Consider the following 144,179-nt stretch of genomic DNA (forward strand, 5'->3'; position numbering starts at 1 on the left):
TTGTATTGCTCTAGTTACAGGAGGGCATGCAAGGTTTGTGGCAATAGAGTTTGCAATTTGGATTATGGAAGAGTGGTCATCACAGACAGAAAGAGTGTTTATTACTGGAATGTACTGCTGCGGTCGTCTATATACGTACGTGTCAAGTCTCAACATTGTGCAGACATTGTAGTAGCCTACTGTAATGTTTATTTTTTCAGTGTGTCTGTCCTTAGTTCCCCGTAATCCATTTGATGACAAAGCAAAGAGAGCAGTCCAATTCATTGTGGGAGAAATCAGGTCAGAACTCCACAGAGACCAGGGGAAATGAGCTGCTCCCAAAACTGAGTTGATGAAAGGCAGTCGTGCGTCCCAGACAGGCGTGTGAAGGGAGTCCTTATTATCCAATGTCCTGCATCAATGCTTCGTTGAGATACATGTCTTAAACACGTTTTAAAGACTTTATTTTCATAGAATTAGGAGGTAGCCCTTTACCAACTAGGTACCCCCCCACACACACACATACATATAAACACACACTGCTGGCTAGTAGCAGTGAGAAAAGCTCAGAAAGAGAACCTGAATGAGTAATGTTGCATAAGGAAATGACTCTTAGTCATTGAACAGAGATGTTAATATGTGTAATGAAATACAGCCACAACATCTATTTATTTGGGATGTTGACGCACATACCTTGTTGACCTGTACAATCTGAGTAATCCAGATGAGGCACACTAAACTTTTACGCACAAGTCAAAATTAACAAAGAGAAAGACGAAACGTGTTGTCAGGTTGCAATATTCCATGTGTAGCAGTAGCTTGCATGGGTTATAGAACCGTGTACATCTTTTTGAACCATGGGTCGTATCAGTGTCTATCTTTCAAATGCACTGATAACGTCAAGTCTCTCAATCAATAAAATGGTTCACCTCATCCACTGCTATAAAACTCTGCTCAACAGCATCCTCAGGTGGAAGATAAAGGTGAAAACACAATTGAGCAGCGACATCAACATTCAGACTGACAATTGACAAAGATGAAAAGGATCAACCAGTTAGCACATTCAACCTGACATTCTAAAATTTCACTTTTTTTAATGAGAGAAAAACACCTCTAAATCGCAAACTCAGTACAGTTACACAAAGTGATGTGTTCCCACCATATTTGTTGCAAGCAGTTGAATGTCCATCAGATTTGGCCTTTAGGTCAGTGCTGACCACAGAGAGCCACATGACTCAGTGGTGTCGAGGAGCTTTGGGCCTGGGGATGATGGGAATGGGCCTGCTGTTCACGTGGGATAGAGGAAGTGGGGAGCCTCTTTGACATCAAGCATCCGACCATACGACCTGCAGTGTATTGGTTGCGTCTGTGGTTGTTTGCTTTCCCATGATTTATCGTAGCATTGCAGTTGACAGAGCAGCATGTCAATGGAAATAAACAGAGTGATTTTGTAGGATTTGTTCATCTGTGTTTTCTGCTGCTGACACCAGAAGCATTTATTGTGTGAAGACTCACAGGCTGCGTTTACACAGGCAGACCAATAAAAAAATGCAAATCCCCACTAATTGGTCTTTTGACCAATCACATCAGCTCTGAAAAAAATATCTGAAATGATTGGTCAAAAGACCAATTAGTGGAAAAAGATATCAGAAACGGGCTGCCCATGTAAACGCAGTGACTTTGGGCCTGGGCACTTTGTTTACCACACTGTTGTATGCATTAGAACAGAGCACATGACAAGGCAGAATGGAAGGTTACATTACACAGAGCAGTGGAACAGCCTATATGAATGACAACTCTGTCTGTCTGGAACCAGAGAGAAGAGAGGAAAGTAGAGTCTGCGTCTGGTCATACTCTTACCCTTAAAGGAGGGAAGCGGTCAGGCCATACCCGGGGCAGGGGAGGGCTGAAGATAAATAGCGTCTTGGGAATCTGTATACAGTGGCATGAGTCATGCCGTGCAGCACCTACCTATGCCTGACATTTACAGCAGGGAGAGAGGTGTTTACAATGCCGGACGCGGGTGAACAGGCACCTGGCTCCTTTTATTGTCAGGGAGAATTCCCACTTCCCTGCTCCAATGACCCAGTGCAGTGTGGATGTGTAGTGATGGTAATGATGTTACCCTCACTTCTTCCAGACTGACCTCCACTTAGGATCCTCTTCAACCTGGCTTTGGCTACCCTACTGAAAGTTTTACACAAAATGAATAAATTACATTTGCCATTCTAATGTGTTAATATATTTTAAATATATGTGGTGAAAAACTTGCAAACTAGAAATGCATTTCAAACCATATTTCTTTGTGTTTGTTTACAATAAATACATTTTCAACACATTTCGATGGGTACATTTCCTGTAGGGTTGGCATAGCTGTGCCAGGCATGCCAGCTTTGAGTCAGCCAATGCCCTCACCAGTCTCCAGTCTATTCATAGCACCACCACCACTCTCCCGTTTAGGCACACAGGCCAAGGGGGCCCATATGCATTTTTAAATTGCATTTGTTTTTCTCCTCTGAGTTGGGATACGGTCCTCTTTTAAATCCAGGGGCCTGCTATTCTCATGCAGTGTGTTGGAGTTGGATGAGAGGAATGAAAAGAGGCCCTCTGTGTTTTAGAGTGACAGTTAAAGTGAATGAGGACGTACCGTGTGTGTTTGACTTCTGGGTTATTATGCGACTCAGCTTCACAGTCAACACTGTATGTGGTGTGTGAGATGTCTTAAGCGGGTAGGTGTGATTCAGAAGCCCCGCTCACTGCGGCTCACTGTGCTCTTTCCACCAGGGCTGCAGCCATGGTTCATGCGTGACAAACCCATAGAGTAATCAGCCTACAGATAACTCGGAGGGATGTTCCTCCACCATGTAAGCGTGCCAATGTCTACACCCCAGTGTCAGACAGAGGAAACTCTGTGCGAGGAGACGACCCAGGCTGGACATCAAGCAGGACAGATAGACCTGTGTGGTCGTGTTGAGGGTTGCTGGGGCCCCCCTTGCCGTCTGCATAGGAAACACGTTAGGGCCACAGAATCGTCCTCGATTTCCTGCTTCGCTCAGCGGCCCGCTAAAGCACACAATCCCTTTGTGTTCACAACTGTCAAGTTCTCCTTACATTGTCCAGGCCACTCCGCGATCTCAAGTTAAACGCTCTCAGATTACTGCTTTGGGTATGGTATTTCAAACACAGCATTTGTAGGGTACCGGGGGCCTGCACAATAACCTCAGCACTGCTTCATAACAGGATAAAAAAATTGTATTTTTCATACGTAAAGAGTGTTGGAGTTGGTTAACTAAAACCTGCATTGCTAGAAGAGTTAGCTGAGTCTCTACTGTACTGTGTCAGAACAGAAGTGCAGGACTCTGGGAGAGAAGAGTCTGTAGCCAGTCACCCAGTAAAGCCAGGGAACAGGCATTAAATAAAGACAATACCATATATGTGCATTCCCTCTCCACAGCCTTATGGAAACACATCACCTGGAGGTGCGACCCCGTGACCTTATCTTGTCACACCACCCGAGCATGAGACAATGGCTCGCAGATTTACAGCAAAGGAGCAGGCTTTTCGGTTCGAATTTATGCTCTCATTTGACCATAATAGGTTGAGGCGAGGTAGAAAAAGTGTTGCTGGTAACTGAAGTTTCCCTGAGCAGAGGGAGAGAGAGGGCTGCCAAGCCCTGGGTGCTGGGGGTGAGGGGGCGAGAAGGGTTCTTTGGAGTTTTGTGAGGAATACAGTAGTGTGGTTGCCATGGAGACAGGGAAGCACTCTTCAGGGCCAGCTTATGAAGAAGAAAAGCAACCTCGCAGCGAGGGCAGTGAATACAGCGCCTGCCTGCCTGTCTGCCTGCCTGCCTGTCTGCCTGCCTGCCTGCCTGTCCGCGAATGGAAATAACGATTAGGAGCCACAGGTCTTACCTTTCATATCTCTGTCTGTGGGTCCATGAATAGGCCCTGTCATTCCCACTCTTCAACCTACATCCTGCTCTTAAAGAAGTCACATGCATCAACCTTCCCAGTTTCGTCATAATGACTTGTTCCACTGCGTAAAAGGCAGGCCATCCAAGGTTAGGTTGTGATTAGTCAGACAAAATAGGAAAATGACAGATGTATCAGCGACGTGACCAGGCCACCATCCTCTAGCTGTGGGCATGTTGGCTTGTTTAGTTGACGCACGCAGCTATCCAAACCATATATTTATCCATAATGCCTAGCCTTAAAACTTTACTCCAATGCCCTTAACCCCTTTAGGTCTAAGCCCTTAGAGCGCAATATCTACTAAGCTAATATATGGAATTGTTTTAAGGACCCCTGCAGGTATAAAAAAATATATACCTATATTTGATAAAACATTGAATTTGGCCTTTACTGCTATAGCCCATAGAAACGCATTGAATAACGCATTTGTACATGGCAAACAGACAGTGTCTGTCCTATTTCCGAGAAACATAAGAACTTTGTGAGAGTCTCCCTTTTCTATAAAGGTGACATATTATTTTGTAGCTCCAATGATTTGGTCTGGACAACTTGTTCTGTGAGAAGATCTCTTCGAAATGAGGATGTCCGCGACAGTTCAGACAACTGATGTAAAGCTTGTGGATGTTGTAGAGCGAAACAACCGTTGTGTTCATGAGTCTAATTTTTCGATGGTGGTGACACTAGTTTGTAGCTCAAACATTTCGGGTTTTACACATGATTTCGTGATGATTTTCTTGTCTGGATCTTGTCATGCATAGAAAAAGACCGCTATAGGTTCAAACTCTATATCGGTGGAAAGAAGGGATTGAGCTGCAGCCACAACAAGAAACAGCAAGTCTTTAGCAGAAACACACGGGGAGCTATTCAATATTCAAAATGACATCACTGTGTGACGCACAGGTCTGTCAATGTGACATAATAGTAGTCTACTTATAGGCTACTGTATGCATCCACATTTTTTAAGTGGAATCATATTGCTACATAATCTAAACACTTTTCCTGCTTGTCCATAGAAACATTGCTTGAGCTTCTCAGTGTCAGTTGTGTACAAATCAAATCAAATCAAATTTTATTTGTCACATACACATGGTTAGCAGATGTTAATGCGAGTGTAGCGAAATGCTTGTGCTTCTAGTTCCGACAATGCAGTGATAACCAACAAGTAATCTAACTAACAATTCTAAAACTACTGTCTTATACACAGTGTAAGGGGATAAAGAATATGTACATAAGGATATATGAGTGAGTGATGGTACAGAGCAGCATACAGTAGATGGTATCGAGTACAGTATATACATATGAGATGAGTATGTAGACAAAGTAAACAAAGTGGCATAGTTAAAGTGGCTAGTGATACATGTATTACATAAGGATGCAGTCGATGATGTAGAGTACATGATAGGCTCTGAGTGACAGTTATTTACAGTATGTTTGGCCGCCTCCAGCCTCTTTCCAGCCTCTTTCTTAGAAGCACCAGGGTGCATAGCGGTGGGCCACTGAAGGGGGGATTTCCTGACCCTTTACCACAGTATAAAGTTACCCTGGAGGGCAACCAAAATGGCCGTCACTCCATCTCCACCTCTTACTGTTGTACCATGGCAGCGGTAAATATTGATGTCTGCTGCTGTGTGTGACAGCTCAGGCCGGTAAAATGTGTCCTGGTATTAAACCCTCGTTTGGACTTGAGCCTCTTCCATTAATTTGGCTATTTTAGCAGGCATCGGCTGCATAGTGGCGGGCCTTGCAGACAGCTGTCCTCTAGCCCACTGGGGTGGGAGGCATTGTCCCCTGGCCTGTACACAGGACCTGATGCTCATCATTAGACAGAGCATTAGGTTCCAGGAAGAGACAGAGACTCACACACACTGCTTTTTCAGCAGAGAGAGAGAGAGAGAGAGAGAGAGAGAGAGAGAGAGAGAGAGAGAGAGAGACAGAGACAGAGACAGAGACAGAGACAGAGACAGAGAGAGAGAGAGAGAGAGAGATGGATAGAGAGAGAGAGATGGAGAGAGACAGAGAGAGACAGAGACAGAGACAGAGAGGCAGAGAGAGGGAGAGAAAGAGAGAGAGACAGAGACAGAGAGAGAGGTTAATTAACAGGGTAATGTTTAACAGCCAGTTGTAAACATCTAGATGTTTGAGAAAAGGCACGTAAGGGAGAGTGGGGTAAGTTGAGCCAAAGAGGATGAGACACACTTGTTTCTAGGAAAACATACACAAAATGAATAATTTGACCAAATATTTAGGAAGTCATCATTCCATTGAGTCTGTGAAGGAAGAAACCACAAGGAAAAAGTGGTTAGTAAGTTAGGTCCAAAAAACGATTTTCACAAAGTTAAACAAACGTATTGTGTTAGAGGTTTCATGATGCTTACATCTAAACAAAAGTAGATACTTTGAAGATGGTTTTATACATCAGTTGGGGTTTCTATAAGCTTAAAATGACGTCCTAAACCTAGCATGAAAGTTCTTCCTTGTGGCTATGTTGGCTAATATAGTCAAAATGTTTGCCTTGAGGTAAATTGAGCCAATGGCCACCATACAAATTATTATACAATTTTGTCAGTTTAATGCATAATATGCATAATATTTTGCAATGTGTCATGCATATGAACTCAAGATAGTACATTTTTATTGTTGAGCAAATTGAAATGTTTTCTTCCTAGGCGTAATGCAAGGCATTATCGCTGGAAAATGAGATAACAACAGGGTCTGGCCTATGTTAAAATTGTTTTAAAAATAAACTTACCCCACTCTCCCCTACTGTAATATTAAGTTAAAAGCTAGCGCGATGTAACGGCCATGACATTAAGGTGATATCCAATGTGTTCTGTTCACATAAGCTACATTTCTTCATCCCACTTTCTCTTAAAGCATCATTATGTATTTTAGAATGGGTTATTGTTTATAGAGTGTCTGGATCATTCAAAGGTTTTGTCTTAAAGCTACACTTGAAACATTGAGAACATTGAGTTGACCTGGGAAAGTAACTAAACTTGCCAACGCAGTAGTCATTCCCTCACTGTCTCTCTGTCACATTCACACTCTTTCTCCTCCTTTCTCTCAGCCTTTCACTTTCTTCTCTCTCTCTCTCTCTCTCTCTCTCTCTCTCTCTCTCTCTCTCGTTTGTCCTCCTTTTGTGGTTCTAGTAAGGATTCATGCAAGAGGCAGAGTGTGGAGGGTGTGTGGGGGCCATCAGCAGTGTTCGAGTCAGGGCAGGGAGGGCCACCACAGCACAGTCTGTCTCTGTCTATCTGATGGGCTCTGGGACAGTGGCTGCAGCCTGGACAACATCTGCTGGACCTGGGAGGAAATACAATGACGAATACTGCTGCCAGAACCATGGAGGTTCTTTCCACCACCACCACACTCTGAACATGGCCTTGCTGATGAACACCAGTTAGCCAGACTGAATCGTACAGTGATAGCAGTAGTGTTATTGCTCTACCTCAGTTACGTAATGGACCACCATTATAAATCAATTATTGAATGAGATGCATTTTGATTGAATTGATGCGTGGAAATACATTTTGGTCTGTCTCATTTTTTGGGGTCTTTGAGTTTTTCTGTTAGCGTCTGTCTGTGTAGTATGGCTGCATGCATATGCACAGTGTGATTTACTGTCTGTTCCCCTGCATAATGTACAGCGTTTTTGTGTTTATAGTTCGGTGCATGTCTGCGTGTCTATAGGATAGGTGTCTCCACGAGGCCTGCAATGTATGCCATTTTCTGTCCTCACCATAGCTAATCAATGACATCATCAACGATATAGTTCCCAAACCAAAAAGAACTCGAGCAGGACTGAGGCCCTTTAGGACTGGGGTTGTACACCCCTGACATAAGCAGCCTGACGGAGTGTCTCTGTGTAACCGTACAGCATGTCTTTGAATCGTCACTGTGTGTGTCTGTGTCTCAGTACAGTCCGTGTCTGTGCTCCTGGCTCCCCAGGAGAAGAGAGGACGGGGCTGGGAAACTGTGTGCTGCTGCAGCTGGGAAAGTGGGCCAGCACAGCGCTCACAAGGCCTCCACAGGAGCACTCCTTAAAAGGCCAGGATGAATGATGTCGTCGTGGACTCTCTTCTTTTCATTTTTTTTCTTTCCTTCTGAAAGAGGAGAGAAGCCTAGCAGCAGGCTTTGTGGAACTTGTCGTGCACATCAGACACACACACACAACATCGATGACTTCAGAGGGATGGAGTACGTAAGCCTCATGTCCATCATATTCTGACTGGTGCACACAGAGACCATGGGTTTATTTGACAAATTGCTACAGTATGTGTAGTCGTTCAATGGGGCAATGTTTATATTTGTCTCTATTAGATATTGGAAAAGTAGAATAAATCCCTGAGTAGTATAAAACTGTTATTTCCAGCAATGCAATCAAATTGTCTCCTCCTCTTCCTCACAGTCAAAGGTACGTAGTTCTCCATGATAGGGCATGTTTAAGGGAGAAAGTGAAGAAGAGAGAGGAAGAGAGGGCTGTCCACTTTGATAGAATGTGACATGAACATGGTTGACAACATGATGCGCCAAGGCAGGGTGCTCAAGCGTTCTGGACCATTTACAGTCTGCTGAAGGCTCTGGAGAAGGGCGTCATTAATTCAACTGTCATCCTTATGAAACCCCGGTTAATGTGCATGGTTCAGTCTTGGGGCCACTGAAGATGGAGAGAAAAACAAGATCATGGAGTGAGCCAAGGAATATATGGGAACAATAGCAGGTTCCCCTTCTACGAAAAATATAAACATTTCATCAACTACCATGTATGTGTTAATCTAGGTCGACAATACAAATATCAGCAAGATGTATCAAGTGATAATTTCTATGCTATGAAATTCTCATGCAGTTACCAGGAAGGCTCTTTAGCTACATCTTGACCCTAACAACTAATTAAAAAACACAGAGCATGTTCAGTAGCGGATGTCTTCTTCAGACAACAGCTGTTGGCCTCTCAGTTTCAGGGGGTTCAACTTTTTCCACCAGGACCTCACTGATAGGGGTCAAGGACTGCTTTATGTACACAATGCTACAACATGGCCGAACCCAGGGTCCCTCTTAAACCCCTGTTTGCCTCCACACAGGACAATTTGGTAGCCCTGTCTGAAGTCTTCCCTTTCTCCGCAGTAAACCACCGCACCAAAGGGCCTGCGATGCGAAGCGAGTGTGAGCTGTTCCTCCTCTCCCCACTACGCCCAAATCTGTGAGCCATCTGCTGTTATGTGAGGAATGTGCTGCACACTTTATGGACATATATGTACCAGCGCTTTGACGTCTTCCCTATTTTTAGACAACGGCCCCGCTGCTGGAGGTTGTCATTATGATGTCACACAGGCTCTGAAAATAAATCAGTTTGTTTGTCTTAGGTTGCACCTCCCGCCTGCTTTCCATGTCAAGTCTGTTTGTGTTTACATGTCTGTTAAACTGCATTTTTTTGATGGCTTCCATGCAGGCTGGTCACAGTTCCAAGGACATTTCCTTGAGCGATTTCCAAATGTGGAGTTGATTGGAGGACAATGTGGTGTGTGGATTGAAACCCTTTTCAGAGCTGAGAACCTGAAAATGGTTCCTTTTGCTGTGTCTTTTCCCATGACAATGTTGAAGTCCATCTCCAGGATCGCGTAGATCTCGATTGGAGTCAGCTGATATTCAGTTCCCTGGAGGAGATGCATAAAATTCATATGTAAAACTGTAACCAGAAAATAAGCATTAATGGGCTGGATGATTTCCATGTCATATGAATTGGATGATAATTACTTCCCTGCTATAGTTTAGTTGTCACTTTCTCTATTGGTAGATATATCAAATTATTGTACCCCTATTTTGAATAGACAACGAGTCCATTATGTAATGATCACATCCTGAAAACAGCATGCAATGAGAGATGTATATGCTCTCCTGTGTGTGAGTGTGAGATTACATGCACACATTAACACGTGGGAGACCTGTATGTGTGTGCGTGGGTGCGTGGGTTTGTGCGTGTGTACGTGTGTGTGTGTGTGTAGAGAGAGGGGCATCAAACCATGCAGGGTGAGTTGATCTGGGGTGACAGGTAAATGTGTTTGACTAAGTCTGATTTAGGGAAGCTCTGACATGAGGATCCCCCAGAGGTGTCTGGGAGGTACACAGTGACTGGCTCCACAAGCTGCATGTCACCCCTCCCTCTCCCTCTCTCTCTCCGACACATACACAAAAACACACCTTATGTCCTCCACCCTCCATCCTCCACCACACCCCTAGTACAGGCAGAGGAAGAGAAGAAGCGAGAGATTTTACTCTGCCCAAAATCTGTCCACTAAAATAATCCCACAACGTGAGGAATTTTAGCATGGAGGTCAATGAGAGAGTGTGGAATAACTTATTTTCTATGTGAGGTTTATTTGATTGAATAGAAGTTTGGTTAGGTTGTTACGAATGCACTGATATAAGTGAACGCACATGGCATTTCGCAACTTTATATCAAAGCATTGCCTGTTGTCATAGAGATAGATAAAGGGCACATCATGGATATAACCTGTTTTAGCATTGAAATTGCCCTTGAGAGCTTCCACCATTTTAAAGTAGTCAACTGGGTGGGGATTCCTATGAGTTGGGAGATATCAGCCAATGAAGAAAAAGAAAATGGACTATGATAAAATGGAGATAGCCTCAAAGGCACTGCCTATGCTGTCACAGATGCTATAATGGCACAGATACAAAGATGAGTCATTTTTCTATCTCTATCGCCTGTCTTCCATGTAAGTATCTTCCTTCTTATGGGCTAGAATGGTCCCACCTGATCTCGCCTCCTCCCGCCTGCCATCCATCTTTGAGGACATGTAATTACCATTGTTAGAGTGGTCACTTGACTATCTTGTCAATATAATAGACAGTCTTTGGTACATGTAATGCGTGAGCACTGATCAGGGCCTGTCACGGGGCTGATGACAATTTCCACATGATGAACAGCGTCAGTCGTCGGCTTGTCTTCTCGGACACGGGACACCTTGTCATCCGGCCTAATAGCTCAGAGACAACACTGACATTACCTCATTATCATGTAGCAGGAGAGAATACCCATTCAGACTGGCTTGTTGTATTCTACCCTATAAAACTCAACATTTTGTAATGTATACCTGCAAAATACGTTATATATTTTCCATTGAACCTCAATATATATATATATTTTTTAAATTTTATTTCACCTTTATTTAACCAGGTAGGCAAGTTGAGAGCAAGTTCTCATTTATAACTGCGAACTGGCCAAGATAAAGCAAAGCAGTGCAACACAAACAACAACACAGAGTTACACATGGAATAAACAGCCAATAACAGAATAGAAAAAATCTATATACAGTGAGTGCAAATGAAGTAAGATTAGGAAGGTAAGGCAATAAATAGATCGTAGTGGCAAAGTAATTACAATTGAGCAATTAAACACTGGAGTGATAGATGTGCAGAAGACGAATGTGCGAGTAGAGGTACTGGGGTGCAAAGGAGCAACAACAAAAAACAATATGGTGATGAGGTAGTTGGATGGGCTATTTACAGATGGGCTATGTACAAATGCAATGATCTGTGAGCTGCTCTGACAGCTGATGCTTGAAGTTAGTGAGGGAGATATGAGTCTCCAGCATCAGTGATTTTTACAATTCGTTCCAGTTATTGGCAGCAGAGAACTGGAAGGAAAGGCGACCAAAGTAGGAATTGGCTTTGGGGGTGATCAGTGAAATATACCTGCTGGAGCGCTTGCTATGGGTGGGTGCTGCTATGGTGACCAGTGAGCTGAGATAAGGCGGGGCTGTTTGGCAGGATAAGCCCAGTCAAAACTGTTCGCTGCTCTGGCCCCCCAATGGTGGAACAAACTCCCTCACGACGCCAGGACAGCGGAGTCAATCACCACCTTCCGGAGACACCTGAAACCCCACCTCTTTCAGGAATACCTAGGATAGGATAAAGTAATCCTTCTCACCCCCCCCTTAAAAGATTTAGATGCACTATTGTAAAGTGGCTGTTCCACTGGATGTCTTAAGGTGAACGCATCAATTTGTAAGTCGCTCTGGATAAATGACTTAAATGACTTAAATGTAAATGTAATGTAAATAAGTGAAATAGGAAGCCGATTCCAGATTTAATTTAATTTTGGATTGGAGATGCTTAATGTGAGTCTGGAAGGAGAGTTTGCAGTCTAACCAGACACCTAGGTATTTGTAGTTGTCCACATATTCTAAATCAGAACTGCCCAGAGTAGTGATTCTGGACGGGTGGGTAGCTGTGAGCAGCGATCGGTTGAAGAGCATGCATTTAGTTTTGCTTGTGTTTAAGAGCAGTTGGAGGCCACGAAGGAGAGTTGTATGGCATTGAAGCTCTTCTGGAGGTTAGTTAACACAGTATCCAAAGAAGGGCCAGAGGTATACAGAATGGTGTCGTCTGTGTAGAGGTGGATCAGAGAATCACCAGCAGCAAGAGTGACATCATTGATGTATACAGAGAAAAGAGTTGGCCCGATAATTGAACCCTGTGGCACCCCCATAGAGACTGCCAGAGGTCCGGACAACAGACCCTCCGATTTGACACACTGAACTCTGTCTAAGAAGTATTTGGTGAACCAGGTGAGGCAGTCATTTGAGAAACCAAGGCTGCTGAGTCTGCCGATAAGAATGTGGTGATTGACTAAGTCGAAAGCCTTGGCTAGGTCGATGAAGACGGCTGCACAGTATTGTCTTTTATCGATGGCGGACTCAATGATATCGTTTAGGACCATGAGAGTGGCTGAGGTGCACCCATGACCAGCTCGGAAAACAGATTGCATAGCGTAGAAGGTACGGTAGGATACGAAATGGTCAGTGATCTGTTTGTTAACTTTGCTTTTGAAGACCTTAGAAAGGCTAGTAATAGGGGTTGCAACAATTGCGGTGGATAATTTTAGAAAGAGAGGGTCCAGATTGTCTAGCCCAGCTGATTTGTAGCTCTTTCAGAACATCAGCTATCTGGATTTGGGTGAAGGAGAAATCGGAGAGGCTTGGGCAAGTTTCTGTGGGGGGGTGCAGGGCTGTTGACCGGGTAGGGGTAGCTAGGCGGAAAGCATGGCCAGCCGTAGAAAAATGCTTCTTGAAATTCTCAATTATAGTGGATTTATCAGTGGTGACGGTGTTTCCTAGCCTCAGTGCAGTGGGCAGCTGGGAGGTGCTCTTATTCTCCATGGACTTTACAGTGTCCCAGAACCTTTTGGAGTTTGTGCTACAGGATGCAAATTTCAGTTTGAAAAAGCTAGCCTTTGCTTTCCTAACTGCCTGTGTATATTGGTTCCTAACTTCCCTGAAAAGTTGGATATCGCAGGGGCTATTCGATGCTAATGCAGTACGCCACCGGATGTTTTTATGCTGGTCAAGGGCAGTCAGGTCTGGAGTGAACCAAGGGCTATATCTGTTCCTGGTTATACATTTTTTGAATGGGGCATGCTTATTTAAAATGGTGAGGAAAGCACTTTTAAAGAATGACCAGGCATCCTCTACTGACGGAATGAGGTCAATATACTTCCAGGTCGATTAGAAAGGACTGCTCACTGAAGTGTTTTAGGGAGCGTTTAACAGTGATTAGGGGTGGTCGTTTGACCACAGAGCCATTACGGACGCAGGCAATGAGGCAGTGATCGCTGAGATCCTGGTTGAAGACAGCAGAGGTGTATTTAGAGGGTAGGTTGGTCAGGATGATATCGATGAGGGTGCCCATGTTTAGGGATTTGGGGTTTACCTGGTAGGTTCATTGATAATTTGTGTGAGATTGAGGGCATCTAGCTTAGATTGTTGGATGGCCGGGGTGTTAAGCATGTCCCAGTTTACGCCACCTAACAGTATGAGCTCTGAAGATAGATGGGGGGCAATCAATTCATATATGGTGTCCAGGGCACAGCTGGGGGCAGAAGGTGGTCTATAACAAGCTGCAACGGTGAGAAAGGTGGATTTTAGAAGTAGAAGCTCAAATTGTTTGGGCACAGACCTGGATTGTATGACAGAACTCTGCAGGCTATCTCTACAGTAGATTGCAACTCCGCCCACTGTGGCAGTTCTATCGTGCCGGAAAATGTTGTAGTTAGTGATGGAAATTTCTGGATTTTTGGTGGCCTTCCTAAGCCAGGATTCAGACACGACTAGGACATCCGGGTTGGCAGAGTGTGCTAAAGCAGTGAATAAAACAAACTTAGGGAGGAGGCTTCTGATGTTAAACTCTTGGAACCACCCCCCCTCCCAGATCCGGGATAATTGTCATCAACAACTATCAACTCCATCAAATTATGCTTTACAGCGAAAACAATACAAGCGTTTGTGTAAGTTTATCGATATACTAGAAAAACATTATGTACACCTTGCGGCAGGTAACTTCAGAAAAAAATCAGAAGAGCAATCAAATGAATCGTTTACCTTTGATGAGCTTCGGATGTTTTCACTCACGAGACTCCCAGTTAGACAGCAAATGTTCCTTATGTTCCATAAATATATTTTTTATATCCAATTACCTCCGCTAGTTTGATGCATTACGCCTAGGAATCCGCCGGAAATAGCGGTCATGACAACGCAGACAAAAATTCCAAATTTTATCCATAAAACCGACAGAAACATGGCAAACATTTTTTATAATCAATCCTCAAGGTGTTTTTCAAATATTATATTATAATATATCAACCGGGACAGTTGACTTTTCACTAGGACCGGGAGGAAAAATTACTACCTCTCTGTTTAGTGCAAAAATCACACTGAGCCAACAACTGACCACTTATGCAATGTGAACGTTTACGCTCATTCGTCAAAATAAAGGCCTGAAACTATGTCTAAAGGCTGTAGACACCATAGGGAAGCCACGGAAAAAGGAATCTGGTTGATATCCCTTTCAATGGGCAATAGGGATGCATAGAAAGACAGGGGTTTCAAAATAAGAGTCACTTCCTGATTGGATTTTTCTCAGGATTTCACCTGCAATATCAGTTCTGTTATATTCACAGACAATATTTTTACAGTTTTGGAAACTTTAAAGTGTTTTCTATCCTAAGCTGTCAATGATATGCATATTCTAGCATCTGGTCCTGAGAAATAGGCAGTTTACTTTGGGAACGTTATATTTCCAAAAATAAAAATAGTGCCCCCTAGCTTCAAGAGGTTAACATGCATGAAACCAAGGCTTTTACGGTTACAGAAGTCAACAAATGAGAGCACCTGGGGAATAGTGTAATGCTGGGGGATACAGGGCCTGGGTTAACCTCTACATCACCAGAGGAATAGAGGAGGAGTAGGATAAGGTTCTTAAGGCTATAAGAACCAGTCATCTATTGCATTCAGAACAGAGAATAAAGGAGCAGGTTTCTGGGCATGGAAGAATAGATTCAAGGCATAACAGACAAGGGCTCTGGATAAGAGCGTCTGCTAAATGACTTAAATGTAAATGTAAATGTGAATACAGTGGAGGTAAACCTAGGTATTGAGGGACGATGAGAGAGGTTTTGTCTCTAGAGACATCATTTAAACCAGGTGAGATCACCGCATGTGTGAGAGGTGAAACAAAAGGGCAAGCTAAGGCATATTGACTAGGGCTGGAGGCTCTACATTGAAATAAGACAATAATCACTAACCAAAACAGCAATGGACAAGGCATATTGACATCAGAGAGAGGCATGTGTAGCCGAGTGATCATAGGATCCAGTGGGTAGCTAGGTGAGCTAGAGAAACAGCGATTCAGACAGCTAGCGGGCCGGGGATAGCAGGCTAGCGGAAGGGCCTTAGGGGGACGTAGCAACGGAAGAGTCTGTTGTAGCCCCCTCGGACGGTTACGCCGGCAGACCAGTCGTGATGGATCGGCAGGGCTCTGTGTAGGCAGTAAAAGGGTCCAGGCCAATTGGCAAAATAGGTATTGTAGCCCAAGAAATTGGCTGATGGACCTCTTCAGCTAACAGTCCGATATGCTCTAGACGGCTGGCAGGCTAGCAGATGGGGCTTCTGGGGACGTCGCGACAGAGGAGCCTATTGAAACCCCCTCGGGCGGATTGCATCGGTAGACCATTTGTGATGGATCGGCGGGGATCTGTGTCGGCAGTAAAAATGGGTCCAGGCCAATTGGCAAAATAGGTATTGTAGCCCAAGGAGTGGCTGATGGACCTCTTTCAGCTAGCCGGGAGATGGGTCTAGCAAGAGGCTAGTTCCAGGCTAACTGGTGCTTGCTTTGGGACAGAGACGTTAGCCAGGAGTATCCATTCGGATAGTAGCTAGCTAGCTGCGATGATCCAGGTGAAAAGATTTAGAGCTTGCGGTAGTAATCCAGAGATGTGGAGAAAAAGCAGTCCGGTATGCTCTGGGTTAAATCGCGCTGTGCAGACTGGCAGGAGCTGACCGTGCTAAGGTTAGCTGATGACCGCTAGCAGTGGCCAACTGACTACTAGCTAGTAAGCTGGCTAGCTTCTGTTGGGGGTCCCGGTTCTCAAGTATAGAAAATAGCACATCCATACCAATAGATTGTATATTGGCAGCCATTTTGTTTTTACTATCTCTGGGCCTAGGATGGAGTGGGACCAGTGGGACCAGTGCAGTGGGACCAGAGACGGAGGCTGTTATTGTGACTTTGGACATTCAGCTGACCTTGACCTAATTTGTTACTCTAAATTTAAAGCGCATCCCAGAAAGCCGTAGTGACATAACCACCATAGTCTAGTTCCATGGTCAAAATCATTGACCATTAGCAGCTATGCTGAAACGGTTACTGTGTGGTGTAGACTGGCCTTGGAGTCTGTCAGAGGGCCGACGTACAACACAGTTGTCTGGTCATGAAGGGCAAGGCGAGAGAGGGACACTGGCTGTGTTTGGAATAGGATTACAATGAGCTTGATGAGCTATTTCACTCTATTTGTTTAATGAGAGAACGTCTGTCTGTCAACACAGCTGAGTAATTCTACTCCTGTTAGAAATGCAGGTCTCAGCATAGCTTCCCTGGAGGCTGAATATTCATATTCACACCTGTGACACCAAGCCCTCATCTCACCAAAGCAGAATCACTCTCATTGAATTATTATTGCATTTTATGATAATACATGAATGCATTAATCCTGCTATGTTAATGACAATGCCATCTCCTTCTACGTGTGTATATTGTATACTTCAGGCCACCTGTGTTAGTTAACTGATAAACCAACTGTATTGTGTGCTAAAATAATAGTTTTGTTTCAGCTCAGGAGCATGATTTTTACCTCCTCACTGGTCTTCTGATTCTGGTGAGTGGAGAGCTGCAACATAAACGCTAATAATGAGTGTCTCCAGTGTAAAGAGAGGGGGAGAGTTGTATCTAAGTAAACAGAGGACCACAGCTCTATTTATAACTCTGGTTGGAGGGTCTATTCTGTTTGCTTCATCTTGCAGACACTCAACACTGCTGCTCCAGGGCTTCCTGTGTAAAATGGAGGGTCTCTCACTGTACATGTGCCAACTCTCCACAGTGGTAACCATGGCGGACTAGGTTTAAGGAGGATTATGTCTTTAATGGCCAGAGGCTCTGGTTGTCTATCTATCTACAGTATTTTTGGTCTGGGCTTCCATTCGCTCTGTAGATAGTCAACTAACACTGGCTACAATGTTGTGGATAGATAATACTAATTTCCTGTAACTAGTTGTTTTGCTCTGGAACTCTGGGGTCATGGGGGATATGAGGCCGATGGGAAACAAGATATATGACACCTGTTAATTGAAACGTGAAGCTGTCTGCATGCAGATTTGACTGCCTTGAAGTCCTGTCCATGGCAAATGGACTGGTCTGGTGAACTTTGAACCCTTAGATAGAGATGTCTCCACTGGGCTCCCATCCACTGATCATCAAAAGGGTTTGAGTTCAGTTCCAACTGAGGGTTGAAGACCCGACAGCCCTCAGGTTGAGTGATCGATCAAGTGGCTGCCCTTTTCATCACATGGTTGCCACGAAGGTAGGCTAAATGGAATGGAGTCTGGATAGGAGATATAACCAATAGTAACTCTAAAGGGGAAAGCCTTTGTCCCAGAGGTATATTTTACTCTTTGAAGTCAAGAGGCTTTCTAATATATTCTCCATTATCAACCACTCATTAATGTTAACCACTGATATGTATACTGTCATGGAGAAATGGAGGAAATTAGACAGACAGACAGACAGACAGACAGACAGACAGACAGACAGACAGACAGACAGACAGACAGACAATGAGGAAGTGACAAGAAAAATAAGCAACAGCAAATCCTCCCATTGTTAATAAGCCAATAGACACAAATGGAGGAGTAGACAGCTGAGAGTGCCTCTCGTCCACTGGGCTCTTGATGACGCTGCCAGTGCCAATGTTGCCATGGTAATAATTAGCAGCCCATAGGAGTGAACAGGTCAGCTGTTTGGTAGAGAGACTAAACACACTCCATCACCAATGGCCTATATGTTGTTAACCTTTTATGACAATAAACGATGGATAGGCAGGCGTCTTTATCCATGGTTTGCTCTGTGACTAATTTGAGCTTTTAGCTCTAACCCATTACCGGTTGCTGCACAGCTCCAGATTCATACTATTATTAGACTCTTGATATGAAACAAGGTCAGTCCAATAGCCTTGTCTTATTAGGCTGCCACTACTTTGCCTTAAAGAGACATGTATCCCTGTACCAGTAGAGTAATGTGCATAGTATACATCCATTCATCACAGTAAACCATAGGAAGTATAACCCCACACTGTGGGATATCTTACAAGTTGAAAGTTCCTTTGATGGACTACAGTATCTGTGTATGTGAAGCCTTTAGACTAGTAGAGAGAATGGAGTGACGCTATAGTAGGAAGAGCTGCTAAGTGAGGGGCCTGCCCTGTATCTGGCTGAGGCAGGACCTCAGGGGGGGATTGGCGAGGGACGCTCTTGCTGAGATATATCTCGTGTTGAACACAGGGGCGCACCAGCAAATTTTGCCTACCCGCTCACAACAGAGAAATATTACTCCTTACGTTGAAGAAGCCACATGCTCAGTGGTGTAGATATCCTAAGAGTGTGAATTCAAAGTGACAAGCTCCCTGAGACTACAGAGAGAAGCTGAGCCTCCCCCATAAGGAGGCTCTGAGCAGCACAGTGAAAAAGGGGGCCCTGGGACAGCTGCAAGGGGGGGGCAGCTCCATCACAGATCTGTCTGACCCCTGGATGCAAGAGTCAAATCCCTGAGTCTCTCTGCCTCAGTGTCTCTGCTCTGCTGCTGTTTGCTGGGCGCCACAATTATACCCTGCACTGAGAGTTTAGCCACAGCTTATTCTTTCCACTACTGCCTTTCTGCTATCTATTTAGTGATGTGTTTCCATGGTTTGGTTGTTGGTTGTATTTGGTCTTCTGTGAACCTCAAATTGATTGGACTCATCAACAACTGACATGGGCAATAAACTACACTTCAACCCTTGAGAAGCTTGTCTCACAGAAGCGTGAAGTGTGTCACCCACAATGTCAAACCTAAAACCCCAGCCTTACATACCATACAGTCATTTTATTAATTTACTTGGGGGAACTGCTCAATAGATTTCTATAGAAATTATGCAAACATGTGCGCACACACACACACACACACACACACACACACACACACACACACACACACACACACACACACTCAATTCATGTGACTGGCTGCTGCGGAGATCAGCTTGCTATTATTACTCTATTCAATGAGGAGGGTCTGACAGAATCTAACCACACTGCCTCAGCCAACTCAGCTCAACTCATGGTGGTTCAAAGTTCCACATGTAACATACTTTGAATATTTACAGTAGAGGCGTAGGACCTATTTGTCAATGACAGACATGGATGAGCACAGATGTATAGGAATGGTTGCATTGGGCCTGCTGCCTATTTAAACGTCATGCTGTGCTTTTCTGGGAATGTGATGACATGTACTTTGCCCATTGCAAAACAGCAGGCCCGAGAGCGACACTGTCTGCAGACCTGCTAACTCTCACCTGATACCAGGGGCTGGAGGAGAGCTTTAAAATCTGACAGTGACTAATTGAAGAGGCTACGGTCTGAGCCGGCACTATCTATGCATTTCTTGCCATTGCCTTTCGCATCCCAGATAACATCAAAGCAGGACTATTTCTATCAGTGTGATGATTGCACTGCAGTCTGTGTTTTCTGCTCTGGGAGGAGTTGAGTGTATGTCACAGGCGCCAACGTCACCGAGGCAGCAGGCAGTGGGCGACAGGAAGTGGGCGCCTGGCTTCACTCAGATGGTGCTCACTCGTCCACACTCACCCAGCTCTGAGTGGCTGCTGCCTCAGTTACCTTCTGGGACATGTTACTGTAGTTAGTGAATATGTCTGAAGAGACCGTTTTACTGTCAATGGTAGTCAGTTATTTATTGGAAGGATTCTAACTAAGCTGTATTTTATCTTCAGTGCAATATCTGATCATTTAACCCTGTCCAATATATTAACAGTTTCACTCCCACTCACAACCACAGGCAATAGCAATCATCCCACTCACAACAGTCCACAATATTGTATAGTCCTCCACCCTCGGCCTCAGTCAGCAATCCCTTATGCTCTTAGACTCCTCACCTCATCTGGTTTTACAAACCACATCAGGGAACAGTTGCTTCAGAAACACTCAATTACAACAGTAAACACCAGCTTCCCCTGAGGAATCAGTCATAGGTATAACCGTTCTGACACAAGATCACACAGCAGCACACACAAACAACAAGCCCCTGGGATAAGTCTTTAAAACTTCAGTCACTAACATGTCAATGGACACTGCCAAAAAGAGAGTGTTGGTGGTTCTCTCTACCAAACAGCTGACCTGTTCACTCCCTATGGGCTGCTAATCATGGTCCTCTGTGAGGAAGAGGAACAACAGCAAACAGTCCTCTGGCATCAAAGTGAAAGGTAATGAAGGACAGGGTTCGTCTGGATTTCCTTCCCTCCCAGTGACACATGATGACTGGACTGGCCTGTATGCAGTTGAGGCAGCCACTAATGGCCCACGTGAGCATTGTGGTAAACACAATTGTTTAATGTTTAAGGAAAAGACACCTAAACATTTACTATACATTCAAGAGGTAGGTTAGTCCACATGGGAAAAGCCAAACAGAACGCACCAGTCATATAACTGATGTGGTTGGATGATGGATCACATGGTTGCCCCAGGGAGAAAATGACCACTGTTAGACAAGCAGAAGGGTTGTGATGGTTGTGGCGACTGACTACAGACAGGACCTGGCAGGTTGGGAAGTACAGGCCAGAAGGAGGGGCGGTGGAGAGTGGATATTAATTCACCTTGGGGGCCGTATGATCTACTGTTTCTCTGCTGAGGCATCCAATCAGAGGCCTGTAACAAATTAGCACTATGATGTCTCAGAAGGCCTTGGCTGTAAGATAGATAGAGCTTGGCTCTGTATTACACCCACAGATGGTTTCTTGGTGGTACCTGCCTCGTGGAGAGAGACAATTCATTGCCATGCTTGACTCTGCCTGCATCGCAGACTTTGTCTTCTATATTCCGCTCAAGCTACCAATGATCCCTGCAAATTTTATTACAAGCAAATGGATTTACTGTGTTTGACGTGACATCATCCTTACATAATGAATGGTTGGTTCTTTATAATCTAACCCGTGGGAAAGGTGTAGCTGTTCAGTCTCACATACAGTATGGTGCTGCATGTTATGTATAGTAATAGCATAAACCGATGACAGTAAGGTGTTTAGGTAGGAGAGGGGCCCTGCTTTAAGGTTGATATACAATTTCTCCACTATTGGCTTGACAATCAACATTTGAAAGCAGTAGCAAGAACTTTTGAAGTTGATTTTGACACACATTTGACACATTTTCTAGTGTGTGTTTCTTCGGTAGGATGATTTCATTGAGTTTGAGCACCTCCATTAACACATTGAGAAGAACAATACGTAGACGCTGACAGATTGTCAGTGTTCCAATACAAACACTACAGATATCAACGCCGTCCAACACACGTACCTTGAGCTCACTCACACTGCCCATCACATTACGGGGAGGTCTGCTCCCTGCAATGCCCAGCAGCAGCTTACACATCACGTTCCACTACTAGCTCTCCTGATATCAGCACATAAAACCCTTTTAGCCATCATCCTGACACCACAGACGTTTGGCGTGCTCCACCTCCCCTGTGACTAAACACAAAAGACCTCCCTCCAGGATCTCCTGATGGCTGTTTGCACCATAGAGTTTTGGTTCGAGGGGTGGCCAGTAAATCAGGATGAACTGGGCCTGATCCCCCTTCTGTGTATCTTGGCCTCCCACGGGTTCTCCTGGCCTAGAGATCCTCCACGCCTCAGCGTCGGTCCTACCAGGAGGCTGATTTATGCTCTGAGTCTGCAGAAATCAATTACTGTTAAGTCTGTCCTCCTTATGATTAAAAAAAGATGGCAAAAAAGACCTAGATGGCAAAAAAGACCTAGATGGCAAAAAAGACCTAGATGGCAAAAAAGACCTAGATGGCAAATATAATCTATCTAAAAAACTGGAGGCCACTTACACTTCAATAGCAGCTACCTCTCAGAGAGTTTTTACATTTCAAGAGGAGTTAAAGAAGGGTGTCCTCTGTCACCATATCTATTTGTTATGGCCATCGAAATGCTAGCTATTAAAATCAGATTAAAGAACAATGTTCGAGGATTTGAAATCCAAGGCTTAAAAACAATGTTATCTATGTATGCCGATGACTCACGTTTTATATTAAGTCAGCAAGCTAGATCCCTGTGTTGTCTCATTGAAGATCTAGATTACTTTTCAAATCAAATCAAATGTATTTATATAGCCCTTCTTCAATCATCTGATATCTCAAAGTGCTCTACAGAAACCCAGCCTAAAACCCCAAACAGCAGGCAATGCAGGTGTAGAAGCACAGTGGCTAGGAAAAACTCTAGAAAGGCCAAAACCTAGGAAGAAACCTAGAGAGGAACCAGGCTATGAGGGGTGGCCAGTCCTCTTTTCTGTTCTCTATGGACTTAAACCTAATTATGTGTACAATATTACGTATTGAATCTTTAAAAAAGACAACTTTTACATTACACTGCAGTTTACCTATAAAATGGGCTGACGGGGAAGTAGACATACTTGGTGTTCATATCACAAGATATATAAATGATCTCTCCACAATGAATTTCGATAGAAAACTACTAAAAATAGAGAAGATCCTGCAACCATGGAGAGGTAAATACTTGTCTATTTATGGGAAAATTGCAGTGATTAACTCCTTAGTCATATCTCAATTTACTCACTTACTTATGACTCTGCTTACTCCCGATGTCATGCCCTGACCTTAGAGAGCTGTTTTATTTCTCTATTTGGTGAGGTCAGGGTGTGATGTGGGGTGGGCATTCTATGTTTTGTATTTCTTTGGTTTTGGCAGTGTGGTTCCCAATCAGAGGCAGCTGTCTATGGTTGTCTCTGATTGGGAATCATACTTAGGTAGCCTGTTTTCCCATCTATGTTGTGGGATCTTGCTTTTAAAAAAAAATATATATATATATATATATATATATATATATATATTTTTTTAGCTCTGTGAAGCTGGCAGAACGTGATGGCCGTTATATTCCTTTTGTTGTTTTTTGTTTGGTGTTCTGAGAGTTAAAGATCATGAACACTTATCACGCTGCACCTTGGTCTACTTCTTCAGATGATCGTTACTCCCAATGATTCATTTTTCAAATCATATGAGCAGAAAATATTAAGCTCTATCTGGGATGCTTAACCAGACAAGATAAAGCATGCCAATCTATAGAATGAATATGAACTGGGTGGGTTGAGATGATTAAATATAAAAGCACTAAACATATCTCTAAAAGCTTCACTTATACAAAAGTTTTACTTGAACCCTAAATTGTTGTCAAGTAGATTACTAAGAAAAGCTCATCCAATGTTTAAAAATAGCCTTTTTGCCCTTGTGCAGATTGCCATGTCTCATTTTCAATTAATTGAAAATTGAACCCTTTTCAAAGTATTTCTCTATTTCAAACAAGCATTGCAAAGCTGTTTACAATTTCAATTTCATCCCCCTGAAAAGATAAAACGAATATTACAACAAATATTATGACTGAACTCAAATGTGCTGGTTGATAGAAGACCTGTGTTTATGGAAAATATGTTTGAAAAGTGTATTTTGTTTTTAAACGATATTGTAAATTGAAATGGTAGATTTATGTCTTTCATAGAGTTCTCAGAATTGAATGGGAAGGTCTGCTCAATCAAAGATTAGAACCAACTGATTACATCATTACACCAAAAATGGAGGATACAGGTGGCAGTGGGAGGTGGTATGGAACTGGTCTGCCTGCCCAATATAAAGGATCCAAACTGGCGGAGGAATGAAATTAGCATAAATAGGAAAGTATACCAGTTTCATTTGAGGACCAGGATGTTGACAGCTGTGCCATACAGATTGTAAAATAGTTGGGAAGAGATTTTTGATATACCGATTCCATGGTACAGGGTGTAGGAGTTCAAGACTTGCCACCAACAAAATGTTGAGTATTTGGGGCATGCAATCATCGCAGCTCTGCAGATGTTGTTGTGAGGATTCATAATCAATATACCATTTGTTTTGGTTTTGACCTCAGGTAGTCTGTTTCTGGTCTCAGGGTCTGGAATGGCTGAAAAAGCTTAACATGAATCTAAAATTGATCCTAGAAATAGCATTGTTGGGAGATCTGGAGAGACTTGGTCAGTCAAATTCTAACATACTAATACTCTAAAAGTATTTATCTTCAACTCACAATCTGTGGATAGTATTCGATTAGATAGATTCAAACTTTATGTTAAACATCACAGGATTATTGAAAGATATTCTGTATGGTGCATAGAAATCCGAAGAGGGTGGCCAGCAGAGATAGGTGGGATGGGACGAGGGAGGCTGAGGGTTGGGATGTGGAATTGGAGACAAGTGGGAGTGGGATAAAATGACTGTCAATGTTTGCTTGAGGCTGATGCCAAGCAGCTGTTTGTACGCGTGTACACATGTAAATACACACACTCTCATTCAAACACACACACATCTACTTTGTGCATGACACAAGTCATTTTTCCAACAATTGTTTACAGACAGATTATTTCACTTTAATTCACTGTATCACAATTCCAGTGGGTCAGAAGTTTACATACTCTAAGTTGACTGTGCCTTTAAACAGCTTGGAAAATTCCAGAAAATGATGTCATGGCTTTAGAAGCTTCTGATAGGCTAATTGACATAATTTGAGTCAATTGGAGGTGTACCTGAGGATGTACTTCAAGGCCTACCTTCAAACTCAGTGCCTCTACTCTTGACATCATGGGAAAATCAAAAGAAATCAGCCAAGACCTCAGAAAATTGTTTTTAGACCTTCACAAGTCTGGTTCATCCTCGGGAGCAATTTCCATACTCCTGACGGTACCACATACAAACAATAGTACGCAAGTATAAACACCATGGGACCACACAGCCGTCATACCGCTCAGGAAGGAGTCTTAGAGATGAACGTACTTTGGTGCAAAAATGCAAATCAATCCCAGAACAACAGCAAAGGACCTTGTGAAGATGCTGGAAGCAACAGGTACAAAGGTATCTATATCCACAGTAAGACGAGTCCTATATCGACATAACCTGAAAGGTAACTCAGCAAGGAAGAAGCCACTGCTCCGAAACCGCCATAAAAAAGCCAGACTACCATTGGTAACTGCACATGGGGACAGAGATCATACTTTTTGGAGAAATGTCTTCTGGTCTCATGAAACAAAAATTGAACTGTTTGGCCATAATGACCGTCACTATGTTTGGAGAAATGGGGAGGCTTGCAAGCCAAAGAACACCATCCCAACCGTGAAGCACGGGGGTGGCAGCATCATGTTCTGGGGTTGCTTTGCTGCAGGAGGGACTGGTGCACTTCACAAAATAAATGGCATCATGAGGCAGGACAATTATGTGGATATATTGAAGCAACATCTCAAGACATCAGTCAGGAAGTTAAAGCTTGGTCACAAAAGGGTCTTCCAAATGGACAATGATCCCAAGCATACTTCCAAAGTTGTGGCAAAAAGGCTTAAGGACAACAAAGTCAAGGTATTGGAGTGGCCATCACAAAGCCCTGACCTCAATCCTATAGAAAATGTGTGGGCAGAACTGAAAAAGCATGTGTGAGCAAGGAGGCATACAAACCTGACTCAGTTACACCAGCGCTGTCAGGAGGAATGGGCCAAGATTCACCCAACTTATTGTGGGAAGCTGGTGGAAGGCTACCCAAAACATTTGACCCAGGTTAAACAATTTAATGGTAATGCTACCAAATACTAACTAAGTGTATGTAAACTTCTGACCCACTGGAGAATGTGATGAAAGAAATAAAAGCTGAAATAAATCATTCTCTCTACTATTATTCTGACATTTCACATACTTAAATGAAAGTGGTGATCCTAACTGACCTAAAACAGAGAATTTTTACTAGGATTAAATTTCAGGAATTGTGAAAAACTGAGTTTTAATGTATTTGTCTAAGGTTTATGTAAACTTCTGACTTCAACTGTATGTTTGACAACTATTACTTTTATTTCAATACATTCCTAAAAAATATATTGTACTTTTTACTCCATACATGTTCCCTGATAACCCAAAGTACTTGTTACATTTTGAATGCTTAGCAGGACAGGAAAATGGTGAAATTCACATACATATCAAGAGATCCAGTGGTCATCCCTACTGCCTATAGTCTGGCAAACAAATGTATCTTTATAAAAAAATGTCTGAGGTTTGGAGTGTCCCGCTGGCAATCCATACATTTTCAAAACAAAAAAATGGTGTTGTCTGCTTAATATAAGGAATTTGAAATGTTTTATTCTTTTACTTCTATTTTTGAAACTTAAGTATATTTGAGTAATTACATTTACTCTTGATACTTAAGTATTTTTAAATCCAAAAAAGTTTGGACTTTTACTCAATTTGTATTGTACTGTGTGACTAACTTTTGGTACTTTTTCCACCACTGGTCCTTGCTGGACGTCCACTGAGTCTGATCATTACATTACATTTAAGTCATTTAGCAGACGCTCTTATCCAGAGCGACTTACAAATTGGTGCTTTCACCTTATGACATCCAGTGGAACAGCCACTTTACAATAGTGCATCTAGGTCTTTTAAGGGGGGTGAGAAGGATTACTTTATCCTATCCTAGGTATTCCTTAAAGAGGTGGGGTTTCAGGTGTCTCCGGAAGGTGGTGATTGACTCCGCTGTCCTGGCGTCGTGAGGGAGTTTGTTCCACCATTGGGGGGCCAGAGCAGCGAACAGTTTTGACTGGATGGAGGGACCAGGATTGGGAAAATAAGTGGCAGCCGGTTGGATCTGCAGAGGAGATCTCTCTCTCTCTCTCTCTCTCTCTCTCTCTCTCTCTCTCTCTCGTCAACCCTTCTGTCCTCACAGTTGTCGGTCTGTCTTGAGGTTTAACTCATGTGGGTGGAGCTGTGTAAATGTTTTGGATAATTTCTTTGCTTGGATGGCTTTTTGGCTCAGGTTGTCAGATTTTGTCAGATTGTCCAGAGTCAGGCGGGTTTAATCGCACCACAACATCTCCAATGCTGCTGACAGATACTAGAGGGTTCCATTAACAAATGAAGCATCGTGTCAAGCAACGTTACAGAAGATTAACTAAAGCAGCCTATAATGGGCAACCAACTTAAGAAATATGTATCTGTATCACTATTATCCCCACTTGTTTTATACACAGGGATGTTCTAGATTGTAGGAAATAAATTACTTTGAGATCCAGGAGCCATTCCCACCAGAATTAGCAGGACAATTAGACCAACAATTATTGCACTCAAAACCATAAACACTATCATTATGAACATGACAGTAAATGGCACTTCCATTTAAATAGTTGTGGCATGCTCCATGATGACTGCCTAGGAACTGGCCTCTAGAAACAACTCCACAACCAGCATACAAGGAAGCAAAACCACACCCCTGTGACGTACACATGGGCATCTGCCAATAAAGGTATTTTCCCCCGACAAAACACACACACAAACACTACTGAGAGACAAAGCAGTCCATACCATGGCTTACACCCTTGGGTTTCCAATCCAATGTGAGGCCAAGGAGGAAGTCAATAGTTTCCTTTAGATAAGTTGTTGTTGCACACTAGTCACTAAATGTTTCCTATCGACCCACAGTGCTTTAAAGCACCCATGGTAAAAGGCTTCTACTTGGTCTCTCTCATATCTAATGTAATTATCTCCATGGACTGGCCAGCTAATGTTTCATTGACAATAGTCTCTCTCTCTCCATAATGGCTCCTCTGAAGGAGTGGCACAGCTGACACAGATGGGCACAAACTAAGTAAACATACTAATATCCTGCAACTACAGTGAAACGACCACAGAGAAATTTAAGTAGAAAATAGAGACATATTTGTTCAACTAGTGGTTGTTTTGTAAACAAGCTATTGAACATTCAAAGTCTGATTAAGTGATCATGGTCACATTTCATTTAAAGGCCCCATTTAAAGGCCCAAATGTAAAAACAATGTAATATCACCTCATCCTTGATGAATAAAAGGCTCCGAAAATAATTTAGATGAGACATGCATTTAACTGGCCTGTGTTGCACAGTATGTGGCCTACCTGTCGGCTGATATTGGCTCTGCAACATCAATTTAACTTTTTTTCCCTGAGACCTTGGCGTGCAATGCTCAATGTGCTACCTTAAAAAATCTGCAAGTTCTACTTTTGGGGATTGTGCCCTTTTACACCATTTTACCACTGTTGGTAAAACATAAACCCCATTGCCTATTTCTATTGCCAATGTTATTTCATTGTTATTGTCTTCCTCTGGTAATTTCATATGAATAGGGATGATGTTCTTTGAACGTTATTAATAAACAGCTGAAAAAAAGAATGAAGGAGCTATGTTTACCAATCTAAGAAATTGCCATCACACTACACACTACCCTATCCCATCTATACAAAAGGAATACCTATGTAAGAATGCTGTTCATTGACTAGAGCTCAACATTCAACACCATAGTACCCTCCAATCTCATCATCAAGCTGAAGGCCCTGGGTCTCAACCCCACCCTGTGCAATTGGGTCCTGGACTTTCTGATGGGCTGCCCCCAGGTGGTGAAGGTAGGAAACAACTTCTCCACTTCGCTGACCCTCAACACTGGGGCCCCACAAGGGTGCGTGCTCGGCCCCCTCCTGTACTCCCTGTTCACCCATGACTGCGTGGCCATGCACGCCTCCAACTCAATCATCAAGTTTGCAGATGACACAACAGTAGTGGGCTTGATTACCAACAACGCCGAGACAGCCTACAGGGAGGAGGTGAGGGCAATCGGAGTGTGGTGTCAGGAAAACAACCTCTCACTGAACGTCAACAAAACAAAGGAGATGATCGTGGACTTCAGGAAACAGAAAATAAATAAACCCCCTTATCCACATCGAAAGGACAGCAGTGGAGAAGGTGGAAAGTTTTAAGTTCCTTGGTGTACACATCACAGACAAACTGAAATGGCCCACCCACACAGACAGTGTGGTGAAGAAGGTGCAAAAGCATCTCTTCAACCTCAGGAGGCTGAAGAAATTTGTCTTGTCACCCAAAACCCTGAAAGACTTTTACAGATGCACAATCGAGAGCATCCTATCAGGCTGTATCACAGCCAGGTACGGCAACTGCACCGCCTTGTGCAGGTGCGGTCTGCACAATACATCACCAGGGGCAAACTACCTGCCCTCCATGACACCTACAGCACCCGATGTCACAGGAAGGCCAAAAAGATCATCCGAGCCACTGCCTGTTCACACCGCTACCATCCAGAAGGTGAGGTCAATACAGGTGCATCAAAGCTGGGACCGAGAGACTGAAAAACAGCTTCTATCTCAAGGCCATCAGGCTGCTAAACAGCCATCACTAACTCAGAGAGGCTGCTGCCTTACATTGAGACCCAACCACTGGCCACTTTAATACATGGATCACTAGTCACTTTATACAATGCCACCCTAAATAATGCCACTTTAATAATGTTTACCTATCTTACATTACTCATATCACATGTATATACTGTATTTTATACATCTATTGCACCTTGCCTGTGCTGTTCGGCCATCGCTTATCCATATACTTAAATGTACATATTCTCATTCACCTCTTTAGATTTGTGTGTATTAGGTAGTTGTTGGGGATTGTTAGATTACTTGTTAGATATTACTGCACTGTTGACAAATACAATTTTATTTTATTTGAAATAAAATACCTATTTTCTCAAATGTTTTGACTTAGTTTAACCAGTCACCATAAAAACTCTTGAAAAAAACTGGAAGCCATCCTGATAGAACTCACAATGAATAAAATTGACATTATGCTGGTCTCATTGCTCTTATTTATGATAATAAATTATAACACTCTAACTCTGTCAAGGAATGTAAAACCTCATTTTTCCTTCATCTGCTGATGATGACGTTATACTGCAGATCCTGAGGTGACGTTGCTTTGTCTCGCGAGTTTATGGAAAACAAATCCAGACGCTCTCTCAGGCCCCCCTTCCCACGCCCAGTGCGCTGTGGGATAGTGGCACTATAAAGTATATCCTCTCTCGGAGAAAGATAAGAAGCCCGAGACAGGAGGGGATGAAGATGGCGGACGCCAAGCAAAAAAGGAACGAACAGTTGAAACGGTGGTTAGGGTCGGAGACAGACATCGAGCCTCCTATTCTGAAAAAGAAGAAGGCGAAGGTGAAGTTCGACGATGGCGCCGTGTTTTTGGCTGCCTGCTCAAGCGGCGATACCGAGGAGGTGCTCCGAATGATTGACCGGGGTGCTGACATCAACTACGCCAATGTAGACGGTCTGACTGCCCTCCACCAGGTTTGTCTTTTTCAGCTATAAGCCTAGACACTTCCCATACAAGAGCACGTTACCTCCTGCCACAGTAATGGAGAATGGAGTAATTCCGGCTGAAACTCAGTCTGTTTACCTAGCACGCCCGTCTTTTTTTTAGACGAGACAGGGCCATTTCATTTGTTGGGCTGTGTTGATTGAATTGGATCAGAAGCGAAGGGGTGGTTAAACTCATAAAATATCTGATTGGTAGCTATCCTGTTTGAGCTAGCTAGGTATGTTTAAATGCATTCGTAGCTTAGCTAATGTTATATGGATTGTTAGCTATTTGGTCTTCGTTTATCAGCAACTGATTCAAACATCCAATAGTCAGGAAGAATGACGTTGGCTTGCATGCTAACATTTAACCAGCCACTTGGGTGGTGCAGTTAGCATAGCTAATTAACGTCAGCCAGTTACAGGCACAGCCCAGATCTGCAAACCATTATTGGAACTGATCTGCCGCCCTGCTCTGGCTAACCTGTGTAAACTATGAAAGATCGCTTAACTCCGTATTGTTTTTTAACAAATACCCTTTTGTTAGTCTTTGGCGAGGTTAAAACTGCAGCCAGTTGTGTTATTTGAGTCAATAGGAAGTACAGAAAAGTAACACTTTTTTTGTTGATAGCCAGCTAGCCAACTTGTAGCAAGCTAGCACAACTAACGTTAGCTAACCTGTGGAAAGAACGTTTAGCTAGCCAGTGCAGTGGCACTGTTCGTTACCAAGCATAAGCTTGACTGCAGTCGGTTGGCAGAAACTCCATTCAAATTAAATTCAGATGTCAGCTTGGATCACGTCGAAACTGTAACATGCAACAATATTTTACAATATGTTTAGCTACTGTAGCTATGCCGCAGTCTCTAGACTAAAGGGCAGGACGACTGTAATATTTAACGAGCTACAGTCATGACACATTTATATTTTCAATAAATATTATGTAACTAACCAGTCTAACTCAATTATCATACAACAGCCCACTAACGTGTTACTAGCAAACGTTAGCCTCAGTAGCCAAGTCTTTTGACATAATGTTGCTACTCCTATTATTTTAATAATACTATTGTAGCAATTTGATAACGTTACAATTTGTACCCACATTTTGTAATTTCCAGTGTGATATATTAAATATATCACAATGCATTTGGCCTAGTTGCTGCTGTAAGGTGGGCACATCCTAGTTATTGTGATATATGGAGGCTATAGCTATGCATAAATCCGTGTAATTGTATTGTAAGCTCTCTGCATGGATTGGCAATCAACTTGTGCTGTTTCAAAGTAGTTAGGAAAGTCTACTTTTAAAATAGCCTAGCTACCTAACATTCTTAGCTTAACACTAAGTAAATGCTCAGAATTAGAATCATATGCTCATTTTATAAAGATTGTTACACTTTGGAATTGGCTATTGGCTCTAAATTAGGCAAGCTAGCATATATCCTGCAGATGTGTTTGGATTGCAATGTTGCATTACTGACATGTGTTTTGCTGCACAGTAAACTGTTCTGCAGTCAGATAGCAGCTGACACATTCTCTCTGAGAGATGTGAGGTTTACATGTCAATATCTGTCACTTTCAGCTGTGTGAAAGAAGCTAATCCTAGGTTTTTGGGCTGTTAATATTATTAGTCAACACTTTAGCCTATGTTATGGCAGGTGGAGCACCAGCCTGTTACCTTGAATACTGACAACCAAAACAGAGTGCCTGTGGAAGCCAGAACTCCTCTAAGTTAGGGGAAAGTGTTTTTAAAACAGATACTGCACATTAACATTTTACGCCATGCCATTGTTTTGTCATTGTAACATGTTAATTGTCCAACGGTTTTCACACTGGCGTAAATGCAAAATTGAGAAAATGTAGGCCTGCCTTGCTCCCCAAATGCATTTTAGTAAAGTCAGAATGAATCATGGTTTATTGAAGTCTTGCATACTCAGTGTCTTGAACCTTACATCTATAATTATCTCATCACCCAGATGTCCTGTTTGCTAAGTGATGCATCACCCGCTCTTTCTCATAAGTAGTGTGATGTGTGCACCTTTTTATAAACTGTTATTGCCGGGCAAGGCTATATCCCCCAAGGCTGATCTCAGGGTGTGGAATTGGTGCCATATCTCTAGAATAGATGCTGCTGTATTACTAGTTGATTTTGGCTGGGGGAATTCACACAAATTACTTTGTCTTGTCAGACATTTAGATAGTCCCTGACTAGTAGTACATGTCTCTTACTTAGGGCTGGGCGATATGGCCAAAATATTATCACTGTATTTGAATAAAAATGGACGTTATGACAGTATAAAAAACCTTTTTAATAATGCAAGTTCTAAATTTGCTTTGAGTAGTGAGTGACCCTAGGGTGGCAACACAAACATTAAGTGATTTCAATGGGTCTTTCTCCATTCTGATTGTTTTATACTGTTCAATTCAACCCCAAAAATGTCATTTTCATACATTTCTACGTTTAAGATCATTTCCACACTGCCACGATATGGGCAAGCAATCTGGACCTTATTTTTAACCAAATGTTGCAATTTGACTTGAGATTTAGAGCAAAACACTTGGGTTAACTGTTGGAATCATGGAAATAGAATGTCTATTCTAATTCTATAGTTAGAATATAATAGTGGTCACTTTTAATAGTGTTTGACATGACAATTAAAGTGCCAGGGAGGAGTTGTTGTGACAGGGTGGGAACTAAAGTGTTGATGGGTGTTTCCTAAGGGACCCTATAATCTTTGGCTACATTTAATGTTTTCTCTTAGCTCTTTCATGCAGCTAAAATATCCTTGCTTTGCGTATTCCTCTTTAATTTCGAAAATACTGTTGCACAAACATGCTGATTTAGGTCTACCCCATCAATAGTATTATCAGGCTGTATGGCTACTTACACTTGCTCTTACTCAGTACATATATTAGCTAGTGATTTAGCATTAGCGGCTAACAAGATTTAGGAACAACTTGCCAAGAAAAGACAAACTAGCTGTTTGCAGATGTAAGAAACGCAAGCTAATAGTGTATTTATAGAATGGTAGTAGATTTATATTAAGAAGCAAAGTGACAACTGCATCGTTGTCATCAACAGTGCTGCATTGACCATGCAGACTGAACACAAGTGTCTCGTGGTGGAGGAACAACAAATGTGCTCCTTGAGTGACAGGAGCCTGGGCTAGGTCTGTGTGGAATACGGCATAGAGGGATGACTCGAGTTGCGAAGTAAACTATAAAAATGGACGTTACACACTGCGTATCACATTTAACAAAACAAACATTCAAATACTGTTATAGAAGGTATAGTAAAAACCCAAACTGGTCCGTGCATCAATACTGGTATATCGCAAAAAACAGTATACCGCCCAGCCCTACTCTTAACCTCTTACAGCTACCCCCCTACTTTTTTCAATTTCCGCCTGAAGACATACCCAAATCTAACTGCCTGTAGCTCAGGCCCAGGACCAAGGATATGCATATTCTTGGTTTCATTTGAGAGAGAACACTCTGAAGTTTGTAAATGTGAATTGAATGTAGGAGAATATAACACAATAGATCTGGTTTAGATAATACAATGGAAAAACCATACGTTTTTTCATTTTTATTGTTGTATCATCTTTAAAATGAACAAGACAAAACAAACACATAAGAGGGCAACAGTACTTGTGCAAAGTTTCAGAATTATAACTTCCAAAATGAGTTGTGCTACATGACATTTATCATGAAGTCACCCAGGTGTCCCACACAAGTATCCCAAATGTACCCAAGTGGCCAAATTGGTGAAGTTATCAATTTGGAATGGAATAACTATATAACTCTAATCCACAATATGTATATATACACACAAACATACCCCCACCCACAATGTATAGCCAATGTGTACTTTACACATTTCATTAAATTTTTATAAATTGCTACTAAAATTTTAAAAAATTACAATTTTATATTATTCATTTCAAACAACGGCATTAGCATGAGAAGAACAAAACGATGTCCTCTCCGTTCAAAAAATATTCCTCCATTTGGGAATCGCTAAATGAATCGTCCTCCAACAATCTGTCTCACTTTCCCGATCAATTTCTTCAAACATTGTGTGTACATCTGTATATCTAGACTTAGATTTAGCTTTCCCTGATTTAGTCGCCATACTGGTTGATATATAAACAGCTGAAGATGCGCTTTACCAAAACAATGCTGTGCGTAACATGCGTGGCTCCTTCCGGTATGAATCTTCAATGGCAAATGACCCTCTTTACGCCGGAGTTTACTACATGGGTTGGTCTTCCAACACATAAACATTACATATTGCCGTTTAGCTCAGCTCATTGTCTATCTTCCCAGCTAGATTTCATGACGGTCAGTGGTCATTGGGTTAAAATGCAGTCAATCAACGAAACAGCGGTCATATTGGTTGTGTTACAAACAAACCAGTTGATTGCAATGAAACCAAACAAAAAAAGTCACGTTTAGTGTGTGTATTTACATCGAATGTGTCGTCAAATGGAATGCGACGGAAAAAAATGTATAGGCCTATTTTAACACTGAAAGAATTTTCTAAATGTAAAATATCCATGTGACATTGTTACATGCAAGAATATACCATGACATTTCAAATTATACATGTAATAAAAACAAACCTTTCATTGTAGTTTTTATGACGTTCTCCCCATAAAGACTGGTAGCATTCAGGTGTTTGTTGGCCAATCAAAGTGGCTCAATGGATGGGGAGTTCACTGTTGCAATGCAAGATGGAATACAATTATGTGATTAAAAGTGAGCGAAATGTGGCCTCAATTAGCCTAGCTAGCTATAGTTGGCTAGCTTAGCTTCTCTAGGCTACTCCAGTCAAGATGGGCGCTGTTATATGGGATGATAAATAACATTGTGGCTTTTACAAGCTAGGTAGTCTTGGCTGTAGATGAGTAGCATCGCTCTCTGCCTCAGTCTGCTCATTCCCATCTCACCGGCACCTCCACAGCTCCCTCGTGCAGCAGTGTTCAAGTTTTAAAAAACGTAACAAAATGCATGTATTTCAGATATCCGACAAATCTAATTTGATTGGACACGTGCCAAATACAACTTTCCCAACCTCGCAGAGTTAAAAAAAGAATAATAATAAAAAATGGTTGAAACATATTTGCTGTTAAAAATATCTTGATACCATTTGAATAGTGACATTTTTGCTAACCCCCATCTAATGTGGCTCAGTCTGGGTTGCCTCTTTGTTTTGGTTGCCACGTTAATTGTCCCTGATTGCTTTGCTAATCATTATCCACATAAGGAATCTCTGCCTTCAAGGAGTAGGGCCAATTGGCTTAGAGAATCAGTTGTCAGAATGATTGGTTAATGACTCTCCCAAAGTAGGATGGACTCCCCTCCTATTAGGAGGCCAGTAGTGGTAATGCACCCTAGTCCCGGTCTTGAATGGAACTAAACCAAACAGTAAGTCAATTCTCCCCAATACGCCACTACCCATCCCCCATTCATTGTAAACAAGCCTCATATTTTCATTGGTCCCTAACAAGTCTTCCACGAAAACGTCTTTATTAGGTGTATAGGGTTAGTCACCTGCCAGTGGTTCGACTAGCCTTTTTATTAATAGTCAATCATTGTGCCACGATTCATCACTACTGTAATAATTGGCTTAGTCGTGAGACTACTGTGGCTTTAACATAGCTCTAATGCTACTACCACGCAGGTACCCAAGTGACCACTGACCAGCCAGGCAGTGTAGGCTAAATTGACATGGTAGAGTGGCAAGTCTCCTTTCAGTTTCAGCTGTAGAGCTGTTATTTTATCTGCAACAATTGTTTATGGGGGTTGTCGGGTACTGATGACATCAGCGGCCATTGACATGCCCTGAACCATGTCCCTTCCTTGTGACATGGCAGTGACCTCTAGCTTTGATTGTAACAATGCTTTACAAGGAGGGTCACTCACTCCTCCTTGGGTGCAATGACTGCACTGCACTCCTGCCACTTCTGAGTGCCAGGTTATAAATACCACCTGCATCAGTTCTTCTCAGTATAGATTGTTTGTGGAGATGATTCTAAGTTTGGGTATGAGTCACCGCCACACATACTCTGGACCGCTTAGCTTTGTACTGGAGGCCTGGCATGCATTTGGAGTTTGTGGACAGTCTGGCTTGAAAGGGTTTGTCTGTGTGGAACAGAGATCACCTACTAGTCACTGAACAATGGCCTCTGATCACCTTTTGTTGTGAATGAGCACCACTGTTCTTAACCTCTTGCCTCTACTTGGGACGCTTGCGTCCCAACTAGAGCTCTGGAAATGCAAATGCGCTACGCTAAATGCTAATAGTATTAGTTAAAACTCAAAAGTTCATTAAAATACACATGCAGGGTATCAAATTAAAGCTACACTCGTTGTGAATCCAGGCAACAAGTCAGATTTTTAAAATGCTTTTCGGCGACAGCATGAGAAGCTATTATCTGATAGCATGCACCAATACACTACAACACAAAAGCACAGCAGGGGACGTAAACAAAATAATTAGCATTTCGGCGTTACACAAACCGCACAATAAAATAGAAAACAGTCATTACCTTTCACCATCTTCTTTGTTGGCACTCCTAGATGTCCCATAAACACTATTGGGTCTTTATTTCGATTAAATCGGGCCATATAAAGCCAAGATATCGTTATATGTAGACTGTGTGATAAACGAAAAAAACAGCGATTTCACAACGTAACGTCATTTTTTTAAATTCAAAAAGTAGACGATAAACTTTCACAAAACACTTCAAATACGTTTGTAATGCTACTTTAGGTATTAGTAAACGTTAATAAGCGATAAAAATCATCCATAGGCGATGTCAAAATCATTAGCTGTCGTCTTGGAAAAAATTTCACGAGAGAGCTCTTCCGGAATGATCTGGGCGGAGACCGGAGGTAAGTGGTGCCCCTGTTTCGGTTCAACCAAGAATCAAAGAGGATTCAATTCACAAGACTCTAGACAACATGGGGATGCTGTGGGAGTTGAATGCTCGGTCTTATCTAATTCGGCTCACTGTTAACAATTGCTGGAAGTGGCGCAAGGATATTTATTTCCATTTTCTGTGATCAGGTTTTCCTGCGCTTTCCGATGTAACGCACGTTATGTAATAGCCACAGTCGTGATTTAACCAGTTTTAAAAACGTCCGAGGGTTTCCTATCCACACATTCTAACCATATGAACGTACTATATTCCTGGCATGAGTAGCAGGGCGCTGAAATGTTGTGCGATTTTTAACAAAATGTTCAAAAAAGTAGAGGGTAGGAGCAACTAGTTAACTATGGACCTGGAGGACTAGGCCTATTTGGTTGATTTGAAACTGTTAATCAGAATTGGGTGTGTTAAGGCTTCCGCATGTTACCAGTTCGGAATAGTTGTGATAATATATGCACAAACATTTTGTGACACTTTGGACTTCAGTGAGGGTTTTTTCGGCTGGTTGGGCACTTTTTACATAAAAAAAAAACATTTTTCTCCCCTCTGGAGGCAAGTTGAAGCTGGCGACTACGCCCCTTCGTCTGATTGGCCAACAGTAGGGATTCTTCAATAAAAGATGACTTGTTTTTCTTAACCACACTAGCGTCCCACCTGGCCAACATCCAGTGAAATTGCAGAGCGCCAAATTCAAAAACAGAAATGCTCATTATAAAACTTCATAAAACATAAGTGTTATACATAGGTTTAAAGAGTTTTTATTTTACGTTTTATTTAACTAGGCAAGTTAAGAACAAATTCTTATTTTCAAAGATGGCCTAGGAACAGTGGGTTAACTGCCTGTTCAGGGGCAGAACGACAGATTTGTACCTTGTCAGCTCAAGATTTCAAGAAGGTTTTACTGCGAAAGCATACCATGCGATTATCTGAGAACAGCGCCCAGCAGACAAATCATTACAAACAGTAACCAGCCAAGTAGAGTTACACAAGTTAGAAATAGAGAAAATGAATCACTTACCTTTGATCTTCATATGGTTCAATTATTCAATAAATGTTATTTTTGTTTGATAGTCTCTTTTATATCCAAATACCTCCGTTTTGTTCGCTTTCTTCAGTAATCCACAGGCTCAAACGCAGTCACAACAGGCAGATGAAAAATCCAAATAGTATCCGTAAAGTTTGTAGAAACATGTCAAATGATGTTTATAATCATACCGAAGGTTGTTTTTAGTCTAAATAATCGATTATATTTCAACCGGACAATAACGTTGTCAATATAAAAGGTAAACAAGAAAGGCGCACTCTCGGTTGTGCGCATGGAAAAAGCTCTGAGACATTGTAGTGTCCACTCATTCAGAGAGGTCTTACTCCCTCATTTTTCAGAATACAAGCCTGAAACAATTTCTAAAGATTGTTGACATCTAGTGGAAGGCATAGGAAGTGCAATTTGAGTCCAAAGTCAATGGATACTGTAAAGGCATTCAATAGAGCTACAAAATAAAAATAAACTACTTCCTGGATGGATTGGTCTCAGTTTTTTGCCTGCCAAATCAGTTCTATTATACTCAACATTATTTTAACAGTTTTGGGAACTTTAGTGTTCTATCCAAATCTACCAATTATATGCATTTCCTAGCTTCTGGGCCTGAGTAGCAGGCAGTTTTCTTTGGGCACACTTTTCAAACAAAATTCCGAATGCTGCCCCCTATCCTAGTGAAGTTAATGCACATCCTCCCCCCCATGAAGTACTGAATAAAACCTCTTAGATGTAAAACTGTGTGACTAAGAACTTGGCAAAAATGAATGTCAAATTTGAGTTGTCATAAAATTCTTAGATTAATTCTGAATATTTGGCTACGGTGTCTTTTTCTAGGTTTTCATGTGAAAGTCTTTTAAGGGAGTATGCGAGCACACTCGTTCGGCTACCTGAGTTTGAGGCACCAGCCGAACTGAAGCATGCTGACGTCTTTACTGCTGGGGCACAAGCCCTCACACCCTGCAGCCCTCTAGGACCACTGAGTAAATTTGTAAACCAGAATTGTAACGCTTAACACAGTTGCTCCCCAGGGGTGTGGTGTGGAGAGGAGGTACAGGGAGTTGTGAATGAGGGGGCAGGACTGGAGAAAGATGTTTGTAGATATGCACTGGATGGGTAGCATTCCGGTTCTGTCGTCCTGGCCCGTGCATTCCTCGCATGACAGTTGGTGGAAACCATGGCAAAGGGAGAGCAGAGCAGGCATTCCTCAGCTGTCACCTAACCCCCCCCACACACACACACACAGTCCTGCCCTGCCTGCCAGCCGCTCCCCAGGCAATGCCAGGACCCAGCTGACTGCTGCATACTTTGCAGGCAGGGCCTACACAGGGAAACAACAGGCGTATTCACCCATATCTGGCCTTTCTCTTGAGTCATCCACATTGTATATCATTGGTAATGCACTTAGTGTATATAGTCTAGCTGGTACAGTTATTGTCAAAGGGATTACATTTTTACTGGATCATCAAAATAGCTTTTTGTAAGTTGTGGTTTTGACGTCACGGTGAAGGTTTTACGACTTCATTGGTTTGGCTTGATAAAATGCCAACTGTTCACTTTTTTTACCATATCAGTTTACATTCCACGCCCTCACTATCGGTGTGTGAACTCTAACAATGTAACCATGGCAACGTCTCATGCCATGTTGCTAGCGGCTTGGCGGCCGATTCCCGTACATACGGAGTTACATAACCACTGACTGAGCAGAGTAGCCAGCAGCAGTTTAGAATCACATGGACTGCATGAATCTTGAAATGGAACCTATGCAGACAGCAGTGCATGAGGCCCTCACTGTAGTTCCATCCAAAGCAGCACCAGTTACATTAACACATTACATAATTGCTCCAGCCCCAACCCTGAGATTCTCAGCTGTGGCAGAGGCTCCCAGTCAGTCAATGAGAGCCGGGGGGGCTGTCTCATGGCAGGAAGCATAGATTCGACATTCAGTAGAGGTGTTGAGATGTTTTTGTTGCTTGAATTGAATCTCTTGATTAAATTTGGAAAATGTACTTGTTGACTTGATATTTGGAAGGTCTGGCCTTGTAAAGTGTTGTCTTCACACAGATCCTATTGCTGAAATATTATGTTTTGGAACATTTCTTTCACCAGTCATGCGGCACTCTTTTATTCTTAAGGCTGTAAACTCACTTACCCTGGTGGGAAGAGGAGAGCGTTTTGGTTTACCACGGATCACCTGATCTGAAGTGAGAATTGTGTGTCAGGACCTGAAAGCGCTGCCCAATTAGTGCTAGATTTAAGTTGATTTGGTGTGAAACGAGCTGTGTGACTTTTGATGACGGGGGAGCACCGTGTTCCTCATTACTAGGGACATTTGTCGTTGTTCACCTTGGAAGATAATCAAAGGAATGCCGAACAAGACTGAATACTTTCAGTCAGTTCCCCCCTCATACCAAGGCCCAGAAGATAGCTACAGGAAAAGGTAGAGAATGATGTCTGTCACTCAATGTCACTCCGAGCCGGTTTTCTCATTGAAGGTGTCTATTCCTAGCCCTAAACCAAAGTTGGAGGTGGCCTATTTGGCAGTGGACTGGGTATGCAGGCGCTGTGCGAACACAGCACATGGCACTGTTTTGTTTGTGGAGGATGGGACTCTTACAGTGGAATGCCCCACTTCCTTTGTTGAAACCATTCTGAGGAATGGTCAGAAACCCCTGCCTCTTGTGTTGGGCCCTGTCAACAGAGGCTGTTTAGCCCTACCAAAGGTCAGTGCCATTACAAATGGCAGCTCTGAATTAAATGTAATTGTAGCCATTGGTTTATGGTGAAGGGGGTACTGTACAGCAGCTGGATGACCTTATATTTGTTATGCGATCGTGGTGAGAATTCGTCACTGTTTAAGACATTAAACATTTGGTCGTTTTTGGAGAACTTTGTAAAATCCACACTACATTGGTGGTTGAGGTGAGTTTAGCCGTTACTATTTAAAGCTCTTGATGTACCTCTTGTAGAAAGGCACTATAGCAGGGGTCCCCAAACTTTTCCTGTGAGGGCCACACAACTTTTCCCTTCTCTGATGGGGGGCCGGTGTCAGTTTGTAACAGAAAAAGTGTGACGATCGTAGGGGAGCTTAAAAAATTTATTGTTTTCCAGAAAGCCACACATAACCAAATAACCCTTTCCAGGTTCTTTACAGAAAAAAAGTCAGGAAACAAATAATAACACTATTAATGAAATAAATAATAACTAAATAACCCTCTCTGAGTTCTTCACAGAAAAAAAAGCCATGGAACATTAACTTTCTGTCGTGCCATGCACAATCTTAACAGATAAAAGTTCAGCTCAGTTGTCAGAGCAGAATCTCTCTGACACATATGAGCAGTCTCTTAAAGTTCTTGTGTTCCTTCCTTATCCTTTTGTAGGTTCCAGTAGGCTTGTAGACACCGCTGTTTGCAGCTCTCTCTCATCAACTTCCCTGTGAAAACCACAAAAGAAGCAGGTTGAGAAACTGAACTAAGTGATACAGCACCTACACAGCACAATACATTTCACTACCAGTATGGTTGTAAAGATGGATTTTATCCCAGTAGATTTTATTATGATTATATTTGTTTATGCTCAGAATGACTCATTCAAGTCAGAAAAGTGAGCTTACCTATGTATGTTCATCAGTGTGAACTGTGGGCCTGCATCTGGCTGGTGAGAAGTTGAATATCAGGTTCCATTCTAGTTACAGCCAGTCTCAAGCACTGATGCAAATGTTCATCTGTCAATCTTGATCTCATCGGGGTTTTCAGCAGTTTCATGCGAGAAAAGGTTTTCTCGCAGATATACGTGCTGCCAAAAACTGTGGACATTTTCATTGCGTGTTTTTTGATGTTTGGATATGTGTCGTTTGGGAGGGCGGCATAGAAGTCAATGAGACTGTTGGGCTTGAATGCGTCTTTCAGAACATCACAGTTCTGTAACTCAGCCAACTCAAACTGATATGAAGGCTAGGAATAAAAATGAGCAGTTGCGCTGTGTCTTGCACGTCCGTGCTCTCATCCAGTGCTAATGAAAAAAAGTCAAATTCTTTCGTCTTCTGCTGCAGCTGGGCATATACATTACTCCCGATTTCTTCAACGCGTCTGGTGATTGTACTCGCCGACAGACTTACGGCATTAAATGCATCTTTCTTCTCGGGACACACCTCCTCTGCGACAGCATCCATACATTTCTTAACAAACTCTCCGTCAGTGAAAGGCTTACCGCTTCTTGCTATCAGTTTAGCAACCCGAAAGCTGGCCCGAACGGATGCCTGGTTCAGCTGAGCTTGGCGTACAAATGTATTCTGCTGAGATAGTAGTCCACTTTTTAGCTTTGAGAGTTTGTCTGCTCGTATTTGGCCTTGCAAGCTATCGTACTTGTCTTTGTGACGGGATTCATAGTGTCGGCGAAGATTGTATTCTTTGAATACCGCCACCGTCTCTTGACAGATGAGACAAACAGCCTTTTCTTTGCATTGAACAAAAAAAAAATTGTTTGTCCACTGCAGGTTAAATACCCTGCATTCTGAATCAATTTTTCTCTTACCTAACCTTTTCGCCATTATTCCGTTCTCTCTTTGACAGGGCCGGGCCTAGGATTTTTTTTCTGGAGGCCAAATAGGAAAAAAAATCGATAGCGTCTCTGGTATTGTTCAGAGGGCCGGGCCAAATGTGCTGATGGGCCGTATCCGGCCCGCGGGCCGTAGTTTGGTGACCACTGCACTAATAGAAATCATCTATTATAAGAGAAATATTTCAACCACCCCTTTTTTGTTGAAGATGAAATTTAGGCTTTCTAATTGACCTGCCCAAAGGCAGTGATTCATGCATTTATAATGCACAGAGCAGATTGAGAATACATTAATGTCACTCAGTTATTTATAGAATGGAATGAAGAAAATCTGAATCGTATTACTTTATCCGTTCAGTCTGTCTTGTAGAAAGGTTAATGGCAAATACAGTGTTTTCATAACCGTAGCAGTCGATTGCTTGTCACTTTTTATGGACACTAGTGCATTAATAACATAATTCAAGTGTTAAGGGTCACCCAACCCAATGTTGATTCAACGTTGCCTCTGAATCATCAGCATAACCGTCACGGGCCTCTAGCTTGTGACAACTGTATTATTAGAAAAGCTCACAGAACTTGCACATTCTACCTGTTTATAATTGGTAGGTCTTGCTCTGTCAGACGTGCCCTGTCTAAGTTTTCATTGAAGTGTTTCCACAAAACCTATAATCAAGTGCAGGAAGTCCTTGTGTCGTTGCTCTCGGCTGCTTCTCAACATGTCAGGTAGTCTGCTGATCATGACACGTCTGCATGGCTTCCTTGCGCAATGTCACACATATTAGAAAGCAGACACCTTCCATGATTGTTCAACTTCAGATTTTCTTGGAAAAATGACTCGATGTTACCTCAAATAAAACACATTTAAAATATAGGCATAAATACTAACATTTTCTTGAGACATATTGATACCCAATTTCTTGGTGCTTTAATTTTGAAAGGGCTCGATTGGTAGGAACTGTGAAGTATTTGAGACTAGCATCACTGCAGGTTGAAACTGGTTCACCTGGGGTTGTAGGTAGAATTCCTCAGCAGGGGTGTAAACTCGACCCTCTTTTGCCACATGTGCTCAGACAGACGTGACAGCCAGGCAGGATGTGGAGACTGACTTGACCTGTCACACATTAGCTACCGATAGGCTAGGTGCTCTGCGGATGTCGGCCATGATAAAGACTAGACAAAGAAGCTGGAGACTCGGCTATACATTTAAAGGCAAAGTCACGGTTGATTTGAAACCAGAAGCTACCATTCATCCACACCTGTGTACCACCCTCTCCCACAAGTACATTTTGTGAGCTCTCTTGCTCTCTTTCTTACCCCTCTGTCCCACATCTCCGTCCACACTTGGGCCTTAGCATAGTATTGAGCTGCTGCAAAATGTTAGTGGGATGACTTCAGCAGCGTGTCTGTTTTTATTCACCCTGTGGCAGTCTTCTCTGCTCTAGATTGGTTTTTAAACTATCCCAGGGTTTTTTGCTTTCCAGCAGTCATATGCCTCACTGAGTGTGGGTTTATAACATGCCTTTGAACTGAAAACACCTGGACGCTGAAGACTGTGAATTCCTATGTCTTATGCAGCGGGAGGACAATTAAGCCCAGAGTCTGTTTTGTTGCTGTCCTGGGAGGGAGAAGTTACATTCTTTCTATAATAAACATTAGAAATATGATGGACTTTTTGTTGTTGTAAGCAATGTAAAACGCAGGTGAAATGGTTTAAAATCAGTTTCTTTGATGGTCTGCATATTGAAAATGTAGATATCTGAACTCAAACGCGATCCCTGAGGTAAAGCCCTGACTACAGCCTAGGTGACGGACCATAAGATGTAGGTCTAGAGTATGAGTGAAGGACCTACAACTTACTAGATGTGACAGGCTTCACACCCCTGTGGTTTCAAAGTGGGCTACTTGCCTTGCCTATAGTCAACCAACCCAGTACGCAACAAACTCTTTTTAGCTACCTTTGTACAGGCTAACCAGTCTGCCTCTTCCCCTCAGCCTGCGATGGATCTAGTTTTGTACTGAGCCACCACCAGCCTTGTAACTATGTGCCAGTGAAACTGCTGTGTGCAGTTGTGCTGACAGAGGCTTTTAATTATAGTCTGTGGTGTGGGTGTGTGTGTGCGTGTGTATTTGACTGCAGAGTAAAAGCAGTGGCAGTGAATAGAGCTGCGTGTCTGTGTGTTTGGTTTGTGAGTTTTGATGGCTGCAGGCATTGGACATCATTCAAAACCACAGATTTTATTTAGTATCTCCAGGTACAGTACAGTGGTGCCATTAACACTGCTGAACAGACCAGAGTAGGAAACTATTCAGAGCTGGAATTAGAGGTCGACAGACTATGATTTTTCAACGACCAATGCCGATTATTGGAGGACCAAAAAAAAGCAGATACCGATTAATCGGCCAATTTTTAAAAACTTTTTATTTATTTGTAATAATGACAATTACAACAATACTGAATGAACACTTATTTTAACTTAATATAATACATCAATAAAAATATATTTAGCCTCAAATAAATAATGAAACATGTTCAATTTGGTTTAAATAAGGCAAAAACAAAGTGTTGGAGAAGAAAGTCAAAGTGCAATATGTGCTACGTAAGAAAGCTAACGTTTAAGTTCCTTGCTTAGAACATGAGAACATATGAAAGCTGGTGGTTCCTTTTAACATGAGACTTCAATATACCAAGGTAAGAGGTTTTACGTTGTAGTTAATAAAGTAGTTATAGGACTATTTCTCTCTCTACAATTTTGTATTCCATATACCTTTGACCATTGGATTTTCTTATAGGCACTATAGTATTGCCAGTGTAACAGTATAGCTTCCGTCCCTCTCCTCGCCCCTACCTGGGCTCGAACCAGGAACACATCGACAACAGCCACCCTCGAAGCAGCGTTACCCTTGCAGATCAAGGGGAACAACTTTTCCAAGTCTCAGCGAGTGACGTTTGAAACTCTATTAATGCTCACCCCGCTAACTAGCTAGCCATTTCACATCGGTTACACCAGCCTAATCTCGGGTGTCGAGAGGCTTGAAGCATTGCGGAGAGCTGCTGGCAAAACACACGAAAGTGCTGTTTGAATGAATGCTTACATGCCTGCTGCTGCACCGCTCAGTCAGACTGCGCTATCAAATCATAGACTTAATTATAATATAATAACACACAAATGCGAGCCTTTGGTCATTAATATGGTTGAATCCGGGAAACTATCATTTAGAAAACAAAACGTTTATTATCGCATATACCCTGACTCTGCATGCAATGAACGCAAGAGAAGGGACACAATTTCACTTGATTAATATTGCCTGCTGACCTGGATTTCTTTTAGCTAAAAATGCAGGTTTAAAAATATATACGTCTGTGTATTGATTTTCAGAAAGGCGTTAATGTTTATGGTTAGGTACACGTTGGAGCAACGACAGTCCTTTTTCCACAAATACGCACCGCATCGATTATATGCAACTCAGGACACACTAGATAAACTAGTAATATCATCAACCATGTGTAGTTAACTAGTGATTATGATTGATTTTTATAAGATAAGTTTAATGCTAGCTAGCAACTTACCTTGACTTCTTACTGCATTTGTGTAACAGGTAGGCCCCTCGTGGAGATGCAATGTAATCTGGTGGTTAGAGCGTTGGACTAGTTAACTGTAAGATTGAATCCCGGACCTGACGGGGTAAAAATCTGTCGTTCTGCCCCAGAACAAGGCAGTTAACACACTGTTCCTAGGCCGTCATTGAAAATAAGAATGTGTTCTTAACTGACTTGCCTAGTTAAATAAAGGTGTAAAAAAAAAAATCTTCAGATTTCACAAAAATACAGATTTCCGATTGTCATAAACTTGAAATCGAACCTAATTAATCGGCCATTCCGATTAATTGGTCGACCTCTAACAGGAATATACTAGAAGGTAAATGTACTTTTTTAAATCAGTGGACATTTTGGTTCAATGTCACCGTTTGCGTATTTTTCACTGTTCATTTCCTAATATTGTAGACTTGATTAACGTTTTGTGGAGCGTGAATATTGTCTGGTTGTTAAGTCTCTGAGCTCCTATCCCAGATGTTGATAGCCTGCCAAATTTAATAATTAAATGAACCAAAAATAAGCAGACTGCCCTACTGTATATGTGCCTGTCTGGACAAAGGAGGCTACAGTCGGAAGCACAACAACGTCAATCTAGAAGTATAACCTTTACAATCCAAATAAGTTAACTTTCTCTTTCACAAGCAATGAGCCGTTTAGCATACATTTACAAAATAGATAGAACTCTTGGTGTACCAGTAATTTTAGTCTAATTTAGTCTCTTCAGACCACACTGGAGATTCATGTGAGCTTTCCAATGTAGTTGACATTTTCTGAGGCTCAGGGAGATTAGGTGTGCCTTCGGAAATCCCAACGCCCTAGTCTCCACCAGAGCTTTTGTCTCTGCTCAGGACTCCTCATGTGGATTTTCATTGGCTAATTAAAGGTGTTCTCTGCTGTCGTCTGTTTTGAGGGCAGGAGGACGGACAGGAATGTTTCTCTTCTTAAAGGGGGGGCGGGGGGGGGGGGGGGGTGTAATAGGATGTAGTGGGGGATGGGGGTGTTGGAGAGACTTTTCAGGCAGAGGAACAGGAAGTATTTGTTTATTTTCCTCATTTCCTCGTCGAGGCTCCAAGTGAGCACGGCTTCATCTACTAACTCCTAATGCCTGCTTTTATCACTATAACCCCCCCTCCTTACCCAGCATTTGACACCATAACCACCACCACAGAACATACACCCAGCTCCTCTCCTACTTGAAAGCCCAGTCTGCAATATATGCCCCTCTTACATTGGAGAGCCAAGACAACTCTCCTAATTGTGTAAACTGTTTCCTCATTGACTACGGTGTGGCTTTTTAAGGAAATCACTTTGATGACTCGTTCTTTCCCAAAAGCAGCCTTTTGGCGATACCAGGAACAGAAGAGATCCTGTCTCGTGAGCTAGGCCTAAGAAGATTGGCAATATAATGTGCATGATGGTCCTATGTGAGACATTGAGTTCAGCGTCACGTGTGGAGGTGATGATGGTGGTGCAGGGCAGGGGACAGCTGCTGGAGCCTTTACTCCAAAGGCTGAATGCCTGGCGGGCAGACACAAGCATACACACTGTCCCTTTAACCTCTGGAGTTCAGGCAGTGCTTGCCTGGAGAATGACATAAACAGGCTTCATCAGCATTTTCTGCTCATGGCTTTAGGTTAACCCACAATGCACGGTATTAAAGGAGATTGTGCTACACTCACACTCGTGTTACTGTGGCCGTCTGACCTCGTTACCCCCAACTAATTTGCCCCGCCTCTCTCTCCTTGGACCACTGACAGTAACAGCTCATGGAAACAAACTTGGCTCTTAAGCAGGGCTATTGTTTTGGCCGCAGAGCGTAAGCCGAAATGTATAGTTACAATCTCCCTGGACTTCCCCCCCCCCCCCCTCTGCTTCAATCCTGGCCTTTTTCCATGGGAATCCCAGAGCCATATATGGTCATCCTCAGCAGCAGTGGAGGCAGAGTTCTCTGTGCAGCCGGGTTACTGCTCCCAACAGGGCTCATCTAGTGGAGGAACCCAGCTGGCTGGCCCGCAGCGCCCCCCCGCCCCCCCCAACCCTTCTTCTGGCCTCCTGCAGTAGCTTTGTGCTTTTAAATCACACACACACTGTCGCTCAGTTGCTCCCTCTTTTTAATTTTCTCTCTCGTGAGCATACACGCGCACACACACACACGGGAAGAAATAATTCCTTTTGTGGAAGTGACTGCGTGCCTTTGAGCCGGTGACATAGCCCAGTAGGAGTGGCCAGAGCGTCACTCGAAGCTCTGAGCCCCGGAGTATTACTTATCTGGGAAGTTCTCCACTGCTATGCTAGACTGTGGCTTGGCTGCAGATATGCTAGGTGGCTGCGGAAAGGAAGCAAGGTTGTGAGGGAGAGAAAGGGGCCAGTGTTGGTCTTCAGGAGAAGCTGCTCTGTCTCCATACTTTTTGCTTTAGAAGGGAGTAAAGGGTCTTTTCCAAAAAGAAAACAAGGGCTCCACAGTGGAGCCCATCTCCTGTTATTACATTTAGTTGCTGACTCAAAAAGCCAGCAGGCATATTTGGGTTATACACGTGATATTTTAAAGCCAGGCCCATGATGGATGTTTTGCTATTTCTGACAGCTACTCAAATATTGCACTGCCTTAATCTCTCGCTCTCCTCTGAAATTAGATTACCAGTTTTGTTTTCTCAAAAGGTCTGTGAGGCTTATCTGAAACATGAGTAGACGGTTGACAAAATGATAGAATGGTGATAGTTGCTACAGAAAAAAATACAACAGTTATACTTTTTTATGGTGTTGATATTGTGACTGATATAATGCTGTCATTTGGTGTCATATTTTCAAAGAGCTCAAAGTGCTTGGTGGCTGTGCTGGGGCTTTGTTCCCACCTGGAGAGGGACTCAGGCCTCGCTCTGTCGTTATGGGTTTAAACAGCTGCTCAGTCACCACACTTTTCTCCACTCATGGCACTCAGTGTTTTGTTTATTTTCATCGGTTCTGGTTCCTGTGCAAAAACAAAAGTTTCTAAAACCAGCACTGGATGTGCCAACACCCATACCTAGGGCTCTATGTTTCCTGATCAGGAACCCACAATATAACCTACAGTTAGGGCCCTGATATGATCCTGGTAACGTTACATTTGCTTTAGTCATTTAGCAGATTCTCTTATCCATAGCGACTTACAGTAGTGAACCCACAACCCTAGCGTTGCAAGTGCAATGTTCTACCAACTGAGCCACACTAGTACAAGTCATGTTGTCGGGAAATACCCAGGGTCCTAGCCATGGCTACTAGTGGTTGGAATGACCAGTTGTAGACCTGTCTGCTTGGTGGGTTGATACCAGGGTTTCCGTTAGCTGGGAATAGCCGGCCTTTGTCTGATTTATTTAATAACTTGAAGCCGATAAATAAAATTTGTCGGCCAATTGTCTGTGAGGAGTCCCATTGCAAAATAATATTTTTTTTTGTCTATTCATTGATGGAAATACCAGTCTGTAAAAATATTTAGACTTGTCATGCTTATCAGTCTATAGGTTAATTTGCATTATTTAGTGGAATTGTTACATGCATCCAGAGGCCTGAGATTCCGACTAGTCCCCGCGATTTTACCCCCCGCACTGAAGTCGGATTTCACAGTTCCCAGTTTTGAACGTGGCGTCAAACGGCAACAGAAGACTGGCTTCATCAGAACGTCACACACTGCAGTGCGCTGGAGGCCGTATGCATTTTGAAAACTTTAAACCTGAATGTTAATTAATACATATTGTGATTATAAGTCTTACCTTGCTTCAAAGTAACCTATTACTTCTCTTTCTAAATTTATAACGGATATTTTAATCTGTCACGGGAAACCGCTTGCATGTGCAGTGCCCTTGTGACAAGTGTTTCCTGCTAATTCCGTTATGGAACAAACATTCACGTGTAGCCTACTGAATTGTGTACATTGCTGCGCCTATAATGTAAAGAAATAAGTTAATCAACAGTTTGAATCTAAACGTTCTGAACTGTTGCATCAGACTTGTTGCTTTATGTTGTCTAGGCCTACTGGTTGTGTGAATCTGGGATCTATCGTCTTACAACTGTTCCAGAGTCTGTTTGCCGTCGGAGGGCCCTGCCAGAGGAAGTGGTGGGAGGGGTCCTCAAGTGTCTTCTCCTTGATGTGGAGTGCTGCTAAAGTTAGCTTGGAGCGCTCTGCACAATGACCCCCAACTGTATCAGTAGGAAGTACAGTGCCTTTTAAAGTATGGAAAAAGCCCTCTGTCCTTTTTCTGAACTGTACTATGGGTGGGAGATGGGGTTTGGAAGCTGTCACAGGTTCATTAGGTTCGATGAATGTTTTTTTCTATTGTGTGACTTCCTTCTAATAGATAGAACCTGTATTCATGGTCTAGGATACTCTTTTTGGCGAAATACTCTTGGTTGGAGCATAATGGTTTAACACATTTTAATCAGGTGGAAGTCTTTAATGTTCCCTTTGATTGGACAGTAAAATAATACCTCAAATGCGTTGTGGTCATATTGCATTATTTGTCAGACTTTGCAGTGTCGGCCTCAAGACTGGTTATATGGATGACAGACACGCCCTTAGCAAGAAGTTGTCTTTTTTGAGGGGGGGTGGGGTTGTGGGTTTCTCCACAGAAATGGCTACAAGGATAGCCACCCTGAAGTTTCCCTTTTAATGTAGGCTGTCACCATTCTATTTGTTGTATCTGTTTAAGCTAACCTATTATGGTCATGGTGACCTATGCTTTCAACCTGTCCAATAATATACTCTGCGATTCTGGAGATGAGTACTGGTACCTTTGCTGAGAGGTCTAGCAGCAGAGAACAGTGTCTCTGTCCTTTGACCATAACCAGTCATGAGAACAGTGGTGGGGGGAACGAAAACTTGGAACGTCCAAAAAGAGAAGGAACCCTTCTCTCCCCCTGTTCTCAAGATTAGCTGTTGATCTTGTACTTGCGAGGTCTGGTCCGTGCGCTGCCTTGGGGCCTCTCTGAACAACCCCAGTGTGCTTTAAATGAACTATTTTCTCTTTTTATTTATGTTTCTTACAAAGGCCCGACAAGACTGCACTCTCGTCGTCTTCTGGTTTTGGGCTCTCTTGGGGCGGGGCACGTCATTGGTTCATTTTTGGTCGTGCTCTGAGAACGGCTTTGCCCATCTCTACCCGCTAGCCAGGGCTCTTGAAATCCTCTATTTTAGCATTAGGCTGGTGCATATGGACACTGTATTCTTTCTGCTCTTAATGTTTCCATATGTATCCCTGCTGCTCAGGGTGGGTTCATTAAGTTAATCTATAGATAGTGCCCTGTAATCAGCCCCATAAGGGTGCCCTAAATTGAAGAGAATGTGTGAGGCGCAAAGGGCACTGCTTCATTGCCTTGCGGTTGGAGAAAGTCTCTACTGCCGGGGGCCAGTCGCTCATTGTAGCCTGAGCTTGTGAACACAGTCAGCATGGAGGCTTCTTCCAAGCGTCTCTTCCAGCAGACAAGGTTTTGATTATGTCATGTGCGTCTTATAAATGTTCTACTGGTTAGTTCCCTCTTTACTTCCAACTGTCTTCTCCATTAAACAACATTTGACAAGGCCAGGACAGATGCAGAGCATTCGCTCACTGATGCCCGCGGATATGATTTCCTGCAGTCATCACATGGACGGCTAGCTAGCAGGGCCATGATGTGGAGGCATTTGGCTGTGCTAACATTGTGGTTTACAGCGTGCACCCAGTGTGTTTTCTATGGGTCAGGTTTCACTGGGGTGTTTAGGCTCTGCTCTCAGACTACAAGAGACAACCTCTACCTCCCACCCTCGGTGCTCTTTTGTGAAGTGTGCACTCAGTCACTTCCTGGCACATGCCGGCTGACGCTCCACTGATGGGAATGGGTAATCGAATGTACACACACCCAATAAACACGCACAGGTTTGATTTAGGAGCACTTTTCAGTGTTTGAAAAGAGCATCGGTTACAACAGTCCTGTGTGTTAGTGTTGAAAGTACCCTCCAGTGAAAGTACGATGTTGAGTGTTCTGTCTCTTAGCAGCACTGAGATTGAGTGCATACTAGTTACACCTGTGGTAAATTCCCACAGTTTCTCAAATCACAAGCAGGCCTGGTAAGAATTGATCCACTATTATAAATTATTCCAGTAGCTGCCATTTGAAAAAAAAGTAAATGTAGAGATTCCTAAGAACGTTACAAAGCTGTGTGTTTCATAGAAATGTAAAAAACAATATTGCAACTGGTAAGGATGATTACATCTCGATTGACTTCAACTTAATTAAACAGTCCGCTAGGATCTCTTGCTAATTGGTCAGTAACACAAGAGCATCATTACCTGGCTTTGGGTGGTGGGTGTCACGATGACAACGACTTTGCTATTCTCCCTGGTCGGACCATTTTAATGGATAAACAGACTGTTTTTCAGATGGAGAGGCACGTACATTTTAAAGCTGCAATATGTAACCTTTGGACACACTTACCAAATTCACATAGAAATGTGAGTTATATTTCTGTCGTTCTCTTTTGAAAGCAAGTCTAAGAAGCAGTAGATCTGTTCTTTGTGCTTTTTCTATGCTTCAAATAGCTGGAAATACAATATTTCTCTACACTAGCTTGCTTTGTCACAAACTGAAATTAGGGGAACTATTACAATTTGAGCAACCAGGAAATGGCAGAGCTATTTCTCCGTAGTGCATCTTTAACTCTCTTAACCAATGAAGTGGGGGATCCTGTCATAATGTACATCATTGATTCATTTACTAAAGCTCTGTCAGTGTTTACTTCCCAGAACCCCTCTCTTCCTCCGTTAGACCGTTAGAGAAGGGCATTCCCAGAAAGGCCACCTTACCTGCTGGCTAAGGCACCTGCTATGGAGGTGCTTTACATATCACTCGCGCATATATTGGCCTGGCCCTGACTTTGGACTTCATCTGGTTTCAGGGCTAGTGGTGATCCAGTTAGACTCATAATGTAAAACAATTTGACACAACCTGGTGCGTTCATGAGTTTTAGTGACAAATGTCAAAATATATAAGGTCGCCAAAGCAAATCTGAGAAATGTATTTATATGAATGCTGTAAGTACAGATTGTTTGCTTAGTAGGAAATGAATGTCCAACTAGTCAGTGACAACTGTTTTGAGTTTGACAGCAACTATGTGAGCTAAAGACACTGTCGTGGGATTTCCTATGTAAAAGAACCCCTTACCTTCCAATGACTCGTGTAGCTTGTGAACGTCATGAAGCAGAACATGTTACATGTGCGTGATTGTTTGATATAGTTTGTAGCGCAAACCGTTCAGACTCTAGACTTAAAAAGACCTGGCCCCGGGGCTTTTCGGGATCGGCTATTGTCTCATAAACACCGTTAATCACACAGACGAATGGTTGGTGTCTTCAGATTCAGAATAAATAGATGAATCCGACGGTACAGCCCAGGAACATTTTAAAAGGGGTTAGTGGGACTCATTGGTTTAAGAACATGCTGGAAGGGAAATGGAGAAATAGCCCCTCTGCTATACTCAACTGCTGTCTTCATGTTATGTCTGTTAGCACAACCCTCTTCAGTATTACTATCGACGAGATCGCTCTGTGTGGTTGAGGAACACTGGACTTGAACTGCGAGTCATGATGATGCTACATTTGTTTTGCGAGTTCGAGACACCGCATTACCCTCTCCTTCCTGCCCTGTCTGTGTTATGCAGACTGCTGACAAGGCCTGATCTCTAGCTAGAACACTGGTCAAACAGGTTTGCATGGTAACGTGTATGTTTCCTAAGGAGTGCGAGTCAGTACATGTCTGTAGTGTTTCCCCTAAATGTATTGAATAAAGTGTTACCCTGCTGACAAAAGTTTCCCCTAGGATTGTCTGTGTGTGCAGAACAGGCCTGTCCGTCAGGCGTCATTCGTGGTGTGAGGCGGGCTTTACTCACAATGTCTCCTGTTATTACCTACATTTAATAGTCAGATTAGCTCCCTCTCTCCCCATAGTGTGTTTAGCATTCAAATAGAGATGGCTTTGTCTGCCTTGTTTGGCTTTAACCACCGAAACACTACTGAAATCCCCCGTCATTAAAAAGATGGTTCAACCCATTCCCGGTATTGCTCCCGTTGCATTTCTCAGTGGCTCCTATATTGGTCAAGGAATGCCCCCCCCAACTTTAAACAGTGGCAGTGTCCCTCCTGCGTCAGTGAGTGTCTCTCGCAGGCCACTGAGCGATGCCTGGCTGCCCCACTCTGTCTCTGAGCGGTGACCGAGTGGGGCAGTCAGGTATGCCACTTTCCCCACAGCTCTGCCAAAGGACTGTTAGCAAAGGATGAGACTCGCCATTTTGTCCTCCTCGTCCTGTCCCCCTGGCTGCCATGCTACTCGTCCCTGGGATGTTGGCAGTAACTCTGGCACCTGTCAGCTACAAACAATTACAGCCATTAAGGGATTACCATTGTTGGGCTCCTGTAGCGGTGGGCTGGGCCTCTGTAGGGGATGACTCAGAGGGGAGCATCAGGAACTGACTGAGTTCTCCTTAAGGGGCATGGTAGCAGATTTGTATACAAATCGACTGACTTAAATCGCTACTACCTTAGTTACCTATAGTATCAGTCACCTGCAGATAGGAGACTTCAGACGGTGCAGAACAACGGTCTAGCTGTTTGTATACCGTCTACAGTTAGCTACATTATTTTGGTTTCAGCATTTAGCAGACAGTCTCTTATCAAGAATGACCACAATGTATCTAAGGGATGGTGATTGAACTCTTGACAGACAGACGGGCCTAGCGTCATCTTGTCACTCAGCTAGAGGGTGGTTGTGAGCAGCTGTGTGGGTTGTGCTCAGTGGAGTGCCGTCTGTCTGCCCTGCAGCAAAGTCAGAGGAGCCCAGCCAGCCAGTGAGTTAAAGGTGGATACGCACCTGGATACACACTTCCAAGCAGCTGCCTGAACAGCTTTACGTCCTACGGCCTCCACACACACACACACACGCACGCGGGATATGTCCCCATGAGGGAGCATTTTCCTTGTTTTACTATCCTTGCGGGGACTTTGAGGATATCGGGTATCCATGAGGATAGTAAATTACACACACACAGAGTTCCAGATAAGAGCAGCGAGGCCCACGCAGACTCTTCTCCAGCCCTGGCCATGTACGATGCTGTAAACGGCCCAAATTTGGACAAGGATTCCAGCCAGATGTGACCCAAACGTGAGTCCGGTGTGTTTTCCCCCCTCGTCGCTTTTGAGGCATCATAGCAGCTCAGAGTGGGAAACTTTACATGCTTTAGAATGGGGGAGCCCTCAAGGTCAGAAAGTTATCTTAGAGATCAAGGTTATGGAACGCAAAGCAGGGAATTCAATTCCAGGTCCTGGGTCCGTAAAGGGATCCCAGAATGACATTTAAGAGTAGTGCATTCAGTCGAATGAGGGTAGGGGGGGCCTTTCGGGCATTCCTGATTTTGTGAAATCCACCTACTGTAATAACTAAGATCTGAAACCTGCCGTCAAAAGTGAAAGGTTGTTTCACTAATTTTGTCCAGCTTTATTCCTGTCGTTCCTGTGTACAATGTTTTGCCTGGCTTTGTTTCTTTGTTGACAGTCACCTTGTTATCTGGCTGGCTTTGAAGCGGGTGACATTTTAACCCCTAGGTCGTCACAGGTCTCTAAATCTGTCCCAGCAGCCCCTCGTCCTCTGAACAGAGTCAACTCCCTACGGCGCTCTCACTCTCCTCTCTCTCTCCTACAGATGGTTGGCCTTTGTCATCCCTTTGACCTCTCAGCCTCTGCAGGGAACGCCCCCAGCTAGTATGCACACACACAGTTGCTGGCTCACTCCCACATGTCATTTTATTGTATTGTTACGATTTGTCTTTGGATGCTACCTAAAATGAGCAGATTAGTCTTTACAGCCATTTTGTAGTGTCGTTGCTTAGGCCTAATATTTTTCCCTTCTCAGGTTTGTGCTCCTTGCCTGTATCAAGTCCTGGCATGCATATTTGAAGGAAAAGAAGACTCCTTTTAGAATTTCTGACTTACCGGTTTCTTGTTCCTAGAATGCAACGGATTAGCTTATTCCTGGGGACTAAATACTACTGAGTCGAGGGTATAATGCCGAGTGTGTTTTGGGTAGCTCAATGGACTTTTCTGTCGAACCACATTTTGACTGGAGTGAAACATCGGTCATGTTGTCTAGAGCGGCACAAATCAATAGGTACAGCCTTTGAATGGGACAGCCTAAAAGAGGGAGTGAAAAGTCAAAGAATTTGCATATGAGTTGTCGGAGAACACCCAATTTTCCCTCATCCCAACAGCAGTAGTACGCCCTGAGGTATTCCAAACACCTCGGCTATGTCCTGACATTTTGGCCAATGGGTAACCCCGCCAACATACCCCAACAATTTCTGAAGAAGTGAGGCGCCTCTTTTAAAACTGTGCGTGAGGTAGGTAGCCCCTACTGACACCACCCACTCCCTGTCGGTATGTGCACACCACACACAGGTTCTGCTTGCTGGTTCTTGACACTGAGGAAGGGATCACACACAATGTGACCTGCATGTCTCTGAAGGCTTGTGATTTTTCTCCTTTCGGGGGTCGTCACTGAAGTTTCTTAGTGTTAAATGTTGGACTTTTCTAACGTACTTTCTATTTCTCTCTCCCTCCCTTCAGGCATGCATAGATGACAACGTGGACATGGTGACCTTCCTGGTGGAGCATGGGGCTGCCATCAACCAGCCCGACAATGAGGGCTGGATCCCCCTCCACGCCGCAGCCTCTTGTGGATACATGGACATAGCAGAGTAAGTACAGCTGCTGGGCTGGAGGTGTCATGGCTGACGTGGCGAGGGTCCAGCTGGAGGCTCTTATGGAACTCCAGGGAATGGCTGGTCTCTAGGGCCCCCCCCCCACACACACACACACGCATTACTGCATTGGAATAACCCCGTTATCTACCAGCCCTTTCACAATGTTGCCTGACGACTCACCCTGAATTAAATTCTGCTGCTCTGATCGCTACATACATGATTGTATACATTCGTCGTGGAGAACAAATGTCATTTTGGCTGGTGCGACATGGCTGGCTAGCCAGGCAATTCACCTTGAGCAAAACTCATTTTTATCAATGGAGGCTGACTCACAGGCACATCAATGGTCAGTTTTTTTGTTTTCTTTTCTCAATTGAACAAGTATTTATTTTGCATTGCCAAGTGTTACAAGGCTATTCCCTGAGGATTATGGCTGGTTGATTGTGCGAATGCCTTTCATTTGGTGAACATGCATTACCCCTGCCCAGACACATTTTTGTTGTAAATCACTAGTCCGGTTAGGTCATCAGTTAACGTTTTTCTATTCAATCATCTTAGACTTTGAAATGCATTGCTAATCAATTCAATCCTAATAGCTGCTACTTATGGACTAGACAGCCTAAACTTGTCAGGGGTCACTGTTTTAAATGGTTTCTCCAAGGTGCATGATTACATGTTGATTGGGGCAACCGCCTGTCAGATGGCCCCAACAACCTCGCACAAGTTCCTTGATGTAATCAATATAGAGAAATCGGGGTTAACCTCCGGCATCAGACATTACTCCAGTTGCTTTCCGATCCTTTCTTTCATTGTCCTTTTGAGGTAAGAAGGCTGTTTAACGGGATCAGAAACCGGGCCGGCAAGTAGGGAGATATTATCAGTAGATATTTTAAACCGGCTGAGAGCTGAAGGAGCTCACTTGCACTCATTGTGCAGTGACCTGTTTTACATATCTGTATTATATTACAGGAGCCTGGCATGAGGGTTGTTATCCCACAATCGCATCCTGTGCAGTCTTGCTGCCCAAGTTAGAGTAGAATTATCATACTACGCTACCAATGTCATTGATTGACAAATTCCTTTTTATGGTGTTTCATGAGCTGCAATTGGTGGTTGTAATTCCAAGAGCCGCCGTATACATATTTCCAGAAAGTTCTATCCTTCAGACTTCCCTCTCACCCCTACGGCACATTATTTATTCAAAATAAGTAAAAAAGCTGTTGAGTGTTCAGTTAAATCATTTTCATACAGTGGGTAGTCTACCTTATTGCTCTATTTTTCTCCATATCAGGACTGGGCTGTTGAAGACAAGGGCTCCCTTTTACTTTCTCACAATGCAGTGAGGAATGAAGGAGAAATGTGAAGGGCCTTGTCTGATATGGATGACTAATGGAGTGCTCTGGTCTTGGGTGACTGGGACCTGATGTGGGTGGTAGGAGCACATAGCAGTGCCATTTTAGCCCACAACACTGTCCCCGTCATTCCCATAATGAGGCCTACAGAGCCGGAAAGGCAATGGCAGCCTTTTACGCCAAGCTCTTTGGTGTCGAACCAACAACCATCCGATGGCAGTAGTTCTGAGCATTTTAACCAACACTTCTGTTATTAAAAAAAAAAAAATCATTGAATTGAATTCCATTTAGTTTTTCTGTGAGCTCAATACACAGTTTGTCTCGCGAAATCGGGTCAAGCCCAAACTGTGTGATATAGTAGGGAGTTGCAGTTTCCAACAGGCCAATAGTATACACAGTTTAGCGCAGGAAACATGGCAATGACTATAATCCATTGCGAGACTACTTGTCCAGTCTATAGTACAGACCGTCTGTGTTGGGTAGACCGAGAGAAGTTACGTGAACACTGATCGAGAGGGTTGCTTCGTGGTATATCTACCTGAAAATACAAGATCTATGTGATAGTTGGTATTCAGGAGTCATAAAAGTAGGCTTTATTTACTTTGGCAATAACATTTTAAAGAATTTTACAGACAGCATAGGCAGCAGCTCTATAGAGATGAGGACTTGGAATGAAATTGGTCATCAAATGTAATATAGAGAACAGACATTTTTTTTATTAAAGTAATGTAAATAAATGATTTTCTACGTAATAAGCAGTTGGGCTGGGCAGTATACCGCTATTAATGCACAGACCGATATGGATTTTTACTTCACCCTCTAACAGTATTTCAATGTTTTGGTTTGTTGAATGTGAGGCACAACACCAGCGTGTCCGTAATGTCCATTTTTATAGTTCACTCCGTTTGCTACTTGCAACTCGACGCTCCTGCATTCCGCTTCCCACGCCCTGCCCCCTGTCACTCAAGGAGAGCAGTTGTTGGTGTTGCTTGGCTGTGTAGTCATGAGCACTTCACTTGCTTCTTACTTTGGAGCTAATGCTAACTGCTGGTTAGCTGGCTAGCTAAATGTAATCGGAGTTGGAGCAAACCTAATGGCTAATTACAGCCTGAAACCAGTGCTGGTGTAGGCATAGATCTGCATGTTTGTGTAATGGTATCTACTAAATCAGAGGAATAGGTGAAGTATGAATTTGTTAGCTAGCTAGCTACATAAAGGGGAATATAACTTCACATTGGGACCCCTGGGAAACACTGACCAACACTTTGGTTCCTTTCCTTACACTGGCTTATCCCTGGCTTATTCATTTATATCAAACAACAATGCATTCAAAGTGCTGCCCACTATATTCCAACTGTTGAATTACAATCATTATATTTCCATGATTCCAACAGTACACCAATAACCTATGCCTAGATATCTCATACATTTATATTTTTTTAATACATGCCTACAGAGGTCGACCGATTATGATTTTTCAGTGCCGATACCGATTTATTGGAGGACCAAAAACAATTACACCAATACTGAATGAACAATAAACACTTATTTTAACTTAATAATATAATACATCAATAAAATCCATTTGGTCTCAAATAATTAATGAAACATGTTCAATTTGGTTTAAATAATGCAGAAATAAAGTGTTGAAGAAAGTAAAAGTGCAATGTCAAAAAGCTAACTTTTAAGTTCCTTGCTCAGAACATATGAAAGCTGGTGGTTCCTTTTAACATGAGTCTTCAATATTCCCAGGTAAGAAGTTTTAGGTTGTAGTTATTATAGGACTATTTCTCTATACCATTTGTATTTCCTATACCTTTGACTATTGGATGTTCTAATAGGTACTTTAGTATTGCCAGCCTAATCTCAGGAGTTGATATGCTTGAAGTCAAACAGCGCAATGCTTGAAGCATTACGAAGAGCTGCTGGCATACGCAGGAAAGTGCTGTTTGAATGAATGCTTACGAGCCTGCTGCTGCCTACCACCGCTCAGTCAGACTGCTCTATCAAATCGTAGACTTAATATAACACACAAATACGAGCCTTAGGTCATTAATATGGTCAAATCGAAAACCAAACGTTTATTCTTTCAGTGAAATACGGAACCGTTCTGGCATCCCTAAATCTAAATATTGCTGTTACATTGCACAACCTTCAATGTTATGTCATAATGTAAAAAATTATGTAAAATTCTGGCAACTTAGTTTGCAACGAGCCAGGCGGCCCAAATGGTTGCATATACCCTGACTCTGCGTGCAATGAACGCAAGAGATGTGACACAATTTCCCTAGTTAATATTTCCTGCTAACATGAATTTCTTAACTAAATATGTAGGTGTAAAAATATATACTTCTGTGTATTGATTAAGTTTATTGATAGCATAGCATAACATGTACACTTAGCATCAGGAAGCTTAGTCACGAATCAGAAAAGCAATGAAATTAATCGTTTACCTTTGATCTTTGGATGTTTTCACTCACGAGACTCCCAGTTACACAACATTTACATTTACATTTAAGTCATTTAGCAGACGCTCTTATCCAGAGCGACTTACAACAAATGTTCCTTTTGTTCCATAAAGATTATTTTTATACCCAAAATACCGATGTGTGTTTGTCACGTTATGTTCAAAAATCCACAGGATTTATTCGACAACGCAGACGTATATTTCAAATAATATCCATAATGTCCACAGAAACATGTCAAACGTTTTTTTATAATCATTCCTCATGTTAAAATATATATTCGATAATGTATCAACCGAGTGTCTAGGTTTTTCAAAAACAGCGGGAGGAACAATGGCGGCTTTACTCAGTTGCGCAAATATGATCCTTCATGCTCATTTTTCAAAATAAAAGCCTGAAACTGTGTCTAAAGACTGACACCTTAGGCAAGCCATAGAAAAAGGAATCTGGTTGATATCCCTTTAAATGGAGGATAGGCTTGCATAGGAACAGAGGTTTCAAAATAAGAGGCACTTCCTGATTGGATTTTCCTCAGGCTTTCGCCTGCAATATCAGTTCTGTTATACTCACAGACAATATTTTTTGGGGAAACTTTAGTGTTTTCTATCCTAATCTGCCAATTATATGCTTATTCTAGTTTCTGGGGCTGAGAAAAAGGCCGTTTCAAATGGGTACGTTTTTTTTAAGCCAAAAACGAAAATACTGCCCCCTACACGCAAAAGGTTAAATCATCCCCTGTGATTCAATGATAAATTAACAGGCAACGCAGGACAAGCTAGATAACAACACTGTTGATATTACTAGTTTAACAGGTGATATTGTTAAGATGGATCGTTTATTTATAAGTTTAATGCTAGCTAGCAACTAACCTTGGCCCCTTGCTGCACTTGCGTAACAGGTAGTCAGCCTGCCACGTAGTCTCCTCGTGGAGTGCAATGTAATCGGCCTTAATCGGTGTCCAAAAATGCTAATTACTGATTGTGATTAGAACTTGAAATCGGCCCTAATCGGTCAACCTCGAATACATGCATACATACACACAGTTGAAGTCGGAAGTTTAGCCAAATTTAAACTCAGTTTTTCCCCAATTCCTGACATTTAATCATCGTAAATATTCCCTGTCTTACACAGAACCCAAACTGGCTATGCATGTGCGTCACCGTACATTAAATAATTTTTATTGTCCCCCCCCCCCCACACCAAACGCGATCATGCCACGCAGGTTAAAATATCAAAACAAACTCTGAACCAATTACATTACAGGTCAAAAAGCATTAAACATGTATGGCAATTTAGCTAGCTAGCTAATTTGTCCTATTTAGCTAGCATGCTGTTGCTAGCTAATTTGTCCGGGGATCTAAACAGAGTTTTATTGAGTTATTTTATCTGAAATGCACAAGGCCCTCTACTCCGACAATTAATCCACACGCACAACTGTCAACCGACTCGTTTCTAGTCATCTCTCCTCCTTCCAGGCCTTTTCATCTTTGAACGTATATGGTGATTGGCATCTAAACTTTCATAGTGTTACCACGACGACCGGCAACAGTTTCTTTCAATCACCCACGTGGGTATAACCAATGAGGAGATGGCACGTGGGTACCTGCTTCTATAAACCAATGAGGAGATGGGAGAGGCAGGACTTGCAGCACAATCTGCGTCAGAAATAGAAATGTCTTCTATTTTAGCCCTTGGCAAACTAGATGCTCGTGAGCAGTGTGGGTGCAATAATTGAATAACATGGATTCCTAAATTTATTTTGCAATGCGAGCTGTGTAGTCAGGGTATTAGGTCAGTTAGGATCACCACTTTATTTAAAAAATGTGAAATGTCAGAATAAGTATTTATTTCATCACATTCCCAGTGGGTTAAAGTTTACATACACCAAATTAGTGTTTGGTAGCATTGCCTTTAAATTGTTTAACCTAGGTCAAACGGGTAGCCTTCCACAAGCTTCCCACAATAAGTTGGGTGAATTTTGGCCCTTTCCTCCTGACAGAGCTGGTGTAACTGAGTCAAGTTTGTACGCCTCCTTGCTCTCACACGCTTTTTCAGTTCTGCCCACAAATGTTCTATAGGATTGAGGTCAGGGATTTGTGATAGCCACTCCAATACGTTGACTTTGTCCTTAAGCCATTTTGCCACAACTTTGGAAATATGTTGCAATTGAAGAAACTTTCAAATTTCTTGATATTTTCCGTATTGACTGACCTTAATTTCTTAATGATCTGACCCCCTTTTTTTCCTCTGCCTAAAATGCCTAAAATGACACCCAATCTAACTGCCTGTAGCTCAAGGATATGCATATTTTTGACACCAATTGAAATGGAACACTTTGAAGCTTGTGGAAATGTGAAATTAAAGCAGGAGAATAACACACTAGATCTGGTAAAAGATAATACAAATAATTTTTCTTTCTTCATCTTTGAAATGCAAGAGGCCACAATGTATTCTAGTTTAGGCACAATTTTGATTTGGCCCACTAGATGGAGGCAGTGTGCAAAGTTTTAGACTGTTCCAATGAACCATTGCATTTCTGTTCAAAATGTATCATATGTGCCCAATTGGTTTATTGATACATTTTCAAGTTCATAACTGCACTCTCCTCAAACAATAGCATGATATTATTTCCCTGTAATAGCTACTGCACATTGGAGAGTGCAATTAGATTAAGAAAAATTTAAGCTTTTTGCCCATATCAGATATGTCTGTCCTGGGAAATGTTCTTGCTACTCACATTAGCTAAATCGTCCCGTGATCATCAGATGACACTCATATTTCATATTTATATTTTAAAAAATCTGAGTTTACATTGGCGCATTACGTTCAGTAGTTCTAAAATATGCGGTAATATTGCAGAGAGCCACATCAATTTACAGAAATACTCATAATAAACATTGATAAAGATACGACTATTATACATGGAACTTTAGATAAACTTCTCCTTAATGCAACTACTGTGTCAGATTTTAATTTTTTTACGGAGAAAGCAAACCATGCAATAATCTGTGTACAGCCTTTTGACAACAAAGCAGCCAAAAAGATACTCGCCATAATGGGTAGTCAACATTACTCAGAAATAGCATTTTAAATATTCACTTACCTTTGATCTTCATCAGAATGCACTCCCAGGAATCCCAGTTCCACCTTAAATGATTTGATTTGTTGGATAGTGTCCATCAGTTATGTCCAAATATCTTCTTTTGTTAGGGCGTTTAGTAAACAAATCCAAAAGCGCGTTCAGGTCGCGTCGGATGAAAAGTTCAAAAGGTTCCATTACAGCCCGTAGAAACATGCCAACCTAAGTATGGAAGCAATCTTTAGATGTTTTTAACAACTTCATTAATGTTCCAACCGGACAATTCCTTTGTCTGTACAAATTAAGTGGAACGTAGCTACCTTTCACGTGAGCGCGCCAGACCGAGGCTGTGGCACTCTGCCAGACCACTCACTCAAAGAGCCCTTATGAGCCCCTCCTTTTAGAGTTGAATCCCCAATTAGGTTCTAAATACTATTGACATCTAGTGGAAGCCTTGGGAAGTGAAACACAACTAATATCACCCTGTATCTTCACTGTTGGCCGAGTTGAAAAACTACAAACCTCAGATTTCCCACTTCCTGGTTGGATTTTTCTCAGGTTTTCGCCTACCATATGAGTTCTGTTATACTCAGACATCATTCAAACCGTTTTAGAACCTTCAGAGTGTTTTCTATCCAATAATAATATGCATCATGTTGGACCAAGTAAGTTGTCCTGTCGTATCGTCTCTCTGTAAATATCGTCTCTTTTTCGTTTTAGATATTTTTTTTCTTCGCATATCTTTAAAAACATTTTGCTAAACCTAAGCTTCCAATTACTCTTCTGCAACCCGCCAATGTAGCTACTTTTCCTAAAGTAGTTATATTTACTTCGGAACCGGACCCCCTCAACTGAAGCTAGCCAGCTAACTACCAGCTATGCTAGCGGTCTTCAGCTAACCGGTCATCAACTAACCTTTAGCTCGGAAAGCTCTCGCCAGTTCGAACAACGCAACGCTAACCAGAGCATAACGGACCTATTTATTATTTATTTTTTTACCCCCGGATTCCCACCACAAACGGAACATTCTTCAGCTGGATCTTCGCAACTAGCTATCGAGCTAAACAGCAACCCTGGTTGATTACTCCTGGCTAGCGTTTCCACCCACGTAGCTTGAAGCTAGCCCGGCCAGAGCTCCTAGCATACTCCTGGGCTACAATACCTTGACTACGACCGGTCTATCGATATCACTGCATGAAGAGGAATAAACAGACTCACCCCATCGCGACGTCCTCCAAAGGCTAACTCTCTAGCCCTTGCTATCTCCTTGCTTGCTAGTTCGGCATGCTAACTGCTAGCTTGTTTAGCCCAGGTCCGCTAACTACTACCTTGTTTACCCCGGCCTGCTAATCTGTTAGCTTGTTTGCACAGGCCTGCTAACCGTCTGCATCGCCGCGTCCCAAAAACGCAGTGGCCCATATGTACTTTCTATCTCTTCCCGATTTTAATTTTTTTTTGTTTATACCTTCCGGAAACCTGCCTCACCCAATGTGATACGGAATCGCTATTATCTTTATTTTTAGAACACACTCAAGAACCTCCAGAAGCTAACCAGCTAGCTAGCTACAAGCTATTTAGTCATTGTTAGTTTTCTTAACCTGGATAACACTCGCCAGCCCAGCCCCCCTGCCCCATCCACCGCTGCCCCCTGGACTCTGATCACTTGGCTACATAGCTGATGCACGCTGGACTGTCCATTAATCACGGTACTCCATTCTGCTTGTTTGTTTTATCTGTCGGCCGAGTTGCCTAGTCAATGCCATCTCACCTGCTGTTGTTATGCTAGCTGATTAGCTGTTGTCTCACCCACTGTTTTAGCTAGCTTTCCCAATTCAACACCTGTGTTTACTGTATGCCTCGCTGTATGTCTCTCTCAAATGTCAATATGCCTTGTATACTGTTGCTCAGGTTAGTTATCATTGTTTTAGTTCACAATGGAGCCCCTAGTCCCATTCCTCAGACCCCTGATACCTCCTTTGTCCCACCTCCCACATATGCGGTGACCTCACCCATTACAACCAGCATGTCCAGAGATAAAACCTCTCATCATCACCCAGTGCCTGGGCTTACCTCCGCCGTACCCGCACCCCACCATACCCCTGTCTGTGTATTATGCCCTGAATATATTCTACCATGCCCAGAAACCTGCTCCTCTTATTCTCTGTCCCCAACGCTCTAGGCGACCAGTTTTGATAGCCCTTAGCCGCACCCTCATACTACTCCTTCTCTGTTCCGCGGGTGATGTGGAGGTAAACCCAGGCCCTGCATGTCCCCAGGCACCCTCATTTGTTGACTTCTGTGATCGAAAAAGCCTTGGTTTCATGCATGTCAACATTAGAAGCCTCCTCCCTAAGTTTGTTTTACTCACTGCTTTAGCACACTCTGCTAACCCTGATGTCCTTGCCGTGTCTGAATCCTGGCTCAGGAAGGCCACCAAAAATTCAGAGATTTCCATACCCAACTACAACATCTTCCGTCAAGATAGAACTACCAAAGGGGGAGGAGTTAGCCTGCAAAGTAATGTCATACTTTCCAGGGCCATACCCAAACCGTTCGAACTACTAATTCTGAAAATTACTCTCTCCAGAAATAAGTCTCTCACTGTTGCCGCCTGCTACCGACCCCCCTCAGCTCCCAGCTGTGCCCTGGACACCATTTGTGAATTGATTGCCCCCCATCTAGCTTCTGAGTTTGTTCTGTTAGGTGACCTAAACTGGGATATGCTTAACACCCCGGCAGTCCTACAATCTAAGCTAGATGCCCTCAATCTCACACAAATCATCAAGGAACCCACCAGGTACAACCCTAACTCTGTAAGCAAGGGCACCCTCATAGACGTCATCCTGACCAACTGGCCCTCCAAATACACCTCCGCTGTCTTCAACCAGGATCTCAGCGACCACTGCCTCATTGCCTGTATCCGCTACGGTGCCGCAGTCAAACGACCATCCCTCATCACTGTCAAACGCTCCCTAAAACACTTCTGTGAGCAGGCCTTTCTAATCGACCTGGCCCGGGTATCCTGGAAGGACATTGACCTCATCCCGTCAGTTGAGGATGCCTGGTCATTCTTTAAGAGTAACTTTCTCACCATTTTAGATAAGCATGCTCCGTTCAAAAAATATAGAACTAAGAACAGATACAGCCCTTGGTTCACTCCAGACCTGACTGCCCTCGACCAGCACAAAAACATCCTGTGGCGGACTGCAATAGCATCTAACAGTCCCCGCGATATGCAACTGTTCAGGGAAGTCAGGAACCAATACACACAGTCAGTCAGGAAAGCTAAGGCCAGCTTCTTCAGGCAGAAGTTTGCATCCTGTAGCTCCAACTCCAAAAAGTTCTGGGACACTGAAGTCCATGGAGAACAAGAGCACCTCCTCCCAGCTGCCCACTGCACTGAGGCTAGGGAACACGGTCACCACCGACAAATCCATGATTATCGAAAACTTCAACAAGCATTTCTCAACGGCTGGCCATGCCTTCCGCCTGGCTACTCCTACCTCGGCCAACAGCTCCGGCCCCCCCGCAGGTCCTCGCCCAAGCCTCTCCAGGTTCTCCTTTACCCAAATCCAGATAGCAGATGTTCTGAAAGAGCTGCAAAACCTGGACCCGTATAAATCAGCTGGGCTTGACAATCTGGACCCTCTATTTCTGAAACTATCCGCAGCCATTGTCGCAACCCCTATTACCAGCCTGTTCAACCTCTCTTTCATATCGTCTGAGATCCCCAAGGATTGGAAAGCTGCCGCAGTCATCCCCCTCTTCAAAGGGGGAGACACCCTGGACCCAAACTGTTACAGACCTATATCCATTCTGCCCTGCCTATCTAAGGTCTTCGAAAGCCAAGTCAACAAACAGGTCACAATCCCACCGTACCTTCTCCGCTATGCAATCTGGTTTCCGAGCCGGTCACGGGTGCACCTCAGTCACACTCAAGGTACTAAACGACATCATAACCGCCATCGATAAAAGACAGTACTGTGCAGCAGTCTTCATCGACCTTGCCAAGGCTTTCGACTCTGTCAATCACCATATTCTTATCGGCAGACTCAGTAGCCTCGGTTTTTCGGATGACTGCCTTGCCTGGTTCACCAACTACTTCTCAGACAGAGTTCAGTGTGTCAAATCGGAGGGCATGTTGTCCGGTCCTCTGTCGGTCTCTATGGGGGTGCCACAGGGTTCAATTCTCGGGCCGACTCTTTTCTCTGTGTATATCAATGATGTTGCTCTTGCTGCGGGCGATTCCCTGATCCACCTCTACGCAGACGACACCATTCTATACACTTTCGGCCCGTCATTGGACACTGTGCTACCTAACCTCCAATCGAGCTTCAATGCCATACAACACTCCTTCCGTGGCCTCCAACTGCTCTTAAACGCTAGTAAAACCAAATGCATGCTTTTCAACCGATCGCTGCCTGCACCCGCTTGACCTTGAATATGTGGACACCTATAAGTACCTAGGTGTCTGGCTAGACTGCAAACTCTCCTTCCAGACCCATATCAAACATCTCCAATCGAAAATCAAATCAAGAGTCTGCTTTCTATTCCGCAACAAAGCCTCCTTCACTCACGCTGCCAAGCTTACCCTAGTAAAACTGACTATCCTACCGATCCTCGACTTCGGCGATGTCATCTACAAAATTGCTTCCAACACTCTTCTCAGCAAACTGGATGCAGTTTATCACAGTGCCATCCGTTTTGTCACTAAAGCACCGTATACTACCCACCACTGCGACTTGTATGCTCTAGTCGGCTGGCCCTCGCTACATATTCGTCGCCAGACCCACTGGCTCCAGGTCATCTAAAAGGCCATGCTAGGCAAAGCTCCGCCTTATCTCAGCTCACTGGTCACGATGGCAACACCCATCCGTAGCACGCGCTCCAGCAGGTGTATCTCATTGATCATCCCTAAAGCCAACACCTCATTCGGCCGCCTTTTGTTCCAGTACTCTGCTGCCTGTGACTGGAACGAATTGCAAAAATCGCTGAAGTTGGAGACTTTTATCTCCCTCACCAACTTCAAACATCAGCTATCTGAGCAGCTAACCGATCGCTGCAGCTGTACATAATCTATTGGTAAATAGCCCACCCATTTTCACCTACCTCATCCCCACAGTTTTTATTTATTTACTTTTCTGCTCTTTTGCACACCAATATCTCTACCTGTACATGACCATCTGATCATTTATCACTCCAGTGTTAATCTGCAATATTGTAATTATTCGCCTACCTCATGCCTTTTGCACACATTGTATATAGACTCCCCTTTTTTCTCTACTGTGTTATTGACTTGTTAATTGTTTACTCCATGTGTAACTCTGTGTTGTCTGTTCACACTGCTATGCTTTATCTTGGCCAGGTCGCAGTTGCAAATGAGAACCTGTTCTCAACTAGCCTACCTGGTTAAATAAAGGTGAAATAAATAAAAAATATTAGCATCTGGGAGTTGGAGGCAGTTCACTCTGGGCACGCATCCAAAATTGAAAATGCTGCCCCATATCCCAAAAAGGTTAACATTAATCTTCAATTATGTTCCAACTGGAGAATTCCTTTGTCTTTAGAAATGCAATGGAACGCAGCTACCTCTCACGGGAGTGCGCGTCATGGCACTCTGCCAGACCTCTAGGTCAAACAGCTCTCTTTCTCTCCCCTTTTACAGTAGAAGCCTCAAACAAGGTTCTAAAGACTGTTGACATCTAGTGGAATCCTTAGGAAGTGCAATATGACCCCATATACACTGTATATGGGATAGGCAAAGACTTAAACCTACAAACATCATATTTCCCACTTCCTGGTTGGATTTTTTTTCTCAGGTTTTTGCCTGCCATATGAGTTCTGTTATACTCACAGACATCATTCAAACAGTTTTAGAAACTGTTTTCCATCCAAATCTACTAATTTTATGCATATTCTAGCTTTTGGGCCTGAGTAGCAGGCAGTCTACTCTGGGCACCTTTTCTATCCAAGCTACTCAATACTGCCCCCAGTCCCAAAGAAGTTACACTAATGGACTGTCATTTTTTCTTTGCTCATTTGATCTTTTCTTGCCATAGTTTAGACTTAGCCCTGTGGTAAAATACCTTCTGTATAGTACCCTAACTTGCCACAACACAACTGATTGGACATTCCAAAAAACATACTTTTAACATGGCACACCTGTTAGTTGAAATGCATTCCAGGTGACTACCTCATGAAGCTTGTTGAGAGAATGCCAAGAGTGTGCAAAGCTGTTATAAAGGCGAAGGGTTTGTTTTAACCCTTTTTTTTGGGTTACTACATGATTGCATATGTTATTTCATAGTTTTGAAGTCTTCGCTATTATTTTACAATGTAAAAATAAAGAACCCCCGGATATGAGTAGGTGTCCAAACTTTTGACTTTTACTGTATATCTCATGATATGCTGTTTTTACCATATCTCCCGGCCCTAATAAGCAGTATTGTGCAGTCACCACCATCTTGCGACTTTTGGTAATTGTTTTATTCTGTTACAGCATTCAACCCACAATTTTTTTTATTTCAAAATCGAAAACCAAGTAATTTTGATCAAACCCAACCGATCTCAAACACATCGCTCGGCAGTAGATGGCAGGGTGAACTCCTAACCACAAGGCCCAACCACACCTTGTAAAACCCAGCTAAAATGGGGTGAAAGTGAATTCAAAGACAATGTGGAACTCTAAAATGTAACGGCGGTCGCTGAATCTCCATTACGAGGGAAGTTACCGGAATGCGCCAGTTTCAAGTGGTGTGTTCTAATGAGAAGGGTCTGCGTCTCTCCACGGCTGTAATTGGTAGCAGCAGGAGTCAAGATCTCCTGCTGTTCCAAGAGCCTCTTGAATCAGCCAGCACAGGGCGAGAAATCCATGGGGAAAAGATAATTGGAGCGTGATTGACCACACGGGTGAATCACTAGGCTAATTATGCAGTGAATGTGTGAACTAGTTGTCTGATTAGAGGCAGGGTACTAGAATGACAGCATGAACCCCTCAGGTGGTTAGGTCAGTGGAGGGATACAACAGTAAACCCCTCAGGTGAATATGGTGTAATGACAGACTGCAATTTGGGGTGTTTCTTGAAATGGGTGTTCCCTGATATCAGGAACCTGCCATTGGTCAGTTCCGGCCTTAAGCAAACTGATGGTTTCGCGACAGATTTGTTTACACAGCAGGTTAGGTGAATTAGCATGGCAGGTTAGGAGACTGTTAAGGTTAGGAAAAGGGTTAGGCTTAGCTACAATGCTACAGTTGTTAACTAAATAAAAATGTTATTTGTCACATGCGCTGAATACAGCTGTTGTAGACTTTACTGTGAAATGCTTACTGACAAGCCCTTAACCAACAATGCAGTTAAAGAAATGGTTACAGGGGTACTGTTACCGTGTGTGTGGGGTACAGGTTGAGGTCATTTGTACATGTATGTAGGGGTAAAATGACTGCATAGATGATAAACAGCGAGTAGCAGCAGTGTAAAAAAAGGGGGGAGGGGGGTGTCCATGTAAATTGTCCAGGTGGCAATTTGATTAATTGCTCAGCAGTCTTATGCCTTGGGGGTAGAAGCTGTTCAGGAGCCTTTTGGACCTAGTCTTGGTGCTCCGGTACCACTTGCCGTGCAGTAGCAGAGAGAAGTCTATGACTTTGGTAAATGGAGTCTTTGACAATTTTTGGGGGGCCATCCTCTGACATCACCTAGTGTATATGTCCTGGATGGCAGGAAGCTTGGCCCCGGTCATGTACGGGGCTGTACGCACTAACCTCTGTAGTGCCTTACGGTCGGATCCGGAGCAGTCTGATGTTGCATCACTCATTTGCCTTTTAAGGTGTTTTTTTTAATGTAGCCTAGACTTACTGGTTGTATGACTGTTTGAGATCATCCTACAATTGTCCCACAATCTGTTTGGAATAAGCCATTTATTTTTATACAAGCTGACCAATAGAATAGTTCACTTTTTCTACTATGGGGGTTAGTAGATTGACAAAGGCTAGTGATTTTGCTGTTCGTTACTTGTCTTGTTGGCTGAGGAAAATGTGGACGATTATTCAAAGTGCGACTCAGAATTTGGTAAGAAAGACCACCCATTGTTGATCCTCAACTTGTATGTTCTGTTAATATGAATTACTAAAATGTTTACATGCTGCTGGTCAAATGTCTGGCGCCACATTTTCGTAACGGAATCCCTGGTTATGACATACAGGTTTTCATAATATATTCACTCGACTGTTTCCCTGCAGGTGAACAACAAATTGACAGAGTTATGGTAATTTGTAAATGCATCTATTTTCCAATCCTTGTAAATGTGTCTTGCTAGACTTTTGACCATTTTTCTCTTCAAACCTTTCATAGGCCTACAGCAGTAGCTTTATATAGGCCTGAGATGGACATGATTTCCTAGGCATTTTGAGTGAACCTGTATTCACCTGGGTTAAATAAGAGACTTGATCCATCCATATTGATTCAGTGATGAAGGAATTTACTACTACTGAGTGTTACTAATACTACTTGGACTACCATTTACCTGCCCTAAGTAAGTGTGTGTTTGTGCAGGTATCTGATTGGCCAGGGAGCCAGTGTGGGGGTGGTGAACAGTGAAGGGGAGACACCACTGGACATCGCTGAGGAGGAGGCCATGGAGGAGCTCCTGAAGAATGAGATCAACCGACAAGGTACAGACGGACCGCAGCACTGAATCACTGTCTGCCCCACACTGACCTGATAATCAACAACTTTCACTTCTGCTTTCAGTTGAACCATTGCCGGTCAAACGTTGTCCACCAAGCACATCATTAATGGGACTAAAACGACATAATGGAAATGTTTTTCATTAAGGTTTCAAATTAGATTACTTTTTAATGACACACGAGTGCTGCTACTTTGCTAGTGTCATTCTGTGTTTGCTACATACCAGGCAGGCAGTTATGCACTGCCTTTCCAAATAGACTGTTTAGGGATGAGAGGTGTGTGTGTGTGTGTGTGTGTGTGTGTGTGTGTGTGTGAGCAATGGATCGTGGCACATGCATCTAGGCCGCTGTGGCCTCCGGTCATATCAGGAAGCAGGTCTTGGCAGGCCTCCAGTGGCGTGCACTCCGCTTGGTTCAATAGCACTACATCCTCCATGGTCAACATCTCACTGGTCTAGTATAATTCCCCCTTTACTACTTCACCCAATACCATGCTTACGTACATGATGTCCAGGTATGTCATGCGTGTACCATGTCATAAAGCATTTATGAAATCAAGTGCGACCCAGTCCCGGTAGCTTTGCCTCGGTGGAGAAGTTACATAATGGAGATTAATGCGATCCACTTAAACTCTGTATTTCTCTTTGTGATGATTCTAAACTGGATGGAAGGCCTTTTCTATTTTTGGCCCTGTGTTCTTGAGATGATGAAATGTACCCCCCTCCCACCCCACGCTCTGGTGGGAGGCCTTGTTCAGACGTGCTAATGGCCCCTGGGACAAACCGCTCCTCTGCTCATGATGCTGCTGCGTTGTCGGAAGATTATGGCGCTCTCCTTCACCTAGTAGCCATTCCAAATTCGCCTCTCATCAAATCCACTAAGTGTGGCTGGACACCTTTGCCCTGTTTTACGTTGTTAGCCACCAGCCATAATTAGAAGTGAGGTTGCAGCTCATCAGACAGCAGGCCCACCCCCTCTGTTTGCACCCTTAGTAGAACTAGGTGAAATTGTTTTTGACGGTATGTTATGTTTTTTAAATAATTAAAGCTCTACATTTGCTTTGAGTAGTGAGTGATCCTACAGTGGCAACACATAGATCCATTGAAATCACTTGGAATGTTTCTCCAATCTGTTTTCTACTGTTCAATTCAACTTCAACTGAAAAATACTAATAATAATTAAATCTGCATTTCCTGCACTCATTTGAGAATGTCCACACTGCCACGTAAGGCTGCAAAAAAAACTAGGCCTTATTTTTAACCAAATGTTGCAGTTGTGATTTGCCTACTGATTTAGATCAAAACAATTGGGTAAACTGTTGGAATCATGGAAATATAATATTTATTCTAATTATATAGTTAGAATCTAAATAATAGTGGGCATTTTGAAGTGTTTGACATGACAACGTATGAAAATGCCAGGGAGGAGTTGACAGGGTAGGAACCAAAGTGATGGTCTGTGTTTCCTAAGGGACCCTATAGTCTGTGCTACATTGACCATGCAGACTGAATTAAGGGTGTGTTCGTAAAATTCACTCGTGTGCCAGAGAACGCTCCGGGTGTTTGTAAATTCCGATTGTTTTCGTGCTCGGAGGGTTTCGAGCACACACTGGATGCTCTGGCCGAGGAGTAGTGTTGATCTGAGCAATCTGACCTCACAACGGCAGTCAAGCTAACTGGCTAAAATTAGCTAGCTTGCAAGTTAATTCCAGACATGAATGAGAACACATCACTCACCCTTTTACTTGCCCTAGCAGAGCTGGTTAAGCTGTTTTCATGTTATCCAGAGTGTTGGTGATTAACTGTGATGCTGGCAACAACTTTTTTGCCAGTGTTTACTGACACCGGCCATTTTCAGCAGGTGTTGAGCGTTCGTAAATTCATCAGCTATTCTGCGCTTTGGCACACTCAGACGAGTGCTCTGAAATCGGAATAGATGGGGCGTGTTCGTAAATTCACTCTGGCTATGTGTCTCGTGGTCAAGCAACAACAAAGCCCTCGAGTGACAGTGGGCTGTGCTAGGTCTGTGTGGAAAGTGGCATGGAGAGGGATGACTCAAGTAGCGTGTAAGCTATAAAATGGACATTACACACGGCGTATCACATTTAACAAACCAAACTTACAAATACCCTTACAGAAGGTAAAGTACAAACTCAAACCGGTCCATGCAGCAGTAATGGTATATAGTTAAATACGTTATGCAGCCCAGCCTTAAGTAGAACCAGACTAGCCCCAGTAACATGAACCAGGTCAGGGTATGAGGTGGAGGGACCTGGAGCAGGGCTTGGCTGAGGTGGTCAGAGCCCTATCCCTTTTAACAGTCCTAAGGGCTGAATGTGCAGAATTCATTCAGCAGTTATGACCTCTTCTCCTGTTTCGTTAGCATGCTACGCTACTTAAGAGAATTAAATAACGGAGGCGGGGTCTTATCCCACGGGAGCCCCGCTCGTTTCAGCCGACTGCAGCTTTCAGCCGACTGCAGCTTTCAGCCGACTGCAGCTTTCAGCCGACTGCAGCTTTCAGCCGACTGCAGCTTTCAGCCGACTGCAGCTTTCAGCCGACTGCAGCTTTCAGCCGACTGCAGCTTTCAGCCGACTGCAGCTTTCAGCCGACTGCAGCTTTCAGCCGACTGCAGCTTTCAGCCGACTGCAGCTTTGTCTTCATTTGCTGTGCTTGATGGATATGCAGTCTGCGGCTTTGGAGCGGGACGTCAGCATGCCAGCTCCCAAGATCCCTTATTGACAGACACACAAACCCCTGCCTGCAGCACCAGTGTTGCACACCACTGCATTTACCATCAGTCATATGACAGACATCAAACCACCGGGCCTTTTTAAACATGCAAACGTTTCTCCCTCCTGGCTGTATCTGATCAGTGATACCACACCATTTTTTGTGTCGATGGGCAGTTACCCTGGCAATTAGTTTGCAGCAGAGTTGCAGCACGAGTGGATTGCCCAAGCTGTTCGATGGAACTCCACATAGGGAATGAATTCATTCAATTGTTCTTGAATTTACCACTAATGGCTAGAGCAGCTCTGTGTTCAGTAAGATACAGTGTTGTGCAACTCCCTCTATGTTTTTAATGGGATGTTCACCTCCCGTCGTGTGGTCTCCTCTCCAAAAGAGATCTTCTTGGTCATGGGGTTAAACTCGTTAAAGAGCCACCACTGTTTCCCCACGGCCAGGCGACTGGCTCCACCTTCCGATCCCTTCTCTGCCTCCCGGACAGTTGTTCCACGCAGGCCAGGTGACTGGGCTGCCTGTACCACCCCCCACTCCCTCTATAGCTGCCCATAAGGGCTGTCTTCCCCCCCCCCCACACACACAGTTTCCCTGCTCAATATCTTGGGGTAATTTTAGTTTGGGCTTGTCAACAGGTTTTCCCTCAGCTGAATTTAGTCCTGTGTTATCACATTCTCAGAGGTGACTTTCCTCAGAGGATTCACATGTTTGCTCCATGGCCGATTCTTTGGGATATTTTGGTTTTACCAGACCATATGCAGGCCTAGCTTTGAGAGAGTGGGAGGGAGTGTGGTGGGGACTTAATCAGTCAGTTTTCTGGTCTACTGGCTTTTCTCTATTTTCTCAGGGTCCCGGTAGAAGGTGCAATATTCTCTTGAAAAAGCAGCTTGGAATGTGTCCAGTTCCTCCACCAGGCTGCTGTTTTGTAGTCCTACTTAGGATCTATTAGTCTCCCTGCCTTTTTCTAGAACCAGTACAGGCTGCTCCTTAAATGTCCCTGCTCTCTAGTAAGCGATGGGCCCTATTGTAACAGATGCAATAAACATTTATACAGGCCAATTACTGCAAGGCTAGTAATGTTGATAATGCCTTGACTAATAGAGTTCCCCTGCCTTGCTGGTGCATTTGTAAAACATGCATCTGTGAGGTTGTGGACATCTCACCTTTTGTACCACAGTCCACCCGTTCCACAGGCTGCATGCGCGGCAGTCCAGCAGAATAAAGAACTAATTGAGATCCATTATGACAGGAGTGCATTGTGTATTACACTGTAATGGCATCACATGGACTGGACTAAAGGGCAACGCATTACTCAACACTGCAGCCATAGTGCCATCTCCCCCCAAGACCAGCCTGAACCCATTGAGTCACTTCTGTATTGGAAAAATCTCTGTTTCATTGGAACATTCATTTGTGCAATGAGTCAGGGATTTGACTCATAGAGCCACACCCATCCCCCTTTCAAATGGGGCTTGTTTATTCCATGCAGCCAGACATCATAGTAACCCAAGGTGTCGTTGATGAAAGGGATGGCCATCTCAATGCAAAGGCCTGTAGATTAGCTAGAAGTATTTTTGTCACAACCATTAACTCTTAATGCACAATGTGAAAGTAAAACCAAACTAGATGGACTGTGGTGAGCTGTAGCTGTGCAGCAGTATTGTTTTTTGGGCTGCCAGGAGTCCATTTCAGACCTTCTGAGTCCTCTTAATTCCTTCCCACAATTGAAACGCAGCATGCAGACAAGCGGCGCTCTTGTCAGTGAATTTGGGCAGGAATTCTTGCCCAGGTCCCCTAGCTGACAGATCATGGTCCCTTGTTCTCCTCCGCTGGCCCCAGGCCTGAACTTCTGGTTGGACTTAACTGCTCCCTGTCCATCCAGCCTAACACACTGTCAGACAGTTGGAATCTTCTTTTGTCCTTTTAATTAGTCACGCTTCAGCTCGTTAATCTCATCAACAATGACAGGTAGTGTTAGCCAGCGCTGATTTAACTAATGTTGATCTATTTCTGAATAAAATCAGATTATTCCTGGACATTCTATTCGATCTTTGTCAATCTTGTTTATTTTTTAATGCTGCTTGACTGTCCTTGGCCTTCTCATCAACGGAAAAAATAAAGTGACTTCATGAATGGATAGAAAAAGAAAATCCAGCCTTTTTTGCAAGAGCTGACCAATGAGGGATGACTGTGCATCATACGAGGAACCCTAAACCTATAGGATCAGCCGAAGTGTTGCTGGCTTCCACCCCAGAGCACTTATGCTCATGTAGTTGAGCACAATCAACTCGGAGCTGAGTAGTCACACACCTTCACCAGTCGCTCCCAATTTCAGCCGTCTCGCGTTCCAGTCGAGTGTCAGCAAGACAATACACGCCTGTTCCTGCAACAGCCTGTATAGTGCCGGCCTATACCTTAGACATACTGACCCACATGGAAAACGTACTGTTTGCTCTGTCCCAAAGCAGTGATAACATTGACAAAATATTGAAATAAGCAATTTGTCAGAGGCCTCCAGTTAATGGAAAAGAGTGCTAGCTTTGCACAACCACAAGTGGATTATTTGCTTAAACTACATGCCTACACTGCTTGGATTTTGACACCTCACCATACAAAGTATGTCAGATGTCCATAGCTCGCTTACACCACTGTGTAAACCGTAGGGAAATTTGGCCTGTTCTTGTGTAATATTCCAGGGCAGATTTCTGCCGTGTAAAGGGTTTCAGCCGCATTTTGACTTTTTCATCCATTGTTAGTTTCAAATGAAACTCTGGACTGTAGTTCCCAATTTGAGTGTGAGCATTCAACTCATTCACTTAAGGCCATATGTGCCAAGCATGTGGTATGTCCAGTTTCAGCTAATTTCAGGGTTCTGTTTTCATGTCTATGAATAATTTCTGTAATATTCTAATGTTAGTTCCCTGGGGTTGAATGTCAGAAAGGCAGCATTATTTCCTGACAGTTTCTGCCTTCTACTGCTATATAATATCCAGTGTTTATAGGGACGGGCCTCTCTTTTTAAGTAGCCGTTAATCCACAGAGGCCAGACTAACAGTGGTCACCGTTAAACTCCGCCCCCACCAGGTGTGGACATCGAGGCGGCCAGGAAGGAGGAGGAGCGGATCATGCTGAGGGACGCCCGGCAGTGGCTCAACAGCGGAACCATCAACGACGTCCGACACGCCAAGTCCGGGGGGACCGCACTCCACGTGGCCGCTGCCAAGGGTTACGCTGAGGTTTTAAAGTAAGCCCAGACTCCTTACCTCGCCTTTACCTCTAACAAGCTGTAGCCCATCTTTGGATTCCTTTTAATTCTAGACTTATCGCCTTTATTAACGCTGATTTAAAAGATATTTCCACTTGTTATCGTTAGGTATTTGTTCTTAGGTGAATGCTGCTTATAGTCATGTCCCTTGTGGGATTTTAATCAATGGTTATCAAAAGCCCATCTTCAGCTCTGTCCTGTCAGTACAGACAGACCGCCTAAGGGAGGGACTGCAGCACCCTGTCCATCTGCTCCTGGGAATGCAGCCAACGAAGTCTCCCACACACACTCCACTGCCATAGTTGGCTAACACTAACATCTACCATGTTGAGTACCAGATACTCAGAGGTCACTCCGAGGTCAACATTTTTCCTGTCCTGCAAGACGTTTATTGACTGAAATATGGGTCTTAAACCTTTGCACAAATGTATTTGTGCTTATGCAAATAGTTGATAGAATACTTTTTCATTTATTTGTCTTTGGGTTCTGTTTTTGCATAACTAATACAAAATACAGCCATAATGCTGCCACAGTAGCAAAAGCCTGGACACTGGCAACGACTGATAAGATTAGGTTTCAGAACCATTATTTATTTATTTACTTTTCTGCTCTTTTGCACACCAATATCTCTACCTGTACATGACCATCTGATCATTTATCACCCCAGTGTTAATCTGCAAAATTGTATTATTCGCCTACCTCCTCATGCCTTTTGCACACATTGTATATAGACTGCCCATTTTTTTTTCCTACTGTTATTGACTTGTTAATTGTTTAGTCCATGTGTAACTCTGTGTTGTCTGTTCACACTGCTATGCATTATCTTGGCCAGGTCGCAGTTGCAAATGAGAACTTGTTCTCAACTAGCCTACCTGGTTAAATAAAGGTGAAATAAATCAAATAAAAAAAAATCCAAGAAAACAAGATTAGCTAAATCTCAAATACTATTTTTGTTTCCCCCCCTCTGTTCCCCCAGGCTTTTAATCCAAGCAGGGTATGATGTAAATATTAAAGACTTTGACGGCTGGACCCCACTCCACGCTGCTTCACATTGGGGCAAAGAGGAGGCCTGCAAGATACTGGTGGAGAACCTGTGTGACATGGACCTTATCAATAAAGTGGTGGGTAGTACTTCTACGGAGTCTCCATCCTCTATCCATACCCTCTAAGGTTCAGTTGAATATGGAGCATGTACTGTTACGTAATGTACTGTACTGCACATATGTGCTTTTCTCATAACACTAGTTCTGAGAAGTGTCTGTTTCCTCCTCAGGGTCAGACATCTTTTGATGTTGCAGATGAAGATGTCCTTGGCTACTTAGAGGAATTACAGAAGAAGCAGAATCTGGTAAGCCAGTGTGTGGCTAATGCTTACATAAGCGCTTTCATTTGAGCCTGGATGAACTGCATAACCTGTTATTATAGCTGTCAAAAGTGAAACTGCGACTCACTGGTATATGCCTTGCAGGTGTAAGCATAGCACAAGCCCTTGATCAAATCTGACAATTCTGTTTTTTTTCACGGCTGAAAGTTTGACGTTAGGGTACTAACTGCCGTCAGTCATTAAAAAACATTCTCCCGTTGCAGCTCAATAGTGAAAAGAAGGATGTTAAGAAGTCTCCCTTGATAGAAACGACGACCACCGGGGACAACAATCAAAATCTAAAATCCATCAAGAGGTAAATGTCCTGGTTGGGGGGGTGGGGTGACATTAGGTAGTCACTCCGTGAAATACAGTCATGTAATGGATTGTTAATCTTTTATGCATTAACCCCAGTGTAGGTCACCCACCCCCTCTTTTACGCTGCTGCTACTCTGTTATCTATGCGTAGTCACTTTAATGACTCTACCTACATGTACATATTACCTTGACTAACCGGTGCCCCCGCACATTGACTCTGTACCGGTACCCCCTGTATATAGTCTCACTATTTTACTGCTGCTCTCTAATAACCTGTTCCTTTTTTATTTTTGATATTTTTTAAACTGCTTTGTTTCGAGGTTTGTAAGTAAGCGTTTCACTCTAAGGTCTACCTGTTCTATTCGGCACATGTGACTAATAACAGTTGATATGAGGTCTAGGCCACGGGGCAAACCATCGTTAAAGTGCCTGTTTGAAATACCATGTTTTCAGTACATTGAAAGTAGCTCCAAGTCATTGAGGCACCCTGATAATATGGAGGTTTATGGGTGTTACTCTGAAATGGTGCACACATGTCTTTGTAGTCTGATAATAATGAATCCATGCAGACTGAAAGTACCAAACATTCTGTGTGTGTTCCAGCAAAGAGACCCTCCTCCTGGAGCCCGAGAAGCCCGCCCTGCGCATCGAGACCCTGGAACCGGAGAAGGTGGACGAGGAAGAGGAGGGCAAGAAGGACCAAGAGTCCAGCTGCTCCAGCGAGGAGGAAGAGGAGGAAGACTCGGAGTCTGAGACTGAAGCCGGTACGTACAATAACCTCAATGGCAGGCAGGGTCTTTCTAAACCTGATTTCAATCTAAGCCATTATCCCAGAGTCCAAGTCTGAAGACTTTAGACCCTGTCTACATTAGTTGAACTGATTGTAAGTGTTGTAGATGTACTCTTTTGAATGGTGTCTGTATACACTTGTTGCAACGACATGAACGTTGTTGGTTATGACATCCCCTATGGTCGTTATCTTTATGAAAAAGAATAAACACAAACGACGGTCTGCATGACATCAGCAAAATATGGTCCAAAAAGCATACCTGTTCTATTTTAACACCAACAAACCCATCTGTTTTAAAAGTTATTTTAGTACTAAAACACATTTCTGAAGAGGGGTTTGGTGCTAGCACTGTAGCTTGCTACCTGGCTAATCAGACCATATCTTAAAAACAACAGTTGCAATGACGGTCTGCAGACAGTCTACTTGAGTATCATTTATTTTATTGCCAACGACACTTGTCTGTTGACCATTAAAATAGGACATGTAGTTAGATGAAGTATAGACCTGTCTTTATGCATCAGTAACTCATACTGGCACCTCTATTCCTCCCTTCCAGACAAGAGCAAGACGCCTGTCCCTGTGAGCAACAGTAACGGCACTGCTGTGGTGCCAACGCCGACCAGCGTTACGGTGTCCACCTCCCCAACCAGCCCCACTAACCAGGTGACTCTCACCTCGCCTGTCAAGAAGGTACGGCCTGGTGGATAGGTCCACTGCAGTCCTCCACTAGTCCTTGTCAGCCTCTTCTGCAGAGAGTTTATCACTTCTTTACAGCTCCCACTACTGAATAACTCTTTCTACAGTCACATGACTGACCAAGTGGTTCCGTGTCCCAGAAGTTTGTTAGTTATAGAACCTAAAAGGAAGGTTTAAACGCTGACGCGTTAGGCTGTAACCTGTCATCCGGGATACATAGCGATGCCTAAGCTCAGTTTATGAATGCAGCTTTCACGCGAGGCCCTGAGATGAGACATCTGGACACCTCACCGGTATACAGATCGATATAATTCAATGTCTTATTTAGTTAAAGCGTTAACACAAACCCACGCTTCACACTTGGCTCAAGTTACACGGAGTTTACATAAAGGGGGTTACGTTGGATTTGTCACATGAATAGTACAACACTTGTGTAGGTCTTGTTGTCGCCGCCTGCGGTACACTGAACAGACACAAGTGTCAGAGGCCCAGGGCGTAAGAGTTACGATTAGTTGAAGAACTGGAGATCTGGTCTTCAACAAACATGGCAGTGGTTGTACATGGGGGTGAGTAGTCATTGCGCGATGTTAACGGTACACTAACACTGTTGGCCTTACCTGTGTCCTTCCAGGGGTCATCAGTCAGATATTTTAGCAGTGTTGATTATTACGAGACACAATGAGGATGGGATTTTATCATAAAAAAATGGCCCCACAGTTTCCCTTTGTCTGCTGCCCTCTGCAGTGCAGATGTGGCGCTGCAGCTGACAATGTAGTCGGTGACCTCAGTCCATATACTGTGTCTTTAAGTGTAGACCTGTTACTCTCTTCAGAGGGCTCTTCTGCTTTATTCCCTCATAAGAACTGAGGCGGGGGACTTAACCACATTATCCTAATGATACTACAAACGTACTGTCTTTCCTTCAACCCCACTGGCACAGTATCATTAAACTAGAAGAAAAAAAACCTGTTACGCTACAAACAATTCCCGGTCTATACTACTACTGTTTTTACGTCACTTTGAAGTCCAATACTTTTAAATGGTCACGTTTTTAAATTGTCAAGTTTTGTGCCCATGGAAATCTCTCCCATTGGATGTATCCTCCATCTGATTGCATTTTCTTGGAGGACTCTGCATTCAAGCTGAAGTCCAGACTATGAAATATACCTATCACTATCCTAGTTATCCATATTTCCTATTATCTCTCGTGGAAATGCCCTTATTCCCCTCCTACTTTAATGCCTAGCACACACACACACACACACACAATGTCTTCTGTCTAACGAGAGTGATCAAAACGATTAACAATGTCCGCTTTGAGACTAGCATTGTCTTGTCTCTTCAAAAAGCCTCGTGTCCTGCGAGAGCTGTCACTCACTCAACCAATAGAAACGATTGACCCCCTTATCAGTAAACATTGTGTGGTGTGATCAGGCCTTAAAATATGTCTTTGTCTCTGTCTGTGCAAGGTACTGTCCGTCTTTGCTGCTGCTTCTGTCTCTCTACTCTGTTTCTGTTTCTCTTTCTCTCTGTCCGCCCCTCTCTCATCATGGCTCTTGTCTTGGTTGGCTTTAGTCTGATTATATTACTGCCCTCTTGCCTGTGGCGGAGCCAAGCTGTCCTGCATTGTGGCGTCAAGGCTTGCGCAAAACTGGCATTTCTCTTGTGCCCAAAAAACCCATGGTGAGGCATTGGTGTGTTCCAGAGTTGTTAGTTACCATGCCCTTGTTGCCTTCCCACCAAACCGCAACTTGCCTAATCACCTGACCCCAATAGCCCATCCAGTCAACACTCTTGCTAACCCCCCTAGTGACAGTCCCTTCCCCGCCAAAACATTTATTTTCTGCATGCGTCTTCAAACACAGTTCTATAATGCTTTCTCTGTGGCTCATGTGCTCTAAATATTGTCTATTTGATGTCTCTCTGGCCATTATGTGTGCAGTGTGCCCAAGGCTTGTGAGGACTTAACAGTCCTCTAAACCCTAACAGGTTGAATTGAACCAGTACCATCCATCCATGCACGAACTGGAGTTTATCAGTGAATGGTGTTTAGTCTCTTTAGTGTCTGATTCTAGGCCTGCCACTGCTGCTGAGAGTAAGGAGTTTGTACTCTGTCCCTCAGTCAAAAGTCTAATACCGGAGTTTATTACTTTTACCTTTATTGTATCAGGGAGTCCCATTGAGTCCAATGTCTCTTTTTCAAGGGAGCCGTCGACCTAGACGTGGTTATGTTATTTCTAGGGGTACAAGTCACTTGTGGTGTCTCATGCATGTCTCCAGACCTTTGGTTCCCCCTCCAACATGCGCCTCTACTCAAAACATCCCCTGCATTTTGTTGTGCTGCCAGAGTGCTGCCAGAGATCAGACAGTAGCCTCTGCAGATTCATTCCACACCAAAACTCCTTTGCTTTTTGACCTCTTGATTAACCTCTGTGGACTGCTCTGTGTTCTTCACCCAAGAAAACTAAACCCCGGACTGCTGCCTTCGTCTGCTTTCTGAATAAACCCCCTTTATTAACGTGTCTAGGCTAACGGCTAACCACGAACCCCTCTCCCCTCTCTCTCCCCCAGGTGGCCCAGCAGGTGTCCCCTGCTGGTAAGGTCTCTCCTAAAGAGGTCTCCCCTAAAGATAAACAGGAGGATGACAAGACGAAGAAATCGGACGAGTCCCCGGCGTCGTGGCGCCTGGGTCTGAGGAAGACTGGCAGCTACGGGGCGCTGGCGGAGATCACGGCCACGAAGGAGGCCCAGAAGGAGAAGGACACGGCCGGGGTGATGCGCTCAGCCTCCAGCCCCCGCCTCTCCTCCTCCCTGGACAACAAGGACAAAGAGAAGGTCAGTAGCTAACTAACACCACACTGTCTGACCCCAGGCCTCAGTGCCTGTGACCCTATAGGACTTAGCAACTCTGCCTAGAAGGCCAGCATCCCGGAGTCGCCTCTCCACTGTTGAGATTTGTTGAGATTTGAGATGCTTTGCGGGTACTATTTAATGAAGCTGCAAGTTGAGGACTTGTGAGACATCTGTTTCTCAAACTAGACACTAATGTACTTGTCCTCTTGCTCAGTTGTGCACCGGGCCTCTGACTCTTTCTATTCTGCTTAGATCCCGTTTGCGCTGTTCTGTGAAGGTAGTACACCGCGTTGTACCAGATCTTAATTTTCTTGGTAATTTCTTGCATGGAATAGCCTTCATATCTCAGAACAAGAATAGACTGAAGAGTTTCAGAAGAAAAGTCTTTGTTTCTGTCCATTTTGAGCCTGTAATCAAACTCAGAATTGCTGATGCTCCAGATACTCAACTAGTCTAAAGAAGGCCAGTTTTATTGCTTATTTAATCAGAACAACAGTTTTCAGCTGTTTACATAATTACAGAACGATTTTCTAATGATCAATTGGTCTTTTAAAATGATAAACTTGGATTAGCTAATACAACGTGCCATTGGAACACAGGAGTGATGGTTGCTGATAATTTACAACATTAACAATGTCTACACTGTATTTTGATTTCTAAGTGACCCCAAACTTTTAAGTGTGTGTGTGCGTACATGTATACGTATACACACTGCTCAAAAAAATAAAGGGAACACTAAAATAACACATCCTAGATATGAATGAAATTTTCTTATTAAATACTTTTTTCTTTACATAGTTGAATGTGCTGACAACAAAATCACACAAATTATCAATGGAAATCAAATGTATCTACCCATGGAGGTCTGGATTTGGAGTCCCACTCAAAATAAAGTGGAAAACCACACTACAGGTGGATCCAACTTTGATGTAATGTCCTTAAAACAAGTCAAAATGAGGCTCAGTAGTGTGTGTAACCTCCACGTGCCTGTATGACCTCCCTACAACGCCTGGGCATGCTCCTGATGAGGTGGCGGATGGTCTCCTGAGGGATCTCCTCCCAGACCTGGACTAAAGCATCCGCCGTCTGTGGTGCAACTTGGCGTTGGTGGATGGAGCGAAACATGATGTCCCAGATGTGCTCAATTGGATTCAGGTCTGGGGAACGGGCGGGCCAGTCCATAGCATCAATGCCTTCCTCTTGCAGGAACTGCTGACACACTCAAGCCACATGAGGTCTAGCATTGTCTTGCATTAGGAGAAACCCAGGGCCAATCTCATCTCGGTACCTAATGGCAGTCAGGCTACCTCTGGCGAGCCCATGGAGGGCTGTGCGGCCCCCCAAAGAAATGCCTCCCCACACCATGACTGACCCACCGCCAAACCGGTCATGCTGGAGGATGTTGCAGGCAGCAGAAAGTTCTCCACGACGTCTCCAGACTCTGTCACGTGCTCAGTGTGAACCTGCTTTCATCTGTGAAGAGCACAGGGTGCCAGTGGCAAATTTGCCAATCTTGGTGTTCTCTGGCAAATGCCAAACGTCCTGCACGGTGTTGGGCTGTAAGCACAACCCTCACCTGTGGACGTCGGGCCCTCCTACCACCCTCATGGAGTCTGTTTCTGACCGTTTGAGCAGACACATGCACATTTGTGGCCTGCTGGAGGTCATTTTGCAGGGCTCTGGCAGTAATCCTCCTTGCACAAAGGCGGAGGTAGCAGTCCTGCTGCTGGGTTGTTGCCCTCCCACGGCCTCCACGTCTCCTGATGTACTGGCCTGTCTCCTGGTAGCGCCTCAATGCTCTGGACACTACGCTGACAGACACAGCAAACCTTCTTGCCACAGCTCGCATTGATGTTCCATCCTGGATGAGCTGCACTACCTGAGCCACTTGTGTGGGTTGTAGACTCCGTCTCATGCTATCACTAGAGTGAAAGCACCGCCAGCATTCAAAAGTGACCGAAACATCAGCCAGGAAGCATAGGAACTGAGAAGTGGTGTGTGGTCACCACCTGCAGAACCACTCCTTTATTGGGGGTGTCTTGCTAATTGCCTATAATTTCCACCTGTTGTCTATTCCATTTGCACAAGAGCATGTGACATTTATTGTCAGTGTTGCTTCCTAAGTGGACAGTTTGATTTCACAGAAGTGTCATTGACTTGGAGTTACATTGTTGTTTAAGTGTTCCCTTTATTTTTTTGAGCTGTGTGTGTATGTATATGTGTATACATATACGTGTGGTGTGTGTGTGTCCAGCTGCTTGGACATATAGCACGATTTGAAACGGATGTCATCATTCATATGAAGTTGATGGTTCACCATTCCAGACTGTTTTGATAAGTTGCGTTGCCAGGTTGAAGTTGAAATCCACTGTCGGTTGACAACTGGTTTGTTGGCTGGGGGACAATGCATGAAGAATGTTAGTAGATGTAGCATGTGTTTGTTTAGGAGCTCAAGCAAATGGCTCCAATGTTTCATGTGCAGGAAAAAGACAAAGGAACCAGACTTGCCTACGTTGCCCCCACCATCCCCAGGAGACTGGCCAGTACATCAGACATTGACGAGAAGGAGAACAGGTGAAGTGCCAGCGTGGTCCCTCCGAAGGGAAAAGTGCATAGACAAGAGCACCACCTGCTGTTCACTGCTGTGTGTTACAGGCCCAAAGCAGCACTGCATGTTGTCTTTATGTAGCTGCTCTGCTGCCTCTGAGTACTTCAGTTTACAATGAAAAATCTATATATTTAAAAAGTGGCCTCGTACATATTTCTTTGAAGTGTAGGAATTAGTTACATGAAAATTATATTCTCAATGTTCACATTTGGCCAGCATCAATCAGATTGACTATCTAGAATATAATGTTACAAATATCGATCATTGATACTTTGTTAGTCATTACTGATTTCCATTTAGGCACATTTGAGGATTTATCCAGTATTGACTTGTAACACCAGGTTGCGGGTCCTTGCCAGCATATTGTGGAGCCCTGGGTGCTATTGTAGTGTGTGGTTCCAATCCCAGGGACTCTGCTGCTAGTCTGGTACGTAGCGGCTCCTACACCAGGAGACGCTGGGACGATGAGCTGAAGAACAGTGAAGGAAGCGCTTCCACCAACCGAACAACACCCAGCTATCAGCGCAGGTTAGCCACGCTTCACGATATGCTACCCCTCATTCCTCAACCTGACCGACTCACTACACCAGATCAGTGCACCATCTTCCATTCAGTACTAGTTCTGGACTTACTAACAACATCGTGGAGCTATCCAGTTCCACTTCAATTGACTCTTAGTAGTTTTGCTCATTCCTCATGTCAATTTGATTTCGCACTTCATTTGACACAAGTGCACGTACATGCTTCACATGCAAACATCTACTGAGAAAAACCATGCAAGTCAGTCCAACGCCTCTGTCACAAATGCCACAGTCTCCTGCATGACTGTACTAGTCCTGTCGGGTTTCTGTGCCTTTAGTTTCTCTATACTACACATCAGGTTCTACATTACAATCTGCCATTGTCATGCTCTTACAGCCTGCAAGGTTCCAAAACTACATTACCCAGAATCCATCACTACGGCCCAAGAAACCAAGACATGGACCAAGCGTGTCAGAGCTTAGTTTTTATACATGTTATGTAAATGTGTGTGGTGTGCGCCCCCTTGCTAACATGCCTATCTCGCCCCCACCTCCACACACTGCCAGCACGTCCCACACGCTAACGCTAGGGCGGAGCGGCAGCACGCGGGACGTGCCAGCCAAGTCCTCTTCTGCCTCCAGCTTGGACCCTAACACCTGTAACACTAAACCCTGGCAGTCGCCCGCCTCCCACTACCAGTCTTACAGCATTTACCGCAGGTATACTACCAGCCCCCACTGATCAACAACCTCTATCTACCTCCACTGTCTCTGTCACCTGTCTGGCGGTCTCGGCTGCATAAGTGTTGTGTAGTTTCATGCGTCTTTGACTGGTGTTCTCTTGACCCTCCCATCAACTGAAGAGCGATCAACCCCATTTTGGAGTAATGGCTAATGGAGAGGAATTCATCTTCAAAGGCCACAGTGTTAACTGTTTTTGATAGCCTTGTTTTCATAACGTGTCATTCCTTGTATGGGTAATGGGTCCTCTCCTGTCCAGCTGTCCAGCCTACCTTTCACTCTCCTTCCCTCCTTCCTGTTCTCTCATTTCTTATCTGACTGTTGTTCCACTGGTATCCACAGTGGTTCCTTTGGCAGGAGGCATGAAGACCTGGGTTCGACCACCTCTTCTTCCACTAGCACCACCACAACCACCTCGTCTGTTACCTCGCCCACCGGCTTCCGTGACCGCAGCCTGCTCTCCAGCCTGGGCTCCTCCACCCGCACCGGATCCTCCAGCCTCACCAGCAGGTACACACACACACACTCAGGGATCTCCCCAAAGAATGAAAGAGGGGCACTGCACCACTATGTAAAATAAGTACATCTTATTTTATTATCATAAGGCCATTTAAAAAAAATCTAGATCGCAGGAAATGTCCGTTTCAGGTGTTAAAAATCCTGGGAGAACCTTACACACATGAATGTAAAAATGTTAGTCATATTTTGAAGTCCTGTGTACAATTTTGTGGATCAGGTACTGGGCAGAGGAGAGTGCGGAGAGGGAAAAGGAGCGGGAGAAGGAGTCTGCTGCAGTCGTCCCTACGATTAACACTGGTTCCACCACCACCACGTCCACTACTGGCACTATCATTGGCTCTGACGGCAGGGAGAGACGCAGGTCCGACACGCGCACGTACGCGCACCCCCCGCCTACACAAACGCACACACTCTGAAATGCAAACATGGAAACACACATGGATGGCCACACGTGACACCCACAGGGGAAAAACAAGGATATTACTGACACACACATTGTCTATTTTACACAAAGCTCATGTTTCTTCTCTTGTTTATGCAACTAGAAACAATGTAATAACTGCCGTCTCTCAGAAAGCGGAATATCTTGAAGCTAGCAAGATCCTGTGCTGTTTGAGATTGCATTGCCTCTATTTGAGAATTGGGTGTGATCTCCTACAGTGTGTACACACTGGAGGAGGAGTGGGAGTCTGTTCAAATGAATGGGGTTAAGAGCACGTCTTCCTGTGAAGTCACTGCTGCTGAAAGAAGCCACCTGTTCTGGGAGGGTTCTAGAACCCTGTCTGCTTCAGAAAGTTCTCCTTATAAGGAAGATGGGGTTTCTCAAGGCCTAGCCAAGGCTCACAAGTGATTGAGTTGATATTTTTGTGTGGGATGAAGGAACACGTTCCCTCTTCAAAGAGAACATTACAATTACCTGTCTTGTTGCTCGCTCAATATTTGCAATATTTTGATACTAACGCTAAATAAAAGGTGAAAGGAGATTAAATATCTCCATAGCTGATAGTACAATAAGAATATGGTTGATTAAATGGTGAGCAGAAAAAACATTTGGATGTTAGATTTGTCATTTTAGATTGTTGTCGACAACTGTTGAAGTAAATGGCCTAATATCACAACTAGCATGTCGATCATCGTTGTGTGGCTATAGCTTGTTTTTGTTCAAGGTCATACCTCACGCCTGTCCTTGTTTGTGTTGCAGGTCGTACCTCACCCCTGTCCGGGATGAAGAGTCGGAGTCCCAGAGGAAAGCCCGCTCCAGACAGGCTAGACAGTCCAGACGGTCTACCCAGGTTAGTGAAGACGTCTGTCCTGACTCTGCTTCTGAACTGGGCCTAAATGGCCAACCAAATACTTGGCGATAAATGCAGTTTCAACTGAGTCACTTCTTATTGGTCTTTGTAATGGTTGGTTAGTCCATTTCTCTGCTATGAGTCCTACAGAAAAGTTATGTACGTGTTATCAAGTATTCTGCCTTTAATGTGGCTTGGGGTAATATAGCTGAACTGATTGTTACATTTTTTTTTTAAGTTGCCAGTTTTTATTGTGGAAACATAAATATTGTATAAATTGGCAAACATTCCTAAGCGTGCCGAGTTTTAATGAGATTGTTTACAAGCCGTAGGAAACTGGGCTGGTCCTTTTCCACGCTGTCACTAATACTATCTGAAATAACTAAATATGGTTCAGCTTAAAATGCCCTGTTAAATTGTTCACTTTTTATAACCCAAATGTTCACAGTGCAATAAGTGAATGCCTGAAATTAGTTAACCATTTTCCTCTTCCAAAACGCAGATTTAATTCCATTTTGTAGTTTTTCTCCTCCATGAGGAAATTAAATTGGCCAAATAAAAAAACATTGCTCCTGCAACCCTTTTTGTCAGAGATTCACTAAATTCTCTCAATTTCCTCTCAGGGTGTGACTCTAACTGACCTCCAAGAGGCAGAGAAGACCATCGGCAGGAGTCGCCCCATACGGACCCGGGAGGAGGAGAAGGAAGAGAAGGAGAAACAAGAGAAGCAGGAGGAGAAGAAGGAGACTGGTGAAACCAAGGAGGACGACTACCGGTCGAGGTACCGCAGCTTCGAAGAGGTATGTGATGGCTTCCTCGTTATTTACAATGCTCTATTATCCACCTGGAAATACAACATATGAGTTTACTGTTGATGTGTAAACTGACAATCACTTTTGAGATTTTGTTTTGTTGCAGTTTTCCTCAAGCCCAGGTTGTTTGATCTGAAGACAGTAACCATTCCGTACTTCCTGTTCTTTCTCCTCTCTCCAGACTTACCAGCGCTACCGACCCTCCACCACCTCGGCCACCACCCTGAGCACGGCCTCCACCCCGTCCTCTACTTCTACTTCCTCTAGCTCCCTCAACAGGCCCAACAGCCTGACCGGCATCACCTCCTCCTCCAGCTCCCTCAACAGGCCCAACAGCCTGTCCGGCATCACCTCCTCTTACAGCCGCTCCTCCAGGGACATTGAGAAAGGTCAGCAATGAGAGCAGGTTCAGATCTCTAAATACTATGGATTGTATTAAACCTCATAAACTCACGAAAAAGAAACGTCCTCTCACTTTCTACTGTTTATTTTCAGCAAACTTAACGTGTAAATATTTGTATGATAATAAGATTTAACAACTGAGACACAAACTGAACAAGTTCCACAGACATGTGACTAACAGAAATTTAATAATGTGTCCCTAAACAAAGGGGGGGGGGTCAAAATCAAAATTAAGTCCGTATCTGGTGTGGCCACCAGCTGCATTAAGTACTGCAGTGCATCTCCTCATGAACTGCACCAGATTTTCCAGTTCTTGCTGTGAGATGCTACCCCACTCTTCCACCAAGGCACCTGCAAGTTCCCGGACATTTCTGGGGGGAATGGCCCTAGCCGTCACCCTCCGATCCAACAGGTCCCAGACGTGCACAATGGGAATGAGATCTGGGCTCTTCGCTGCCCATGGCAGAACACTGACATTCCTGTCTTGCAGGAAATCATACACAGAACGAGCAGTATGGCTGGTGGCATTGTCATGCTGGAGGATCATGTCAGGATAAGCCTGCAGGAAGGGTACCACATGAGGGAGGAGGATGTCTTCCCTGTAACGCACAGTGTTGAGATTGCCTGCAATGACAACAAGCTCAGCCCGATGATGCTGTGACACACCGCCCCAGACCATGACGGACCCTCCACCTCCAAATCGATCCTCTACAGCACTTTTTTCCAGTCCTGTCTGGTCCAGCGATGGTGGGTTTGTGCCTATAGGTGACGTTGCCGGGGATGACTGGTGAGGACCTGCCTTACAACAGGCCTACAAGCCCTCAGTCCAGCCTCTCTTAGCCTATTGCGGACAGTCTGAGCACTGTTGGAGGGATTGTGCGTTCCTGGTGTAACTCGGGCAGTTGTTGTTGCCATCCTGTACCTGTCCTGCAGGTGTGATGTTCGGATGTACCGATCCAGTGCAGCTGTTACACGTGGTCTGCCACTGCGAGGACGATCAGCTGTCCGTCCTGTCTCCCTGTAGCGCTGTCTTAGGTGTCTCACAGTACAGACATGACAATTTATTACCCTGGACCCTGGGCATCTTTCTTTTGGTGTTTTTCAGAGTCAGTAGAAAGGCTTCTTTAGTGTCCTAAGTTTTCATAACTGTAACCTTAATTGCCTACCGTCTGTAAGCTGTTAGTGTCTTCAGGACCGTTCCACAGGTTTATGTTCATTAATTGTTTATGGTTCATTGGACTAGCATGGGAAACAGTGTTTAAACCCTTTATATTGAAGATCTGTGAAGTTATTTGGATATTTACGAATTATCTTTGAAAGACAATGTCCTGAAAAGGGGACGTTTCTTTTTTGCTGAGTTTGTTGCTGCCATTTGATGTGTCAGTATGATAAGCATGTACTCTCATACCAAACTGTAAGCATTCCGGACACACTTTCAGCAGTACATTGATTGACTGAGTAGACACACATAGACGCACAAATATTATACTGAGATACTCCTGCTTTCAACAGCAGACCTATTCATTGAAAAATAGAAGCTTTAGTTCTACTGATGTAGAATGTATTCCCATGTTGAGGTATGGCTAGAGTATGTATCATGTATCATTATTAGATATACAGTGCCTTCAGAAACTGATTCTACATTTTGTTACAGCCTAAATTCAAAGTGGATTAAATAGATTCTCACCCATCTACACACCATATCCCATAATGACAGTGGAAACATGTTTTTAGAAAACATTTGTGAAGATGAAATACAGATCTAATTTATACTGAACAAAAATATAAACGCAACTATAATTAAAATTATTTCTACTGAGTTACAGTTCATATAAGGACATCAGTCAAATGAAATAAATCCGTTAGGCCCTAATCTATGGATTTCACATGACTGGAGGGCATAGGCCCACCCACTGGGGAGCCAAGCCCAGCCAATCAGAATGAGTTTTCCCCCACAAAAAGGCTTTATTTTAGACAGAAATACTCCTGTTAAATCAGCTATCCAGGTCGCTGGTCTCAGACGATCCCGCAGGTGAATAAGCCGGATGTGGAGGTTCTGGGCTGGCGTGGTTACATGTGGTCTGCGCTTGCGAGGCCGGTTGGACATACTGCCAAATTCTCTAAAATGACGGAGGTGGCTTATGGTAGAGAAATTAAAATGTATTTCACTGGCAACAGCTCTGCTGGAAATTCCTGTCCCTAGCACAAGGTGCGCCTGTGTAATTATCATGCTGTTTAATCAGCTTCTTGATATGCCACACCGGTCAGGTGGTTGGATTATCTTGGAAAATGAGAAATGTGCACAAATATTTGACCATTTTAGAGAAATAAGCTTTTTGTGCATATGGACATTTCTGTGATCTTTTATTTTAGGTCATGAAACATGGGACCAACACATTACATGTTGCATTTATATTTCTGTTCAATGTGAGTATGTGTTCACACCCCTTTGCTATGACACTCTAAATTGTGCTCAGGTGCATCCAATTTCCTTTGATCATCCTTGATGTCACAACTTGGAGTCCACCTGTGGCCAATTCAATTGTTTGGACATTCTTTTTTAGAAAGAAAAACCGGTTTATATAAGGTCCCACAGTCCATGTCGAAGCAGAAACTATACCTTGACGTCCAAGGAACTGTCCGTAGCGCTCCAAGATAATTGTGATGAGGCATATATCTGGGAAAGGTTATAAAACCATTTCTAGAGTTTTGAAAGTTTCCAAGAGCACAGTGGTCTCCATTGGGAAATAAAAAAAGAATAATATGGAACTCTGCCTAGAGCTGGCCCCGCAGACCAAATTGAGCAACCGGGCAAGAAGGACCTTGGTCAGGTAGGTGACCACGAAGCCAATGACCACTGACAGAACTACATAGTTCCTTGGCTGAGATGTTAGAACCTGCCAGAAGGACAATAGTCTCTACAGCACTTCACCCATCTGGGCTTAATGGGAGTGGCCAGACTGAAGCCACTCCTGAGAAAAAGGCACATGGCAGCATGCCTGGGGTTTGCAAAAATGCACGTGAAAACCTTAGAGCATAAGGCAAAAGATTCTGTGGTCTGAGACAAAAATGTAACACTTTGGCCTGAATGCAAAGCGCTATGTCTGGAGAATCAGGCACAGCTCATCAACCGTATAACACCATCCCTACTGTGAAGTGTTGTAGCAGCAGCATGCTACTGGGATGCTTTTCAGCAGCATGGCCTGGGAGACTGGTAAGGATAGAGGGAACAATGAATGGAGACATACAAGCATATTCTCGTCGAGAACCTGCTTCAGAGTGCAAATGGCCTTAGACTGGGGGATGAAGATTTACATTCCAACAGCAGAATGACCCCAAGCATACAGCCAAAGCAACACTGAAATGGCTTCAGAACAAGAATGTGAAAGTTTGAGTGGCCCAGCCAAACCCCAGACTTAAACCGTGGAAAAACTTGAAGATTGCTGTTCACCGCCACTCCCCATCTAACTTAACAGAGCTTGAGAAAATCTGCAAGGAAGAATGGGAGAAAATCCTAAAATCCAGAGGTGCAAAGGTAATACAGGCACCGAAGACTACTCAAAGCCAAAGGTGCTTCTGCAAAGAATTGACTCGGGTGTGAATACTTGTGTAAATTAGTAAATTAAATTAATTTCTGTATTACATTTTCAATAAATCAAGAAAATATGTTTTCACTTTGTCATTATGGGATATTTTGTGTAGATGGGTGTAAAAAATGATCAATTGAATACATTTTGAGTTCGGGCTGTGGAAATTGTGGAATAAGTCAAGGGGTATGAATACTTTCTGAAGGCACTGTATCTAATAGCCATCTGAGCACAGAACGGTTAACCTGAATTCCACCCAGGCAGGGAGAGGATTGGGTTGCCTAAAAATGAAATACCTTAAATGAAACATGACCTTGACTCTCAATGCTCGCTTAACATGGAAGCCAGGCGCACCAATGTGTCGGCGGAAACACCGTCCAACTGACGACTGGGTCAGCTTGCAGGTGCATGGCCCGCCACAAGTAGTCACTAGAGCACAATGAGACATGGAAATCCCAGCCAGCCAAACCCTCTCCTAACCTGAATGACGCTGGGCCAATTGTGCAATGCCCCATGGGTCCTGGCCCGGCTGGGATAAAACCCGGGTCTGTAGTAGCACCTCAGTACTGCGATGCTGTGCCTTAGACCGATGCGCCACTTGTGAGGCGCAAAGCGAAGATATAACTTCAGTTTTACCGGACTAAGCTTTGATCGAATGAAACTTTGATGTCGGCACATACTGGCTATAATGAACACTATTGATGGACATGCTCATGTATTGGGTGATTTTTGATTTGACAATGTAAACAGGATACAGAATTGGAATTGACCCCAAATGTGCTGGGTCAGGTGCATGTGTCTCACTCAATCTCTCTATGATTGACAGAATCAGACAAGAAGCAGCAGGAGGAGGAGAAGGAGGGAGAGGATAAGTCCCAGCCCCGCTCCATACGGGATCGCCGGCGGCCCCGTGAGAAGAGACGCTCCACCGGGGTGTCTTTCTGGACCCAAGATGGGGTTTGTGACATACACACTGACACTTTAATGTGGACATGTTTAAGTGTAATGATCAGAGCCCACTTGACCCACCCATAAGGCAATAAGGATACATGTCAGTTTTGAGGTAAAAAGCCATTTTATAGATTTAGCAGTACAACTACTCTCGAGGTACTACACTTAATTGCACCTCATGAAACACCTCTGGATTTAGCTGATTGGGACGGCATCCCCGAGCTGACAAGGTAAACAAATCTGTTGTTCTTTCCCTGAACAAGGCAGTTAAACCACTGTTCCCCGGTAGGCCGTCATTGTAAATAAGAATTTGTTTTTGAGACTTGCCTAGTTAACAAAAAAAAAAGGGGAATTGCAGCCAGGCTATGGATTTATTCTGAGGATAACTGTCCCGGGGCTGTTGTATTCCAGAGTGATGACAATGACCCAGACCAGTCGGCGGACTCAGAGGAAGGCAGCATCAAGGGTGAACCTCAGGTAACCTCAGTCCACACAACCATGCAGAAATAAACCCGGAATAGTTGCTGTAAAGAGGTCATTGGAACACAGGATGCAGTGACGCCCTCATTGGCGCAAATTCAACTAATCTGATCAAACTAAGTGGATATTCCGTATTTTATGTATTAATTTGAAACGGGCTCAAGGTGGTTACTAAAGTGTGATTTGGATATATTTGGCTATTTTCGCTGCATAACTTTTAGAAGTTGTCCCGTTTCACTTTTTGAAGAAGTGAATGCTAAATGCTAACTCGCATTTTGTATGAGATGGTTGCATAGCTAGCATTCAGAAATTGGTTATGGGAAGTCAGTAGTTTTTAACTGAAAGGCATGTCTACATTAGTGTCAGTGTGTGTATGTCATGAACCCCATTGATTGATTGACGATGACATGGACTTATATATTGTGCTTGACATCCTTACTAGTATTATGCTCAGATTTATACCTCAACATATTGTGAAATATACATAATAAACAATAGCCTAAATATAGGCTGTTTTTGCTGGGGGGCAATGAGGATGTTCCAGATCTTTCCACCACTTGTTTCCATGGCATTGCCATTGTTTTGGTTGAGTTCCATTGACCTCTTTATTGCAACTGTGGTCCAACCTCCAGGCTGAGACCCAAACTAAAGGATGATTTAACTTTTACCCAACTAAACTTTGATGTCGGCACATACTGACTAATGAACACTATTGAGGAAAGACATGCTCATTTATTGGGTGACTGATAGTTTTGATTAAACACTTGCTCTTTAGTGATTGGCCAGTTTTTTTTTTTTCTCACCCCCAATCAACTTTTTTTGCTCTCTTTTGTCTATAGTCAAGGCCAAGCAAGTGCCTCTGATTTTCCTTGATTTGGCCTATTTTGGCCAGCTTTGGTACTGTAACGACTCCCTCTTTCTGATGACTTTGGGTTTAATGGTTCCTCCTTTCCTGTGATTGTCCTGTCGCTAAGGTGACCTGAAACGCAAAGGAAATTTGTCTTGTTTATGTCAAAGGTTGAACGTACATACAGTTTTCACTATTAGGAAAACTATTCTGCAAATGGAGGAGAAAATATTCTGGACTAGTTACTTTTTTGGGCAGTAATGGTAAAAAAAAAAAAATTGAAGGTTTTATTTTTTCACATGCAGTGAAAAATCAGACATTCTGCCATCAGCCAGGACTTATTTTTAGCGGACATGACATCTCCCTGTAATAATAGATAAAGAACCCCCATAGAGTTCCTTTGTAGCTTTGGGAGAGGGGAAGGTTGGTGTGTGGGTTGGGCCTCTTTTGTATGTAAGGAGAGCAGCATTTTATTTATCTACAAAGGACTCGTGCAGAAACTTCCTATGTCTACTGTATCATCATTGATTCAATTTATACTTGAAAATCACCAAACTCAGTCTCAGGCTTGGATGCTACTGGAGGCCCTTTCGGGCTCCAGAGTTGTGTAAAGCTGCTTTGTTCCACATAAAAGTTGCAAAAAAAACAACTTCCAGAGATCTCTGAAATGAGATATTATCATCCTCCTTGGTCAGTTTAGAGTAATGATAAGTGACCTCTGATAGATCTGTTTGAATACTTTTTGTAATTTTGTATATTTTATCTGATGTATTTATGCAGAGTTCATCTGTAAGAGGCCTTAGTCTCGATAAAGGTTCAATAATATGGATTCTCCCTGGCTAAGTCTTCCTGTTTTGGAAGGGGTGTGTCCTGTGCAGTACTGCGTAGCAGACAGTGACGTGGCCAGGCGCTTTGCTGCAGATGACGCACACAGTGGGAGGAGGAGGGCGGCTGGACGGAGCAACCAGCCAGAAAGCCAGCATATCTGTTGTTGAAGGCTGCACATTGGGGCGTGGCCTGAACAGAACGCCAAATAGGAAAGCATTCAGGAAGAGCTGCTCCCTCCTGGCAGAGTTGATTTGGGTTTCTCCCTGGGCTTGGAATTGCCAGGGACCTCACGATACGATGTCACGATACTTAGGGGCCGATACGATATGTATAGCGACTCTCCCGATTCTATGTGTATTGCGATTTGATGTTTCAAACTATTTTGTTCACAATGTCTGGTACATTGAGATGAGAGCGCATGAGAAAATAACTTTTGATCAGTCATTGGAAATAAAAGGGCTGAAAACATTTTGGCTCACCATTTAAGAAGATGGAGAACAAGCTATAGGATGAACAATACAAGAGTTTTGGTTCAGGTACAGTCAACTAACGTCACCTAGCAATCAGGGTTGAATATTTTCCTGGTATTTTACAAATGTTCCATCCTGCGAATAAATCACTTTTCTCCCGTGTAACCCGGTATTTCCCCGTCAAAACCGGAAGTGTCATTCAAAGCATATAAATAGGCCTATGTCTGGTTATGATTAGAGCTTTGATTTGAACATTCAAGCCTGATGCAACCTGAGCCTGATTAAATGCATATTATGAGCCCTACATTAAAGACGAGCCAAAATGATTGGGACGTTATCCAATACGTGCACCTTACGCACGACAGGAACGCATAAAAGCACGCAGATGTAGCTATGCTATGGGTAAATGGCACTTATCTTTTCAGTGTTAACTGTATTACTGTATTGTATGGACTGGCATTACGCACCTTCAAACCATGATAAAGCAGGGAGAGAACATGCGATTCTGGTGCAGCACGTTGTGGCCTACAAAGTTACAAGTATAGGCTAGCGAATTTGACTGACCTTTTTTGTAATAATTCCTCTGTTATTAGCCTACCTATTTCTCTCTCTAGTGTTGCTTCATTCCTTCCTCGCTTTCAACAGTTAAATGAAATACGTTGTCATAATTCTAATGACATGCTTGAGTAATATAGGACTAGAATTTAGATGCATAAGGTGTTCACTTCTCCACGAGGTTTGAATGGTTTATGGGTCTGAATAAATTACTTGTATAGTTTAGCACATTCGCTCTTTCAAACTACCCATGAGTTCTACTGGCTGCTGTATTTAACATTCAGCGAGCAAGAGTCTTGTGTCCCTCTTCGAGTAGTCTATTGTTATAAGAAATGCAACAACAAAAATGTCCAGCAAGGTATTCTAGTCTAGCTAAGGAGACTTTGTTTAAAAAGAAAAATCGTCCAAGTGGAGCACAGGTTTGCGTATTGCGCAAGAGACCGTCTAAAAGTTAGACACTTACTATGCATAACCCATCATTCATTACCAAAATATAAGGCTAATGCTGCATTGAATTTATTACTTGAGACTAGGCTAGGATATATATAGATACAGTGGGGCAAAAAAGTATTTAGTCAGCCACCAATTGTGCAAGTTCTCCCACTTAAAAAGATGAGGCCTGTAATTTTCATCATAGGTACACTTCAACTATGACAGACAAAATGAGGGGAAAAAATCCAGAAAATCACGTAGGATTTTTTATGAATTTATTTGCAAATTATGGTGGAAAATAAGTATTTGGTCACCTACAAACAAGCAGGATTTCTGGATCTCACAGACCTGTAACTTCTTTAATAGGCTCCTCTGTCCTCCACTCGTTACCTGTATTAATGGCACCTGTTTGAACTTGTTATCAGTATAAAAGACACCTGTCCACAACCTCAAACAGTCACACTCCAAACTCCACTATGGCCAAGACCAAAGAGCTGTCAAAGGACACCAGAAACAAAATTGTAGACCTGCACCAGGCTGGGAAGACTGAATCTGCAATAGGTAAGCAGCTTGGTTTGAAGAAATCAACTGTGGGAGCAATTATTAGGAAATGGAAGACATACAAGACCACTGATAATCTCCCTCGATCTGGGGCTCCACGCAAGATCTCACCCCGTGGGGTCAAAATGATCACAAGAACGGTGAGCAAAAATCCCAGAACCACACGGGTGGGACCTAGTGTATGACCTGCAGAGAGCTGGGACCAAAGTAACAAAGCCTACCATCAGTAACACACTACGCCGCCAGGGACTCAAATACTGCGGGGCCAGACGTGTCCCCCTGCTTAAGCCAGTACATGTCCAGGCCCGTCTGAAGTTTGCTAGAGAGCATTTGGATGATCCAGAAGAAGATTGGGAGAATGTCATATGGTCAGATGAAACCAAAATATAACTTTTTGGTAAAAACTCAACTCGTCGTGTTTGGAGGACAATGAATGCTGAGTTGCATCCAAAGAACACCATACCTACTGTGAAGAATTGTATTTGTTTTATTTTACCTTTATTTAACTAGGCAAGTCAGTTAAGAACTGACGGCCTAGGAACGGTGGGTTAACTGCCTGTTCAGGGGCAGAACAACAGATTTGTACCTTGTCAGCACGGGCGTTTGAACTTGCAACCTTCCGGTTACTAGTCCAACGCTCTAACCACTAGGCTACGCTGCCGCTGGGGGTGGAAACATCATGCTTTGGGGCTGTTTTTCTGCAAAGGGACCAGGACGACTGATCCGTGTAAAGGAAAGAATGAATGGGGCCATGTATCGTGAGATTTTGAGTGAAAACCTCCTTCCATCAGCAAGGGCATTGAAGATGAAACGTGGCTGGATCTTTCAGCATGACAATGATCCCAAACACACCGCCCGGGCAACGAAAGAGTGGCATTTCAAGGTCCTGGAGTGGCCTAGCCAGTCTCCAGATCTCAACCCCATAGAAAATCTTTGGAGGGAGTTGAAAGTCCGTGTTGCCCAGCAACAGCCCCAAAACATCACTGCTTTAGAGGAGATCTGCATGGAGGAATGGGCCAAAATACCAGCAACAGTGTGTGGAAACCTTGTGAAGACTTACAGAAAACGTTTGACCTCTGTCTTTGCCAACAAAGGGTATATAACAAAAGTATTGAGAAAATTTGTTATTGACCAAATACTTATTTTCTACCACCATTTGCAAATAAATTCATTAAAAATCCTACAATGATTTTCTGGATTTTTTTTCTCATTTTGTCTGTCATAGTTGAAGTGTACCTATGATGAAAATTACAGGCCTCATCTTTTTAAGTGTGAGAACTTGCACAATTGGTGGCTGACTAAATACTTTTTTGCCGCACTGTATAGATATATATCGATTTAGATATATATATATAGATTTAGATATTTCATCAGTCTATCTTTGATGCAATTTGAATAGAATTGGAGAGTGAGAGTGCCCGCTCGTGCATTGATGTAAAGCAACAAACTATATAGGAGTTTTAAAACGCTGCAATAAAAAATAAAATCTTTACAATTGAAAAAATAAGGTGACCCCTGAAAGCCAGATGGAGATGTCAATTAAATTGCAGTGTGAAGTAAAGCATTTTTTATTTATTTTTACAACTTGATGTAGATTTGAATTTGTCAAGATCTGCAAAATATATCACAACCTGAGAGAAGTAGGTTAAAACATACTTTGGGGTTTTTGTTAAGCAGTGTATTTTTCTTTTCTGGAATTCAACCAGTTGTACATGTCAGTTTTCTTCCCCTTCACCATTTTAATCTCTGTAGCTAAGGTCTTAAAGATGTGCAGACACACAAGTGCTTTTCCTGGCATTCGGGCTCCTTCAGCTTCAGGAAGCCAACACTGCTGTAGGCTTGGCCCTCTGACCCCCATCCCGCCTGCTCTGAGGCACTCTGCTAGAGCCGCGGGAGCTAGGAGAGGCTGGGGTTCAGGGGCAGCCCCTTAAGGCACTGGCAGGCTTGGCAGCCATTCAGGAATGTCAGGGAGGGGGGGGGGGGGGGGGCCTGTTGCAGTGCAGAGTGGTCAGGTGCTATGAGAAGGGAAAGAGGCTCGGCACTGAGGGGGTAGACACTGATTGGTCCAACATCTAGCCTTGTCAACTCTTTGCAAGTTAAGGAGGCAGACCTTTGTGAAGCCAAGGAAATGACGAACCTATCAGTACATTTAATTTAGTATTTACAAATAGAATGGACAAAAGAATGTGCTAGGAGAATAGAATGCCACCTTAAACATCCTGTTTTCAGTGTGATGCGGCAAACATTCCCCAGCAGAACAACCGAAACCCTCAAATGCACTCTAATTGATCATCTACATTCCAGGCACTGCACTTGTCTAGACAACAGGAAAACTGCACTGCTCTGAATCTGTCATGTGGATTTGCTTGATGTAACATCGGGTAAAGACATTAAATCACTTCTGTTTTTCTTTTCACAGAGTGACCGACTGTCCAGGTATGTGCCAAATTCAGTTTATTCTTCAGATCTTTCCAAATGGCACCCTATTCCCTATATAGTGCACTACTTTTGACAAGGGCCCATAGGGCTCAGTGCACTACTTTTGACCAATGTGGAGAATAGAGTGCCATTTGGGAATGCATCCTTCCGGTCTACTACTTAACCTTCACTTGCGGGGCTTGTGCCACTTTGGACCAAATAAACTGCTGACAACCTGGTATATGGCAGTGTAAATATTAGACATGGTTGATAAGATACTGTAACTGTAGAGCTAAGTATCAAGGCTTTTATTCTCTTCAGGAATGAGAGCAGCACTTCCTCTTCCGACCGCTACGACCACTTGGGTAGCCGTGGCTACAGCGAGGGTCGCAGGTCATTCTCAAGCAGGCTGGACCGAGACGATAGCACTGACTACAAGAAGGTACTGGAGCTCCCAGACATTCACCTTCTACCTTAGTTAAAATCACACCAGACTCAATAACACCACCATAGAAATAGTAATACTTCCCTGTGAAGTTAGACTTTTTTCTGACTGTTTTTCCTCTCAGCTTTATGAGCAGATCCTAGCTGAGAATGAGAAGCTGAAGTCCCAGTTACGTGACACAGACCTGCAGCTGAATGACTTGAAGCTACAGCTGGAGAAGGCCACACAGGTGAGGCACTGTGGCCAGGCTGCGCTGCACAGTTGGGAAATTAGCATGTGGCATTAGGATCACTCATTGTGAATAAATAGCACTTCCTCGCTAACTGGGTTATCGACGTTGCTTGTGTTACAGAGGCAGGAGCGCTTTGCTGACCGGTCGCAGCTTGAGATGGAGAAAAGGGTAATGATTATTAAGTGTTATGTTTTTAACTTAATGAATCATTTTGCTCAACAAATGAATGAACTCACAAAAATGAGTTGTATGTATGAAAGGCACTTATAAATACAATTATTGTTATTGGTAGTGGTTAACAGCGTGGTAATCAATGCCAACTGGTTTATGTCTGAAGGTTACAAGCAGGCCCCAATTTCAGCTGGGTGGTATGGTCTTATAAACCTGACTACTTTCTCCAGTCTACTGCCTCTCCTGCTGACTGGCTCACCATGCCCATATAGTTGGCTGGGGGGCGTGCCACCCCACCCAAGCACGAGCTACCTACCTTCTCTCACGTGTTTTTAAACATTTTTAGCCAGTGTGTGTGTGTGGTCACTTCTCCAGGGTTGTTCTTTTTGCATAGTGTGTGATGGCGAGTATACATGATGGATTGTTTCAATGGAAATGTTATCTTCTGCATGTGCTTTTTGCCATTTTCTTGGCAAGTGTTCACTCATATCACCTTAACGACTGACACAAACATATGGGGTCAACTTCACGCCATATCTATTGATTTCAAAATAAAATACTTTGTGAACATGATGAATAAAGTTGAATTGTAAACATTGTATTTTAAAGGACGGGTGAAATAATGGATGTTGAAATCAATAACCAATCAATTGAAAGCAAAATGTATAGAATTGTATACAAAAATAAGACGTCAAAAGCAAAACCCCAAAACTTGTAAGCAAATCATTTTAAAGCTGGAGCAAAACTGACAAATGATTAAAAAAAAGATTTGAAAACGAATGCAAAAAAATCTATTCCCATGAAGCTTTCCCAGCAACCATTACTATTGAAATAGGTTTTGCCTGTGCTCTTGCCTGCATGTACTACCTTTTGTTACGCTACTCGTATCTTTGCTTTCACTGCCAGTCTTTTCCATTGAGAGTTTTGGCATTATTTTTCCGTGAAGGGCGGGGTTTAGAGGGAGGCGTTTTGGTCTGCTAGTTTTGGAGTGACTGTTCGTCCCAATCAATGAACATGATAGACAGGCTTTTTTTCTCCTTAAGCAGACAGTCTGACGTCACCTCGTTTTAGCTAACTTACTTCAAACTGTCAGTCACGGGTCAATAATGTACGGATATTAGACTCATGTCTGTCTAATACATTTAATGACAAACCGTCTTACTACTTAGATAAACATATGAATTACCTGTCGCACAACGTTCGGTGCAGGTGTTGGTAACTAGTTCGGTATACACCTGCGCGGAACGTTGTGCGACAGGTAATTCATATGTTTATCTAAGTAGTAAGACGGTAGGTAGATGGTTTGTTTGTCATAGTTTTGCTCTCGCTTTAAAATTATTTGCTTACACGTTTTTTTTTTCTTTTGATGTCTTGTTGGGTTTTTGATTTCAACAGCCATTATTTCAACCGTCCTCAAGTATGTTTTACATTCTCAACTTTATTTTAAGTTCACGATTGATTATATTTTACACATATGGCGTGAAATTGACCCCATAGAAACAGCACCTTAACGACTGACCCAAACATCTCCTTAACGACAACGGGCACATGCAGTTCGCATGGTGGCCAAGAAAAAGAACTTTATCCTGATCTCCCAACATATTGCATGAGTGATTTACTCGTACCCTAATCTATTGCTTTAGTCTGCTTAACGTCCATGTTGTCACCGGATTTTAGATGGCCTTCCCCTGGCATTCCTTAGTCAGCATACCTCCAGACCTTCACAGCTTGGGTCTGCCATTGTATTGTGCCTGCCAGTATAGCTGACCATTACCCATGTGTCATTTCATGAACTTGTGATGTTTAGATCACCACATCAGGAGGAGATGGGACATGCAGCACTAAACATGTTAGGTCTTTTAGATTAGTTTCCATGGTTCTGGCTTTGACATGCTTCACAGTCATGCGTGTGTACCTCACCCACTCTCCTCTCGCCTCTTCATGTTGCTCCTCAACCTGCATCTGTTATCTGACGTTCACACCTCCTCTCCACCGTCATTGGATATAACTGCAGCTAGGTTTTACTATCAGACTGTGTCAATTTAGATTTAGTCTTTGTTTTAGTCTTAAAATACCTTTTTAGGCTTAGTCACATTTTAGCCACATGGTGCATTTAAAAAAAATTAAATAACATGTAGGCTACCTCTAACATTGATTATTGTGGCAGATTGTAACTAATGCGAGCCATAATTAACCATAGGCTATTAAGCCTTGGCTACTGGTTAAACCATTTACAACTGATTTTCTCCCCTCTCTTGAAAAGGGGCGAATTTGAGTTTTCCAGAAATGTCAGAAGTTTTACCGTACTCCTAATATTCAACAAATAGCATTAGTTTCTCCCACAGGAAAAAAGCAACCACTTGTGTTTGAGCACCGTGGCTCGTCAGCAGCAACACACATGAATAATAGGGGAAAGGGGAAAATAGAGGTTCTGATGTGATCAAAGCAAAAATGGCCAACATGAAATTGAGTAAACATTACTGTTTCTAGTTGAGTTTAGTTAAAAGTCAAGTGTTCTGGCACTTGGCTTCACATCAGTTCAAAATATTGAGTGATTGAAGTGACCTGGGTAGCTGAGTGGGAGGAGAGCTGGGTAGATCAGCTCAATCAGACTCCAACTGAAAGATGTCAATTCTACAAACAATACTACAACAATCCTCAGCATGTATGCATGCAGAATATTTAATGCAGTCCTCTCTTTGGCAGAATTCACGTCTTTCATGTTCCGCGGTCTGCAGCTGATTAAGCTGATCTGTCCAGCTCTCCCACACAGCTCCAGGTGGTCACTTCAGTCACTCGTTGACCTTCTGAATTGATGCGAAGCCAGGTGACACTTGACTGCCGAATGTTGCGGCATTTGCGCCGTGGTCCGCATGCCATGTCAAATTAAATCTACATTTGAGTCACAAAAGTCTCGTCACATTTTTGTTGACCAAAATGACAAGTAAATTGTAATAGTTATTCCCCCCGGGAATCTCGTCTCGTTTTAGTCAGGAAAAATAGGGTGTAACAGCCGAGCTGTGGAGCCGAGGTGTGAGGTAACATAACTGAAGCAGTTTGTGGGAGCCTGTATGCGGTGGCTGTCTTGAGTGTTTTTTTTTCTTCTCAATGCTCGTCTCCTTCTTTAAACCCGGGGTTAACATCTGTTTGTCCCCCTCCCTGCAGGAAAGAAGAGCTCTAGAAAGGAAGATCTCTGATATGGAGGAGGAACTTAAGGTACTGTCTCATGTGACTGGGCCCTCGGGATGTATGTAGTTGGCTGTATGGCCCTATTTGTGTGTAGGGCACCAGAAGGTTGTGAGTGACATAATTGCATATTGCCCCTTTAAGATCAGGAACAGCAGTCAATGTTCTGTTAAGCACACTGTATACTTTAGCTGGACCACTACTGTACTAGGTTAGTATGCCCTGCTGAAATGTATTGCTGAACAGTTACTATACAGGTTTGCGTTTTTGCACAAAGACTGCTATTTTTCTCTCTGCCACAGGTCCAATGTGAGGAGGGCTGGAGGCTATTCAATGTCCCGTTTTGATAAACTCTGTTGCTGTGAATTATAACACAGTAGTTATATAACCTAACAATCCTAACAGACAGTCATCATAGTGGTGTTTGATTTGAGCCCCCAGTATATCCTGTGTGTATTCTGAATGTGTGTGTACAGTATTTGTCACATTCTGGGATGCTCTATATAATCTATGGTGACGTAACTCCTATGCCCTTCTAACTAAGTAGATGTGAGATTGGATGTTTTCAGAAACGGGCAAGTTTTCTTCCTTCTTCCCAGCACTGCCATAATGAAGTGATTATTTCTAGGTCATAGGCAGCCCAGCGACCATATCTGTCTTCCTCTCTCTCTAGTCTACTCTGCTACTGTCGATTGCAATCTCTCCTACATGCCAGTCTGCCTGGAAAGCACTTGTCATTCCTCCAGTTCCAAACTCTGTCCCATTTTTTCCTAACAATCTCCTTTTTCTGTTTTGTCTTCTCTTTGCCCCTCTTCTTATCCTCTCTATAATTTGTATTGCCCCCCCCCCCTTGTCTTCCATTATTTCTCTTCCTTCTGCTACTCTCCCATCTCCCCCTTTTTTCTCTGTCCTCTGCTGGTTTGACCCTTTCTCTCGCTCTCTTTCTCTCGCTCTCTCTCCCCCTCTCTGTGTTGTGGTTTTCCTGCAGAACCTCCCAGAGGTAAAGCAGGTTCAGGCCCTGCGTCAGGTCAAGGAGCGGCTGCAGGCAGAGAACAGGGCCCTGGCCCGCGTGGTGGTCAAGCTCTCCCAGTCAGCCTGCAGCCAGCTGCCCCCCTCCGTGGACCTGTAGCCCTGCCCAACCGCTCCCCCTCACCCTCCCTTCTCATGTTCCATTTGTGCTCCGACCTCACCCATAGACAGGCAGGTCGTCCACCCCCCGCCCAACTACAAGGTTATCTCCTCCCCCCTGAGACTGACTCCCCCTACCTCCCCAGACCTCTCTGGTTTTCATATTGGGGAGTGTGTTTTGACTGGGCACTTTCATTTACACTACCTATTATAGTTCACAGTAAAGTTAAATGTTATTTTCAGTCAGGTAAGTATCAATTCAGGTGGTAATTTTCATATAAGCATATACACTGCTCAAAAAAATAAAGGGAACACTAAAATAACACATCCTAGATCTGAATGAATGAAATATTCTTATTAAATACTTTTTTCTTTACATAGTTGAATGTGCTGACAACAAAATCACACAAAAATTATCAATGGAAATCAAATTTATCAACCCATGGAGGTCTGGATTTGGCGTCACACTCAATATTAAAGTGGAAAACCACACTACAGGCGGATCCAACTTTGATGTAATGTCCTTAAAGCAAGTCAAAATGAGGCTCAGTTGTGTGTGTGTGTGTGTGTGTGTGGCATCCACGTGCCTGTATGACCTCCCTACAATGCCTGGGCATGCTCCTGATGAGGTGGCGGATGGTCTCCTGATGGATCTCCTCCCAGACCTGGACTAAAGCATCCGCCAACTCCTGGACAGGAGCGAGACATGATGTGCTCAATTGGATTCAGGTCTGAGGAACGGGCGGGCCAGTCCATAGCATCAATGCCTTCCTCTTGCAGGAACTGCTGACACACTCCAGCCAAATGAGGTCTAGCATTGTCTTGCATTAGGAGGAACTCGGGGCCAACCGCACCAGCATATGGTCTCACAAGGGGTCTGAGGATCTCATCTCGGTACCTAATGGCAGTCAGGCTACCTCTGGTGAGCACATGGAGGGCTGTGCGGCCCCCCAAAGAAATGCCACCCCACACCATGACTGACCCACCGCCAAACCGGTCATGCTGGAGGATGTTGCAGGCAGCAGAACGTTCTCCACGACGTCTCCAGACTCTGTCACGTGCTCAGTGTGAACCTGCTTTCATCTGTGAAGAGCACAGGGTGCCAGTGGCAAATTTGCCAATCTTGGTGTTCTCTGGCAAATGCCAAACGTCCTGCACAATGTTGGGCTGTAAAGCACAACCCCCACCTGTGGACGTCGGGCCCTCATACCACCCTCATGGAGTCTGTTTCTGACCGTTTGAGCAGACACATGCACATTTGTGGCCTGCTGGAGGTCATTTTGCAGGGCTCTGGCAGTGCTCCTCCTTGCACAAAGGCGGAGGTAGCGGTCCTGCTGCTGGGTTGTTGACCTCCTACGGCCGACACATCTCCTGATGTACTGGCCTGTCTCCTGGTAGCACCTCCATGCTCTGGACACTACACTGACTGACACAGCAAACCTTCTTGCCACAGCTCGCATTGATGTGCCATCCTGGATGAGCTGCACTACCTGAGCCACTTGTGTGGGTTGTAGACTCCGTCTCATGCTATCACTAGAGTGAAAGCACCGCCAGCATTCAAAAGTGACCGAAACATCAGCCAGGAAGCATAGGAACTGAGGTGGTCTGTGGTCACCACCTGCAGAACCACTCCTTTATTGGGGGTGTCTTGCTAATTGCCTATAATTTCCACCTGTTGTCTATTCCATTTGCACAACAGCATGTGAAATTTATTGTCAATCAGTGTTGCTTCCTAAGTGGACAGTTTGATTTCACAGAAGTGTGATTTGACTTGGAGTTACATTGCGTTTAAGTGTTCCCTTTATTTTTTTGAGCAGTGTACTTTGTTAGTACAGCACCTGAAGTTTAAATATTGGACTACATGATTAGATCTTCATGCAGTTGATTTTACTATATAATTTGATGTACTGTAAAGGAGAGTGCCCCATTTTGTTCTTTTCCCCCCAGTGTGCAGTCTTGAAGTCTTATCAAGGAGTGCCGTTGTTTCGTTCCGCTTGTTTCTGGCTTTGCATGACGTGGCTTTCTTTTTGCGTCAAATGGCGGACATTTTTTTTTATGGAGGACGAACACATTTCCTTTCCCCTCAGTGTCTCTCTCCAGTCCTACCCCCATTTCAGTTGACTCTTACAGATGACATCAACCCAGTTTTGAGACCGGGTCACCCCAATACTGCAGGTTTACACTTGGTCTTATTTAATTTCCCAGTGACCTAGACATATTAATTTGGCTCTTGCTCATGATTTCAATTTCCATTACATGCCATAAGAAGCTCAGGTTGGTTGATTGTCATCTGTAAAAAAATGCCTTTTAGTTTTGCGGTGGACAGTTACGTTTTGCTCTTGTTCTCCCTGGATGTTCAGTTGTTCCAAGAGTAACTGGGCAATCTGCCATGGTTGCTCTACCCCGGGCAATGCTGTACTGCATGGCTTCAGGAATCTGCTTAGCCCAGTATGGTTTTAATTGATATTGAGGGAATTATACCTGTAAGGGATAATCTTGTGACTGATTGTGATTAGTAATATTTTCATTTGTCAAACAAACTGGGTTGTATTTCTTAATCCACAACATTTGGGCATCACACTGATGAACATTGTGTTGATAAATAGTTAAAGCAGTAGGATATCCCTTATTCAGATACCTAATAATGAGTGGCATAGGGCTGTTAATAAGTCATTTTATTGTTTCACTTTCACACTAAACTCTCAAACCGTGACCAAGATGACAGGCAGTGGTGTAGTTATGTTAGTGAATAACGTAACTACTCTCATTGTATTAAGGCAGATGTAGTAATGCAATTATTTTCTAATACCAGTTTGGAAATTTGGTTCAGGGCAGAAATGGGTATTGACTGAGATGGTGTTAGCTTTACACGTGGTAAGTCTACCTCACGAAGACACAGGAAAAAAACAAACGATTGCAAAGGCATTATTTGATGCTGCAGCAGTTTGTTGCTCATGCATTTTTTGCCCCTGTATGCTTCAAATAAAAGAGCACTGTTAGGATTTGTGCAGGTTATTTGAAGAGTGTGTTTTCCTGGGCGCCAGTGGAGCCGCCTCTCCTGTTCTGCATGGCTATTTAGCAGAGACTTTTGACCGGAGTGTGCTTGCTCCATTCTCAGCTAAGAAAATAAAAAATAAAAAAATGGTTGACTGTGGCTTGTCAAAGATGCTGAAGACACACTCTGCAATGAACAGTTTCTAGGACTGGTTAACCTCAACGTGTCTCTAAGCCCGTTTCCCTCTCTCTTTTGTTCTCTTCCAGACGCTACCAGACTTGAAAGCAGACAACCAGAGACTAAAGGATGAAAACGGAGCTCTTATTCGAGTCATTAGCAAGCTTTCCAAGTAGAACATACAACCCCCCGGCCCTCCTCCTGCGGCCCGCCCACTCCTCCATGGCAGTGACTAATGGACTTGCAACTTTTAGGTATTAATTGCAAGAGACATCCGCATCAAGAAGACTCCTTCTCCCCTCAGCCCTCCTATCCCTCTCTCCTCTACCACCACATCCTCCATGTCCTCCCTCTCTCCATTAGGTTATTCTCCACTTCAACCTGTGGCTGCTCTCCAGATAGAACCACTGAGTTTACATTAGCAGAGGATAGGGTTGTGAACGGCATGTAAAAGCGTTTGCGGGCGGGGAAGCCTCAACTATTTAACCAATAAGCCTTAGTTGTACATAAAACACTTGTATCGATCTCTCGGCTGTCACAGAAGGACAGTTATTTCACACCTGATTTTATTTGTGCCACAAACTCTTATTTGATCTTTTTGTTTCCATTTCCTGTTTGTTTCTCGACCTACATACAAAGGTTGTGCGACGTGTAGTTGTCCTGTTCTTTCTGACCCCCAGAAGTCCTCCCCCTGTTTTTGGAGGCTCTGTCTCACAGCAGAAGACTTCCCAGTGGTACCCCCTGTCTTAGTGCATGCAACCCCTCCCCCCGACACACACCACACAAGCACACGCGCACACACCTCTATCCACGCCACTCACCCCCTTTCCATTTCTGTACCTTTGTGTGTCTCCCTCAGAGGTAAATGGAATTATCGCTTTACAGAACAGGTGGACTTGGTGGAATTTAAGCTTTCACTGTATGTGCAATATGCATTTATTTCTAATAAAAATGCTTTAATGATGAGTCCATCACTAGTAGGATTTTCACTCCTCCTCCATCTTTCCATCGCTCACCCCTTTCACCGACCCTCTCCCCCTCTTTTCTTTAAGGTTGTAGTGTAGTCGTTGGTTTATACTCTGTATTTCTCACTTCGTTTTAGCAGGTACTGAGTGATGCTGTATATACCTGTATGTATCGTTTGAGACCAGCACATGGCATGCATTTATGATTCCCGTCTGTTACTATTAAAAATATACAAACTCCAGAGGACAAAAAAAGTGTGTTTTTAACTATTTTCTTCATTTAGAGTCTGAAGACATTGGATTACAACCGGGCCTCTCTCTCTTAAAGGGAAGGGCTGGCAGTGTTCAGTGCTTTTTCTTTCCAGTTTTAATTGTTCACGGTAATTGAGATACGAATAATATAATTGCTTCACTACATTTCACACATTGTATTCAGTATCTTTGGACGAGTGCTGTTCATTTTTTATTTCAGTTTTTTTAAGCCGTAGTATTAGCCAAGGTGTTGTCACTAAAAGATCTTCGGTATTGCTAACCCAGTCCTTTTTACAATGTCTACATGCACTGTCAATGCCATGTGAGGAGTATTTCATGTCAGCCACCATCAAAGTCCCTGCATCAAACACATTTTATGCATTTCAGTGGCCTTTTTAAGGATACTGAAGCAAAGAAAACAAGTTGCTGTAGTTGGACTGTTGGCCATCTCCTCTTTTGGTTTACATTTTTGCTGTTTTTCCTTTTTAAATTTCCCATCTTGTAAAATAGGCGTGTGGCTTCATACATGCGAGCTGTGCTGTGACTACCAACCACTGAAGAGTTCATTCAAAATAAACTTGTACATTGTGAAGCCCTTGTTGCTTATTTTATTCTCATTCATTACATTGTGCACTTGAAGGTGACTTTATAGCCCTTCAGGGATGCTAACCAGTCACTGGTCTGTGAATAGTTTGTCTTGACCTCTTTCTGCAGCGATACCTCCATAGCACAGCAGAATCATGCTACGAGAGGTTTCTTGGGTTATCTCAGCTGTGTTATGGACGTCCCCAACTCCCAACAACTGGCTAAAGCTGTGAAAGATGTCCATGATGTCTCAACTACCTGTATTTTATTTAGGACAAACGAGTACATGTTTTTAGAAATGATGAGGTCTACTACTTCCTAGTCATGTTTCCCAATAATGTTCAAGTTTGTCACCCACATAGAATGGAAACACCCAGCTCAGCTGGGGAGAGCCCAACAACCATGCTCCTTTAGGCCTACATCCACCACCACCTCAGGTCAGTTTGTTTTAACCCACATAGAATGGAAACACCCAGCTCAGCTGGGGAGAGCCCCCAACAACCATGCTCCTCTAGGCCTACATCCACCACCACCTCAGGTCAGTTTGTTTTAACCCACATAGAATGGAAACGCACAACTCAGCCGGGGAGAGCCCCCAACAACCATGTTCCTTCAGGCCTACATCCACCACCTCAGGTCAGTTTGTTTCACCTGCAATAATTATGTGATTTAGATCCATGTCAACCATGGATTAGTTTCTCCTGGCCCATAGATTACTTTCAGAGGGGGGAACCATCTAACCTCGTCCCCAGGGCTGTTGCGCAAATAATCGTGGCATAGCAAAGATTCAAAGTGGGAGTGACTACACTGAAATATTTCATTGAATGTTTGCGAATCACACGATTGTGAGGCACGGGGAGGGTTAGGGGTGTGATTTGTCACCACAGCTGATTAGGATATTAAAGCAGCAGTTTTTGAGAATGAGGTTCAGATTATGAAAAGGGGTTAGGGTTAAGCTAATGCTACAGTTGTCAACTATTGTCCCCGACGCGACCGCTAGATGGAGATGTAAGCCTACGTCAACTCCCTCTAGCCTCAACAGTAGAAATGTAAACAAACCAGCTGTGGCCACAAATCATGTCTACTTTTGGATACTCCTTTATTGCAATAGACCTTTTCTGATATTGTATGCTACCTTCTATAAGACAATTAGGATCTTTATGTCCGATAAGGGTGTTTTAGAGGAGCGGGAATACCTTGAAGAAAAGGATCCCAGTAATCGTGAGCTGGTTGTTGCCTTGTCACTAGTGTTGGAGCTACAAATGTTTTGTCACTCCTGTGCTTGTGTTACAGTAATGAGCCCTGATACACCCTGGAGTGTTGTAACTGGTTGAGGAGCTTAATGTTGAGTGCTAGAACTGGGAAATGTAGTTTATAAACACCTTGTGGACCACCAGCCTAAATTGGGACCTATCACCGGGAAACGTCCAGTGGTGTGCAGATATTTCACCTGAGGAAAACATGGTATTTGACCAGGAAATGCAGCTGATGAGCCAGACGGACACTTCCTGGCCCACGTCATATGACCCCCTGAGAAACTTTGCAGAGTCAGGTCAGCTGATAGTTCAGCAGTATTAGGTTCCAGGTCAGCTCATAGTTCAGTAGTTTTAGGTTCCAGGTCAGTTGAAAGTGCTATTGTAACTGGGGCCTAGTTATAGGCCTAAAATGGTCATATCCAGTCTATACCAAAAAGGGGTGGTAAAGATTTACCTTCCCTGAGAAATGTGGGGGAGACGGCCTGAAGCTGTACTGAGGGGAAAGCTTATCTGCTAGTGGGAGGCAGCCTGGAGCTGTGGGCTCACATGAAGTAGTACACAGAGACCACGGCCTAACACTTTACAGGCATATGCCTGGACCACTGTCACTCCTCTCCACTTGCATGACCGAGATAGTCAAATCAGCAGACTGTAGATCCACACATTCATATCTGCATATCCTGGTGAATATTTTCCATGATACTCTTAAATTGAATGTACTGAGTATTACAGGTGTTACTAGGCCAACTTGGTCCTCTTGTTATTGCTGTAGGGGAAAAACATTGAAGTCTTTCTAGAAAAGGGGGCCCTTAGTCTTCCTGCTCCCATCTTGTGTGAATGTACTATGGAACATCTAGAGCATTATGAACAATTACAAATGCTGTCAAATAAATATAAGTACATAAAGTATTTGCCTTCCACAGCACTGTATCACAGCACAGTATTTAAGAACAAATTGTAGCCCCAGGAAGGCTTTACTGTGATGTTCTCTGTAGGCGATGCTGGCAGCAGCCAAGGCGGTCAGACCTAACCTGTATGTGATAGTCTGGTCAGAGGCGATGCCGGGAACCCTTCCCCCCTCCTTTTTGCCAAGATAACAGCCTGCAAGTTGTCAAAAGTGCTCCACATGGATATTGGCCCATGTTGAATCTGATGCTTCCCACAGTTGTCAAGTTGGCTGGATGTCCTTTGGGTGGTGAACCTTTCTTTATACACACGGGAAACAGTTGAGGGTTAACCTAGCCGTGTTGCAGTTCTTGACATGTACCTGGCACCTACTATCATACCTCGTTCAAGGGCACTTAAAGCAGGTGTTCTTAATGTTTTGTATATTAAGTGTATAACTAAATTATCACCAGACTACCTTTGCACATTCACTTAAATATAAATTGATTTTGTTACTACATTTCCCAACACCGCTTTTATCGGGCCAATTCCCACCATTAACCTGTTTGTTGCCTGGTAATTAACACGTCCCCCTCCGCTCTGTGTCGTTTTCATATTTACTCTCTCTCTTGTCCAGCCTGTACCCCTTCTCTCTCCCTCGCCTCCTCTCTTCTCATATCTATATCCTCTTCTTTTCATCTCTCTCTCTCCAATCTCACTCTTCCTCCATTCCCCAACATTGCCCATGTTGCATTGTGTGCCCTGGCCTGTGTGTGTGTGGTGTGGCTGTATGTAGTACATGCTGGACAGAACTCGCTAGCTGAAGCCGGACCTGTATATGGTGGCTGAGCTGTTCACAGGCAGCAAGGAGCTGGACAGATCTGGGACCAGACTCCATAATCTGTTAGAAATGGGAAAAATAAATGTTCACTTTCTGTTTTGCTTCAACATGTGACATGGATATGTGTTTGTGAAGGTGGGTGTTGCCTTAGTTAATGGTATGAAATGTCACAGGAAATTAAATGAATCTGCAATTGATCGTCTCTTGGCTAAAATTACCTTGGTGTTAATATGAACTGCGAACTATGAATAAATTGACAGATTCATTCAGGTTGAGTTTTCTTATTAAAGACTGCAATGACCACATTGGCTACAACCATTTGCCTATGTTCTCTAGTTGCTACAATAATAATATCCTTGCTCTCTCTCGCGCTCACCCTCTCTCTGCTCCTCGGGGACTGTCACGTGGAGAGCAGGCTGGTCTACACATTTGGTGGAGAGCCTGTGGGCTCGTTCGTTCAGCCTCAGATGTCTAGTGCCCTCTATCGCCCACGCCACGTTCCTGGATGTTACCCACGACAACGATATGATCCAATTCACAAACCTATCAGTTTAACGCCTTGTAACCCCTACTGCCTCTGATCTGGTGGAATCACTAAACACATACTGTATTTGTGAATGTTGAAGTTTGCCCCTGTCTGTCCGTAAATTAAAAAAGCTTTTAAGATAAATGGTATCTGGTTTGCTTAATGTGAGGATTTTGATCTATAGCTTTTACTTTTACTCAAGTATAACAATTTTAGTATTTTTTTCCACCACTACTTAAGTACATTTATTTTTAAATCATTCAAAAAGAGGCGGTGGTTCTGGAGGCTAGGACTGTGGAGTGGATCAGATCTCTGGGTCAAACCAGAAAGACAGGAACTGCATCAACAGTCTGCCTAAGCACACAGAGATCAGAGAACACAGCCAGGTCACATGAGAACAGCACCATAGAATTACAACTTTACATCCCAGCTAGGGTTACAGGTGTGTCTCTGTATATGCCTGGCATATGATTGTACACAATGGGCTTGTACACAATGGGCAATTTAATTAAAGGCATGAGAACACAGGGATTACTGTGTGATAACTCAGGGCTGTTCTTAGACCTGAGGTTTGTGCTTAGGTCACTTCAGTCTAAACACATGTACATGAGTTATATTCCTTTTGTAAGGCACGGCTAGTACCATTTGTTTCCCCTACTGGAACTGTCCCGCTACATGACAGCAGGATTGTGAAGCAGGCTGATGTCACTGGTAAGGGCCGCAGTGAATTGTAAGCATATTACATTTGAACAGCTCACTCTGGTAGTGTGACACTTGTTCAGGTAAGTAAGAATACAATGTCCTATTTATTGTCCCAGGTGTCCTATGTATCAAATGTCTCAGAGTAGGAGTGTCCCCTTTGTCCATATAATATGATCTAAACGGGTCCTAAATCAGCACTTCTATTCTAAGACAAATGATACACATGGCCTGTAGGTTACAAGTCATGGCTCATCCTATATAACTATTGCTGTACACTCATTTTCTATTAATTTACTGTCTATACACAATACACACCATACATACACTGAGTATACCAAACATATGTATATACAGTACCAGTCAAAAGTTTGGACACCTACTACATTGTAATAGTGAAGACATCAAAACTACTAAATAACATTCAATCATAGTAACAAAAAAAGTGTTAAAAGCAAGTCAAAGTATATTTGAGATTCTTCAAAGTAGCTGCCCTTTGCCTTGACAGCTTTGCACATACTGCATTCTCTCAACTAGCTTCATGAGGTAGTCACCTGGAATGCATTTGTGGAATTTCTTTCCGTTTGAGCCAATCAGTTGTGTTGTGACAAGGTAGGGGTGATAAACAAAATATAGGCCTATTTGGTAAAAGACCAAGTCCTTATTATGGCAAGATCAGCTCAAATAAGCAAAGAGAAACGACAGTCAATCATTACTTTAAGACATGAATGTCATTCAATTCGGAAAAGTTTCTTCAAAAACCATCCAGCGCTATGATGAAACTGGCTCTCATGAGGACCGCCACAGGAAAGGAAGACCCAGAGTTACCTCTGCTGCAGAAGATATGTTCATTAGAGTTACCAGCCTCAGAAATTGCAGCCCAAATAAATGCTTCACAGAGTTCAAGTAACAGACATCTCAACATCAACTGTTCAGAGGACACTGTGTGAATCAGGCCTTCATGGTTAAATTGCTGCAAAGAAACAACTAAAGGACACCAGTAAGAAGCCTAAAAACACGAGCAATTGACATTAGTCTGGTGGGGAGTAGGTGAATGGATGATCTCACATGTGTAGTTCCCACTGTGAAGCATGGAAGAAGAAGAGGTGTGATGGTGTAGGGGTGCTTTGCTGGTGACACCGTCAGTGATTTATTTGGAGTTCAAGGCACACGTAACCAGCATGGCTACCATAGAATTCTGAGTGATAGTTCAACTAAGCGCAAACCAGGCCTATCATTTGTTTTTCAATAAGACAATGACCCAACCCACCTCCAGGCTGTGTAAGGGCTATTTGACCAAGAAGGAGAGTGATGGAGTGCTGCATCAAATGTCTTGGCCTCCGCAATCACCCGACCTCAACCCAGTTGAGATGGTTTGGGATGAGTTGGACCACAGAGTGAAGAAAAAGCAGCCAACAAGTGCTAAGCATGTGGGAACTCCAAGACTGTTGGAAAAATATTCCAGGTGAAGCTGGTTGAGAGAATGTCAAGATTGTGCAAAGCTGTCATCAAGGCAAAGGGTGGCTACTTTGAAGAATATAAAATCGAAAATATATTTTAGTTTAACACTTTTGATTACTACATGATTCCATATGTGTTATTTCATATTTTGATGTCTTCACGTCACTGTGTCCAAACTTTTGACTGGTCCTGTATATATATTCCAGACTGATATTACTCGTTCTGATATTTCTTTAAAAACTTTTGGGATTATGTTTGTATAAGCATTTTGCTGCACCTGTGATAACATCTGCAAATCTGTGTATGTGACCAATAAACTTTTATATGATTTGAAGTACAATTTACAAACTGTAGTTTACTGATGGCCATAGTCTGTAACCCATGTTGTCCTGGACCCCAATTTCCAGGAGCTGGTGGGGGTTCTGAGGAGACACCTTATTCACTTCTGTAATCACTACAAGACAGGTTGTGTGCCTGACACCAACTCACCAACCATACTCACTACTCCCCGTGCAGTGCACTTACTCAACATGATTATTTTACTTGGTTGATGGTTGTTTTTGTGATGAATCTCAGCCCATACAATATCTGACCTATGCATCGCAGACATAGGGCCTATTCATTCACATAAGTAGCTACCATAAGACTTGGCTGTCTTCTACTGGTAAATGGTCATCTACCTCCTCACCAAGCAGTAGACTTTTACGAACCTAACAAACCTAACCTCATCACACACAATCTCTGCATCTGTGTTGTATTGATTATGTACTGTACACATGGAGTGTATAAAACATTAACACCTGCTCTCTCCATGACATAGCTTTCACCAGGTCAGCCTATGATCCTTTATTGATGTCAGTTGTTAAATCCACTTTAGTCAGTGTAGATCAAGGAGAGGGTATAGGTTAAAAATATTTTTTTTTAATCCTTGAGACAATTTAAACATGGATTGTGTACAGTGTGTACCATTCAGAGGGTGAATGGGCAGGACAAACGATTGAAGTGCCCTTGGTGTCAGGCACACTGGTTTGAGTGAGTGTGTCAAGAACTGGAGCGCTGTTGGGTTTTTCACGCTCAACAGTTTCCTATGTATCAAGAATGGTCCACCACCCAAAGGACATCCAGCCAACTTGACGCAATTGGAGTCAAAAAGGGCCAGCATCCCTGTGGAATGCTTTTGACACCTTGTTGAGTCCATGTCCTGATGAATTGAGACAACTAACCTAAATAGTCTCGCCAGCTATCTAAATGTGAAGTAATCATGGCTGAATTACCGACTGGGAACACTGGGCACGTGCCCGGAACCCTGACCTCTAGGGGGCACCCGGGGCCCTGACCTCTAGGGGGCACCCGTTGATTTTCTTAGTCACTCTCATTCAGATATCATATTAACATTTAGCTCATTAAATTACTTCACCAATCAGTGCCAATAGAGCAGGCATGCTAGTTATTTACATACGTGATGGACAAGTAAGTGTAGCCTATGAAGCAAGACACAACCATTTTACAGGTGGAGAGAGAGGGTTGAGGAGGAGGCTTGAAGCGCTGGGCATCTTGTTATGACATGCATTATCTGAATTATGTCTACAGTATTATAACTAGGAGGAGCGGCTTTTATGGAGGAACTTTGAATGTCCTTTGAGCTAGCTAGCTAAAAAGCTTGTGTGTAAAGAGCGGCACCAGAATTTAAAAACACATCTTACGATTTTGTAGTTAATAAATTCAACGTGAAAGGTGATAACTAGGCCTATAGTATCCTTAACTAGCATTGAAAAAAGTGAATCCATTCTTCTCTCGCCAAATAAAATCTCTCTCCTATCTTCTGAACCAAACTTGTTACGTCAGTAGTAGCCTATGGTAACGCTGGTAAAGTAGCGTATGGTAACGTCAGTACATTGGCCTATGCATCGGAGGGGGGAGGGGCAGGTAGCCTAAACACGCGCACACTGGCAAAGATTTTCAGCTTGCAGGCAGATACCGGAATACATTTCTGAGTGACAGAGGCACTTTTTTTTGTGGGACTAGGAAAAAAATGCTTGGAATATTAAAAAAATTTACGTTATTAACCGGTTCCCATGTTTTAAAAAGAATGGTTCTGTTCCGGAACCGTATGAACCACTTTCGTTTCCGTTTCTGTTCATTGAAAATGTTTGTTATTTTATGGTTTTTGGTTCTGTTCCAACCCCTGATTGTATAACCTTCCAGAAGGATAACCATCTCTGCAACACTCCACCCTGATTGTATAACTAATAGGCTACGTGTTTTTAGATCGAATGAGGTGAATGAAGCTACAGCAACCAATGTGATAATGGTTGGGCTAATTTCTGCTTGTTTTTTTCTGTTCTCCAAATAGCATTTTAGAGTTTTCAATAGTCTAGATTTGCTGTAAATGAGCTTCAACTTCCTTAAAATTCTTAAACACAAACACTATTTGTTCTTCTATCCTCGTGAGGACCTAAAATGTATTTCCATTCAAAATCCTATTTTCCTTTAACCCGGACCAAACCCTAACTCCTAAACCTAACAACTAACCGATTACCCTAACTCTAATTCCATAGTTATAACCCTAATCCTAACCCTAACTCTTAAATTTAACAACTAACCGATTACCCTAACTCTAATTCCATAGTTATAACCCTAACTCTTAAACCTAACAACTAACCGATTACCCTAACTCTAATTCCATAGTTATAACCCTAGACCAAACCCTAACTCTTAAACTCAGAATAGCCTTTGTCCTCATGTGGACGTAGGAAAGGATTTTCCTTGTTTTACTATCCTTGTGGGGACTTTGTGGGATTTTAGGTCCCCACAAGGATAGAAGAACGAAGAAGTATTTAGACCCTTTGATTTTTTCCCCCACATTTTGTTACTTTACAGCCTTATTCTAAAGTGGATTAAAACATAATAATCCTCAGTAATCTACACACAATACCCCATAATGACAAAGTAAAAACAGTTTTTTCAACTTTTGGTAAATGTATTCAAAATAAAAAACAGATACCTTATTTACACCCTTTGCTATGAGAGTTGAAATTGAGCTCAGGTGCTTACTGTTTCCATTGATCATCTTTGAGATGTTTCTACAACTTGATTGGAGTCCGCCTGTGGTACATTCACTTCATTGTACCTGACTTGGAAAGGCACACACCTGTCTATATAATGTCCCACTGTTGACAGTGCATGTCAGAGCAAAAACCAAGCCACGAGGTCGAAGGAATTGTCCGTAGAGACAGGGTTGTGTCGAGGTACAGATCTGGAGAAGGGTACAAAAAATGTCTGCAGCATTGAAGGTCCGCAAGAACACGATAACCTCCATCATTCTTAAATGGAAGAAGTTTGGAACCACCAAGACTCTTCCTAGAGCTGGCCGCTCGGCCAAACTGAGCAATCGGGGGAGAAGGACCTTGGTCAGGGAGGTGACCAAGAACTCGATAGTCACTCTGACAGAGCTCTAGAGTTCCTCTGTGGTGATGGAGAACCTTCCAGAAGGATAACCATCTCTGCAACACTCCACCAATCAGGCCTTTATAGTAGAGTGGCCAGACGGAAGCCACTCCTCTGTAAAAAGGTACATGACAGCCCACTTGGAGTTTGCCAAAACCAACCTAAAGACTCTAAGACCATGAGAAACAAGATTCCCTGGTCTGATGAAACCAAGATTGAACTCTTTGGCCTGAATGCCAAGAGTCACTTCCAGAGAGAACCTGGCTCCATCCCTACGGTGAGGCATGGTTGCGGCAGCATCATGCTGTGGGGATGTTTTTCAGTGGCAGGGAAAGATGAACAGAGCAAAGTACAGAGAGATCCTTGATGAAATCCTGCTCCAGAGCGCTCAGGAGGTTCACATTCCAACAGGACAACAACCCTCTCAGCCAAGACAACACAGGAGTGGCTTCGGAACAAGTCTCTGAATATCCTTGAGTGACCTAGCCAGAACCCGGACTTGAACCCAATTGAACATCTCTGTAGAGACCTGAAAATAGCTGTGTAGCAACGCTCCCCATCCAACCTGACAGAGCTTAAGAGGATCAGCAGAGAAGAATGGGAGAAAGTCCCCAAATAAAGGTGTGCCATGCTTATAGCATCATAAACAAGAAGACTTGAGGCTGTAATCGCTGTTCAAGGTGCTTCAACAAAGTACTGAGTAAAGGGTCTGAATACTTATGTAAATGTGATACTTCTATATATATTTTTTTATGAATGAGCAAAAATGTCTAAGAACATGTTGTTGCTTTGTTATTATGGGTTAATGTGTGTAGATTGTTGAGAGAGAAAAACACGTATCAATTTTAGATTAAGGCTGTAACGTAACAAAATGTGGAAAAAGTCAAGGGGTCTGAATAGTTTCCAAAGTATTTTTTATTAACTTAATTAAGAGTATGTTTCATTTACAGAATCAGGTTTGATCAGCTATTTTTTTCCTTCTCTTGGCTTGGTTGTCTTTCCCCTCCAGGGTTTAATTTTGAGGCCAAGTCGAATGATGACTCTGGGTTTGTCTATTGAGGAAATTGTTTTAGCTGTGGGGCGTGGATGGACAAGACGGGAGAGAGTGACACAGCTCATAACAAAGGAATCCCAGCTACACCTAGGTACAGTTGCTTTGCCCTTTGCTCAAGACAAGACAAGATATGATAAAATAGAATGTACTTTACTGTCCATTAACCCTAATTGCACTAACAGGGGTCTAAAATGTCAAAAAATGTTATCCTTATGAAATGTTGGGACATTGTCAAGCAACTAGTTACAGACATAAAAACACAATTTACGATGTTTCCGTGTTAATACGGCGGAATGAAAAATGATCTCGCTGTTGTATATCAGTGCTGCTTTTCTTACTAGTGACCCACTTTCACTAACTCAAAAAAATGTTGATGACTTATGGCAATTGATATACTACTTCGCAGAAATGTCAGAGGTTGAATTGTCTATTTAAACATGATACAGTACCGCACTGGAATTGTAAAAATAAAAATGGTGTGTATGTTTTCCGATCAATGTTTTGTTCTAGGTCGTAATACCTCTTTGCCCTATGAAGAGTGGAACAGGAGGATCCAGCAGAACTTTGAGATGTTCTATCCCACTGGGCACACACTGTTTGAATCAACGTCCTTTCAATGAAATTATGTTGAACCAACGTGGAATTAGACATTGAATCAACGTCTGTTGCCCGGTGCGATGTGTCTCACAACCTTCAGGACCCCAATGAGAAACATCCAGACCTGGTGCACAAGAGAGGCATCTACAAGGACAGCCATGGGGCCGCCCGTTCCTGGTGTGACTAGCAGCTAAGGCCTAACTTTGCTATCACCATTGTGGTGGTAACCACTGTTCCTTTTTTACTGCCTCATTAGCTTTGTAGCTAAAGTCCTAGTGTCCTGTCCAAGGGAAATAATTCTACATCAAACTGCCTCATGCTAAAGAAACAGGAAGATAGGCCCCCTACCCGATGGGTCACTCTGGCTCTGATAAGGCTTACATAGCTACGTCATTAGTGTTGTAAAGGAAAGTCAGTACTCTGGATAACCCGAACACTATCAATGTGGGTGAAGAAAAGGTTATCACACATTTCTGTCATTAATAGCCGTAAGACAGGTCTGTAAGACAGGTCTGTCTCTGGCTAACCCTAACCCTGTACTAAGGTTACTAATGTATTTTTGCTGACCATTATGTGAGTGTAACGGCCGTCGTCAGTGGAAGAAGGTGAGGACCAAGGTGCAGTGTGGTATGTGTCCATATTTATTAAATGAACACGGAAATAACAAAGAGAAATGCCCAAAAACAGTTCTGGCTGGTGCAGACACACAACAGAAAACAATCACACACGAAACACAATAGAAAACAGGCTACCTAAATATGGTTCTCATTCAGGGACAACGATTGACAGCTGCCTCTGATTGAAAACCATACCAGGCCAAACACAGAAATGGCAAATCATAGAAAAACTAACATAGACAACCCACCCAACTCACGCCCTGACCATACTAAAACAAAGACATAATAAAAGAACTAAGGTCAGAACATGACAGTGAGTCTTTCAAACAAATATACTGTCCAGTATTCCCCGGGCTGCATTACAGTGTCTCTATAAAGTATTATTTCTTCTGAATCAGAGGTCATCATTTGTCACAACATCAGACCCTACATTTCTCAGCACAGGCTTTAGAAATTGGAAGAAGGCTATTGATAAGTTTTCAGCTCATGCTAAAAGTCACTCCCATTGCCACTCAGTTACAGTGAATGCACGGGAATCACAATTCTTAAAAATGGAATGTTGCAAACCATTGCAGACTACAAAGGGAAGCACAGCCGAGAGCTACCCTGTGAAGCGAGCCTACCAGATGAGCTAAACTACTTATATTCTCGCTTCAAGGCAAATAACACTGAAACATGCATGAGAGCACCAGCTGTTCCGGACGACTGTGTGATCACGCTCTCCGCAGCCGATGTGAATAAGATCTTTACACAGGTCAACGCTCACAAGGCCGCAGGGCCAGACGGATTACTAGGACGTGTACTGCAAGCATGACCAACTTGCAAGTGTCTTCCCACTTGTTCTTGATTCTTCACAAAAAAATACAGTTTTATATCTTTATGTTTGAAGCCTGAAATGTGGCAAAAGGTCGCAAAGTTCAAGGGGGCCGAATACTTTCGCAAGGCACTGTATATTTATTAACTAAGGTAACCTAAATGCAATTAACAATGGTGTGTGTAATCAGTAGTGCAAGTGAGTGTTTTGCATGCATAAATGTGATAATGCGGGGTGTTGAAAGGTGCCAAAGCAAACAACCAAAAGGCCACAAAAATACCACAACAAAATCTATGAAGGTGCCTGCATGGAGAGAGTCTCCCCAATGAATCTGAAAGAGGTCTATTCATCCTGGGACACACCCGGGCCCAGGTGTTTCCCATGTAGCTGACGACCCTCCTAACTCCGCCCACCGGTATCCTAATAAGGAAACAAGAACAAAGAGAGAATACGGCAGACAGAGTGGGAGGGTCGTCACACCCCTCCTGTACTCCCTGTTCACTCATGACTGCATGGCCAGGAACAACTCCAACACCATCATTAAGTTTGCCGATGACACAACAGTGGTAGGCCTGATCACCGACAATGACGAGACAGCCTATAGGGAGGAGGTCAGAAACCTGGCCGTGTGGTGCCAGGACAACAACCTCTCCCTCAACGTGACCAAGACAAATGAGATGATTGTGGACTACAGGAAAAGGAGGACCGAGCAAACCCCAATTCTCATCAACAGTGCTGTAGTGGAGCAGGTTGAGAGCTTCAATGACGATGACGAGACAGCCTATAGGGAGGAGGTCAGAGACCTGGCCATGTGGTGCCAGGACACCAACCTCTCCCTCAACGTGACCAAGACAAATGAGATAATTGTGGACTACAGGAAAAGGAGGACCGAGCACACCCCAATTCTCATCAACAGTGCTGTAGTGGAGCAGGTTGAGAGCTTCAAGTTCCTTGGTGTCCACATCACCAACAAACTAACATGATCCAAGCACACCAAGACAGTCGTGAAGAGGGAACGACAAAACCTATAATCTCCCCTCAGGAGATTGAAAATATTTGGAATGGGTCCTCAGATCCTCAAAATGATCTACAGCTGCACCATCGAGAGCATCCTGGTTGTTCACTGCCTGGTATGGCAACTGCTCGGCCTCCAACTGCAAAACACTGCAGAGGGTAGTGTGTACGGCCCAGTACATCACTGTGGCCAAGCTTACTGCCATCCAGGACTTCTATATCAGGTGATGTCAGAAGAAGGCCCTAAAAATGGTCTAGTTCTCCAGCCACCTAGTCATAGACTGTTCTCACTGCTATCGGGCGGCAAGTGGTACCGGAGCGCCAAGTCTAGGTCCAAGAGACTTCCCAAGCCTTAAGATTCATGAACATCTAATCAAAAGACTACTTTCTTATTAGATGACAAATTATACTGTTTTGAGAAATGTATTCTCAGTTGCACACGATGCAACTGCCATACCTGGCCTGAAGTAAGTTCTGGCCTGAAGCACCAACCTTAATGTCATGTTAGGCCTACAGCGTGTTCACGACCAAGATAAACCAATAACATCTGTACTTAGGGATAATAAATATACAGACTTCTCTGCGGATTCAGGTAGGCAACACGCTGTAGGCCTAACATCACTGTCATGTGAGGCCTACAGCGCGTTGTATGCAAAGCTATTGAAAATAACAGTTTTGAAGGTGTTAGTTAATTTAGCTAAATAAATCTTCTCATTAATGACAAATGATAATGTTTTGATGGAGTGATTTTAATCTTGAGACTGGTATATGAAGCTTTCATGGTGTTAGTGCATTTTGCAAGAGAATTGTTTCTGCAACCCCACTTCAGTTAAGGGGGCTGCCTTACAGTTTGTCTCGATTCATTGAATACTGAAGGAAACGTATAACCAGTTAGCCTAGAAATTTCTGATTGTTATCACACTAAATGCAAATGCTAAACAGTTTTTTTAATAGTAGATGTAACTCTCTATAACAAGACAGTTCTTGCAAAACAGGGGAACAACTCTCTACATGAGACTCAAATAGAAATTGTCCAAAGCATGTACATTTTTCCCCTGGGAATGAAGACGTTGGATCCAGAGTGAGTGACTGTGTGTGAAATAGCATCCTATTACATACAGTTTAAGTTGGAAGTTAACATACACTTAGGATGGAGTCATTAAAACTCGTTTTTCAACCACTCCACAAATGTCTTGTTAACAAACTATAGTTTTGGCAAGTCGGTTAGGACATCTACTTTGTGCATGACACAAGTCATTTTTCCAACAATTGTTTACAGATAGATTATTTCACTTATAATTCACTGTATCCCAATTCCAGTGGTCAGAAGTTTACATACACTAAGTTGACTGTGCCTTTAAACAGCTTGGGAAATTCCAGAAAATAATGTCATGGCTTTAGAAGGTTCTGATAGGCTAATTGATAGAAATAGTTTTCTCTACTATTATTCTGACTTTTCACATTCTTAAAATAAAGTGGTGATCCAAACTGAGTTAAATGTCAGGAATTGTGAAAAACTGAGTTTAAATGTATTTGGCTAAGGTGTATGTAAACTTCCGACTTCAACTGTATACAGGGCACTACTTTTTTACAAGGACCCATAAGGAATAGAGTATAATTTCAGACACAGCCACAGACATGTTTCGTCCACACCTTCACATACAGTACATCATTCTTCTTGTGTTGTTGCTTTATTTAGACACATCAGAACAGAAAGGTGAAAGATGGAGGATAAATAGGTAAGAAATTGGCAGCGTACCATAGATTCGCTCCCCAGCAATACTCAGAAAACGTCTGTGTTACTCACTAGACTAGACCAATCTCTTGCACCACAGTTAACATGTCATCTATTTTCGTGGTGTCTATGATAATGCTCTGGATAGCGAGAATTTCAATGTCGCTAAGGGCTTCCAATACCCCAGGGATCCGTTAATACATTTACAGCCCACATAAACATTTCTGAGCAGATATGAACTGTACTTTGCCAAGAAGATGGGAGATCTACGAAAAGACTGTTAACCTAGTGAAGAATGTCCTCTCTAGGCATAACATTCACTTGGAGAGGTAAGACACAAGGCCAAGAACTTAAGTGACTGCAAAATACTACACAGTTCTCAATTGTTTAAACAATAAGTGACCAAAATGGTTTTGAAAATGCTCTCAGGATAAAATAATGTTTTTTCGAGTCAGAAGTACATTTGATTTTTCCGTTGTTTCACTCAAATGATATTATTGATTATATTTGTCACATAATCAATATTTTCTCTTATCACCCACCAGATTGTCTTGGAAGGGTCTACTTGAGCTGACGAATGAGAATGGCCAGTACTGTCCCTTCAGCTGTGAGACCCAGGCCTGGTCCATCACCACCATACTGGAGGTCCTGCAAGATCTGTAGGTTGAGAATATATTCTCCCCCTTTTCTTTTGTTTTTTTCTCTTGTCAAATCAAATTGTATTGGTCACATACACAGGTTTAGCATATGGGGGCAACAGGTAGCCTAGTGGTTAGAGCGTTGGGCCAGTAACCGAAAGGTTGCTGGATCAAATTCCCGAACTGACAATGTAAAAATCGGTCGTTCTGTCCCTGAACAAGCTAGTTAACACACTGTTCCTCAGTAGGCCATCATAGTAAATAAGAATTTGTTTTAACTGACTTTCCTAGTTAAATAAAGGTTACATTTAAATATATATATATGTAATAAAGGAATATATAAACAATAGGATGAGCAATGTCGGAGTGGCATACACCCATTACAGTTTCAGCCTCCTAGTCTATCAGTTTTCAAAAATATTTCAACTTTGACAGTATTTTCAGTGAAGCCATTTTAAACAGTATCTCATACTCCTTAGCTGGAACCCTGTGTCTATCTCTAAAAAACGGCCTTTAACAACATAAGAAACCTCCCTCAACCTCTTTGTTACATCTGGATATTATGCCAATGTGTGTTTTCATAAATGTGGCTTGCATGGTCAATGTAGGCCTTGGCAATACATCTTGAATTGCTTTGAAATCTTGTAGACTTAAATCTTTTAGTACTTTTTTCTTAATTCTGCACTCTCATCCCTGCAAGGGTGAATTACCTGACTTCCAGTTCTAAATGCTGTCTCATACAATAGCCCATATATTTTTGCCCTTGTGACTCATGATGAGGCATCAAACTGTGAATCAGAAATGTAAAAAATAGTGTGAAAATCTTGTCTGTAAATCCACATGCTACATCACCGACCACCATAATAAAAAATACAAAAATACAATTTTTGTTTTGGTTTAAACTTGTATGAATTATACCAGTAGAAATAAATCATTTGAAGTAATCGTCTCTTGCTGTTTCCTGCATAGTCATGATGATTCAGCACCTTTTCTGCAAAGTCATTGTTTATTCATCCTCTTGCTGGAAGCCATCATATCCTACAGATTGTTATTACATACTGGTAGTGGCATTGCCCAATGTATTGATGTTTCTCATCGCCCATTTAGCTGTGTGGAAACAAAGGACACGCACATCGTCTTAGTCATACACACACAACATGTCTTAACCCCCACACACACCACTGAGAAGAACATGGGAAAAACACAAAGTCTGACGTATAGGATGCCTCACAGGCCTCATAAACAGCTGCCCAAACATGCCTCACCACACATAGAACCAGTCTTTAAAATAAATAAATAAAACACGCTCACAGACACCTGCATCTCTCGTTCAACATCAATCAACACACATTCCTGAGTGAACAAAATCCACCAAACCACGCCCCAGAAACACATCGGAAAACCTAACCTACTTGACATACATATACAATACCAGTCAATAGTTTGGACACACATACTCAAAGGGTTTTTCTTTGTTTGTACTATTTTCTACATTGTAGAATAATAGTGAAGTCATCAAAACTATGAAATACACATATGGAATCATGTAATAACAAAAAAAGTGTTAAACAAATCAAAATATTGTTTAGATGATAGATTCTTCAAAGTAGCCACCCTTTGCCTTGATGACAACTTGTACACTCTTGGCATTCTCTCAACCAGCTTCACCTGAAATGCTTTTCCAACAGTCTTGAAGGAGTTCCCACAAGCTGAGCACTTCATGGCTGCTTTTCCTACACTCTGCGGTCCAACTCATCCCAAACCATTTCATTTGGGTTGAGGTCGGTTGATTGTGGAAGCCAGGTCTGGTTAAGCTGGTTATGTATTCCTTGAACTCTAAATAAATCACAAACAGTGTCACCAGCAAAGCACCATCATAGCTGTTCCTCCATGCTTCACGGTGGGAACTACACATGCAGAGATCATCCGTTCACCTACTGTACTCTGTGTCTCACAAAGGCGGTTGGAACCAAACACGGCAATTCGAACCAAAAATCTCAAATTTGGACTCATCAGACCAAAGGACAGATTTCCACCTATCTAATGTCCATTGCGCGTGTTTCTTGGCCCAAGCAAGTCTCTTCTTCCTATTGGTGTCCTCTCGTAATGGTTTCTTTGCAGCAACTCGACCATGAATGCCTGATTCACGCAGTCTCCTCTGAACAGTTGATGTTGAGATGTGTCTGTTACTTGAACTCAGTAAAGCATTTATTTGGGCTGTAATTTCTTAGGTTGGTAACTGTAATGAACATATCTTCTGCAGCAGAGGTAACTCTGGGTCACCCTTTCCTGTGACGGTCCTCGTGAGAGCCAGTTTCATCATAGCGCTTGATGGTTTTTGCATCTGCACTTGAAGAAACTTTCAAAGTTCTAGAGATTTTCCAGATTGACTGACCTTCATGTCTTAAAGGAATGATGGACTGTCGTTTCTCTTTGCTTATTTGAGCTGTTCTTGCCATAATACGGACTTAGTCTTTTACCAAATAGGGCTATCTTCTTTATACCACCCCTACCTTGTCACAACACAATGATTGCCTAAAACACATTAAGAAGGAAAGAAATTCCACAAGTTAACTTTTAAAAAGGCACACCTGAAATGCAATACCGGTGACTACCTCATGAAGCTGGTGGAGAGAATGCCAAGAGTGTGCAAAGCTGTCATCAAGGCGCTGAAGGGGTGATTCACCCAGGGCTAGAACCGACACTGACTGAGATGCAGTGCCTTAGACCGCTGCGCCACTCGGGAGCCCATTCATATCCGTCTCTGGTCGTATTCCCCTGCTCAGACATTGCATGCATCAATCTATGTTTGCGTGCTACGTCATCGACTGTGCCGCAGTCTATTTATAGATTGCTATAAATAATATGTGTAAAAGCTGATACATAAAATACCTGTCCATTGTAAGATCTGTGCAGAGGAATGCCCCTTTGTCTTCACCTAGGGCTAGATTCCATCCACATCGCCGAAGTTCATTATAGCTATATTTTTTTCAAATCCTTTGGTACATTTCACAACACTTAGTACAACACTCTAAACAGATAATCAAGAAGGCAGTTGTTTCAAAACTCTAAGCACACCAATTGACTAAGTACAACACACCAATTTATGTTATTTTATTTTAAATGTAAATGTTCACCAAACTGTTTTCATGTAGAAGTACATGTTTCACATTGCAATAAATGTTCAAATAAAGTAATTGCTTTTCACAATGCAATGTTCACATATTTTCTTATATGACTGTCTTCTCATTCGTTAAAATACATTTTACTATCCGTCTGCTTTTAATTGATAACCACTTAACCTTTTGGTAAAACTATAGATTCTAAGCATGTTTTTCTACTCCAGATTTTGAGAACAACATAATGAAAATGTATGCTTGTAAACATATGAAGTATGATAAACTGTATACTGTAACGTACTATTATATTGATGACAATTGGAATTTTACTTCACAGTAAGTTTCAAGCTATCTGATATTGACAAGATCAGAGATAATTCTGCCGGACAATTAAGACCGAAATCAGGCTGTGATATCTGTTTTATCTTATGACAGAGTGTCCTGGTTGAATTATCTTCAGTTTTAGAGAAAATTGAGTGTCAAATTTGCAGTAACCACAAAATCCAAGGAACAACCAAGGAAAACAGCAGTAAATGAAGTTAATGCACTCTGGCTTTGTTCCATAGTGTTTTGACTACAGTTACTATGGTTTTCTATTGTGCTCCGAGTTCAGGCCATCACGGTCATGACACACACACACCATGACAGCCAAGAAAGTTGGGATAAACACATTTATATTTGAGATAGTACACTTTGCTTTTGCATTACCCATATAGATTTAAGGTCATACAAAGGTAGAGTGCACTGTCAACAGTCCGCCTCCTGTCCGTCCTTTGCCATAGGTACACCTTCCTGAAAAGAATGGCACTATACTGTGCTTAAACCTGATCTGCCTTGAAGATTAGATGCCTTTAAAGATAAAAAATGTTCCATTGCGGTTAGCCACATTCATCTTACAGGGTTACTGTCAGAGATACAGTTGAAGTCAGAAGTTTACATAAACCTTAGACAAATACATTTAAACTCAGTTTTTCACAATTCCTGACATTTAATCCAAGTAAAAATTCCCTGTCTTAGGTCAGTTAGGATCACCACTTTATTTTAAGTGAAATGTCAGAATAATAGCAGAGAGAATAATTTATTTCAGCTTTTATTTCTTTCATCACATTCCCAGTGGGTCAGACGTTTACATACACTCAATTTGTATTTGGTAGCATAGCTTTTAAATTGTTTAACTTGGGTCAAACGTGTCAGGTAGCCTTCCACAAGCTTCCCACAATAAGTTGGGTGAATTTTAGCCCATTCCTTCTGACAGAGCTGGTGTAACTGAGTCAGGTTTGTAGGCCTCCTTGCTCGCATACGCTTTTTCAGTGCTGCCCACAAATTTTCTATGGGATTGATGTCAGGGCTCAATGTGCAGTTGCAAACCATAGTCTGGCTTTTTATGGCGGTTTTGGAGCAGTGGCTTCTTCCTTGCTGAGCGGCATTTCAGGTTATGTCGATATAGGACTCGTTTTACTGTAGATATAGATACTTTTGTACCCATTTCCTCCAGCATCTTCACAAGGTCCTTTGCTGTTGTTCTGGGATTGGTTTGCACTTTTTGCACTTTTCGCACCAAAGTACGTTCATATCTAGGAGACAGAACGCATCTCCGTCCTGAGTGGTATGACGGCTGCATGGTCCCATGGTGTTTATACTTCCGTACTATTGTTTGTACAGATGAACGTGGTACCTTCAGGCGTTTGGAAATTGCTCCCAAGGATGAGCCAGACTTGTGGACGTCTGCAATTTCTTTTCTGAGGTCTTGGCTGATTTCTTTTGATTATCCCATGATGTCAAGCAAAGAGGCACTGGGTTTGAAAGTAGGCCTTGAAATACATCCATAGGTACACCTCCAACTGACTCAAATGATGTCAATTAGCCTATCAGAAGCTTCCATGACATAATTTTCTGGAATTGTCCAAGCTGTTTAAAGGCATAGTCAACTTAGTGTATGTAAACTTCTGACTCACTGGAATTGTGCTGCAGTGAATTATAAGTGAAATAATCTGTCTGTAAACAATTGTTGGAAAAATGACTTGTGTCATTCACAAAGTACATGTCCTAACCGACTTGCTAAAACTATAGTTTGTTAAGAAGAAATTTGTGGAGTGGTTGAAAAATGAGTTTTAATGACTCCAACCTAAGTGCATGTAAACGTAACTTTTTTCCTAATTGTAGCAGGTGATGTTTACACAGAATCTTTCTCTATTACTACATGATTTCACGAGAAAAGTTTTCTGCAGGGTGTGTAATTGATAAAGGAATTTATATGTTTAAAGTAATGACTAAAGGATTCCACCCTGAAATCATATAATTGTATGAAATGTGTTAGAGTCATAATTCCATAATGTGTGTGACTAGACCATTGTGTTACTATTTCGAGATATGAGCTGGGTAGAGTTGAAACATTCAAGGCCAACTGAACTGTCGACTTGTGATAACTCTGAAACCAAATAACAGGAAAGAGGCCTCCCCAACTTAGGTAAGGGAGAGTAACTGTTAGGAATGGCTAGGCTTGTGTTCTCATTTTTTACTTCAGAGTACTCTCTGAATAAACAATTAACCTCTAGCAGAATCGGAGACTTTGCCTAATTATTATTAAACCCAGGGTCTTACAAACCTCTGGGAATTGGTCAAAGTTATAAAATAGTTGGGATTGAAAATTCATTGAAAATTCTCGTGACAGTAATGCAAGACAAGGTGACCTTGGATGAATGTCAACCAGCTGTATAAACAGCATTGTTAAAGGGCAACTGCGCCACTTTTCAAAGTATTCATTATCTCCAGCACCAAACCAGGGCCTACATTTAAGACAAATCATGATTTTCAAAACCAGCAGTGAGTTTCTAGCCAGATGGAGGGTATTTAAAAAAAATATCAAATCAAATTGTATTGGTCACATACACATGGTTAGCAGATGTTAATGCGAGTGTAGCGAAATGCTTGTGCTTCAAGTTCCGACCGTGCAGTAATATCTAACAAGTAATCTATCTAGCTCCTCATGTCACTCCGAATCTCATAGTGTTTGTAAATCACTGTTTTTAAATAGTTGTAACCTTTGATGTCATTGATTCAAATTTTTTAAGGTTATATTTTTTAAAACAAAATTAAGAAATCGGCCATTTTCACATACTGTATGTAGACACTGATTTGGTGCTGGAGATTATGAATGTGAGGTTGAAAAGTGGCAGATGTCCCTTAAAATAACTGCTTTAATCTAACTGCATTGTGTGCAATATCGTTGTATATGCCATTTACGTTTTCATTCAATTCCTTTGTTTCATTTGATTACAGTTGTCAGTTTGTAATTTTGTACTAAAAGTTTAGAAAATTCACCACATACTTGTGAAAATAGCACCAAAGCTCATTATAAAAAAGGTAAGCCGGAAGGAACATTGTTAGGGTATTGTGGGAAGCAACCATAGACATGTATACAGCCCCACAGTGGAGGTGTCCTAATACCCATAAAACCTAACAGTCAAACAGGGAATATTCATAAATGTCACCTTGTCCAAGAGATTTACACGGTTATCAAAGCGTCATGCCAGGGTAAGCCTACACGAAACAGCCCTTATTTTAAATGCTTCTAAAATCTCCTATGGAAAAAATGAATGGTGGAAAAACAATTGGAACATTTTTCCTGTTAGACTGCTAAGTTTTATCGGTGTTATGACTCATACTGTGGTACTCTATAGAGGCCTCTAGTGCCCAAAAGCCAGTTTTAGCATGGGCAGCACCATTGTGGACTTTCACCATTTTAAAGTAGTCTACTGGGCTGGAACTAGTTTCAGCCATGGGCTGATTTATTTTCTTCTTGAGCAGATGGTCTGGGGGCCGGAACATAATTACAAATAATTTGTAGATGGCAAATTGACCGCAAGAAGCCCAAAGTTTCGATCTCTATACATCTCTATGGAAGCAACCTGTCATACCCTGCATTCATAACCCAGTGGGAAGGTGGTATTTACCACATACGACTGAAAATCCACTTGAATGCCTAACTCTAACTGGTAATTACTAGAGGGAAACTCATCTATCATACCTGAGCTCTGACTTCTCCTACATGCTGACCTCTGACGTCAAGGAAATTACCTCGATAACAGCATTTTCGGCAGTTAAATGCAACAACAAAACACTATTTCTTAAAAAAAATCTATTAATATGGTTTTTGAACACTATCATTTGTTTACAAGCATAATATGTGTAATTTTAGTTTATGGTTGACGGAGCTTGTTGGCCAACTTGGCCATTAGCCAAACAGCATTCTATCAAGGAGTAAACGCATTGAACTAGTTTTACGACGTCACACTTGGTCATTTCCACCATCCCACCTGGTTATGAACGCAGCATAACCTGTCGAGACTTGTCTACTCTCCACCCACAAGGCACATCAATACAAATTCTGCCCCTCACCTAAACTTCACAATTTGCCGGAATCGGTAGGCTACTATCTCCAACAGTAGTCTATTTTTACAGTTACTTTTCATTTTTAATAATTTAATCTCAATGGATCGATACATATTTATCATTGTGTTATTAGCGTGTGTTCTGCGGGCCGTGAGATGCTACAGCTCCGGAAAGGTGACTGGGGCGTGTGACAATATGACACCCCAACACAAAAAAGGCGCACAGCAAAGCCCTGCTCCATTCTCTGTCACCACTGACCGGTTCAGCTTTAAGGAGGGCGATGAAATCATAGGTGAGACATCATGTAGTTTTCTCTATTACTGTAGATATATTGTAGATATATTGAACACTCGCCGCTAGGCCTATATGTTTTATTAATATATCTATGGTTTGGCTGTTATGGGTAGATATCTCTGAATAGTAGATATTCAAGTAATAACGGTCTCCATTTTCTGTGGTGGTGTTTAAATCAACTAAACACGGTGTTGTTTACAGTCAAGCTCCTGGCAGCTTCCACTCCATTCACTGGGTTTATGTTACAAGCCAGAGAGGTTGGAGGAAGCAGTCCTCTGGGATCCTTCACTGTAACAAGTGGAGAGGCCCAGCTACTCACCTGCAACGGACTATCTGTGAGTCTATAACCATAGACTGTATAAATCCATTTCATTCTGTTTATTCCCACCTATCTATTACTACCTGACATATAGCCTGCTTTTCTGTTATGTTATGAGAGCTACAGTATTACATATAACCCGAGGCGCAACTTTGATTTTAGAAGTGGGGTGGAACATCATTTAAAAAAAAATGTATTATTATTCTTATCCAGTTGGATAAACACTCCAAACAAACCGCTTGGAGGCTTCCACATGATCCTAAAGCACACCGTTGCCTAATTTTGTATCACATTTCAATGATAAAACTGTGTGTGGGGGGGGGGGGGGCAAAAATTCAATTTCCGAATGTGCTGGGGGGACGACACACATGTCCCCAGTGAAAGTTGCACCACTGCATATAACATTGAAACAGTAATGGTTGTTTAGATCTTATACATGTGTTTATGAGACAGAATAAAACACTATTTACAAAAACAGATTAATTATTCCCTGTTCCTGCATGGGTCCTCCTGCTACCCTGTTGGGTAGAGTAGGTCATAAGGCTCTACTGAAAACTTTTAAAAGGTTCACAGATAATCGTATAATTAATTATCATAAATGTACATTTCCAATCAGCTTCTCTAAGATCAACACAACAATTATTATACAATTTTTACCGAACACCATTACTCAAATTGTGTGTTCCAAAACGCGCCTTCACATGCTTGCACATTCCGAGACGGGCACTACAAGTCAACCCGATTGACGTGGTTCGGCCAAAAAGGGTGGCTAAATGAGGACAGTTCAGTCAAGCTGTTTACCATTGTAAAAAAAAAAAAAAAAATGTCCTGTCTATGTAAGTGGGTGATCCCCATCTCCCGTGAGCATGCTATCCTGTGAGAGCTTAGGGTTCCTCGATAATATCTAGCGTGCTCACATAAGAGGGAACAGCTGGCTCTGGTCTACTTATTGTCCATGCCTCGCCTGACCAGAAATAAATTGCCAATGAGATGTCTTGCACTTCGTAGGGCCGGGGCAATAAAGTCTTCTTCACATTGGCAGTTCGAAGTGACTCAAATAAAAAAAAGTGTCATATCCGATTTGAATCTGTTCACTTCCTTCAGTCTGAACAGCCAAAAAGCACATGGAACAGGATGTTTCAAGCCACATTTCAAACCACTTTCGTAGGTCAGATACAAATCTGATTCTTGGCCATGCGATTTATGTTTGAATGGTCAAATCTGATTAATTTGCCCTCAGGTGGTTTTTAGACTTATTTAGCACACCTTGTGGCTTGCAAGCTACATATGTTGACAGTTTTGACAAGAATACGTGGTAGCTAACTAGCTTGTTAATTGTTTTCAAACAAATGAGTGAATGTGCTAGGAAGCTGGCTGGCTACCTGGCTAGCTACCTGGCTAGCTACCTGGCTACCTACCTGGCTAGCTACCTGGCTAGCTAGTTGACTACTTGTTTTGAAAGTTGGAGGATTTTATCATTTGAGGCTTTCAAAGTGTTCTTTACACTATGGTTTTGAATATTCAAAGCAACTGGGAAATGCCCATTGCAGGCATTGTTGTCACCTTAGCTTGCTACACAACTTCTGAGTGATGAGCACCACCACCCTATCATCCTACACCACTGCACACACACCTGTCATTACTATGACAAATAGCATAGCCATGTCAGCAAATGACTGCTGTCTGAACACACACAAATATGATTTTAATCAATCACATGTATTTATAAAGCCCTTTTTAAAGCCGATGTCACAACGTGCTATACAGAAATACAACCTAAAACCCCAAACTGCAAGCATTGCAGATGTAGATTTGGTTACTTGTACTTGCTGTTTGGCAGTCAGTATTTCTAAATGAAAAAAATGTATTCCAAAGATTTGAGGATTAAGACCTGCAGTGTGAACAAGGCTTTAGTAGGCCAGAGTGGCCCTGCTCCGATCAGAAAAAATGAGGGAGTGGGATGTATCGCGTTTTCTACCGTGTCTGGTTTGGGTCCCTTTCTTAGCATACCTGGAAACTACAGAGAATGGAGACAAAACAGAAACAACAGACAGAGCGCTTATCCAAAGTATAGATAAGTACAATAAAAGGCACTCGCTTGTCTGGGCCTTATTTAAACCATACAAACAGTGACTGAATGGACCCACATTGCTGCTAACGTAGCTGAAAACAGAGCAGGGTAGGTGAGATTAGTTTGTCTGTGTGCATTAGCAGGGCCATTCGTAGCATTTTGCAGGCAAAACATTTTAGTGCTTGTATATGTAACAGTATAGACTTTATGTCCGTCCCCTCACCCCGACCTGGGCGCGAACCAGGGACGCTCTGCACACGTCAACAGTCACCCTCGAAGCATTGAAACGCTATTTAGCGCGCACCGCTAACTAAGCTAGCCGTTTCACATCCGTTACATATAAGTAACACAAAAACATGAAATAAACCTCCATGGACTGTTCAAAACTATTTTTGTCCCGCAGATGATTTGGTAGCGGCCGTCATTTCTGCTTTGCATGCGTTAGTCTAGGTCTACCTACTGTATTAAAGCTGCTACACAGGATTTTTTGTTGAACTTTTGCATTGTCATTTCAGAAAATCTCCATAATATATCTGCAGTAATAGTGGAATGATAGTGTTTCACAGTATTACCCACCCGCTAGTGTTATAATTGGCTGTGATATTCATCTATTGATATCTCCCTCCAGAGCGGCATCTGTTAAAATGGGAAAGCTGTTTGACTTTGTGGCTGTGATATTCATCTATTGATATTTCCCTCCAGAGCGGCATCTGTTAAAATGGGAAAGCTGTTTAGACTTTGTGGCTGTGATATTCATCTATTGATATCTCCCTCCAGAGCGGCATCTGTTAAAATGGGAAAGCTGTTTGACTTTGTGGCTGTGATATTCATCTATTGATATCTCCCTCCAGAGCGGCATCTGTTAAAATGGGAAAGCTGTTTGACTTTGTGGCTGTGATATTCATCTATTGATATCTCCCTCCAGAGCGGCATCTGTTAAAATGGGAAAGCTGTTTGACTTTGTGGCTGTGATATTCATCTATTGATATCTCCCTCCAGAGCGGCATCTGTTAAAATGGGAAAGCTGTTTTGACTTTGTGGCTGTGATATTCATCTATTGATATCTCCCTCCAGAGCGGTATCTGTTAAAATGGGAAAGCTGTTATCAAGAGGAAATCGGATCAAGCGGCGAATGTAGAAATCCCTCTGTTGTTTCCTGGTCGCTAAAATTCTACACTGTTCACTCAATTTCAGTTTATGTGAATCGTTGTACCATCTATATCACTGTGAAAAATCTTTTCAATAACAAAATATATAGTTTTACAGCTGTGAGAAGCTGGTGGACCAAAACCAAAAATAAAGGCTCAAGAGCAAGGCTCCGCCATGTTATGGGGAAATGGGATGAGGGTGAGGGCGGAAATTTGTTTTGAATGCAGTTTATTGCTGTTGAAATTCACCTAGCTTCCACATAGGGGAGACATTCTGTGGAATTCTATGTGTAGCACCTTTAAAAGCAGCTCTGTCGCATTATTCACACACTCAGAATTCGCTGCTTCAAGTTTCAGTAGCCTACCTCTCCTCTCGTAATTGGACATTTGAGATCAAGTGTGCCTACAGTAGGCTATATGTGTGGTCTCAATTAAATAGAGTATGCTGTCTTTGCATTTGCTGAGAATCATGTGGCAAATATCCTTCCAAGGGAAATAACTTAAATTTAATTAGGCTATAGTTTACTACAGTGTCTGAAAAGGAATATTGATAATGGAAAGAAGTGGATAGCGCTCAACCAATGTGAGTAGAGGTGCAAAAATATATATATAGCTGCAAGCAGAATTGAATGGGGTTCACAGGATTACACAATGACAAGGGTAATATTTGAATGTGGTTACAATTTTTTCTCAAATCCTAGAAGGATTAGAAGGCCAGCATCCTGGAGTCGCCTCTTCACTGTTGATGTTGAGACTGGTGTTTTGCGGGTACTAGTTATTTATTTCACCTTTATTTAACCAGGTAAGTTCTCATTTACAACTGCGACCTGGCCAAGATAAAGCAAAGCAGTGAGACACAAACAAAAACACAGAGTTACACATGGAATAAACAAGCATACAGTCAATAACGCAATCATTTAAAAAAAGTCTATATACATTGGGTGCAAATGCTGTGGGGAGGTAAGGCAATAAATAGGCCAGAGTAGCAAGTAATTACAATTTAGCAAATTAACACTGGAGTGATAGATGTGCAGATGATGTGCAAGTAGAAATATTGGTGTGCAAAACAGCAGAAAAGTAAATAAAAACAATATGGGGATGAGGTATGTAGATTGGATGGGCTATTTACAGATGGGCTATGTACAGCTGCAGCGAACGGTTAGCTGCTCGGATAGCTGATGTTTAACGTTAGTGAGGGAAATATAAGTCTGGAAGGAAACGCGGCCAAAGGAGGTCTTGGCTTTGGGGATGACCAGTGAAATATACCTACTGGAGCGCGTGCTATGGGTGGGTGTTGTTATCGTGACCAGTGAGCTGAGATGAGGCGGAGCTTTACCTAGCAAAGACTTACAGATGACCTGGAGCCAATTGGTCTGGTGACGAATATGTAGCGAGGGCCAGCCGATTAGAGCATATAGGTCGCAGTGGTGGGTAGTATATGGGGCTATGGTGACAAAACGGATGGCACTGTGGTAGACTGCATCCAGTTTGCTGAGTAGAGTGTTGGAGGCTATTTTGTAAATGACATCGCTGAAGTCGAGGATTGGAAGTCGAGGTCAGTTTTACTAGGGTATGTTTGGCGGCGTGAGTGGAGGAGGCTTTATTGCGGAATAGAAAGCCGATTCTAGATTTAATTTTGGATTGGAGATGTTTAATATGAGTCGGGAAGGAGAGTTTACAGTCTAGCCAGACACCTAGGTATTTGTAGTTGTCCACATATTCTAAGTCAGAACCGTCCAGAGTAGTGATGCTAATCGGGCGGGTGGGTGCAGGCAGCGAACAGTTGAAAAGCATGCATTTAGTTTTACTAGCGTTTAAGAGCAGTTGGAGGCCACAGAAGGAGTGTTGTATGTCATTGAAGCTCGTTTGGAGGTTTGTTAACACAGTGTCCAAAGAAGGGCCAGATGTATACAGAATGGTGTCGTCTGCATAGAGGTGGATCAGGGAATCACCCACAGGAAGAGCAGCATCGTTGATATATACAGAGAAAAGAGTCAGCCAGAAAATTGATCCCTGTGGTACCCCCATAGAGACTGCCAGAGGTCCGGACAACAGGCCCTCCGATTTGACACACTGAACTCTGTCTGAGAAGTAGTTGGTGAACCAGACGAGGCAGTCATTTGAGAAACCAAGGCTGTTGAGTCTGCCGATAAGAATACGGCGATTGACAGAGTCGAAAGCCTTGTCCAGATCGATGAAGACTGCTGCACAGTACTATCTTTTATCGATGGCGGTTATGATATCATTTAGTACCTTGAGCGTGGCTGAAGTGCACCCATGACCAGCTGGGAAACCGGATTGCACAGCGGAGAAGGTACGGTGGGATTCGAAATGGTCAGTGATCTGTTTATTAACTTGGCTTTCAAAGACTTTAGGAAGGCAGGGCAGGATGGATATAGGTCTATAACAGTTTGGGTCTAGAGTGTCTCCCCCTTTGAAGAGGGGGATGACCCCGTCAGCTTTCCAATCTTTAGGGATCACGGACGATACGAAAGAGAGGTTGAACAGACTGGTAATAGGGGTTGCAACAATGGCGGCGGATAATTTTAGAAAGAGAGGGTCCAGATTGTCTAGCTCAGCTGATTTGTACGGGTCCAGGTTTTGCAGCTCTTTCAGAACATCTGCTATCTGGATTTGGGTGAAGGAGAACTGGGGAGGCTTGGGCAAGTAGCTGCGGGGGGTGTGGAGCAGTTGGCCGGGGTTGGGGTAGCCAGGAGAAAAGCATGGCCAGCCGTAGAGAAATGCTTATTGAAATTCTCGATTATCCTGGATTTTATCAGTTGTGACAGTGTTATCTAGCCTCAGTGCAGTGGGCAGCTGGGAGGAGATGCTATTGTTCTCCATGGACTTTACAGTGTACCAAAACATTTTGGAGTTAGAGCTACAGGATGCAAATTTCTGTTTGAAAAAGCTATTTAATGAAGCTGCCAGTTGAGGACTTGTGAGGCATCTGTTTCTCAAACTAGACATTCTAATGTACTTGTCCTCTTGCTTAGTTGTGCACTAGGGCCTCCTACTCCTCTTTCCATTCTGGTTAGAGCTAGTTTGCGCTGTTCTGTGAAGGGAGCAGTACACATCGTTGTATGAGATCTTCAGTTTCTTGGCAATTTCTCGCAAGGAATAGCCTTCATTTCTCAGAACAAGAATAGACTGATGAGTTTCAGAAGAAAGTTCTTTGATTCTGGCCATTTTGAGCCTGTAATCGAACCCACAAATGCTGATGCTCCAGATACTCAACTAGTCTAAAGAAGGACAGATTTATTGCTTCTTTAATCAGAACAACAGTTTTCAGCTGTGTTAACATATATTTTTTTCTTCTTCCTGATGGCAACCAGGTAAAACTCAGAAACCTGGTTTGTAGTAGGGACCTTAAGGGTTCCCCTATTTCCTGGGGCAAGTAAACTGAGAAGTCAGGCAAGCAGTTTTTTTTTTACTGAAAACAACAAAACTGTAAATAATTCCATATGTATGGATCATTCCCATTGTTTAACTTGCCAATTTATGGCATGTATGGCAGCCAGGGAAGTTGAGCCTGCTATGTGGTTGCCTCTTGGAAAGTGAGAGCGTGATCTGCTGTCTTTGTAGACGTGTGTCTTTTGTGATATTCATATGAATATTTATAATGTTGAATACATTTATGTTAATTTTTGTATTTCAGAATCTAGACATACTCCATATTTTACAGCACACTATTGTCAGGACCTGGTTACGAACCCGGGTCTCCGGAGTGAGAAACAGTCACTTAACCAACTGAGCCACGAATAGTCGACAGAACCCAGAAGATGAGGC

The 144,179-nt window shown here is 43.0% G+C and overlaps 2 protein-coding genes across 14 annotated transcripts in view; both read left to right on the top strand.

The window, feature by feature from the left end:
• Window positions 1-30,474: 30,474 nt before the first annotated feature.
• LOC115107095 (protein phosphatase 1 regulatory subunit 12A-like) lies at window positions 30,475-113,470 on the top strand. Of its 13 annotated transcripts, none has more exons than XM_065008315.1 (28): window positions 30,475-30,809; window positions 57,559-57,689; window positions 73,141-73,259; window positions 79,103-79,262; window positions 80,260-80,404; window positions 80,557-80,631; window positions 80,871-80,962; window positions 81,568-81,728; window positions 82,311-82,444; window positions 84,026-84,133; window positions 85,022-85,285; window positions 87,786-87,877; window positions 88,320-88,439; window positions 89,000-89,152; window positions 89,516-89,683; window positions 89,910-90,068; window positions 90,894-90,984; window positions 91,608-91,784; window positions 91,978-92,185; window positions 96,612-96,742; window positions 97,148-97,213; window positions 103,329-103,345; window positions 103,649-103,769; window positions 103,897-104,001; window positions 104,125-104,172; window positions 104,342-104,372; window positions 107,341-107,391; window positions 111,751-111,840. In XM_065008315.1, exons 1-27 carry the CDS (start codon window positions 30,573-30,575, stop codon window positions 107,370-107,372), a joined length of 3,345 nt encoding a protein of 1,114 aa, XP_064864387.1. In that variant the 5' UTR covers window positions 30,475-30,572; the 3' UTR covers window positions 107,373-107,391; window positions 111,751-111,840. The 13 variants fall into 13 exon arrangements, with proteins under 13 accessions (XP_064864387.1, XP_064864388.1, XP_029486336.2 ...); XM_065008316.1 differs by lacking the exon at window positions 111,751-111,840 and adding an exon at window positions 108,350-108,424; XM_029630476.2 differs by lacking the exon at window positions 104,342-104,372 and having other exon boundaries at window positions 111,751-113,470.
• A 23,110-nt stretch (window positions 113,471-136,580) lies between these two features.
• LOC115107096 (putative ferric-chelate reductase 1) overlaps window positions 136,581-144,179 on the top strand; it is a 21,079-nt gene continuing 13,480 nt past the window's right edge. Inside the window, exons 1-2 of the mRNA XM_029630477.2 lie at window positions 136,581-136,850; window positions 137,054-137,187. Coding sequence (XP_029486337.1) covers window positions 136,658-136,850; window positions 137,054-137,187 — 327 coding nt within the window. The 5' untranslated portion in view covers window positions 136,581-136,657. The remainder of the gene's footprint in view (window positions 136,851-137,053; window positions 137,188-144,179) is intronic.

This window comes from Oncorhynchus nerka, linkage group LG23 (assembly GCF_034236695.1).
Source record: "Oncorhynchus nerka isolate Pitt River linkage group LG23, Oner_Uvic_2.0, whole genome shotgun sequence".
NCBI lineage: Eukaryota > Metazoa > Chordata > Actinopteri > Salmoniformes > Salmonidae > Oncorhynchus > Oncorhynchus nerka.

Coding starts and splice junctions, on each gene's coding strand:
- LOC115107095 (XM_065008310.1), top strand. CDS start 30,573: ATGAAGATGGCGGACGCCAAGCAAAAAAGGAACGAACAGTTGAAACGG. Junction 57,690..73,140: donor GGATACATGGACATAGCAGA/GTAAGTACAGCT, acceptor GTGTTTGTGCAG/GTATCTGATTGGCCAGGGAG. Junction 92,186..96,611: donor CTCCAGGGACATTGAGAAAG/GTCAGCAATGAG, acceptor TATGATTGACAG/AATCAGACAAGAAGCAGCAG.